Source organism: Copadichromis virginalis, linkage group LG23, assembly GCF_057382275.1.
Source record: "Copadichromis virginalis isolate Kocher_CV1m ecotype Utaka linkage group LG23, C_Virginalis_male_GT1.1, whole genome shotgun sequence".
NCBI classification, from domain to species: Eukaryota; Metazoa; Chordata; class Actinopteri; order Cichliformes; family Cichlidae; genus Copadichromis; species Copadichromis virginalis.
The window spans coordinates 2904711-3046846 of NC_140639.1; the positions used below are offsets into that span (position 1 = coordinate 2904711).

The 142136-nt window shown below is 40.7% G+C and overlaps 9 protein-coding genes across 17 annotated transcripts in view; 7 read left to right on the plus strand and 2 right to left on the minus strand.

Annotated features, from left to right (window-relative positions):
* The window catches only part of slc44a5b (solute carrier family 44 member 5b), a 49053-nt gene extending 21724 nt beyond the window's left edge, over positions 1 to 27329 (minus strand). The window contains exons 1-3 of one of the 3 annotated variants that reach the window (XM_085449628.1): positions 27062 to 27329; positions 7794 to 7842; positions 1444 to 1517 (exon numbers count right to left, since the gene is read on the minus strand). In XM_085449628.1, coding sequence (XP_085305754.1) covers positions 1444 to 1517; positions 7794 to 7842; positions 27062 to 27098 — 160 coding nt within the window. In that variant the 5' untranslated portion in view covers positions 27099 to 27329. The remainder of the gene's footprint in view (positions 1 to 1443; positions 1518 to 7793; positions 7843 to 27061) is intronic. The other 2 variants (XM_085449627.1, XM_085449629.1) reach the window with 2 other exon arrangements.
* Positions 27330 to 36278: 8949 nt separating this feature from the next.
* Positions 36279 to 48611, plus strand: st6galnac5b (ST6 (alpha-N-acetyl-neuraminyl-2,3-beta-galactosyl-1,3)-N-acetylgalactosaminide alpha-2,6-sialyltransferase 5b). Its single transcript, XM_085448854.1, has 5 exons — positions 36279 to 36458; positions 37014 to 37235; positions 43946 to 44355; positions 45914 to 46021; positions 47873 to 48611. The coding sequence occupies exons 1-5, from the start codon at positions 36438 to 36440 to the stop codon at positions 48114 to 48116; spliced, it is 1005 nt and encodes a 334-aa protein (XP_085304980.1). The 5' UTR covers positions 36279 to 36437; the 3' UTR covers positions 48117 to 48611.
* A 10630-nt stretch (positions 48612 to 59241) lies between these two features.
* ptgfr (prostaglandin F receptor (FP)) lies at positions 59242 to 63618 on the plus strand. Its single transcript, XM_085448739.1, has 2 exons — positions 59242 to 60045; positions 61887 to 63618. Exons 1-2 carry the CDS (start codon positions 59251 to 59253, stop codon positions 62193 to 62195), a joined length of 1104 nt encoding a protein of 367 aa, XP_085304865.1. The 5' UTR covers positions 59242 to 59250; the 3' UTR covers positions 62196 to 63618.
* Positions 63619 to 64914: 1296 nt separating this feature from the next.
* On the plus strand, positions 64915 to 70728 carry btf3l4 (basic transcription factor 3-like 4). The gene is made up of 6 exons (XM_085448966.1): positions 64915 to 65100; positions 65440 to 65501; positions 67935 to 68048; positions 68172 to 68373; positions 69984 to 70043; positions 70284 to 70728. Exons 2-6 carry the CDS (start codon positions 65448 to 65450, stop codon positions 70328 to 70330), a joined length of 477 nt encoding a protein of 158 aa, XP_085305092.1. The 5' UTR covers positions 64915 to 65100; positions 65440 to 65447; the 3' UTR covers positions 70331 to 70728.
* A 196-nt stretch (positions 70729 to 70924) lies between these two features.
* Positions 70925 to 79901, plus strand: zfyve9b (zinc finger, FYVE domain containing 9b). 3 transcript variants are annotated; one of them, XM_085449351.1, is made up of 16 exons: positions 70925 to 71109; positions 72445 to 73154; positions 73290 to 73389; positions 73471 to 73673; positions 73794 to 73905; positions 75225 to 75347; positions 75586 to 75741; positions 75854 to 76078; positions 76157 to 76239; positions 76380 to 76484; positions 76564 to 76714; positions 77354 to 77434; positions 77674 to 77836; positions 78085 to 78190; positions 78277 to 78456; positions 79239 to 79901. In XM_085449351.1, the coding sequence occupies exons 1-16, from the start codon at positions 71046 to 71048 to the stop codon at positions 79398 to 79400; spliced, it is 2724 nt and encodes a 907-aa protein (XP_085305477.1). In that variant the 5' UTR covers positions 70925 to 71045; the 3' UTR covers positions 79401 to 79901. The 3 variants fall into 3 exon arrangements, with proteins under 3 accessions (XP_085305477.1, XP_085305476.1, XP_085305478.1); XM_085449350.1 differs by having other exon boundaries at positions 75854 to 76239; XM_085449352.1 differs by lacking the exons at positions 78277 to 78456; positions 79239 to 79901 and having other exon boundaries at positions 75854 to 76239; positions 77595 to 77836; positions 78085 to 78148.
* Positions 79902 to 80659: 758 nt separating this feature from the next.
* elovl1b (ELOVL fatty acid elongase 1b) lies at positions 80660 to 93584 on the minus strand. 2 transcript variants are annotated; one of them, XM_085449356.1, is made up of 8 exons: positions 93459 to 93584; positions 82866 to 82966; positions 82588 to 82778; positions 82311 to 82391; positions 82149 to 82205; positions 81950 to 82055; positions 81599 to 81735; positions 80660 to 81507 (listed from the first exon to the last, which is right to left on the minus strand). In XM_085449356.1, the coding sequence occupies exons 2-8, from the start codon at positions 82933 to 82935 to the stop codon at positions 81175 to 81177; spliced, it is 975 nt and encodes a 324-aa protein (XP_085305482.1). In that variant the 5' UTR covers positions 82936 to 82966; positions 93459 to 93584; the 3' UTR covers positions 80660 to 81174. The 2 variants fall into 2 exon arrangements, with proteins under 2 accessions (XP_085305482.1, XP_085305483.1); XM_085449357.1 differs by lacking the exon at positions 93459 to 93584 and adding an exon at positions 85742 to 85940.
* A 5035-nt stretch (positions 93585 to 98619) lies between these two features.
* mob3c (MOB kinase activator 3C) lies at positions 98620 to 105445 on the plus strand. Of its 3 annotated transcripts, none has more exons than XM_085449360.1 (4): positions 98620 to 98911; positions 101014 to 101625; positions 102434 to 102636; positions 104669 to 105445. In XM_085449360.1, exons 2-4 carry the CDS (start codon positions 101208 to 101210, stop codon positions 104690 to 104692), a joined length of 645 nt encoding a protein of 214 aa, XP_085305486.1. In that variant the 5' UTR covers positions 98620 to 98911; positions 101014 to 101207; the 3' UTR covers positions 104693 to 105445. The 3 variants fall into 3 exon arrangements, with proteins under 3 accessions (XP_085305486.1, XP_085305484.1, XP_085305485.1); XM_085449358.1 differs by having other exon boundaries at positions 105004 to 105445; XM_085449359.1 differs by lacking the exon at positions 98620 to 98911 and adding an exon at positions 99277 to 99331 and having other exon boundaries at positions 105004 to 105445.
* A 192-nt stretch (positions 105446 to 105637) lies between these two features.
* mknk1 (MAPK interacting serine/threonine kinase 1) lies at positions 105638 to 112705 on the plus strand. 2 transcript variants are annotated; one of them, XM_085449354.1, is made up of 14 exons: positions 105638 to 105828; positions 106446 to 106508; positions 106944 to 107046; positions 107169 to 107267; positions 107345 to 107442; positions 107612 to 107691; positions 107800 to 107873; positions 107986 to 108090; positions 108190 to 108245; positions 108341 to 108436; positions 108554 to 108748; positions 109619 to 109783; positions 109925 to 109968; positions 110294 to 112705. In XM_085449354.1, the coding sequence occupies exons 2-14, from the start codon at positions 106455 to 106457 to the stop codon at positions 110511 to 110513; spliced, it is 1389 nt and encodes a 462-aa protein (XP_085305480.1). In that variant the 5' UTR covers positions 105638 to 105828; positions 106446 to 106454; the 3' UTR covers positions 110514 to 112705. The 2 variants fall into 2 exon arrangements, with proteins under 2 accessions (XP_085305480.1, XP_085305481.1); XM_085449355.1 differs by lacking the exon at positions 109925 to 109968 and having other exon boundaries at positions 110294 to 110503.
* A 481-nt stretch (positions 112706 to 113186) lies between these two features.
* Positions 113187 to 116165, plus strand: LOC146679967 (transmembrane protein 275-like). Its single transcript, XM_085448304.1, has 2 exons — positions 113187 to 113359; positions 113745 to 116165. The coding sequence occupies exon 2, from the start codon at positions 113786 to 113788 to the stop codon at positions 114353 to 114355; it is 570 nt and encodes a 189-aa protein (XP_085304430.1). The 5' UTR covers positions 113187 to 113359; positions 113745 to 113785; the 3' UTR covers positions 114356 to 116165.
* Positions 116166 to 142136: the final 25971 nt, after the last annotated feature.

Here is a 142136-nt window from a genome sequence, read left to right on the forward strand (position 1 = left end):
GCCTTTCACCTTGCCAGTCAATGAGGGACTGTGCTGAATGTGAGGCAGCACAATTAAGATGCTCTACAAGTCACAACAAGGAGGATGAAACTGCAAAGGATGAAGGCAGAAGGCCACATTCTTTAGGTGACTGCAGACATGTTGCGTGCGGAGTCATACACGTCGCTCTTTTTAAAATTATTTGGAAACAGGAAGTCCTTTCCATTTACTGAAACATGAATCAACTGGCAGTAAGCTGGCAAGATAAAGGCCAGTTTAGTGACAGCACTGGGACTTTCCCCAACTTTGTAACACGTGTAAGAGAGAAGAGATGCATTAACGTGCTGGTCAGTGAGTAAAGGAAGAAAGGTCAAATATATCCAACTTCTTCTACTTATCATGAGAAACTCCCATTCTTTGAAATGGGATTCTAGAAATTCTGACCAGGTCAACTAAAAAAACAACAACAAAGTGCTGACAATTGAAGTTTTTTTTGTGGTATATTACTGTCAAACAAAACCTCAGCGCGTAGACGCTGCTACCACAAGGTAAAACACTTCCAAGGTGGAAGACGGTCAAATTTTAGAAAGTCAACAGAACCTTCAGAACTATGCTAATTAAGTGCTGAAGTCATTCCTGGGATATTTTGGTCCTAAAGGTGCTCTACTGGATCGAACACAGTGGACTAATTTTCATTTTCAAGAAACCAGTTTCAGATGATTTGAGCCTTGTGGCATGGCACATAACAATGTAGTTTCATTGTTAGCAGCAGCACTCAGGTTGGTTGTGGCATTTGAAATAATGCTCCGCTGGTACTATGGGTGCCAAAAAAAGATCCTGGTTGAAGCAGTCTGGCCATTTTTCTCTGACCTCTGATATCAACAAGGGACTTTCAGCCAAAGAACTGCTGCTCTCTGGATATTTTCTCTTTTTCTCTAAACGTTAGAGATGGTTGGGTTGCGAAATCCCAGCAATTCAGCAGTTCCTGAAATACTCAGACCAGCATGTCAAACACAAAGTGACTTAAATCACCTTTATTCTCCCTTCTGATGCTCAGTTTAAACTTTAGCAAGTCGTCTTTGTCTGCATCCCTAAATGCATTCAGTTGCTGCCGTATGATTGGCTGACTAGACATTTGCATTAAGGAGCAACTAATGAAGCATCCGGTGAGTGTATATTGAACAGCTTTGGTCAAGCAGTAAAGTTGTTTGATATACTACAAGTGTAGCTGGAGTTTTGACCTCTTCAGACAAAACCTCACAGGCAGAGCACACGATTTGCATTCACCTTTCCTTTTTATACCATCAGCCATATGGTGCGCTTTAAACTACCTGCAAGGACAGGGTATCAAAGAAATTCATTTTTCTGCGCCACAGCCACACATACCTCATCATCGTGTGTACACGTTTGTGTGTCATTAAGAAAGTTTGTGTGATGTAATCACTGGCAACCTGTCAAACTCACCCACAGTACCCAGAGCGATGTATCCAAGGATGACAATGACAAAGATAACACAGCAAACCACATCAGTGCAGCTCCTGGAAACAGAAGAGGGATGTGGGAACAGTGTGTGACGCAGGAATCCAAGATTACGAGTGGAAAACAGTGGAAATCAGTAATATATGCAAATATATTTAGTAAAGTGTCCCCAGGGGGAATATGAAATTAGCTTCACCTCACAGAGAGAAAGAATGCATAGTGTGTGTTGACAATGTAATTGCTATTGTATGGTAACGGCGTTTTAGCTCAGTACTTTACTTCCAGAGACGAGTAAGTGTCATCTGTGTTTTCAGAGAACCTGCAGTGGAGCTCTACTGACTTCCTGATGAGACTCTGAATGCCTCTCAGGGTTAACTGACCCGCAGCCACAGAGACCGTTATTTGAAGTTTCCACTCTCACTTCAGCAGCCTTAGTCTGCTAGTTTAAAACTGCATCTCAGAGTCTTTCTCCCTCTGAGTCTTTATTCACCGTCTCAGTGTTTCCCAAATAACAAGCTTCCTCCCCCCCGCCCCGACTTCCTTTTAAAAAATGCTGTCCATCCAGCCTGTTTTCAGAACCTCTTAGTGCCAGCCTCAGCCATGAATGAAGCCAAGTTTAATCTACCGTGCCCAGCAGTACCATACATGCATAACCTCCCCTTTACACCATATGGTAATGAAATTGACTTGAGACCCTCATCTCCTCTGGATTTCAAAGCCAAGGTCAAAGGAGGCCTAAACTCAGAGAAGTGCAGTGTTTCCTCTGTGTGCTTCTTTGAACAAGTGAACTGTCCTTGTTTTGTATGCAGCATGGTTACACGGTTGTTTACAGGCACTACTGCTCTTCAGCCTCCAAACACTACTTCACAATTACCAAGCAGGCAGTAAGATGTACGCCACTGATGTACAGACATAATACACAACGTGGAGGAACCCATGGAGACAGGGAGAGTAGCTTAAATAGACAGTAATGTGTTTACAGTGAGTGAAGTAAACTGAATGCATTTTTAAGGAAACAAGCAAAACTATTTAGACTGTATGCTTAGCTCAGACTCTGAGATTTAGACTCTGCTGTTTAATTTAAGCTTGGATTGCAAAGGATTTAGGACTGTTTTCAAGTACAGTAAGTAGATCATTTTTATAGCCCTGCATTAATAACTGCGGTAAAGCTCGCAATCTGTCTTAGCAGCGGTGGTAGCTTGCTGAAAACAGAGGGCAGGAAATCTCTTCTGTCCCAGCAAGGCAGCCTATACTCATTGTTTGCGGTTTTAAAACGACTTTATTATCATCTCTTTGATCTGACCTGCACTAAGACTGCAGATAATTGCGAACACAAAACGTGATTTAGCCACTCAAAACCTGGACGTGCTTTTAAAGATGGCTTTACCGTATCTGGTTTCACATCCAAGATCAATACTTTGATTATGGAGTGATAGAAACTGTTACAATTTGTAACAATTTTCTGGCATTTTATAGATGAGACAATGAATTCAGAGAGTGACTTGACTGAGAGATTTATCTGATGATTTAAATAGACACTTGGCACTTGTGAAATATTTTGAGGTGTAAACCATTTTCTGGAAGCACTGCAATTATTTTTTGGAGATAAGAGAGGAACAAAGGCAACTGAAGTGGGCACAGTTCTCCCAAGTGAACACAGCGGCAGTTTTACACTGACAGTGGGTATGCGGTGTACACAGACAACCTGCTACACTACCAGCAAAACAGTTGCTGAGATTGTGCATGTTATTAACAAAGGGAGGCAAGAGAGTATCGTTTCATTTAATTCAAAAAAGAGCTGTCAGTGTTGCTATGGCAATTATTGAATCCCTCTCTATCCTCCAGCTGGTAAATAAGTTAGCTATCACTCAGTCACACATCCTGTTTGATGAACTGGGAAGATATGAGGGCTGGGAGTCTTAAGCTGAAATCGCTTCATCGTCACACTGACTGTTACTGTAGGTCTGTTGTGATTTTCATTCCCCTCATATGGAAACAACTGCAATTAAAAAAACAAAGAAGGACACAGTGCAAACACAGCGACTCGGCGCTAAAAGAAAGCGACCCTTGAAACGTGCTACGGTCAGTGTTTAAGGGAAGCTGACAAAGTGAGCAGAGTGAAAACAATTCTGCTTCGTTCTCTTATCGCAGGAAAACATAATTAAACAAAATCTATTTGGCTTCCAAACTGGGCTCAATCCCAAGCTTTAGCTCTCTTCAGATGCCTCTTACACATACGTTCACACGAACCAACACTTTTCTCTGCTTGTGGACTCTGTTTGCACGCAGTACTGCTTAGCAAGAAAAAAAGTCAGTACTGGAACCTTTGTCAGTGCTACGGGAAACTTTTGTGTCAGTATTATATTTGCAAGGCTGATACTCTGCAGGAGCCAAGGTGACACAGATGGCAGAAGTGCCACAGAATAGCGTGGGTGCCATTGTGGTGTGAATCTGCCAGACTGTCCCTCCTTTGTAACAGACATTTACAGGAAGGAGGGCAGATCTTCACACAAAAGGGATATTTCACATGGTCATGAGAGCCATTAGGGACAAATTTCCAAGTGAACAGTATTCCTGACAAACATTAGGCCCAGTTCGGGCGAAGAGAAAGAATCGGAAGCAAAGTTTAACGGCACACTTATTGAAGGGGTAATTATAGAAAGGACTACATTAGAGTGGTGGAGATGTGACAATGACTGGATCTTTGACTCTTATAGGCAAATAAAATTAGCACTACAGCAAGCCCACTCCTGTGTAGCTTGCAGAGGACTGCTCAATCAACAGATATGGTTACTTCATTTAGGCTTTGAGCTTACATGAAAACAAGGCGACCACAGAGTTGGTTCTCTTCCAGTTCTCATTAAGAAAAGCCTTTGGGCCACAGAAACATCAAAGTATCCTTGGTGCCTTCACCCACCAGTAGCGGAGAAATGGGCTGGAGAGGGTGGGATAAAGAGGCACAGGAGAACTGGAACATGCCTCCGCAGCAGCGTGCCAGTCTGACGTTGGACATAAAAGAAGTAAAAACCTACATTATCTCTGAAAATGACTAATTCAAGAAAAGCCTACAGTGACACCCTCAAGGAGTTTTGCTTCATTGCAAAATCCCACCTGTCATTGTAATAAAAAAACGTTTTCTTACAATCTAATTTATCAGGTTGAGGAAGGATAAAGATACTACTAATATCAAATCTTTTTCATCAGATTTACAGCCACGTGAAGAAGAAAGTATGGCCTTTTTACATGTTTATGTATCAGGACGTAATAAAAAGAATCTTGTTCTTGCAGGTTATATAATCAAGTAAGTACAACCTCTGATGAATAACAACAAATTACATTTTTATTTACTTAACCCGTAAAGGCCCCCCCCCCACACTTTAAAGCGTCTTGCTTTAAAATGACATGCCCAACGTGACCTGACTTTTTCTCTGCAATTACAAACTCTGTGTAAAATATCTTGGTGTCAAAATAAAGCTAGCACTTCATCACAGGTGTAAGCATCACAGCAGATGCCACTGTGTCAAACTAACTGAGGATAAAACAGAAAAATATAAAGGAGTTTTTCCTGGTCTGGTCTTTTATAGCACATGACACCCTTGAAAATGTGCTGCGGCAGATCAAAAAATAATTGTCTTATAACAATATGAATCAACATATGGACAAAGCTTGATGCTGCTGAAATGAAGCAGAGAAAGTTGCTCAGGCTTTATTAGAAACACAGCTTTGCAAAATTTGGCATAATTTGTGAAAGTCAACATTTCTTTGGTATTCAATAGCAGAAATTAGGCTTTCTTGTCAGAGTCACTTTTGGGGGAAAAACAGGTGGTAAAAATGGTAGACTGGTGCGTAATAAGCTAGCGAATAATGCAGAAAATAGAGATTTCTGATGTAAATCTGGTCTCAAAGCACACTGAGTGATAGAGCTATGCAGGAAATAAGACAGCAAAAGTAAGAGGGAATTCATGACAATGTCTTTCAAACATGAAGCATAGTTTTCGTCTTCTTTTGCTGCTGGTTCAGTGAACTCTGGAATGAAAGTGACGAAACTTGCAGTTTCTGAATCTGTCAGATGTCGGCTTTTGTCCGTGCTGTCGGGTAAACGGGGGATGTTTACCTGCTCTTTAATTGTTAGCTGTTTTAGCTGTTTGATGTTGTTGAAATGGTTTTGTGAGCTTTTAGCTGAGATTCTGATGAATAGTTAACAAAAACGCAGAAGCCCTATGTGAAAATTGAAATAGTATATTAAATATCAAATGTCAGTTCACCAGCAAGCGTGACCGCCTCTATAAAAACAGACGTTTTAGAATTTTTCAGGTCTGGATTTTGAAGTTAATATAAACACAATGTCAAGAAGGAAAGTGTCAGCAATGACCTTAAAGTGGCTACTGCTGCTGCCCATTATTTTGGAAGGACATGTCCAAACAATTTCAAGTCTATGATTCTTCCTGTACAATGGAACACATTCAAGACAGTTGCCAGTAATTTCACCTCAACATCAGACTGTGCTCAGAGAAATTGCAACCCACCCCCCCAAAAAACCCCAAGAGCTACATCTCAGACTCTACAAGCATTAGCAGAAGCTTATTAGCAGCTCTTGACAGTACAATTAGAAAAAAGACTGGATAAGTATGGCTTGTTTGGAAGAGCTGCCAGGAGAAAACCTATTCTCTCTACAAAATACATGGCAGTATAGCTTAGGTTTGCTAAGTTGCATCTAAATTACCTATTAGATTTCTGGAACAACGTCTTTTGGACATTTGGCAAAACCCAAACATAACATCTCAGCACTAAAACCAACTATCAGCATGGCGGTTTAGGCTTGTTTTGATTGAGTCAACTTCCACTGTATATCAGAGTATTCTAGAGTCAAAAGTGAAGCTGTCCATCTGTCCAGTGACTAACACTTGGCTGAAACTCGGTCACGTAGCAAGACAATCCTGAGAGGCCAAACCGACTGCAACTTAAGAAAACACCAGCAATAAGAAAAACGCTGCAAAAGCACACAAAACACAACGGAAACAGGAGAAACAGATTTCCAAAAGCACAAGGGAAGTGTTTCTGGGGAGACAATAACCTGACGGACCAGTTGCAGGAACCAAAATATGCTAAGAAATGCGCTGGGAAACACTTAAAAGAAGTGGAGGATCTATTGGTTTTGTGAGGAAAGAAAAGATGAGAGATAAGTGTGTTAGCCTATGAGATTAAAACACACTTACCTAGCATGTTTTGGTTCGTCGGGTTATTGTCTCCCCAGAAACACTTCCCCTTGTGCTTTTGGAAATCTGTTTTTCCTTTTTCTGTTTTGTTTTTTACTATTTCCTTTGTGTTTTGTGTGCTTTTGCAGCGTTTTTCTTATTGCTGGTGTTTTCTTAAGTTGCAGTCCGTTTGGCCTCTCAGGGCCACCGTACAATCATCCCAAGCACAACAGAAAATCTGCAACAGAATGACTGAAGAGCAAAGAATCAAGGTGTCACACTGGCCCGGTCAAAGTCCAGACCTCAACTTAACTGAAATGTTATGGCAGGAGCTTAAGAAAGTTGTGCATAAACAAATGCCTTCAAACTGTAAAGAAGAGCAGGTCTAAATGATCCACAATGATGTGAGAAACCGATAAAGTCTGACAAAACAAATACTCCAACTTACTGCTGCTAAAGGTGGTTGTGCAAGCTACTGAATCATAGGGCACACTTATTTTTTCCGCACACATGTAATTTGTCAGACAGTGGCTACTACAGATATAAGCAGTGTCAAGCTCAGTATTTGCTATCACTTTGCTAGCTGAAAAAAGTAAATAAGAGCCTCGGTGCATTGTTGTATAATGCTAACACTTAGTAATGTGGACATTTTGTTACAGCCTGGAGACAGAGTACTCGTTATCATGAAATCTCTTGTGTGTACATCTGTTTCGTGTGTGTCTGGCTGGCTGCTAATGTGTGTCATTGGGTTAACTCCAGCCACCAGCTTGACTTATGGCCATTGATCTGTGTGGTGGAGTGTAGAGATCTGCCAGCACTCAGGCCTCAGTCTTTATTAATGTAGCATGACAAATAATCAATCTGTCAGCCTCAAACAGCAGTGTGCGCCAAAAAAATGATACAGTGAGCAAACTCAATACACATGTAAGAAGTCAGATGTTTGGAAGGTCAGTTCATCAAAATAAAAAAATGCATATTACACTAAAAAGTTGTATCGGTGTCTTCTGTTTCCAGTCTTACACAATCCAGGTGAATAAAAATTAGCTTCTTGTTATAAACTATCGAATGAGGGTGATGTTACAATGTCTCAAAGTGTGTCTGTAAATGTATTTTACACAGTAGTCTGAGGATGCTGAGTACCTGTTCTGAACAGGCCCTCTGAAGTTCGGGTCAAACTTGCGAGGTTCACCTATAAGACAAAAAACAGTGCAGACAAATTAGTAACAATACTGTGGAGCGATCAAACGAAGCAGCTATTCATTGACAGAGTTAGCAAACAGTGCACAGAGATAATGCCACAGCAAAACAGACAAAATATTCTTTAAGTCAGATGACCATTTTTATGACGCTTCTGCTTTTGAGCAAAAACGTAGAGCAAAAAGAAACATTACAAGAGCAGGATCATTTTGCTAAAAATCTGTGAAAACACTTTATTACAGCACAGGCGATGAAAATGTTCACCTGCTGTGGCATTCAAACGGTCAGCACCAACTAACTAGGTCATTTCACAGTGCAAGTTTCCTAGCAAATCTGGCAGAGTGGGAGCAGTACAGTAAGGCAGCACTACAGTAAAGGCCAAAACAATATGAACAGGGAAGTATAATAAATCATCTTAACGAGTCTTAATCCTAGCAGCTTATTTGGGTCATACTGAGGCTTCCCCATTTGACCCAACTTGAAACTGAAGCACAGTTGCAGCACTATTTGTCACCCGTACTCTGACTTGTATGTGAAACAGATGCAACTGCATTTATCATCGGTTGCTTCTTTGGTCTATAAGTAGCCTGCACCCTGAAACTAATTATGACGTGTTGCTGAGGACCTATTAATCATCACACATGGAGTGCAATATCTGTAAGCAGCTGGGGCAGACTTAGGGGCATCACGAGTGGGCCTATTTCCCATCTGCCTTTTTCCCAGACTGATCCTGTCCAGACGTATGAGCCAGTTTTGCTTCTGAAAGTGTGAGGAATGAGTACACTGTACATAGCAAATACATATTATTCAGCCTGTTCTTAATGTACTGTACTATTTTAGAACACCCACAACCGCCCCCCCCCCCCACAAAAAAAATTCACACACAAAAAAAATCATGTTCGTATCCACTAAAAAGACCAGAAATCAATACATCTCTACAAAGAGCATTGTCAGTTTGATTTTGTTTGGTTAAAAACATTTACTGTATAGTAATGTTGCATTTTAGTAATCAAACTGCAAAGTATAGCGTGCTTTCTGCTCTCCTGAACAAGGGAACTCAACCGTTAGAGCACAGAAAGTAAGTTACTGCATTTTCTGTAGCTCTTATTTATTTGTCATTACTGTTGAAAAAAACCTGCATTCATCACTTAAATGAAAAAAGGAAAGGGAATGCATGTTTGCATTAAATGCTAGTTCTATTATCAGGCGAAAATACAAACCTTAGGCCTAAAATGTGCTCCCTGTAAGTATAACATCAAGATAATCGCTTTCGTCTGATGTGGCTTTTTACCTGAAAAACTGGAACAATCGCGGCTGAAGAACGCAGGACACAGACAGTGAAATCGAAATAAAGTCTTTAATTATTTGCAGAGAAGAAGTCAAAGAAGGTAAACAATACAGGGGCAGACAAAAAGGCAAGATGTCCAGGGTGTTGGTGCAACTCACTGGGCCGAGCATGCGACACATATGGTGTAAAGCTTTTGCGTTGGGCCAATAAAGTCTGAAGAAAAGTTCCAAAATAACAAACAAAAAAAGTCACAAGATGAGAAAATCCAAGAAAACACAAATAACAAATGAAACAATAAACAGGATAAACTAGAAAACAAGAGGATAAGCACAAGCACACAGCTAGAAAGCTTAACAAGGAGAGTAATGACGACGGGGCAAACAATCACAAACGGGTCAAAACAGGAAGTAAAATTATCAAAAGTATAAGCAGGTGAAGAGTTACAAAATAAAACAGGAAGTGACTTAACAGAAACCTAACATCAAAAAACAAAAAATTAACACAATGAGAGCGCCCAGCTGAACATTGAAGGCCAAAGTTAATTCATCTCTGCCATCGAGCATGAGTTACTGCAGAGGTTAATGTGAAATGAACAAAAGCATTGGCTCAACTTTCTTTCAGTGGACTGTGTACACTTGTGCATTTTTAGAATTACATATTCCTCTATAGTCCGTTTACTACTGTTCATGAAATGTTCAGTTTATCTTTAACCAACCTGTATCACGTCCGTCTTTCAGTAAAGCCCAGAAGCTGCTCCTCACAAACTGCCAGATTACATTACGGATCCCAAAGTGAGTGTTTTACCACTCTTGAAAAAGTGTCTGGCGTAGTGTTATTCCTATGTGGTGTGACAAGAGGGATTTCTAAAGCCAATATTGCCGTATAATGACAACACACTGAAAGACAGTAAAATGAGTCAGAGTCCTTTAAAATCACATTACTTCCTCTCTGTCAGTGCGCCCCAGGGCAGCTGTGGCTACAATGTAGCTTGCCATCGCCAGTGTGTGAATGTGTGTGTGAATGGGTGAATGACTGAATGTAGTGTGAAGCGCTTTGGGGTCCTTAGGGACTAGAAAAGCGCTATACAAATGCAGGCCATTTTTTACTAAAGTGCTGCAGTCTGAAGGACAGAAATGCCAAAACCCTCACCCAAGAGGAAAGAAATGGGCTTGCGGCAAGTGAACAAAAAAAGCTACACACGAATAATGAACCATTTGTCATTTATGTATGTAGATGAAGCATAAAAACACAAATAACAAGAAAGGTTCATCAGATAACGGGTCGAAAAAACGGTCCCTCTTTTGTTTTCCAGAGAGACTGCATACCTGCATGCAACCAAAGCCTGCTGAACATTACTGGGTCATTACTCAAGACTACAAATAGAAACCAGAAAGCTTCAAATATGAAACATTTTGTCAATTGCCAAAATATTCTACATGTTCATATGCATATATCTGTTGGGAGAGATAAATGCACCCTGAGCACATCAGGCACTAGTCTGAACCACTGGACTACGAGAGTAAAACAGAGGAAGTGGATGACTTCACTAGCTGTTGCTTAAATAGACTGTATAGTTGTGATGGCAGCAGACTTGGCATGACACAGATCTCAATAACTGAAGTAGCAACTGCTGGGCTTTGAGCTACAATTAAGGATGATACACACAAGTTTAATGCTTATAGCACCACACGCAAGTGAAGATCAAATAGTAGTACAGCAAGACATCCACAGCCAGAGATGGGCAGTAATCTGATTACTTTTTTCAAGTAACGAGTAAAGTAAGGGATTACTATTGCAAAAACGGTATTTAGATTACCGTTACTTTCCCGTAGGAACGCTGCGTTACTGCGTTACTAAAACCGTGATTTTTTTGCGAGAATGTCTCATGACAGTGACGTAAGCGAGTGCGACGTTCGTGACAACAGCTGTGTGCAGATCAACAGTGGATCACATATCGAGTGCAGAGAGAGTATGAGCGTGCAGCGTTTAAAGCGTGGAAGTACTGACCTTACTTTGAGTTTGATTCCATAAAAAGTGACAAAAACATTAGTGTCCGCTGTGCGTGGGAAGAAAACTTCTTTTTACAGCGAAAAAACCCCTAAACTTCCAACAAGCACCGAGTAGCTACGACGTAATGGGAAACTCACAGAGAAACTCGCGGATTCTTCCACTGACCGCGGCACACCTGCACCAGGGTAAACCTCCGCCTACCCCACTCCTGCTTTACAGGTGAAAATAGAGCAACAGGACCGCTGAGTCTTTGATGTTATTTATTTTCTGCTGTGTTTTACTTGCATCTATTTGAAAGAGTGAGTGTTAACACAAAAAATATTTTATTTTATGAGCTGGAATGTGCAGAAAATAGTTTTAAATGTTAAACTAATTTCTTCCAGTCAGAGAATGTTGCATATAATTAAATTTTTGCTTGATGCATAAAGTTAAAAGATTAAAACTAATAAAACAAGTTTTAAAAAGAGACTTTTCCATTTGATTACATTTTGTATGATGGATTATGCAGAAAAAGTAGAATTGGGCTGAAAGATCTATCGCTTTATCACCTCTTCAGGTTGTAAACCGTGTTTTTAAAAAGTAACTAAGTAATTAATTACTTTTGAAAATAAGTAATCAGTAAAGTAACGGGATTACTTTTTTGGGGAAGTAATCAGTAATTAGTTACTGATTACTTTTTTCAAGTAACTTGACCAACACTGTCCACAGCACGAGACAGTGAACCACACCAGCATCTGAAGTATAACGACCCCAACCAGCCTGGCTACTGTGTGAGACTGGCCTTTTTAAAATAATAAGAACCAAATGCATCAGGAAAGTGTCACACTGTCTTTCTTGACCATATTATCTGAAACATTCAGTTATATGAAGCAACAAACACATCAACTGTTCACGGATCAGTGGAAATATAACACTGATATCACCGCAGTATTGTGAGCACACAAAAACAACTCTGGTAGAGCTGTTTTAGGGGTCCCGTGTTTTTTTCCATTCTGATAAAGACCTATAGTAGAGAGGAAAGAAGAAGATCAAAGGTTTTAAAGGATGTACTTTCGAATGTGTGTAGGTGTGATGAAGACAATTTCAGCTTCTTTGTCACAGAAGCAATAAAAGCTACGAGCTGTCCCCCTCATGCTACTTCATTTGACACGAGAATTTAAATGTTTCCTTTCCGTTTGTCCTTGCTGTTAAAAACTTCCGTTTCCAGCCATCTGCTTGGCTATCAGTGAAAGTCACTCACTTGAGTGGTGTTTTAGGTCTAAAAATGGTAGATGCTCTGGATTAATTGTGTGAATTCCTCACCCAAGGACACAATGTCACAAAACCAGATGCTCTTTGCAGCTTTTGTCGCACTTCTATTGAATAAGACGACGCTGAGCTTATTGTTTTTAACTCAGAAGTCAGTAAGGTTGACAAAAGAGCACAGAAATGCTCAAATTGTGTAACAGATACACAACAGGTAAGCTGAAATAATCAACGCTAACAACAGGGCAATACTATGAGATCCTCCACAAATAATTTAGCTGCCAAGTACTTTATGTCCGACAAAGAGAGAAGCAACTATAATCCTCTTTATCTGCACCTACAGTCAGGTAGACTGCAGTGGACTGCCGTGTGCACCAGTAGTCCTTGTTTTTCTCGGTAGCCACATAAACCCGTTCACCACCTGCTGCAGGTTCTGTTGGGTGTAGCCCAAAGATACAGATACAGATAAGAATAAGGCAGTGTGCAGTCTGATTCTCTGAATACTAGGGCGACCTTGTTTGTCTGCCTGTGAAGAAACTGTAGACAGTAAGGGCCCAGTTAGCTGGTTAGCAGCCAATGAACATTGAAAAGCTTGTTCAAGTGTAAACCTAAGGCAGACGATGCTGCTCTTTCAAATGGATGTGATGAAATAAAAGAAAAATGCTAAAGTAGGTCAACAAATATATTTGGGTGGTCGTTAATATAACTGTAAAATCTTTGTTTGGGGAAACACTTCCCTATAACAGCATCATTTCATCTCATTAACATAATATTTCAACCAATTAGACTATTAGACAAGGCAACTATTAGTAAGAATACAGATTTTATTTTAATATTACAAAAGTCCGTCTCCACAGTGCTGGAACTATTGCGGTGGAAACAGGTTAGTCCATATGGTGAGTGGAGCTGAATCACACTGGGATCAAGGAGAGTCAGTGGTGAGAAGACAGATTGTGGTGCAATAAATGTCAGGGGGCACAGTTTTTTCCAGGTTTTTCACAGCAGAGGGACCAAGTGGTCTGGCACTGGTTAAAACCCAAAACTGCCAAAACAATGCTGCAACAGGAACTTAAAAACCCGATTTCTACAATAGCAGAAATATTCAGCAATTCAGTTCACTCATATCTAAAATAAATACCTAATATCTAGATACACAAAAAAAAATCTCACACCTCTTCATTCTAACACAGTAGCACTGAGGAGAAGGAATATGTGCCTGAGCTAAATTTAGCTTTAGCTGCTTTCCTGACTCACAACACGAGCCTGAGTGTTTCCACCCGGCTGTTGTACCTTTCTCCGACCCTCAAATCAGATTTCAGCGAAGGGTTAAGAGAAAGTGTTGAAAATCATCAGCGATGCTGGGCCACCAGCAGACTCTGCATTAGATAACGGCTGTTTAGCCTGCACTGCAGTCTGCCAGTGTAGGAGATGAGTCTGGTGGAGTTTGCTGGCTGTAGTCAGACTGAAGGGGGGTCTGTAGTCAAAAACGTTCGGAAAAAGCCTGGCAGGCATGCTACACTGGGACAGCTAGAGTCGCTGTTAGCTGCATAACTGCTGGTCTCCTCTATTGACATAGTGTTAGATAATGCCACCGTGTCCTTCTGTGACTGAAAGATTTATGCACAGCCCAACAATCATGGTGGTAATCGAAAGCTCTGAGAAAATAAGGCTTCATGGGCTGAAGAATTATACATCAGGATCAGACAAAGGCTTTGGCAGAAACATCTCTCCACATTTCCACTTGTATTCCTGGCTGGTCTCCCACAGCAATAGGATTTATGGATTCATTTGGAGGTGTGAGAACATGCATAAAAAATAGTTAAACACTTTCGATTATCATAAAATTAACAGGATATCTGCATACAAGCAACTTTTGCTCTCTCATAAAAGACGTTTCAGCAGTTGATGGACGCAGATCCTTTTCCCTACATGTTTAGGTTTGTAGAACAGCTAGTGTGACGAGGACTCTTACTGGCCTTTTACACGCTACTATTTTCATTGCACAACAGAAACGAGCCCGCAAGTTGAGACAAACCTTTTCTTTCACTTTACCAAGATTTCTCCTGTTGTATGTGTATCAGAAAGAAGGGGTGGTGGGTATATCATATATTCCACCTGTGATTATTGTATGATTGTTTCTTTTGTCATCAACATATATATTACAAAAAGATGCTGCATAGCCTGAATAATTCATGCAAGTCTTGTTATTTAGGCTACAATGAAATAGTGACTCCAGGAAAAAAAGAAACAAAACACTTTTTAGGAAACTGATGTTTTATTTCACTCAGTTTCTATCACGGGTGACTTTGGTTGGTGGTCAGTGCCAGTGGATGGTCAATCAACTTGCCTGATACACTTTTTTATTGACCCTAAGCCACCATAACATTGTTTATGTCCCACTCTGTTTCCCAGAGTATAATTGAACGGACTAACCAGGTCTATCTGGTGACTAATTTGAACATTTTCTTTTACATTTATTCACCTGCACACCACGACTGCGAGCAGAATTTCCTTGATGTAGTTTTGAAAACTCCGGCACATTAACCAGCTAGTCCCAGCAGGCCCCCCCTGGACGCTGTTGTGGGAGCCCTGGAAATCATTAAGCTACCTCTTACGAGATTCTCTTGTTGGAACCTTGGAACCTCCAGCTCCATGATGTTGGACCGCAGCCACCGAAGGTAGCTGTAAAAATCTGCTGCCAGTTTCTACAGCTACTCTAACCAGAAACTGCAGGAGGTGGAAAACTGGATTTCTACCTGCTAGATCAAACTCACCAAGGCGGCAGAGCAGAACAGACTACCACTGCCAACTCCGAACCCAACAACATGTTTATTGTTTAGTGAAAGCACACAAGCCAGATCTATGCTAAAAATATAATTTTAAGGGACATCTGTGGACAATTTCATGATCAATATAAACCAATAAGCAAAGGACTGGGTGTATTAACTCGTCAGCTCTTTTCCTCTCCGTTTGCCTCTTCCCTTCTCCTCTCTGTCCTCACATATACTGCATTTCAATACAGCTCCATTTCTAATAAAGCTGTTCTCATATGCACATTTTCCTGTTTCTTCTGGGAGGGAACAAGCATAGAATAATGACTTGGATGTGGCCAATTAACTACGTATTAGTTCACTGACACAAGACATCTTTTTCAAGCCGCTGCACTGCACTGCTGAAATCCTGTATTTACATTTAAAAATAACTTCTCAAACAAAATGTTAGAAGCAACAGACTTAACTCCTGATCAGCTGCTGTGCTGTCAAGTGAATAGAGCAGAGCGATATGACCAAAAATATTTATCACGATATACATTTGAAAATTTGCGATAACGATATAACTGACGATATAATTGACACTAGACAAAATACTTTACAACTCCACAACTTTATTAGTGCAAAAAACCCCATCAATGTATTTTCACTTAAACAAGCAGCTGTTTTTTATGTGCATTAAAGTTATATAAAAATTAACAGTGCAAATGCAAATTTCTTGCTGACAGTTTAACCAAAAGGCATTTCCAGTGGAAACTGGCCGACACATCCTCAGCATAACCATGTATGATATCCACAAAACTTAAAAAGAGCTTATACACACACAATACAGTAACATTATGTTGAAGCACAGTACGTATCACTCCGCGAGGCTCCGCCTACGATAGCCGTAATGCTCCGACAATCCATCAAGCGGTGCGGCTTCGTAGCTTCGCAAAGTCGAACTAAAACATTCGACAGATTTTCGAGCGCCGTGCACATAAAATCGTTTCGAGGTCAGTAAACACAACCAGAGTTCATACATAAGGCACACGGGATTATAAGGGGCTCTGTCGACTTTCAGAAAAATCAAAGGATTGATTTTAAGTGCGCCGTATTTTCCAAACAACACGGTAATAACGACGGCCCGCTAGCATGCGCTACCAAAAATAGTGCTTTGTTGTGTATCTGACGGACGAAAGCTAAACCAGTTCCACACCAGTGAAGCTGCAGCACTTTTACAAACCAGTTCTGGTTCATCCGTTTCATTTAACGATCCGCTTTCGCCCTTCTCGTTCTCCGTCGCCGCCATGCTTTTTCCGTCATGTGCATATGAAAACATGCGCGTTTTACCCATATTCTATCGCCATATTTCATTTTTTTATCGTTGCCCAACATTATACCTAGGGATGGGTATCGTTTAGGTTTTATCCGATACCAGTACCAAACCAGTTCTTTTGAAACGGTGCTGGTGCTCAAATGGTGCTCAAACCGGTGCTTAAAGAATGGAGAACACAAAATTGGTCCAAAAACCTCTCATGTTCAGCTGTTTTTTGTAAAAAGATAACAATGTTAGCTTTTTCTGCAGCTGTGGGGCATATATGGTATCTAGGGTTGCCAACTCCCTGAAAAATAAATAAGGGACACCTCGTGGCCAGGGCCGGGCGACCCAGTTGTCTTCACCCTTCCCAGTGTGGTGAATTTTCTAGCTCTTTTTTTGTGTGTGAAATTATTTTTTTAACTATTTGACTTGAATTTGATTTAAGTAGATGTGTATTCTATTCTTTGTGATATGAACACATGTGAAACAAATGATCATTTAGCCATTTATTTTTAGCTCAAAATGACAACATTAACACAGTAAAACAGGTCTCCTTCTTAAACAGAAGCCTGTCATGCTTAACTTTTGAGAATATAAGTAAATCTTTCTTTAAAAGAACTCTGTCCTGCTTAACTTAAAATAATAGAAAACAATAGAAAGAAAAACATTCTTGTAACAGTGCACATTTAGTGCATTTAGTACAATTGGCTTCAGTTGAGGTATTATTTCAGCTTTTCTAATGCTAATCAGCTGCTCCTGTTTGTAAACCCGCTTGTTCCCATGATTACGCATCATAACTCATCATCATTATTCACCTATGTATTACTTTTATGTATTAGTCATCTATTTGTTGTAATCATCTATCCTTGCAGTTGTTTATTACACAAAATAAATTATATTATCACACTTCTGGCCACATAGCGCTGATATTCACTGCACATGCCCATATTAACTTTTTCCAGCCAGGTGTTTTCCTTTTCCCATTCTTCCCTTTCTCTGAGGGGAACAAACATTGCTGCTCTAATGCTGGGCTCACACTGTGCGGTTTTAGGCCCATTTTGAGCCGATTTTTGAGTGATCGGACCGATTTTGGCCTTCATCGTGCGTCGTGTAGTATACGTGGGGTAACGAGAAGTGATTAACACCTCACGACCAGCTCCCGATCAATCAATCGCTCGTGAGGGTCTCACCACAGCCGCTCACACTGCTCGCGCGCAAACACGTAAACGTTGGTGTAAAAGATGGAGCAGCACAGCAGTGCAGCGTGTGATCTGGACACAAGCGATGGAGGCACAACTTGTAGAACTTTGGAAAGCTCATCCGAGCCTTTTCGATGTGGCATCACAAAATTATCACGACCACAACAACCGTGAAAATAGTTGGATTTACATGCTGCTCAATCACAGCTGCCTGATAAATGTTTTTCATTATCAGTTTAGCAAAGTTGATGGTGGTGGTGTGTGTGTCTGTGTGAGTGTAAGACGGAGAGAGAGAGCGCGACAGATTTTCTGTTATAACCTTCATTTTATGGAGGCACAGTGTGAGCACTCAGGTCGCATCAGAGCATCGGGCCGTATAGTGTGAGACCTGCATCGTGACCTACCAACTTCTAACCCCTGCGAGTCAATCGTGCAGTTTGAGCAGGAGCTGAATAACGTGACTGAAAAAAATCGCACAGTGTCTGCCCAGCTTTAGGTGTACTGTCGTCCGAGACTTGCACCGCAGTGTCGGCGTTTGTTTCCCTGTTGGCCATGCTTCTTGTTGTGGTCATCTGTTGTCTTCCGGTATTTTCTCCGCAAGCGACCTTTCCTCGACCAATGAGATGAGCGGTAATCTGAATTGTCATACTCGAATTGTCATAAGTGTGCTGTCAGCTCATTGGTCACAAAGCAGGAGAGGGGCTGGGAATTATGTTTTCAAACAAAGCGTTAATTCCATTAAAAGTTATAGACTACTTTTGATTCTCACGGTATTACGGGACAAAGTGCGTCCCTTATTAGCTCAATACGGGACGTGTGCTTTTGTTTCGAAATACGGGACGATTCCGTATTTTAAGGGACGGTTGGCAACCCTAATGGTATCACTCTTGGCTGGAAGCTTAAACAATGGAAAAAACACAAACTTTGTCCAAAAACCTCTCATGTTTAGCTGTTTTCCACTTTTTCTTTGGTCATTTTAGCCTTTTTGGCCAGGGTGAAGGGAGTATCTGCCATCAAACAAGAAGACAGCCGCATGTAGCTATGATGATGTTTGCTAGTTCACCTTACATGCATTAATGTAATAACGTGGTTAGCCTACTCAACGTAAATTACACACGAACAACATTAAGCTACTCACGCAGAGAAGAACGGCTGCTGCTGCATCATCATCCTCATCATTTCTGCTACACTGGCAGGGCTAGGGGCCAGGACTCTCCTCTTTGTGTTTTGGGGGGATGTTGCATAACAGGCAACCCACCCGCAGTAGATGTGCTCGGTGTGAGGTCTCGCAGCAAGCTATCAAATACGGCGCATTTCTGGGCTTTTAAAAAAAACGCTATGCGTCGCCAGGTGTTTCATCGGATTTGAGGTGTTACCTCCTTTGACAGCATCACAGTATCAGCTTAAAGCACTTGTTGCTGCTGAGTTTGCATCTTTTGCTGTGAAGTACAGCCAGACTTTTGACCGCTTCGCCTTGGACATTTTTAATCTGTAGCTCTGCTCTAAAAGAACGTACGTACCTGGACCCGCCTACTATCCTCGGAAACGTAAAATGATTGGCTAGAAGTGTGTCACAGCTCAGGAAAAAAAAGCACCGAAATAAAGCACCGAAATGTGCGCTGCTTTTCGGTCTGGTTACTACCGTTTACGTCAGAACCGGTACCCATCCCTAATTATACCGGTATTACCGTGAACGGTGTGATATGGCCCAGCCCTACAAGTGAATGCTGCTCTCATTGGTTCTCTGTACTCGCATATACGTCTTCCTGAAAGGGTGTAGGCAGCAGCAGCCCTGCTGGATTTCGGGCGATCGTGGCTCAAGAGTTGGCAGTTCGTCTTGTAATTGAAAGGTTGCCGGGTCGAGCCCCGGCTTGGACAGTCTCGGTCGTTGTGTCCTTGGGCAAGACACTTCACCTACCGCCTACTGGTGTTGGCCAGAGGGGCCGATGGCGCGATATGGCAGCCTCGCCTCTGTCAGTCTGGCCCAGGGCAGCTGTGGTTACAACTGTAGCTGCCTCCACCAGTGTGTGAATGAATAGTGGAATTGCAAAGTGCTTTGAGGGTCTCGAAAAGTGCTATATAAATGCAATCCATTATTATTATTTAAAGCTACAGATACTGCAACAGCCCACTGGAACAGCGAACCAAAAAAAAGCATATAGAGAGATGGAAGAAAGAATGATCTGTGCTTGAAAGACACATTTTGGAGATATGTGAGACTTGCGTTAATGTGTTAAAAGGGGTATGATATGGGACCTTCAAGGCCCATATTTACTGTCAGATTCTGAAGTGCAGGATGTGCTAACACTGACTACAGAAAATCAACTTCAAAGTGACAGTGCTGGAAGCAAACCAGATCTAACAACTGCCCTGGAGTGATAGGACTTCAGAGAAAAGTCAGAGAAGCAGTTCATTTCAGTGCATTTCAAAATTTAGGAGAATAACCTGCAGACTTACCTCCTTTGAGTCACTTGCTCAGAGATTACACGCACATTTATTGCGCTACATCATATATCGATTACCACACATAAAATGGGTGGAAATATTAACTGCGGAGTACAGCATAACACACCCTCCAGACTACAACTTGTTCACTTCCCTTAACCCGTTTCCACCCTTCCCCTTCCCAGGGTTACTCAGCTTGTAGCCATAAACACATCCAACATCAGCACAGGCAGACACAGGCACCAGTGTCCCCTGGGTCCACTGTCCAACACAGGCCTCTTTCATACAGTGGTCAGGCAAACAGCTCGAACACTGCAGGTGCTCTGCATGGGTTGGGTCAAAGGAGCCATTTGGAAAGGACTATTTTTTTGTTGTTTTCACTCTCTGTATTCATCCACATTTCCAGGAGCCGGAGAGAGTGAAGTGCTGAGAGATTTCACTTCTGTCAGAGCTACGTTGGGTTAGAGTGTTAGATCCAGCAGTAGTTAAAAAGAAAAAGAGAAAACAGAAATTTTAAAAATTCAGCATAATGATGTTGCTCGGCAGGGGAGGCATAGTCTGTAAGTCTGAATGCTGTGTACAGTATATTCATTCATATTTGATCAAAGCACTGGCTTTTGCCAATCCATAGAGGAAAGCAACATCAGTAATATGGCTTTGGGATTTTGTGTTTTCCTGTAGTCTTTATTTAAAAAGCTACACATATTCAGGTTTCTTCTGCATGACACAGTAGCAACAGACCTACTTGGGTGGATTAACTATAAAAGGAGATACCAGGATTTTCTGTAAAGCACAGGTTTATTGTCAAGGTTTCATAGTTGAATCAGGAAATGCACACGTAGGATCACACAGGGTCACGAAGCCAAACGTTAACTTGCAAGTCTCCTACAGTTTCATGCCAAAAACACAATAATCTGTTCTGAAAGAATCAAACAGTTACATCAGAAGACTTAGTGTTGTTTGTTTTTTAAAAAAGGAAAGAAAAATGGACAAATCTCTACGTAGCATCATCTCACCCTTTTTCTCTGCCTTTCTTCTGCACAGAATCATATTTCTTCCTTTCTTGTACTTTCTCTCTTTGGAGTACAGTACAGCCTTTAAAGTGCTTTTCTCCTCATTGTAACAAGACAACAACATCTCAAGCTCTGGTTTAGGTTTATGTACTGGAGTCCCTTGGGATCCTCTTAAATCTTAGCAGATGGTCAAGAACTGCACTTGGAGTATCTGACTTGCTAGTCCTCTGGGTTAATTCCTACTAGTAAATGAAGAGCATTTACTGGGCACATAGTGGTAACTGACATCCTTTCAAGCAGTGAGAATAGTGGGACACGGGATGGGATTCAGCCCCCGAGAGGGGTGTCAGCATCTGAGTGTCAGATGCTGACAGCTTGGCCTGCTGCTCCAAGCAGAAAAGTAGCAGTATTGTATCTTTGTGACCTTGGTTACTTCTGCTGGAGGCTCCAGGCATGTCAGTGGCAGCCCTGGGTTTCTGTGACATGAGACTCGCAACTGCTACTGTAGATTAGTGACATGCTCAACTGGCTTAGGTCAGGATTTATAAAGACTTAAGAGTTAAGAGGATAGATCTCAATATCCAAATATGCAAGGTGAGAAAACACATATTTAGGGTGTCATACTCTACATACATAAAAAAAGGCCAAACTCCTGCAATTACCCACTCTTTCTTTCACAGTGCCTCTGTAGTGATGTATGAAAACAGCCTTAGCCTTTAAAGACAACGAAAACAGAACTGATCAGCTCTGATAATTAGTATATGTGGAAAAAGTTACCATATATAATCCTAATAATCATATAATCCTACCCTTTAGGCAGGCTTGTTTGCATGACTTAGGAAAATTAGATTTTAAGATTTCTGTAATCATTGAATGACTAATTGAGATGAGTTTTTTTTTTTTCCTGTTTATGTGCCTCATCTCATTTTACACATTAAAGTTTTATGTGAAGCATGATGCAATTGCGCTTTTAGGAGTAGCAGCACAGTAGGAAGGATGTAACACTGCTATTAAAAAATGTCATCATATGCACTCTTTTCTACTGCTATATTTTTTTAAATAAAAGGCTGGCAAACTGCTGAAGCTCGAAGGGACGAAATGCTTCGCAGAAATAAAATCCAGGTCTGTCAATTTAGTCTGTTGTTAAATGTCAAGCACCTGGCTTGTAGAACTGTAATAATTAGTCCATTAATATATTAGGTGATTAAAGCAAATTAATTGATATTAGTTTAATAACTTCAGTCACTTGTATGCAAACATTTAAAAACATTTGCTGACTTCACTGTCTCAAATGCATAACTTTCTGCTCATCTTCTCTGTTTTTAGGCATACTAATTGCAAAAGCTCTTCTCCAAGGGAGGCTGGGGACATTGAGAGAGAGTGGTCCATGGTCCACATGTCCATTGTCGACACTGCTGTAAGGAGCAGCAGCCACTAGGTGGTTGGCCCCTTAACCAAATGGTGGGCAGCAGAGGTGAAGGGAGCCATCAAGCTGAAGATGGAGTCCAAGTGAGCTGTGGTGGCTTGTGGCAGCTGACGGTTACCGACAAGCTAAGTGGAATTTGCATATAGAAGTAGCTGAAGAGAAAACTGGGATGTGGGAGTAGTTTGGTGAGGCCTTGGAGCAAGATTTTCGGTCATCCTAGAAGGAATTCTGGGAAACAATCAGGTAACTCAGGAAGGGCAAGAGGTCTAAGGAGCTTGGAAAGAAAAGCGTCTGGACTTCTTTAAGTTGCTTGAAGACGTTTCACCTCTCATCCAAGAAGCTTCTTCAGTTCTAGGTTCAAATGGTGAAGAGTCCGAGATTTAAGCCTTGTGGGAGTGCCCCCCCCCCCCCCCCCCAAGATGGACAATGGACCCCCTAATGATCCTCTACCTAATCACACGAGCCAAGGTACGAAAACAGGTGTAGGTCACAATCAGTTCTTAACTTTTATGTATAGAATTTCTAGGTGGAGCCTATTGGCAAAAGGTTTCTGCATTGGCGGCCTCAGGATCACATTTCTTCTCTTTGCAGATGATGTCATTCTTCTGCCTTATCAGGCAGTGACTGCCAGAATAAATTAAGGTGGTTTGCAGCTGAGACTAAAGCAACTGCGATGAGAATCAGCATCTCCCACTTTAATACACTGATGCTCATTCAGAAAAGTGTGAAGTACTAACTCTAGTTACCGTCAGATGTATTCGTGCCACAGCTGCACTCCTGCAGGAACCATATGAGGTGGTTCGGTAAACTGACTAGGATGCCTTGTGGACACCTCCTAGGTAAGACATTTTAACCACGTGCAACTAGGCCCACACTGCAGAGATTATCCCTCTCAGCTGACCTTGGAAAGCCTCGATGAGCCAGAGGAGATGGCCCGGGATAGGGAGGTCTGAGCGACTGCTGCCCTGTGATCCAAATCTGGATCAATGGCAGAAAATGCATGGATTGTTTGAGTACAGGTAGCCATGCTGTCGGGCACACAAGTCTTCTCTAGTTCCACTGATCACCCAAGACTTAAAACAACTCAAGACTATGTGCCTGGCATGGGTCTTTGGGTTGTGTTTCATAAGTCACTTTCAGTGTCACTTATCCTTTTAGTCCTAAATAAACACTGACTATATTTGTTCTGCTAAGTGGAGATTTCAATTCTGCTCGTTTTGCCCACGAAAACCTCTCTGCTAAATGTCTTTTTCACAGACTCAAATGAACGGCCATCCAGTATTATGCAAAAGTGAATCTCAGAAAATATTTACTGACACACCCTATCATAAGTGTGAATAATATAGTTCAAATTTCAGGCACTGGCATGGCTATTGCTTAAGAAAATGCACACAAAAGCACATGCTCTTGTTAAAAATAATGAGAAGAAATGCCACAAATACTAACAAAATCCTCTGCAGGGTGAGCATTAGTCTTCATTTGAAACAGGTATTTGGAGTGAATAGTGTCACTTAAAAAGCCTTTAATAGCACTTAGTCTAGGGTGCAAAATGGGCCATTCAGCCGCAACCTTCTCCAACTGCAATTTCACACGAAGATACTGTGAATGTTTCGATTATAAACCATTGCCCTCAGCTTCCTGTCAAGAGTCTGCATTGACTCAGTATAAAAATGCAGCGTTTAGGGAAGCTGCCCATGCGAGAAATTTGTTAATTAACAGTGTGCCCGACTCAACACTTTCTGTGGTGAATGGAACTCATATCTATACTGTTACTTACAAAGCTGTCACAGAATGATTATGAGCTACTCTCCTATTTTTCTGACTGACTGAACATTTCAGCAGTACAGTGAACACTTGCTACATAGTTAGAAATGTTATATAATAAACTGGCCTCAAGAGAACACTTGAATCTGACTATTAAGCAAATATAGGACAGTTGAATGTGAAGGATATTATGGCTCTATGCATTATGTTGCTCTTTTTCTTACAAATACAATCATTAATCAGCTTAACTTTATATTAGGGTAGGTAACAGTGTGACATTAGTAAAATAAACTGAAGTGCTCATCATTGAGTCATCATGAAGGTCTTCAGCCTTATCAGTCTTTTTGAACTTTTAGGGTTACTCACTATGTGCTGTGATCCACAAAACAGATGTTTTAGTGTGTGAAACTTTACTTTCCAGTGTAATTCAACAATATCATGATGTACAGTATTCTGGTATTAAATTTAAACAACCCAAAAACCTTTACATTGCTCCTTTGCCAAGCTAGCCGTTTGAATAAAAGCACCGGGGAGTCAACAACATAAAGTAGCTGACCTGAACACTGGGAGGCACAATAACTCCATGCTATTAAGGCTAAATTATATCCCCTAATTAATTGCTGCCTTCTAATTCATCAATGCAATAGAATATAAGTGCAGGTACACTAAACGCCAACCGTATTCTGTACATTAATAATGTATACATTACAAGTTATACACGTGTTTGCTTCAGTTAGCCTGTTACTCGTGGCATTTTACACATGTCAGGTTTATGATGCGCTGCAAAGTACCAGCTTAAAATTGTGAACAGGACCTGACTGGAGTCTGACATTCCCAGTGGTGAGCTGTATGTCTGTGGAGAGCACTGAGAATCAACTACTGCTGACAGGCTGTAGTCTTGACTGGCAGAGTGCTGGAGTCATGAGGTCTGGGGGACAAACAGGGGCAGAATATAGGGAGGAAAAAATAGAAAAAAGAAAACACAGCAGCTATCCCCAGTAGAAGCTGTCAGGAGCAGACCTGACAATGCCTGTGCTACTTTGAGTTATTTTGTGGGCATTGTGACTGTGTACAATTTGATCAACGATTCATGATAAAATGCACGTGTACTTGATAATAATGCAGAAGGCTGTGTGAAAACCGATAAGAATGACATATCATCTATCAAATTAAGTTCTGCATCATCCCAGCGGTTGAACCGAATAACTGAAACATATCTTTTGGTATACCTTTGATTCTTTCTCACATTTCTCACATAAAAGGGCCAAAGATTTGGCCTATCACTGTGGCAGATAGCTTTGTCTGGATTTCAGTGACACCGTAGCTTTGCTTTTCAGTAGCCCAATAGTACCAGCTGAAAAAAGGAGTAAATCTGTGAGAGGGGAAAAAAGGTCAATCATTCAATAGAGAGAAAAAATAGTATTAGCTAGGGAACTCTTTGTTTCATAAAAAATACTCTACTGTCTGTGTAGCATCTGGTGTTGATAAAGGATTATATTGTTTTGATGAACAACATGATTACTCAAGCGGGTTAATGGACAGTGGATCTGCACATGGATTATATATTCCATTATATGCCTGCAGGGGCAAAAACATGCAAGTGGGAGAGAAGAAATATCCTTTGTTACGGAAGAAGGACAACTTGCTGTTAACCTTTACTGTAAGACACATTATCTGGAATGCTAAATTAGGAAACAATGAAAAAACACTACACCTCAATTATTCCTGCACATTTTATTTTAAACCCCAAATGTTGTTGGACGTCAAATAGGCTAAACAGTTCTCAGGAGTGGACACTGGTGACCTACCTTGCTTAAGTCCCTGTAAATCACAGCAGGGAATATTAATCGAGATTAAAAGGATTACACAGAGTGAGCAGGGGACTAGTTAACTTCAAATGACGAATGCATTAGGTGACTGTCACACGAATGCACTGTCAGCTTTATAAAAAGCTTTAGAAGGAATTATCATCTGACTGTTCCAACTAAAATATCATTAAGTATTATGATAAAATGATTTTATAACGACCCTGTCTCTAATTAGCTACTTAGTTGGTCTTTTATCATAAAACATGATCATCTTTTGGCTTTGGATTGGTGTAGGACAAAACAAAGCAATTTGATGACATCATCTGGAGCATCAGAAAAAAAACGACGGGCATTTTTTTCCCCCTCTAACTAAAAATTGATCAATTAATCGACAGAATTGTGTGCAGATTAATCGATAATGGTGGCTAACTGCAGCTCCCACTAAAACCCTAAAGCTGTCCCGTTGTCATGATGGTATACAGCAGTTATAGGGCATAAATACATCGGCGTTGACAACAAAGGCGACATAATAAGTGGAGCAGAAAGTGGAGATGGGACTATTCTCCTACCGTGGGCACTTTTACACCTGGTAAACAAAGCAAGGCAAAAGATCACAGCACTGCAGTTAATCAAAGCCAGACGCACGGATTCTTTTCGAAGCATATCCTGCAACGAAACTCGAAAACACGTCCTTCTACTTATTTGAGCCAACATCCGTTTGAAATGTTGTCACACCGTTACTGCGTATTTCACGCCAACCTTTAAATAGCCCTACAATAGTTAGCAGCTGATAGTGCAAGCTAGCTACCGTCCCTGAACGCACAGCAAAGGGTTAATAATAAAGACTCGGGCCAAAGAAGATATTGTTATATCCTGCTGTCATAACGTTACACGGTACAAAGGCAGAAGAAAATCTCCTACAACAAAGACAACCCGACTCACCATAGTAAGAGGTGGGGATGTCCGTTTTTCTAGCCATGGCACTTAGCAGGACAGATGCAGCACCGTCGTCTTGGTTTTGGAGACTGCATATGAGAGACGAGGTGAACCCCAGCTGTTTCAATGCCTCCCAGTAGTCCCGTCGTGAAATAAACACAGAGGTCTTGGGCTCTTGGTCGGAGGATGCTTCGGCCACGCAGCTGAGCGTCAGTCGTGTTTACAGCGCGACGTCATTAATTATTCCAAAACGGCCTTAAAGGGGACGCTGCGCACCCCGGGCCCCTGTCCCGCTTCCCTTTGTTACATTCAAAGCTCTCTCACACACGCAGGATATTGTGCAGTTTGGGCATCAGGCAGCAGCCGATTTAAGCAGCTGGTGAACTGCTAGGCTAGAGTTAGCACGCTAACTCCTGCAAAAGGAGTAGCCGCTACTTGTGTTAATTAATAATACAGTCATTTTTGCAGCTAGTATTTTTAGGCAGTGGCCACTCTGTCCGCACTGAGCCGTCCAGTGGAGAAACACTGACCTCAGCTGGGTTTTTCGTCACATTGCACATCTTCCTGAAGTCACCAAAAGTGACAGAAAACCTGCCAAAAAATCTGAGAGGTTCAGGTTTGCAAGGCATCGGTTTTTAAATCAGGTCTGACACTTGTTAAAAATCACCTAGTGTTCGACATTGGAATCACAGTCAGCCTTGAAAATAAATGATGCTGAGGAGGCCAGCTGCACAGAACAAGTACAATACCTTTGTGAGCGCACGGGCAGAGATAATAAACTGCAAAACGTGTTTGCATATTTTGAGAAATGTGGTGAAAGAAGGCCACTTCTCAGTCTTGCACTCATGGAAAAACATTGATTGTGGGTATTGTATGTCCACTCAGGATGTGGAGACTAACCAGGAAATCAATGAGCAGAAGAGTTGATTGGTCACCATACCTATTAAAGCTGCAACCTCAGAGATCAGCCCTGGATGTTACCTCCATTATAATGGAATATAATCACCTTTTAATGACAGTATATCTGAAATGTTAATACCTAATGAGAAACTGGACTGGGCATTTGTATTAAACTGACATCTAAAAAGTGATGTCTCTCTTAGAGCGCTGTGAATGAAAGTAATGAGAGCTCAGGCTGCCAAAGGCTGGTCATTAAGAAGGGATTGACTTCCCGGGGACAGATTGCATGTTGATGTGGCAGATTCACTGCCAGTAGCACACCAGGAGAATCAGAATCACATTATAGCCAAGTGCAATAAAGTAAATGTAGGACAATTTGTCTTTGTGACATTGGTGTAGGACAATAGTTTCTCAGCTTTTTATGGATGAGAACAGTTTAAATGAAACAACACAGAGATCCAACTGAGACCCTCAGGCGTGACTAATACAATTGATGTATATATATATATATATATATATATATATATATATATATATATATATATATATATATATATATATATATATATATATAAGAACAATAACATGATTCGTACAGTAGGTAGACTGTGGCTCCCTGCTAACTGTATTATCCAGACTTTCCATTTGCATCCATCTCCTCCACTGTCATTCAGTGAAAGAGATGGATGCCACCAGCTTGCTTATTGCATAATCATGAGGGTACAGAACAGATGCAGTCACATTTTACGCTGTTTGCTATCTGTTTTTTCACACCTTATGAAAAACAGGTAATTTCTTTATCCACATCAGCTCTCCTCTTGCAGCTCGGAGAGTGAGTTTTTTTTTAACTTTTATAATCAGAGGCAGAAGGCGATGCTTTTAACACAATCACCCTTTGTCTTTTTCTTTCAGTGGTTACAATTGCTGCAGTTTCAATCAACTCCGCAGACACTTACAAATTGAAACCCTCCATGAGTTCATTCATAAAGGGTAATTTAGTGCCAATGTACAGACCGAGCATCGCCGTACTGATGAGCAAAACAAGTATAGAGTGCCGCAGGTCATTGGTATAGTATTTTTTTTCAATCAGTTGGATAAACACAACAAATCTGAGAGACATACATTGCACAATGGGTAACAGGAAATTGCATCTGTGATTGGTGAGGATGCCGGCCGAGGAGTCAATGATCTTTGTGTAAGGGGAGACAATTTACAAAGAGAATGGACACTTTGTGTTTTCTGGGTTTCACAATGCCAGCGCTTGTATCCAGCTTTTGATACTCTCTCTTTTGTGTGATAAGTATAGGCTCCAGTGTTTGCCTGGGAGAGAGAGAGTGCAATAACATTTTAATTGCCACACCAACACCTGCACCATTCTTATCTTCAGGTGCATTACAGACTTATTTTGGTAATACAGCTAAACCGGTGCATTGGTTTTTCAAATCATTTATAAGGATACTACTGGGTATTTCACTTTCTTCACTATTATTCATCACTTTGCAATAATAAGGCAATAATTATAATGTTATATAAAGTATCTTTTTGTCTAGGCAGCTCTGCTGGAGAGAAAATAAAATGTCATTAAACCAGTGAATATACATGAAGATGCTCAGCTCTGATTCATTTACACTGTTGTCAAACTTTTCAGCGTTTTACTCTTTAACATAAACAACTTTGTTAACTGGGGAGGTAAGAGCACTGTCTCGACTTTCAGCTTTTTAGATGTCACCCATGTACTCTTCAAACTGGGGACAATATAACGAGTAATTGCTATTGGCACAGCAAACAGGTGCAAAGAGAGCAGATTATTTCCTTCATATTGTGTTTGGCTCAACACAGCCAGACAGCTGCCTGGCGCCTCACCGAATAGGAGGTCGGAGTTAATTAAAAAAGGTTTTGTTCCACAGACATTTGCCTTGCTTTGCTTGCTGTGTGCTCCCTGAGGCTGTGTTTTGAGATGCGTTTGAGACCTCGGGGACTCGTCTAATCAAAACACACAGACTGCTAGCCACCTAATCCTCTGGATTCGCGATAACAAGGTGCTGTATGAGACACTGCTCCTTGGTGTTGCAGATAATTTGGCGATTACAAATAGTCTACCGGTGGTGTAGGCTTCTATCATCTAGTGCCACAGCAAAAAAAGTCAATAAGAAAACTCTTTACAAAACTAAGGTGTGGATGTTATACTGCATATCCATTGCAGGTAATCATTATTGCCTCAACCTGCAAGCTGTGGTTGTTTCTGTTATATAATTCATTTTAACTTTGGCACTGCTCTAAACTAAGCGTGGTAGGTCATACGATATCATAGGTTTTCATCGCTCACTGGCCAAGTCCACTATAATATAACTCACTTCTTTAAGCTGATCTTTTGTTAAACACAAATGTTCACACATGACAGTATCTTAACTTTGGAAATCTATGTAGGACTTAATTTAAATTATACTGACTGAAATCAACAAACATGACCTGACAGTGTTGTTCTCAGAGGCTTAGGTTAGTAAATGATTGCTTTGAACACTATATAACAAAGTAAATCAAGCCTTTTTACATGGGTTTTCAAAAACAGTTGTATCTGTCTAAGTTGTACAGTATTCGCTTATATTGAAATACCAATGTCTGTCAAAACTAAATATACTCTTATTGCTTCCATAGGAGTTAAGAGGATAAGTAGCAGCCTGGTGCTAATCAAATGCGTTTGGTTAACTGACCTCGAGCAAGTGTGAGCACATCTATAAATGTTTTGACAATATGTTGGTCTGGATCATTCAGACCACAACCTTCCTAGAAGTGGACGTTCCATCAGGTTCCCTTAGACACTACGAGCCTCTATTAGCATTTTAAGTGCTACAGTTCAACACTGTACAATTAGAGGAAGTCTGAACAAGAATTGCTCACTTGTAAGGTTTGCCAGGAGAAAACATAATCTCTTTACAACGAACACAACGGCAAAGATTTGTAAAGTTGGATGTAAATAGATCAGAGGACTTGCTTCTGAGACTGAAGTGGAGATGCTTGGCTATAATGCACAGCATTCAATTCAATTCAATTTTATTTATATAGCGCCAAATCACAACAAAAGTCGCCTCAAGGCGCTTCATAGATACAGAGAAAAACCCAACAATCATATGACCCCCTATGAGCAAGCACTTTGGCGACAGTGGGAAGGAAAAACTCCCTTTTAACAGGAAGAAACCTCCGGCAGAACCAGGCTCAGGGAGGGGCGGGGCCAACTGCTGCGACCGGTTGGGGTGAGAGAAGGAAGACAGGATAAAGACATGCTGTGGAAGAGAGACAGAGGTTAATAACAGATATGATTCAATGCAGAGAGGTCTATTAACTCATAGTGAGTGAGAAAGGTGACTGGAAAGGAAAAACTCAATGCATCATGGGAATCCCCGGCAGCCTACGTCTATTGCAGCATAACTAAGGGAGGATTCAGGGTCACCTGGTCCAGCCCTAACTATATGCTTTAGCAAAAAGGAAAGTTTGAAGCCTAATCTTAAAAGTAGAGATAGTGTCTGTCTCCTGAATCCAAACTGGAAGCTGGTTCCACAGAAGAGGGGCCTGAAAACTGAAGGCTCTGCCTCCCATTCTACTTTTAAATACTCTAGGAACAACAAGTAGGCCTGCAGTGTGAGAGCGAAGTGCTCTAATAGAGTGATATGGTACTACAAGGTCATTAAGATAAGATGGGGCCTGATTATTTAAGACCTTGTATGTGAGGAGCAGGATTTTGAATTCTGGATTTAACAGGAAGCAAAAACAGGAGAAATCTGCTCTCTTTCTAGTCCCTGTCAGGACTCTTGCTGCAGCATTTTGGATCAGCTGAAGGCTTTTCAGTGAGTTTTTAGGACATCCTGATAATAATGAATTACAGTCGTCCAGCCTGGAAGTAATAAATGCATGAACTAGTTTTTCAGCGTCACTCTGAGACAGGATATTTCTAACTTTAGAGATGTTGCACAAATGGAAGAAAGCAGTCTTACATATTTGTTTAATATGTGCATTGAAGGACATGTCCTGGTCAAAAATGACTCCAAGGTTCCTCACAGCGTTACTGGAGGCCAAGGTAATGCCATCCAGAGTAAGAATCTGCTTAGATACCATATTTCTAGGCTTTTCAGGGCCGAGTACAAATACCTCAGTTTGATCTGAATTAAGAAGCAGAAAGTTAGCGGCCATCCAGGTCTTTATGTCTTTAAGACATTCCTGCAGTTTAATCACAGCAAAACTAAAAACAGCACCTCAGCACAAAGGGCTCATATCTGCTGAATGTCAAACACAGAAGTGGAGGGGTAATGATTTGGGTTTGTTTTGCAGCCACGGGACTTGGTCTCTTTGAAATCATCGAGTCGACCGTAAAGTCCACTGTGTACCAAACTATTCTTGAGTCAAATGTGAGACCTTGGTGTCCAAGCTTTAGCTTAAACTGAATCTGCTTTTTCAAATAGCTGCATCTATTCTTTGGATGTCTTGAAGCACTGACCCTTTTCCTTTCTGGTCTATGAGACCTTAATACCTAACACAAAGCAACCATGACTCTTTCAACATGGAGCTTATGTCGTTGCATGCGTCTTCTCTCACTGTTTCATTTTGAAGGTGTCAACAGACAAAATCTCAGTGAGTGTTTCACACAAAAATAAGTCAGGAAAAGTAACCATCTTTTTGTGAATCTTCTCACATTTGGTGTAAGTCATCTTGAGACCCTTTAGATTAATCTTGTCATCTTTTGCACGTTTGAAGCAGAATCTCAGCTCGGGAATAAATGAGCAACTGAGAGGTTATAGGAAACATTTTGATGTAAAATAAAACTGGAACATAAAATTATAATGTGGTTATGCAATATCACTCTGTCTTTTTAAATATTACTTGTTCTTGTGTCCTATGCTATCAAATTATGTGGTAACACATTGAACCATATGACACATTGCACTGTGATGTAATATATTGCATTATCTTGTGTCATCTTGTATCTTTTTATATTCTATATGAATCAACGCATCTCTCTTTCATGCAGAGAATGTCTGAGCTAATTAGTTCAACAAGGCAGTTTTGTAAATCCAGGCCAAAAACATAAAAGAGGACACATGCTGTTCCCATCGCTTTTAAGGAGGCTATTCGGATTTTTTTCTCTTTTTTTAAAGATCATCTTCTAATTGTTGTACTTTGTGTTGTTTTTTCACATACATTTCTTATATTTATACTAGAGTTTATACTAGAAGAAGCCTATAAAAAGATGGCTCCTGACTTGATTCCAGCTTCTAGCACATAGGTGTCAAACTCTGGCCCGTGGGCCAAATTTGGCCCGCAGCCTAATTACATTTGGCCCGCGAAGCCATACCAAATTACTATTAGAGCTGGCCTACTGGTATTATACAGCTAATATATATATTGTTTAGTATTAAGCTTTGCTTGTTCTATATTCAGTTTTTCAGCAAAACGTGTTTGAGTCCATAAGAAAAGATTCATTCTTATATCTGGAGGAAGATTTTTTTTTCAATATTGAATTTTGGCCCACTGTGTATTTGAGTTTGACACCCCTGTTCTAGCAAATCCATCCCCTGTGAGGAGCTTTAGTAGCTCATGTTGCGATGAGAAATAAAATATATATATTCCTGTGCTTAAATGGGATATTCAAAAATCTACTTTTTGATATGTTTAGATACCTGCAAATACGAAGTTTTGTAAAAACATTGTTTCCTTCTTTCCCCTTACCTACCTCCTAAAAATCAAGTGGATACCATTTTGGAAATGGATCCTTTTGGCAAAAGGAGAATCTCCGTCATATACAAGCTGATACAGAGCTTAAGGCCTATTACTTGGGAAAAAACTAAAAATAATTGGGAAAAAGACATTGGGGTGGATTTATCTGATGATGAGTGGAGATCTTGTTTGAATCGTATACATACTTCCTCCCTTTGCATTCGCCATGGTTTAATTCAGTTTAAAATTCTTCCTCGTCTTCATTATACAAGAGAGAGGCTTTCAAAGTTTTTCCCAGAAGCCGATCCTGCCTGTCCCAGGTGTGGACATAATCCAGCAAATGAGGGTCACATGATGTGGTCTTGTCTGAACCTGGATAATTACTGGGGAAATATATATAAGTATTATCTCATATCAGTGCGCAGAACTTAATGCTTGATTTCCGCATTGGCATTTTCGGAGTTATGCCATCTCAATACAAAATTAGTAAATCTCAGGAAAATGCCATAGCATTTGCTACATTGCTTGCCCGTAGACTTATTCTATTCCACTGGAAGTCTGATAAGGCTGCTTCATACGTACAATGGTTAAAGGAGGTGCTTTTTTTTTTACCACTGGAAAAACTTAGATACAGAGTTCTCTCATCACAACAAAAATTCTCTGCGACTTGGAACCCATTTATTGACTATATAAAAACGTATTTTCCAGATGTGTGACATACATTTTTTGTTTGTTTTGTTCTGTTTCTTTTTACATGAGCCTCGGGTGGGGAGGGAGGGGTTTCTTTTTGTTGTTGTTTTGTTGTTGTTTGTTTTTTTGTGTATAATCGCAACGTTTTCATTATGTATTGTGACCATGATTTGTGAAATTTTTTTTATTTAAATAGAATTAAAAACAAAACAAAACTACTTTACTAATAAAAATTGCACCAAACAATTCATTTTTGTCTTTTATCACTGACATAAGGACATAAGCAAGAAAACATTTAGGTTTCTTCAAATAACTCAAAAACCATTTTCTGAAATCACTCCTTCTGTTCCTTCAGTTTATAATGTGCAGCACAAGATTCATTTCAAATACAAAAGGCTTTCACTCCCTCGACATATTTAATTCATGATATAAAGCCAGTACGTGACTACAGCCAAAATTACATTTCCTTTTCTGACTGTCTAAGTATATACAGATACACTTTCAGAAAAAAGCACCTTATTCAACACACTGTCAGTAGGGTGGTGCCATCTAAGGTTTTCCAACAAGGGGAACTTATTTGTAACATTGTGCATTCGGAAGAAGGCTGGTAGACCTCTGGAACTTTAAGGAAAAAAATCTAAAGAAATACCAATTCAGTTATTTATATATTAATTGATATATTTGGAAAGATTGCACAGTGCTTACTAACTAAAGCTCTATCTCACACCTGCAGAAATCATTGTCTTTACATTGTGGTAGGAAACCAGTGGACCCATCAGGTAGAGGGAGACACAAAATGAAATATATGTAAATGTATTGAATATTTTTATTTACTGTAAAAACCCAGGTAAAGTTAAACGTTTAGAATATAATCAGAATATTGCCTCATTTGTTTTTCTATTTTACCAAATGCCTCACATCTAGAACAAAACAGTGCAACACGCTTCTTTTATTTCTTGAGGAGATACCGGATGCTTTATCAGTTACATCTTGCTAGTACAGTTCCTTCGGCTTTAATTGTTCATGGATTAAACAAGGTTCTGGAAACATCCCTAAGAGGGTTTGGTCCATATTGATTGTAGTTGTAGATTTGTCATCTACACATCCATGATGTAAATCTCCCACTCCACCATATCCCAAAGATGCTCTGTTGGATTGAGATTGGTTTGAGATTGACTGCAGAGGGCATTTGAGTGCAGTGAACTCATTGTCAAACTCAAGAAACCAGTAGGAGAGTATTTGAGTTTTGAGACATTGTACAGCCATCAGAAGATGGGTACACTGTGGTCATAAAGGGATGACATGGTCAGCAACAATACTGTGGTGTTTAAACAATGCTCAGTTGGTGCCATGGAGCCCATGGTGTGTCAAAATGAGACCCCCTATGGCATTATACCAGAAACAGTGAGCCAAAACTGGATGGATTCATGTTTCCCAGTCTTAGTTGACATTAATGACACCTAGCGTGGTCTTCTGTTGCTGTTCATCTGATTTAAGGTTCAACAAGGAACAGAGGTGCTCTTCTGCATACCTTGGTGGCAACGAGTGGTTATTTGAGTGGCTGTTGTCTTGTTATCGCCTCACAGAAATCGAGCCATTCTCCTCTGGCATCAACACATTTTCACCCAGAGAACGGCAGAAATGCTCAGAGCCGCCCATCCGGCATGGAATCAATTATTGCCCAGCTGATGCTTTAATATATCTAACTAAACTAATTTCTGAGAGCTTTGGAGAAACATGGGGGACAGATGTTTTTTTTGCCTGTTTTTTCTTAATCATTTGAAGTATTTTTTTTTTAAAATAAATTCACATGTCTATAACACCAGAGATTAATACATGTGAATTTATATTGACAGAGAAACGGTGCAGGAGTATTTAGAAAAGGCTGACGGAGGAAAGTCGGGAGATGGAGTTGTTTAGGACCATGAGGAGCGCGCTGTTGAATGAGGGCTTCCAGGAGAGAAGGGGAGAAGAGTAGTGGAGTGTCGTTTTCTTTAGCTGCGCGGTGATCCCAGTAATGCCGCCGCTCAAGTGTTGCATGCTGAAGAGTCCCGACGCCTAGCATGAAGAGCCGACAAAAGGGGAAATGAAGATGAAGATAAAAGTGGTAATTATGAATGAAAGCCGTCGGAAGTATCACTGTAATATTCCGCTGTGGGGAGCTTTTATATATATATATTTCTGCCTCTCAGAAGTGGAGTTGCAGACTGAGCTCTTTCACCGAATGTGACCCAGTTGCACTTTGCCACATACGCGTAATATTCACAGAGAATAATCCTACAACAGCTCGGCCGTTTAAAGTTTTTTTTCCCTGCGTGGGTCGGGAGTGGGGATGGGGTTAAATATGACACGTCTGAACTGAGCAACCTAACAGTATTTTTGCAGCCTCGTTTTAAAACGTGTTTCCTTGTTGACAGAGCATGTTGAGCGCATTTGAGAAGAATAGCTGGCATTACGTTTTGAGCCTTGCATTTGTTATGTTGCATTTGTTTTGAAAGCTGGCAGTTAATTAGTCACAAAGAAAGAAAGAACGAAAAACAATCCTGACCAAAGGTGCAGATTTCATCCTCAAGCTTGTGGCTGTGTCGGTCCTGAACTGGCTGAATCATGCTCTGGCGTGATGTTGAGATTTGTCTTTCTGGTGTTTCATGTGTCCCTGCAGTGCCAAGGGGTTGGTGGCATCATCATCGTTACCATGGTTACCGGCTTTTTGTTGGTGTACAACAGCAGCTCTGGTGACAGATCAGCTTCCTCATCAAGTTCTTCGTCCTCATCGTCCTCTTACCGTTTGGATGCGCGAGTTCAGTCCACTAAAGTACCGGACAGATCACAGAGACTCCAAACAACATCTCTGGAGGGGTACTCAGGTGTCATGGATCATAAGGTAAATACGGACCATCTGTTCCCTGTGAACCAAGTCAAGTCCTGTTATGGGCGGTAATGATGCTGCACCTGGTTCTTTGAAACTCCAGAGCACTTGCATGCATATTACAAACAGAGATATTATGGTCCACATTTGTTTTTGTCTTTTTGTTTTTTATAAAAGCTGCTTAGGAATTGAAACTGTGCAGGATATAGATCATCTCAGATGTTTAGCAGTAATGTTATCTCACCTGAAAATCAATAATGAAACTGTTTCCATTTTCAAAGATATCAAAGATATAACATAACACACAATAGCAGTGTTTGTTTGGAGTGTTTGGGTCCTTGCCAGTGCATTAGGTGCCTGCACAGAGAGGAGGAGGAGGAGGAGGTTTAGTCCTGGAAAATATATGTTTGAAGGTGAAGTGAAGTGTCTGGTGGCTAAATGTGTTTTGATTTAGGCACATGGATGCACAGAAACCAGTGACACGACAGAAACTCATGGGTCATAACATACCGCAGAGTGACAATGTTTGGAAAAGAGCAAGAAATTCGAATTCAGCATCTTTATGACGTTTTTTGACAAATTAACAGTTCTCCAACCATCTCCATCAGACTACACAAAGGAAGGTGAATTCACCCTGTGCATTTGGACATCTTTGTAATCGGATGGTCATATTATAAACATCATCAGAAAGCACATTGATTGCGCTGATTGCTTTGTTTTTGTTGTTTTTTTAGCAGCTGTACCTAATTTGTATTCTGCTGTCATCCAGGTAAAGCAGAGAGTAGCATGCAGAGTTCAGGTGTCCACTAAAAATGTGTTTTTTAAAATCCCCCCCAGTGACTGAAAACTCATTTGTGTATTTAATTTTTGTACTACTTTATGTGCCAGACAGTTTTCCTTTTTCCTTTTTGCAGCAGCAGCAGCAGCAGCAGTGAGGTCTTTTCGTTTGAACTTTTCACAACAATAAAAAAGTTCTAAAAACCAGTTAATTAAAATTGCTTAACACTTTCCATTAAGAAAGCAGCACGAGTCTATTAAAGGTTTATTTTGCCCTCAAAGGCTTTTATAATACCATCTCATCTCTTAAGCATGACCTCAAAGTTCTCTTTATAGTTCACTCTGTTGCTTAATTCATAATTAATGTCTTCGGCATAAAATATTTAGTGACAAAAGCACTTAAAACAGGGTGCATTTCAACTATAATGTCTACTCAAGATATGACCACTGTAATCTTTTGGTCGTGTAAGCGGCACCTTCAACAGTAATATAGTACAAAGGCCCGATTCTCTGACCCACTGCATTATCACAGGCTCGTCTTTGAGATAGATGGAGCATTCACACAGCATTACGTCTCCCCTCACTGAGAACGATATACAGCAGGACACAGCAGAGTGGAAAGCATGCTGCAATGCTCAGGCAGCACTGGACAGGAATGGATTTGGAGAAAAAAAGTTTTGCTTAGTGTTCACCTTACACTGCTCAGCCATCAATGAACGAGAGTGTGAGAGTCATGCTGCTCTGAAGAGAGGATCCTGCTTAGGCCTGTTGGATTTGTCTCTGTGCTGTCTTGAGTAAGCTTGATTCTAAGATCAGCGCTCAGATTTTGCAGGTAGTCTTAGGAGAAATGAACGCAAGCTGCTTCACTTTGGACTTTGCGCGTGGGCACTTTATTATTCATGGTCTCTCCCGTTCATCCAACCCCTCCTAGCTGACAGGTGATTTGTGATGAATCCACACTGCGACAGTTTCATACTGCTTAGTGTCACTCTGTACCTCCCTCCCATTGGGGGAGATTCAAGCTCTGCTGCTGCTGCTTCATCCTCTGTCAGAGCCCAAGAATGACTAACCAGAGCAGACCTGCTGCAGGATCTGTGGAGTGGGTGGATCCTTGCGTATAGTTCCTTTTAGGGTCATCTCAGGTCTGCTGCTGCTTCTAGTGGAGGGAATCTTGGCTTTGACACAAGTGTGTGTGCAGACACAGAGACACACACCATCACACAGCACGAGTACACTCACGCAGACACGCTGTTAAAATTTTATGCCCCCATCAGAGCCAGAGATGCTTGGGAATGTGAGGAAAGCTCTATCTGGTGTGCCTGCTGGACCCTGATTATTGCCTGTATTAACTTATGTGCATATCTTGTTCACATGGGCTGTGATTTCACTAAGGTGGGTGGTGGTCTGTGGCGGCTTTGCTCATTTATGCATCACCCAAGAGGTGGCAAAACACCCAGCACACATTAATCACTAAGACTGTGCTGCCTCATGTAGCAGAGGGTTATAGGCTTAACATTTGGCTTTCCTCTGTTCTCATTTCGTTGCTTAAATGTGTGAAAAGAAAACAGCAGCTTTGAACCCCACAAATCTCCGTACTGTGAGATCACACATCAGAGTTATGGTGCATATTTGTGTGGAATAGTTTCTCATTGTGTTTCTCTCTGTATGACTTCCGCAGCGTCTACAAGTTTTCTTTTGGGGAGATTTCTGCCTCTGGTATGTGTTTCTTTTCTTTGGCGTGTTGCAGTGATTAGAGCTGCTGACTTGAACAGATTCTTTCACACACACACAGGTTAACACACTCTCGCTCCATCTTCTGCTTGGCCCCTCATCTTTGCAGCCTCACTGATGTTTTGCCGATTCGAGTTAAAGAGATGTTGACCTTTGAAGAACTGTCAGCAGAGCCAATCTACATTGGCCTTTATAGTCTCTAATCACAAAGCACGAGTGCGGACTGTGTGCCAGCGCAACTTTATGATGTACCTACTTATTATGGGCAATGCCTCTTTGTGCTCTGACAGCTTTTAATGCAGCCAGCCTGGGGGAATGGGTGCCATTATAATGCTTATTCTGTCTTTACCTGTCTGACGTTCAATTTAAAGCCGTCTCGTAGTGTACAAAGGCAGCTTATATTAACAGTCAGCGTGTGGAAAAAAGCAGGAACAAAATAAATTCAGCTCTTTGAGCTCTCTTATTGGATGACTTAGGATATACACATTTAAATTCAGCTCAAGGTAAGGGAGCACTCCTGGTAAAACAGGCGATGTTATCAGCTGTAACACTCAGAATGATAATACAACGCCTAATTTGTTGTCTAGTTTTTACTGAAAAATTAGGCGAATAGCAATAGTCAAGAGGAAATCGTAAACATCACCAGCAGGAAATGATTTTTTGTCTCTTCTCTCTCTTAGTTGACTCGAGCAGAAGAAGAAGTAGACAGGTGCTGTTATTGTCTTAACTATTTCCTCAAATTGAGAACAGATTTGGAATCGCGACCTGATTGTGTGTCATTGGCAGGAGCTTAATGAGATGTCTAGGGGAACTGTCGGGAGGATTTCATTGTAATTAATTGGTCTCTGGGAAAAGAAAGCAGCACTGATCGTGAATCCCTCGTGCCACAGAAGAGGGGCTTTTTCCATCTCCTCCTGCTCTCAGCTGAGCCACTATAGCCCAATTCTGTGCACTTTGGAAAGTATTCAGTGACAATGTTCAACATCTAAATGATTTTGATTCATTTCCAGAAAACGCATCTTGTTTTTTCCCCACTACTGCTCCTATCACAGGATAAGTCTTTCTATTGCTCACAATAATCAGAAATCCAATAAAAAAGTCTAAAACCAAATCAAGCAGTTATTGTCTGTGCATTCTTTCTGTGTATGCAGAGCTTTGTTATTATCTGAAAATGATTACAAACTAATTATTGAGGCACACTGTAGATAGCATGTTTCTACAGTTAAGCTTCCATAAGTGAACTTCAAATCTGCAGCTGAAAATAAAATAAATAAAGCCCCAATTATTGTTTCTGAAAATGTCTCTATGGAGACCACTGGGCTTGAGTCTAAGAGTCAGCTGAGATACAGTATGGAGTGTGCCCACTCCACTACCTTCTAGCAGTCTCTGTAGACTAATACCATTATAACCAGTGCTAAACAGACACCAAAGCAAGTTACCTGGATATCTAACAGTCATATGAACAAGTGGACAAAAAATCTCTGATTGAAGGTAATTCAGTTTCGTAATGTCTTTGGCTAAAACATGCTCTTTTTCCAACCTTGACCCTACATGTTGATCATAAACCTAACAGGTAGCTTTACCTAAATCCAAAAAAAACAACTTAGTCCAAATGATAAGTCAGAAACTGGTGGTGAGAGACAAGCAGGTATAAATCTTCAGGTTACTTATCTGGGGTTTAATCTGTGGTTAATTACGACAGCAAGAGACGTTTTTTTCCCAGGTTTTCTTCATCAGGTCTGTCTGACCTCTAAATATCACATCCCACGACTTCTTCCTGCAAGTCTGTGCGCTGTAACCTTTTTTAACCGAGTAGGTTTGCAGACATGAATTTGGAGACTGGAGGCACAATAGAAGAAGCTCTTGTTCAATATCAAAGGTTGACTGATGGGGTTTGCTCTGAAAGCAATTATGATCTTGGGTTCCCCTGGGAAGTGTATAATCAGGATCATACTGATTAGTCTGGAGTCAGAGAGTGGGCGGTAATTGACTGGGACTGGAACCAGAGCCGTACTCCGAACTGCATCTTCTTGTCCTGCTGTTAACAATATGGACCTCATTAATCCAGTCAGCTTCATCATGTTTCAGTGAACAGCCTCGGTTGAAATTAGTGTCTTTTTAGGTCACATTAATTCAGGAAAGCGTATTGATTTATAGGTTGTGCACTATTGATCAAGGTAGACAACCTTCTGTCTGCATAATAAAGTCTGAATATGTGTGCGTAGGAGTCAGCAGGTGTTAAAGTGATGGTTGTTTCACGAATCAAAGGACAAATCAAAGGTAATTCAAGGCTGATTATGAGTGAAAACTACTTGTAATGAATTCCATTCATTTATTTATCCAGTCACTAGTCTGTGGGTTGCACCTTCAGCTGCCTGGCCTCTGAAATATTCTGCTTGTGATTTTGAAAGCCAGTCTCGCTGTGATACAGGATTTATAAGTGCCTATTTCCCAGCAACATCAAGCTGTCAGAAGCTCTGGGAGCTGAAGCTGGAACTTCAGCATCGCTGTCAAGGACACTTTTATTATTTCACAGGCACTTTAAACTATGACACCAGCCTGGCAACCTTCAATTGACTTTCACTTGTTTAACACACCTTCCTGACTTTTAACATTATTATAATTTGGATTATGCTTTGCGGTAATTGCTTGGACAGTGCTTAGGGGAAAATGCACTTTCTGTCTCTCTGTTGTCTGCAGAGAAAGAAAGACCTAAAAGGACTGTGATTCTTCCCAGCCAAGACGGGGAGGGTGTGTTTGTGCAACCAAGTGTGTAATTTGCTCCAACCTACCTGATATTGAGAGAGCGCGCACATCCCAACAGGGATGATTTTCAGGGGGGAAATCTGCTGGAGAATGGAAATGTGATGAGTGTTCCGAACAAAGACTTTGAGTGTGTTCGTTTGAAGGAATTCCAACTAGTTTTGGATCTAGATGTTTTTCAGACTGTTGCAAATTCTTGCCAGAGAAACATGATTTCATTACATATTTTGGGGCTACACTGAACTCACCACACAGATTTACAGACATCCCCAGACATTGCACTCATACACACATTTACGAAGAGACACACATGCACACATGGCAATCATTCAGCGTGGGGTCACAGAGATAGTGGGGGTGTATTATAAATATAGCTGTGGTAGCAGTGCAGCCTCTGGCGCTGGTAAAATCACCTGTCTGCACACACACACACACACACACACACACACACACACACACACACACACACACACACACACATTCCCACCTCAGAACCTGATGGAGTGTGAAGTACCGAGCACAGTTCAGAATGCCGATGCAGCTCTCTATTAGGGTGGGGAATAATTCATGTGAAGAGTCTCTGGGTGTTTGCTGTCGGATCATTCAGTCTGAGCTCGCATTTTTCAAGTTTGAAAAACCTGGTTGGATGCCGCAACATGAATACCTGGTTCAATTCAAGCCCAAACAAGCACTCTTGACTCCAATGCTGCACAAAAAGCTTGCATGAACAGGATGTTGACCAGTGCATGTTGTCCCTGTTTTATGTTTTTTTTAATTTTAAGTGAAAACTGCTGAATGTGTGATGTTGATAGAAAATGAAAGCACTGTGTCAAATAGCCTCTGCTCTATACTGTCAACTGTTTAAATAACAGACAGAGTCGCCCAATACAAGTCTACCTGCTTGATTCAAGACCCGTCTGAATGCAGCCGAATCATAATCAATGATTGAAAGGGCTCTACACGAATTTGCTTTAAACTCCAGTGTTAGAATCCTCTTTGCTGATGCTTTATATCCTTCAAGCTTGCTTAAGCTTTTCGTGGTTGCCACATTTTAAAATCAAGCAGAGCATCTCAGAAAAAATAAGATTTGACTTGATAGTATCTCATTTCCCACATTTAAATACGTCAACAACTACTGAACGCAAATATTGTTGGTTTCTGGTTCTCAAAGGCTAAAAAACACTTTTTAACACACTTTTTATCTTCATGTGTTTAAGATACATTTTCAATCATGTAAGTAAAAATAATACAGTATCTTGCACATCAAGTTAGGACCTCGCTCTGAAGCTACATCTGGTTTTACGGAGTGCCAGAGAGATTTAAACTTATTTATCTGAAACTGTTAAGTCCATCTGCGACTTGTAGTTGGATTTTTCTCTTCCACCACTTTGTCTCATTACATAATGTGAATGAAACTGCAACGATGTCTGACTTTTTAACTTTGAACTTCACAGCCTCTGAACATGCACTGCAGGACTTGTGCCCTGGTGACCAGCTCTGGGCAACTGACAGCGAGCAAGAGGGGCGAAGAAATCGACCGCTCTGAGTGTGTTATTCGTATGAACGATGCTCCCAGCCTCGGGTATCAGCAGGATGTCGGTCGGCGCGCAAGCCTGCGTGTTATAGCCCACTCCAGCCTGCAAAGGGTGCTGCAGAGCAGGCAGGAGCTCCTCAACATGAGCCAAGACACAGTGTTCATCTTCTGGGGACCGAGCAGTTGCATGAGACGTGATGGAAAAGGCCATGTTTACAACAACCTAAAGCTTTTAAACCAGCTGCTACCCAAACTTAAAATCTACATTATTTCCAGGATCAAGATGCTGAAGTTTGATGAACTATTTAAAAAGGAAACTGGGATTGACAGGTAAATATTCACATGATGAGCAAGTTTTATATTTTTGGGACTTGAATGAGACAAGATGGAGAGGTGAAAAGAAATCAAGAGACACACAACACACAAAAGAACTGTCAGTAGTGTTTATATTAGGGGAATATATTACAAAGATAGAAAGCACTAATTTCCTACCTATTGTTTTATGTACAGAATTCAGTACACAGCAGATATATGTTTGTCATAAGCAAAGGCAGGAGTAAGGGATTCATTATTCATTATTTTTTGTTTTGACGCATAAACGTAAACACAGTTTAAAGAATGCAAAAACAACAGGATGCACCAGACACTGATATTACCTTCGAGATGTAAAATGCAATTTGTGAACAAACTCCAAACCCTGATTGTGCAAACAGGATGTGATGGATATATGAGCTGAGCGAGAGGCTGCGATTTGGATGAGGCTTTAATGAAGAGCTGCAGCAGCTCCCAGACATGCCAGAACCCTTTGATACATGTGACTCAATCTTTGTAGATGTAACTACATGAGTGGCCGACACCTTTGCCAGCATTCGTGATCGTTTTGGCAATCTCCCCTCAGGACATCTGTGAGTCCTTATCTTGAGGCTATCATCATCATTCACTCACTGATCTGAAAACTGGAGAAAAAAAGTAATGCATGGGAAGAATCCATGCTACTAAACTGGCCAATCACAACCATTGTAGGCTGTGTTCATGTGACATGTAGTTACATTTCCAGGAAGCAGCACATCATTTCATCATCAGTGTAAGGTTTCAGAGGGATCTACAGATATAACATACCTCCAGTGTACATTTTATGCAAAGGTATAATCTTCCTATGGGAAAGCCTAACAGGTTTATGCAGCTGGTAGGCATCAGGAAGTGAAATGCTTGCACTGTAGTCCCAATCCTGCATCTCGAATAAAATTATCTTTAATATTGCATTAAAAAGTAATAACATTCTAAAGAAACAGCTCACAAAAGTCTCAGCTGGAAAAAAGAAAACATTTTATCATCAAAAATCTCAAGCTGGGTTACCAAAGAGGTATACACGTTCTTTGCTTTTATAGAGATTATGAAGCGGAGGCACGTTTCCTGACTTTTAATACATGGTAATTGTCTCTTTGCATACGCGGGACAGGCAAAGTGAAAATGGCTGAATGTGACCTTGCAAAAAAAGACAAAGGCAGACAAAGACACCTCACTGTCGTGAATGCAGCTATTCATCTAAACTCATTTGCATGTGAACAATAAGCCAACAGAATGAAAACTGAATGAAAAATGTTGCATTTGAATGGCAATCCAGTGACTTCTGCTCTCATGTAGCAATAGCCAGTGTCAGAATGAATGTTTTTATGTATTTATCTTTATTTTATTTTCTATTCTATTCTATTTCTTGCCCATGTATCAACTGTCACACAGTCAGCTACAGGGTTTCCTCTTCAGCGACTGATCAGATGAAATCTAAAAACTACGGTTTTACCATCTTTAATCTTTTCTGAACAGGCAGTAAGAAGGAAGTGCGCTCAGTATATTTTTGTGAAAATGGTAAGCTTCTCTTTTCTTCCAGGAAGAGTTCCAACTCCTGGTTGAGCACCGGCTGGTTTACTATGGCTATAGCCCTGGAGCTGTGTGATAGGATCAACGTCTATGGCATGGTGCCTCCTGATTTCTGCAGGTAGATTCCTGCAGTTTCTTTTTCTTCTCCAAATATTTATTAGCTTTGCTTCATTTTTTTTTAAACTTAGCATAATATGACTTGTAGATTTTTATTGATAAACCACCATGGCCAAAACATAGTTCCATGCAATTCAAATATTTTGGTTTTCAGTAATATTGTGTCAGTTTATAATTGGGTAAAAGGCCAGCAGGGTTTTCATTTGATGTTATAAAGTAAAGACCCCACCATTCTAAAATATGATATGTTTTTTAGTACCAAGATGTGTGATGGGAATTTTAATAGACTACAATGTAATTACTGAATAATAGAGCATTGAAAACCTATGATGAAATGACATATTATTATTGGCAATGTTTAATTTTACAGACGTACAGTTATTTAGTCTTGAAAATCTTAAATACATGAATGTTTCTCATATTTGTCAGATTTTACACAATATGGTTTCTCCACTATTTAGTCGGTTTATTACTACTAGGATAAACAAAAAACAAATGAAAAGAAGTCTGACGTTACAGGACTGCATTATTTCTTTGAGGACGAGCTCTTTTGGTCAGTCTGCATTAAATGTAAAGGTGTGTTAGAGTGGAGCTCTGTACCCGTCAGCGTCAGACAGCAGAGTTTGAAATGCCAGTTAAATAAATTAATAATCAGTTGATTGATAAGCAGATACAAAGCAGTGAGTTGGTTGTTCTCCTATTGCCAACTCGTTTCCCTTCACTATTGGGCTTTTGGTATGTTTTCTTTTTCTTCTTCTCCTTTTACCTTTTAAGATGTAGCCAGGGACCACATATTTAAATGATCCCAAGGCTAACTCTTGTGTCTTTACAGCAATGTTTATTAAAAAAAATATTTAGATAAGCTCCTTAATCATCTGAGCATTTTGCATTTTGCAGCATTTTGCTCTCCACCAACTCCCAAAAGAAATATCAATGTTCCACCATATTTAACATCTACTAACTAGCTTTGTCTGATGGGTGCAGTGGGTTTGGAGCTGCACAATGCAGCAGAAAACAAGACATACCAATCCGCCGAATGTTATTAGAATTAAATAATTGTACTGAGAAAGAGCGTGTCACACGTGCACGCACTTTTAACCCTTATTCACTGGTTTGTGAATGTTATTTTCTCCTTAGCATCGAGTTTTGTCTGTTAAAATATGCATTGAGATGCTTTATCCTCACGGCAGGTTCAGTTTGTCACTTCCTGTTTGAGCCAGTGGGCCAAATAGTGCATGAAGCGAATGGAACACTTCTTCTGTTTTGTGCTGCAGCCTCACTCTGTGATTTAGTGTGTGCCGACACCACTGATGTTTCCACATAAAATCGTGTCTAGTGCATCTTTAATGATGTCTTCCAACTTGGTAATATAGCATTTACTCCCTGCAGTGGACGACAGCACCACTGAAAACATCTTCACATTTTACAGTGAAACAGCGCTGCTGAAAATATACTGTACAGGTTTCACCATGTGTTTTTAGCATTTAAGAGACACTGGAAAATTTGCTGATTTTATTTTCTAAAATTTGGCCGCAAGGACAAGAGCACAAAGAACACTTTGAAAAATTCATGGCACTCTCACGTGTCACAGAAAGCTCCTCCACTGAGCTTTGTGTTAGCGTGAGTGTCAGATGAATAGGAGAGTGTATAATGAACATTTCTGTGAGTGCAGATTCTTCTGATCTTTCTGTTTTCCTTTGTTCCTTCTTCTCTTTATTCCCCTCTCCGACTTGTTTCTTTCCCCCTCCCCAACCATGAATCTCATAATTACACACTATTTCGACATCCCCCCTGTGCGCATTGGCTTTCATGCTATTTCATGGCTTCCTCCTCTCTCTTCTCGCCTGTGTAGATCCTCCTCCCATCCTACTGTACCATATCATTACTATGAGCCCTCGGGGCCCAACGAGTGCTCCATGTATCTTTCTCACGAGAGAAATCGGCGAGGAAGCCACCACCGTTTCATCACAGAGAAGGCGGTATTTGCAAACTGGGCTCGAACTCGTGACATCCACTTTTACCAGCCAGACTGGAAGCCCTCTCCCATCGTCACCACCGTGAATGGCTCGTACACTGCAAATCCAGCCAGATCCTGAAATGCACCCCAGAGACGATCCCCAGAAATGTGAAATATGTGTGTGGATGGTTTTCAGCGTTCAGATTCCCTCTCTGGCCAGTATGAATACACAAGACAGCAGCAGGACAGAGCGAGCTGCTTGTGGCTGTTAGCCGACTGTCTAAGCAGCTTGGCAGAATGGGATCATTGCGTAACAGCAGCACAAAGCCTCAACAATGCTTTGGAAGTGTAACTCTAAAAGGATGAATTTCATACTGGAATCAAAGCCATGAGGGTTGTCTCAAGTGTGCTTTTTACACAAAATAGAGCCGCTTTAGTAACACTTGAGCTGTCAGAGAGGAAACAGGCAAAAGGAAAACAGTAAACACTGAAAAACTGGGTGCATGTCTCATCTATTCTATCAATTAAAATGGAATAAAGGATAGTAGTAGGCTAACAGACCACTTTACTGCTGGTGTTCACTGATGATTATGTCATGAAATGCCAACTGCTATTTTTTATGCACAGGTCCATTCACGCGTGGCGAAAAAAGAAGGGACTATATTCATCATTTTCATGAATAATAAACCTAGCTTTATGATTTTTGACTAAAGTGATTGGAATTCATGAGACACTTCACTCACAAGCACAAATGTCAGCTTCATGGTGGATGTAAAAGCGTATCCTCTTGGGATATAAATGTCTGTGACAAATTTCATGGGAATTTATCCGATAGGTGCAGCCTGAATGAAAGTGGAGGACCAACCAAGTGACAACGCACGGCTGGACTGAATTTTTACATTACTGGGTTGGATCATTTATGCTCTTAATGTCTGTGTTTCCACATTCTTGTAAGAAAGTCATGTATAGTTTGCCAATATTTGGCATTAAATGTGATGGAAATAAAATTCTTGTCACAAACATGGCACAGTACATCATGTGTAAATGTAATCTCCCCTCGATGGAAGTCGTATTTAGACACAGTCCAGTTTATAGAGACATGATAATTAGGTCTCATTTTGCTCTCTAGCTCTCTGTAACAGATTGCCCTCAAGAAAGCCCTGCCAGCCCATGTGTCTGATACTCGAGGCCATGATTTGTTCTGTGATTAAATCCAAATGTCAGAACAAGTCCTCAAAGGCTTTTTCCTTGACTTCCAGCCAAGTCAGCTACTCTACCACAGATAAAAATGATTATATCAAAGTGTCCTGAGCAGCCGCTTCGGTCTTGACCCACGGGCTTCTGTCTCCCTTCTGTTCAGCATACCAATAGAGGGAAACTGGATTCTAGCTGGGCCTGATATTGACCTATCCAACCATATCTCCGGGGTTAGGGGGAGCAGCATGACTACTGCAGAATTCAAGTTGTTTCATCCCGCAGAGGCGGGCTGCAAGAAAAAGGCAGAGTGCTGCCTGTTTCTGTGTTCATTCACATTTTACCAGTAGGACCAGCACTCAGGTTGAATCTTAATATTGTAAGGCTCTCAGGTGCTCTGAGAAAAGCCCACGCTGTGCTGCGGTGTCATGCTAAGTGGACTCACTGCTCCTTAGATCTGAACAGTGTGCACTGTGCACCAATTACTGGCTCTTCAGGTAGAAAGGTTGAATTTTAAAGACCTGAAAGGACAAGTTGGCTGCAAATGAGCCTGCTGTTGCTATCTTAAACACCTCCTTGAGGCCGCATAATCATTTCCATTAAATGTGGAACCGTTCAAAGAAAAAAAAAGGATAACATCAAAGCTGTGATGTAGGCAATTTGAAAAAATTATCAGATCATACATCTTGGATGCCAAATGGCATTTAAAACATCATTTAAATGTAATAATAATTTATTAGATAAATAGTTTGACTAAAATATTCTGAGTTAGATAAAAAGACCATTACCATCATTATCTCTGTAAGTGAAAATGACCCAGAGCTTATTCTAAGAAAATCACTGGAAACAGAGAGAAGCAATAAGCCAAGCTGAGTTTATCGATACGGCACATTTCATGTGACAAACATACTATAGAAAATAATAACGCATTCACTAATAATACTAGTGTGTAAAATGCCTTTGTTTTCTTTGCTGGGCTGTTTTTGTTGATCACTACTCCCTGACAAAAAATAGGCAAACTGTAAGTGTCTTTACTATTGTTGGATTACACTGAAATATAAATCATGTAACCTCTTCTGGATTAAGACCCTTCAAACAAAACTGATTATATAGGAAACTGATCATAAAATGTACGCACATATATATTTATGCCATATCAAACAATAATGTTATTCTGTACATTTCCCATTAGCAAGAACATGTAGACTTTGCTTTATGTCTCCTTTTTCAATTCATATAAGAATTATCATCATAAACAATGGTCAAAGATATAAAGCAGTACCACAGTGTTTGTTGCCCTGGTAGTAAAGGTTTAATCCAATTTAATAGCTATGTTTTCTCTGAGTCACTACCAGAAACAGTGCTAAACATCCAACAAATCCCCAAATCTATAATTTCCATTACCAGTGTTCCAATTTGAGTTTGATATTCCCTCTGTGCTTGGCTGTGAGGTCTCTGTGGGAGTAATTGAAACAGCAGCAGGATAAAGTCACAATTTCCTCTCTCCAGGAGTATTTTCCATTATGGTACATATCACATATACTCTGTGGAAGCACAGAAATTGGCTAGTGACAAATATGTCCTATTCATGACAGCTGAGTTTTATCAGCAAGTCTGCAAAATACCATCATCCTATGTGGAGCCAAGACACGTGAGAGATAAGAATTCATGGTGTTTAGTTTTCTCAGACTACACATCATCAATCTTAATGCCTAAAAAACTGTAAATTATCTTTAAAGAGAAATATTGAAACAAGTGCTTAAATTGAATATTGTAATGGTAATTTCCATTCAGGTCTGTATGTTCTGAGTCTACACTGACACCTGGTGGCTTCACAGATTATCAGCATTTTTTTTACACGGTAAATTCCTCTGATAACATCTTAGTACTATATATGAGAAATGTGTCAGGCTGTATTTATACCTGTAAACATGGTCACGATGGCCTGTTGAAGTTCAAACTGACCATCAGAATGGGGAAAAAGGGTGATTTAAAGTACTTTGAATGTAGATTTCTTTTTTCTTTTTTCTTTTTTTCAGATTAGCTCATCTGAGTATTTCAAAAATGGCTGATTTACTGGTCTTATAGTCCAAATAAGAGAGAAAAGATATCCAGTGAGCAGCAGTTCTCTGGGTAAAAATGAACTGTTAATGCCAGAGGTTTGAAGAGAAAAGCTAGACAGCTTACACTTCTGTACACGTTAGATTTAAATCAACCAAAATGTACTAAAATGGTTTGAATGTTTCATAGCTCAATAAATTTAAGTGCTTTGTCATTTGAAAGCTTTCTGCAGAAGCATCCCCACATGTAAGATACAATCTGATAAAATGTTGCTGTTTTCCATGAAAGTAAGATTAGAGAATCTGATTGATTACAACACACTAAAATCATTGTTGCCTTTTTTCTACCATGCAAATGTTTTCTTTAAAGTAAACGTTGTAATGATGAAATCTGAATTCATCCAAGAAAAGTTTGGTCATCTTACTGTTTTTTGGGGAAAGGGTAGAAAATATACTCACTACATGTTGATGTGACTTATTTTGTGCACGACTTAAATGACTCCTTGATATGCTTGATATGAATGTGCATCATTTAACTAAAAGATAGTCTAAATCAAAAATACCTTTACAATATTATTAAAAAATGAATTCTGATACCTTAAACAGTTGTTTCAGATTATCATTACTTAGTTCTGGATTTTTAAAGCTCTGTCAGATATTGTCAGAGAAAAACACATATTAATCTTTGTTTATGTTATAGATCCCTGTAAACTTAAATTAAGATGTAATTCATCTTTTCATCTTAAACCCAGCAGATGGAGACACAACAGGCTGTTTTCTTCTTGTAACTCTTGTGTCAGGAGGTGCTATGTGTGCAACACTGTGCTTAGGGACCTCATTTATTAAATGTTCTTAGATTTATATTTTAACCTAGTAAATATTGTCCTTCAATTTGTATGAGACAAATTGCATGAAAACTTGCTCAAGCAGTAAGCTCTCAATCTCAACTTTTACAGCAAGTGTAAGTTTAGTCATGAACATTTAAAAAGACAAAAGCTAGATTCAACCCAGACAGTGAAGCAAAGTTAAGTAAAATCCACAGCTTGGGAGTGTGTGGTCGCTGTGGTAAACAAATGAAACACAAATCTCTTACATTATATGAGTCACTACCAGCACTATCTTATTAGCTTATTTTCTGTTAATCAGTATACTGTGCGATGGCACATTGCCACTAAGCTTAACCTATAGGTTAAGCTTAGTGGCAATGTGCCATCGCTCACTTTAGTCAAAGGCAAACAGTGTAAAGTGCTCCTATGATCGACCATGAATGAGCATATTTATTTTTTTCTAAATAGTCATAATTCTATGAAGAGGTCACATTTAACTAAATCCTGCAAAAAAAAAAAAATCTATTTCTGTGCAAATGTAAACATAAGATAAGATAACCTTTAATAGTCCAACATGTGGGAAATTTGTTTTGTTACAGCAGAAAGCGGACAGTGCAAAGTTACATAGAAAAAAACACTGGAATAAGATAAGAATAAGATACTGTACACAACTGTACACAATAGAATAGAATAAAATAAAATACTTTATACAATAGAATAAAATAGAATACAAATGCTATATACAATTGAGTATAATACAACGATGCCAGAAAAGAGTATTGCACTTAGTGTTATTGTTATTGCACATGTGTGGATGTGTGTGTTTGATCAGTTGAAGTCATTTTTTGTGGAGTCTGACAGCTGTGGGGAGGAAAGACCTACAAAATCTCTTCGTCCCACACCGTGGGTGCTGCAGCCACTGAAGGAGCTGCTCAGTGCTGTCAGTGTCCTGCATGGGGTGGGAGATGTTGTCCAACAGGGATGACAGCTTAGCCTCCATTCTCCTGTCACTCACCACCTCCACTGGGTCCAGAGGGAATCCTAGAACAGAGCTGGCCCTGCGGATCAGCCTGTTAAGTCTCTTCCTGTACCCGGCTGAGATGCTGCCGCCGCAGCAGACCACACTGTAAAAGATGGCTGAGGCCACCACAGAGTCATAGAAGGTCTTCAGGAGTGGGCCCTCCACTCCAAACGACCTGAGTCTCCGCAGCAGGTACAGCCTGCTCTGCCCTTTCCTGTAGAGGGCGTCTGAGTAATGAGTCCAGTCCAGTTTGTTGTTCAGATGAACACCAAGTGTAGCTGTCCACAGCCTCAATGTCCATACCTTGGATGTTCAGTGGTTGCAATGGAGGATGTTTGTGCCTGCAGAAGTCTACCACCAGCTCTTTGGTTTTACTAGTGTTGATCTGGAGGTAGTTCAGCTGGCACCAGTCCACAAACCATGGGTCAGTCCTCTGTATCCTTGTCGCCCCCATCAGTGATGAGGCCGACTATTGCAGAGTCGTCAGAGAACTTCTGCAGGAAGCACTGGGTGGAGTTGTGGGAGAAGTCTGCAGTGTAGATGGTGAAGAGGGACGGAGCCGGAACCATTCCCTGTGGGGCCCCCTTACTGCAGACGACCCTGTCCGACACGCAGCCCTGAGTTCTCACATACTGTGGTCGGTCGGTGAGGTAGTCCAAAGTCCATGTAGTGAGGTGATGGTCCACTCCTGAGCTCTCCAACGTGTCCTTCAGGACTGTGGGAAGAATACTGAACCCCCTGAGCCAGAGGGTGAACCAGACATGAGCTAGGAGGAATGTACAAACTCAGAAACACTGAGACGGTGTATAAAATGTAAATAAAAACAGAATGCAAATCTCATAAACCCATATTTTATTCACAATAGAACATAAAAAAAGCATCAAATGTAGTTTCAAGTAAAGATAATAATAAGGGCAATTTGAATATGAGGACAGCAACATGACTCAAAAAAGTTGGGTCAAGTTTAGCACTCAGTAGCATTCCCTTTTCTTTTAGGAATAGTCCTGCAAACGTCTTGAGAACTGAGGATGTCATTGCTGAACTTTTGTTAGAGGAAGGTTGTCCCATTTGTGCTCACCAGTCTCAGGACTTCTTTCTCATATTTTTTCATTTCATGACGCATGAAATGTTTTCAGTTGGTGAAAAGTCCGTACTGCACGCACGCTATTATAATAGACTCAGTGTACACAAATATGCAAGGCTTTGCCTGAAAAAAACATCTGGATGGGAGCATCTGTTGCTGTAAAACCTTGCAGCACCAATAGCGCCCTTCCAGATGTGTAAACTGACAATTCCACAAGCACTGGTTTCTTCTTTGGGTGATAGAGCTTTGACCTACACTTGTCAATGGCATTTTAAACGTTTCTGGAGCTGTTCCTCAGCCCATACAGTCATTTCCATAACAGTATCATATTGCCCCTGGCCCCGGGCACACAGAGATTTTGCCAGATTCTCAGAATCTTTTGAAGACATTATGTACTGTAGATGATCAGATATTCAATTCTTCACAATTTTATATTGAGGAACATTATTCTAAACTCATCAAGAAAGAGTTTTCCATACAGGATCAGTTGGGGGTCCTTGTTAACAACAACAGCCTCCAGTGCTGCCTTGTAACGTCTGTAAAAAACAAAAGAAACAATCTCTTTCCTTTCTTGCTACTCTTCATGTTGCTAAAAGACAAGCAGCAGCAGCAGCTACTTTTCATCTGTTTCTTTATTCTCATTATTCATATTTTTACCCAGTGCTTGATTTATAAAACAGGAGGTCTTGGAACACAGACAGGGAGCCTTTCCAATGAGTCAAGGCAGAGAAAAAGTGACAGAACACATAAATAATCTGCACTGCCTGGAGAGTATTAGAGCTGGCTGCCCTAACACTGCCTGCAATCATAATACTTTCCTACACTATTCCTAATTCATAATAAAAAGAACTCCTGCCAATGAAAAAGAAGCCTCAACTTTCTCATTGATTACAGAGTTAAAGAAAGTCTGAACATGAAAAAACACAAAAGACAAAGGCGTACTTGTTTAACATGCTGGAGGAGCGCACAAAGGTCGTTAGCTTAATGAGACTCAAGAGAATGTGTTCCAGATCTGAGTAAATACCAACAGGAGCTGAACTTGTTTGTTGCTTCAAGCTGTTTGTAGGAGTCTTTCCTCTGAGCTTATTTGATACCTGCAGTTTCACAAAACTACATACAGCAGCACCCATTTGTGAGTCCTCAGAGCCAGATAGTTGTGCTTGTTTATTTGTGTGGCACAGAGTGGAAACTTTATTAGTTATTTATGAGAATCTGACATGATCATTTCAAAAATAGAAAAGTAATTAAAAGAAGAGACTGTTAGCGAAACAGCAAAAACAGAAGCAAGTGACATGAGAAGGACGTAGGTTTAGTTAATTAGTATTTTAACTTCACTGCAACGACAGCAGATGTAAAATGAGACCATAAATCCTTTATCACAATATAAGTTATGTCCCTACAGATCTCTGTCGTGTATCCAAGGTCAGGGAAGAGGGACTATGACACAAAACTACAATGTGGATCTGGAAGGTGAGCCAGGAACTGGCAGCTGTAGGCTGTTGTTATTGTCAGATAATCCGCTTCTCTCTCAAGTGTTAAGTACTTGCATGATCAAATTTGTGCTGTATCTGAAAACGAGGTTAATGTGAGATATTTGGCCTTCATCCAACCTGTGTCCAAACTGCTGAGGATTTTCAACAGTTTTGCCAGTGACTCCATTTTGAGCACATTTTGCTACTTCTCCCACTTTGCACCAACTCTGCTGAATTAACAATTTCAAACTGAAGGACATTTGCTGGGCAGGGTTGCAGAGACTGAGTGACAAATGGGGCAAAGTAATGACGGAAGAGAGAAGACGAGTGAGAACAGAAAGTACGTTACCTGTGAGTCTTTGCTCTGGAGTGGTTTTCTGAGATGATGGGAGATGTGAAGAAGAAGTAACAGTACCACTGGCAAAAAGCCTGCATTATGGGTTATTTTCCCATTTTTGCCCCATCTGCTCACAGCTCCATCTGAACCCTGCTGAGTCAGCCTGACTATTAGAACAGCCCCATTAGATACACCCAACAAAAGAACGCGATTGTGCTCCCATGCCTGTGCTTATGCTGGTTCTGCTACTTGTCAACACTACAGTAGAAGGTGTAATGTCTCCTCAGATGATTGCATCAGGAGTTACCTTTTCAGATAATTAGTAACCACCATAAGACAGCAAAGAGAAAGGTTTCATTACCACTTCAAGATGATAAGACATTCTGTTTTCGCACTGAGAACAGACAACGGTAATTACAGACTCGGGAGATAAAATCCGTGTGAATGGAAAAGAAAAGTACCTTTTCTCCTTTTCATTCATCTTTTCTTGTGGTCATTGAAAGCTGTATTATGACACGCAGCTAGGGAGGCTGCTGGATCATCTCCGACCTGCATCTTCATTGTTCAGACTGCGCTTTCACTGGCAATTTATTTTATGAAAATATCATTTCATAAAAATTACCTACTCTTATCTAATTTGATAAGAGTAGGTATGTTTCTTTTATTACTAATTGATTGTTCTGGCAAAATATATCATTATTATTCCTGAATGGTCTTTAGCACGTTTATTTATTTATTTTTTTGCTTAATGGTTTGGCTTATTTTATTCAAAGGATGGAAATCAATAGCAAAGAAAAAGAACTTGGGACTATTGTGCTCTTATTAATACTTCAAGCTACTGATACAAATCAATAAAGGCTTTGATCCAGGAGCTATAACTTCTGTGTGGCTGAGGTAACAGAGATTATCAGGTCACTTCTAAGAAAAAATACAACTTTACTGTTCCTAATATATAAAATTATGAGAAAAATCTTGTTTTTAAGTAAAAACACCATCATTGTAACGGTTTTATTGTTTTCAGTCATTTAACACCCAAACCTCTTTTTCATTTCCAAATAATCATATGATTCATAAGTAATCATAATCATGTAAGTATCAGCAGTATGTGTGCAACTAGTTTCTTCTTCTTCTACTATTCCCCTGCAATAAATATTTCCTCTTAGAAACCTTTGCTCCTTGTTGTGAGCAAGTAAGTGCGGAGCATGTGGAGTATGAACGCAATTTGTCCTCCCTCATCAGATAAATCACAAAGGATCAAAAAGATTGAACTTTGCTCCTGGAGCAGACAAAACTGCACTTCAACATATTCCATCTGCTTTGTAGGCAGTGCTAGAATCATGTGCAGCGTGTATAAACAGCACTCCTAACAGATTGTATGTATTTTGTCAGAAGTGAGAATCTCTAGAATCAGACTTAGTAGACAAAGGAAAACGTACAAATATGATAGAAGGACAGATGTGGATTGGGTAATGTGTGGAGTTGAACCACACTGAGTCAGGAGAAGAGTCAGTCTGTGAGAAAGACTGTGGGGAAGTGAGCTGTAGTTATGGAAGAGTATAAATTCTTAATTGCTGCTGACCTACCAGTCTCCAGATATGTCAGCTTTCAATAAGCCATAAAACAGCTGCAGTTTTAGCTTAAAGCATTATTTAAATGAGTAACTCTACAGATTTTACATATCAAAATAGGTTTAAGTTAGTTTTGCAAATGTAGTGGAAAAAATTATTTAAATTATTTTGTGACTTCAGGAGTACCTGAAAGAAATCTCATGCACTGGATCAAGTAATGCCTCGAACCTCTAAAACCCTTTACTTATATCCGATTGAGGCTGATGGCTCAAAACTACACGTGGTGCTCGTCACCCAACACAAACAAATCTCCGGTCCAGCAGTCGCCAGTGGAATTATGATGAGCAGTAAGAAGAAAAATGAGGCCAGTGATGATAAGATGACATTTGCTTTTTTGGCTCTGAACACTGAATCGATTTCGATCAAACCCTTCATCGTCTCCACAGACTGCAGTGATGATTTGGTTTAGTACTTCTTTAAAATAATGTTAAGCACAGCATGTCCTTCACATGACTTTTAAAACTTCTGAGAAAAAAAACAACTAAAATGGGTTGTTTCTTCTGACAGAAATGCGCACTTAGAAGGTCGCTGGCCTTTCCTGATCTTTTTATGGGACTTTTGGTTTGCTCAGTTCACCAGCCTTTAGTTTGTTCGCATTTCTTAAGGTCATGGCTTCTTTCTTTAGCAGACCTCCGTGGAAAACGAGACGCCTGATGGCAGATGAACAAAAATGACTTAATGTCCGGCTGCACTTTACCATGTGGAGAAAAAAAGGCGGGGTTGACTAATAATCTGGAGTGCAACAAATAAAAGGACACTGCCCTGAAGAGCCAAACGCCTGGGCACGTCCACCAGAGAAGACTGATGTGGTCTTAGGGCGCTTGGGTTCAACTTTATGAAGACATTTGTTATCGAATATTCAATTCAGGAGACGCGACCGACACTGCTGATAACTGCGTAAATAGTGCGGGCGACTAAATACATAGAACAATACAGAAAAGAGAGGAAAACTTTTCGATATATTTGCTCACACTTGGAGACGCTTTTCGTTCCATGGATAATTACAATCATTAATAACAATAATTAAATCATGTTAGCTTGGCAGCATTTTATCAGTCGGTGCAATCCCCAACCAGAGTGTTAACGCACATACAAGAGGACGAAAGCAGATTCTTTCTTGGTGTGCAGCCTCTTGAGTTGCGTCTGAGCTCAGAGCTCGCCTATGCGCCCTCATCGAGACTTGGCACCTGCTGTACGCAGACGGAACAAGGACTGGAACAACATTAACTGCCGTCTCTTCTGTTTTTAAAGACAGAGAACGAGGGGGCTTTTAACTTATGGAGAGCTATCCCAGCGAAGCCCAAACCTGAGGTAAGGAATTATTTATTGAAATCAACCAAACCGAGGAATCTTCAATAGTCAGAAAAAGGTCATGAATTTGAGGAAAGAAGCGTTCACTGCACTCTGATGTGGTCTGATTGTTCCTATTGGAAAGAGAAATGGATGAGTGGGAATTACTACAAAAGCAATCGCAATAGGAGTTTAAAGTGTATATAAGCTTTATTCTTGAAAATATTAATAATGTTAAACTTGTGTCTTACTTGCTTCCAAGTCAATTTTATCAGTAGATTTCATCCAAACCATTGTTTTGGTCTAATTGAATCACACAGATATTTTCCATTTACCTTCTCTTTCAGACTTATTCCAGCCATGTCAGCTAATGGGAGTTCAGAGTCCAGCTGCAGGTCAGAGGTTAGACCCACCAATAACACCTGTTTCCAGAAGGAACTGTCTATCACTGCATCAGTAATCTCTATGACTGTTGGCATCTTCTCCAACAGCCTTGCTCTGTTCATTCTGCTGAAATCCTACAGCAGCATCCGCACCAAGTCCAGGGCATCCTTCCTGCTGTTTGCCAGCAGCCTGGTGATCACAGATCTGCTGGGTCACCTCATTAATGGATCCCTGGTGCTTTTTGTGTACAGTGCTGAAAAGAAATGGGAGAATTTTGATCCTTATCAAATCATATGCACCATCTTTGGGGCATGTATGGTGTTCTTTGGCTTGAGCCCCTTGTTCCTGGGAAGTGCTATGGCTGTGGAGCGCTGCATTGGAGTCACTAAGCCTATCTTCCACTCCACAGTGTTGGCCTCACACCACATGAAAAGGCTCCTTGGGGTCACCTGGCTGCTTGCTGCACTGGTGGCTGCGCTGCCTGTAATGCTGTCGAAGCCCTACAAGGTTCAAAGGTCCAGGAGCTGGTGCTTTTTCCTTATCGAGCAAACCAAAGACTGGCTGGATGTGCTCCTGCCGCTGCTATTTTCATTGCTGGGGCTGCTGGCACTGCTGATCTCCATTGCCTGCAACACGCTAACAGGCTGTGTTCTAATACAGGCCAAACTGCGCCACAAGCATCACTGCAGAAGCATGCCTTATCACATAGAGATGATCTGCCAGCTCCTGGCTATCATGCTGGTGTCCTGCATATGCTGGGGCCCATTACTGGTAAGACCTCCTCAGCACACCTTTAACAGACAGTTAAAAATTACAGGGAAAAACGAAAAATTACAGAGCGTAGAGTGACACTGAGGAAGCTAAGCTGGATTTGTTCCCTGCTACCTAAAGCCTTTCCATATATCTTTGTTAAAGCAGTGTTATGTTGCATTTCTGATCATTAAACTACTGCTGTTGGTCAGTGTGTCCATGATGCATTTTGAAGATGAGTAAGTACATCGACATCACAGCAATAATGGGAGTTTGTTTTTTTTAAATACTAGAATTGTTAGCAAACTTAACAGCTGCTTACTGGAGGTCAGAACAAGAAACCACATCACACTCCCACAACAATAGAAGCCTAACTGAGCATAGCTAAAATATTAATGACAGCAATACTAAATGAATGAGATTAAATTAAATTGAGATTAAATATTACCAGTCATCTGATTCTTTGCAGCATTAGTATTTATTTAATTAAAAATTCCCAAATAAAACAATAAATTAAATTACATTAAAGTCAATGTAACCAAGTAAGATTAAAAGGTTCATGTCAATTAGATTAAACACACAAATTTAAGTAATGTTTGCATTTTCACAGTAGTTTAATAACAGTGTTATCATAGTCAACTAAAACTAAATGCTAAAACCAAAACCAGGTGTGAGCAAACATTTTAGTGAGTTAAATTAAAAATAAAAACCAGATCGTTGAAACTCCCATAAACTGAAAAAAGAATACAAATATTTCAGCTTCCTTGATGAGACTTTGATAGATTTGTTTACTGACACTCTGCATGTCTGCAAGACTGTGAGTCAGCGGCGTTCAAAAGGTGTTTTTATTTTAGCACCTACATTGATTTCCATAAATGTTGCTTCTGACATATGGCCTCCATACACTCATAACAATAAAAAAATAAAAGTAACACTGAAACAAATGAAAACTAAACTAAAACTGAACATTTAAACTGAAATTTAAATTAAAAAACACTGAATTAAAAACAAAAAGTCAAAAAACAAAAGTGCAATAAATGTGATAAGATGAAACCATTTGGAAGAAAATCGATTGCAGAAGCATGAGCATGAAGACAGAGAGAAGAGTCATCATAATGCAGACTCCCAGATAAAGGAGGTGGAGAGTAACATGACCCCTATAAGCGAGCGGTGATGGAGCCGAGTGTGATTGGTGACGGGGTTTTCCATCGAGAGGCCTTTAAAAATGACAATGATATGGAAATGAGAAGGAGGAAAATGAAACAGAGGTGATGAAAAAATAAGCAGAAATAATAGCTGTTATCACCAAAAGGAACAGAGACAGAATGTGAGAAAACAGATCCTACTATACCCGAGCATGTCTGTGGTGCCCTAAGAAAGCTCTGTTTGTCTGTCTTTGCATTTTAAAGGGTTTGATACAAACAGGTTTTTCTCCACTTCCATCACTGTTCTTTTCTATCCTTGTCATCATCATGTAAAAGATGTCTGATGTTTAATTGTTGTACACTGGTGGAAATCAGCAAATGTATTAATTAAGGACTTGTGATGCCAAGCAATAGATGCCAGACAAGCTGAAAAATATGGCAGCTGCTTTGAAGACTCTTCCAAATAATCGTGGTTTTGAATTATTATTCAAATTAAGCAATTCTAATATTTAAAAAAAAAAGAAAGTAAATGCTTTGAATTAGAGATTTCTTAATAACAACAAAGATGCAAAATTGCACACACTAATCTTACCTCGTTTTTCCTGTAACTTCCCAGCCAGTCTATCACAACCAGTCTAACACAACCAGTCTAAAATTGTTTTCTATTAAAGTATTTGATAAATATTTAGAATAACTGTTTTTCTACCACTCCAATAGATCCATGTCACCATTCTGAGTACCAGAGCCACAGATGAGTCTCCGTCTTTTAGTCTGCTGACTATACGCATGGCTACGTGGAACCAGATCCTGGACCCGTGGGTCTACATCCTGCTGAGGAAGGCTGTTCTCAGGAAAATCTTCGTGTTGCTTCACGGCTGTTGTGGCTCGAAATTTTACACCCTCCATCGGTGGCAGCGCAGTATGCTCCACAGCTCAGCGGAGACCAGCAGCTCCAGTGGGTCATCTGATTGCCGCTGCCTCGGTAAAACACCTGTGCATGATGTTGTCATCAAATCCATCACCTGAACCCTGTCCTGAGTCTTTTATCTGAGAACGCCAAGGTGCTGAAAAACAAAAGGAAAGAAAATCATTTGGAATACTAGAAGGACATTTCTAAAGAACGCTTATCCTAAGGTCAATTTTAAAGTGACCCAGGTCCAAAACAAAATTCCTTTGATTCTTCCTTTGCATGCGCTCTTCCTCTTTGCAAAGTTTCATCCCATTTCAGCTCCTGCAGATGAATAAGACGCACTGAGACACTAGAAGACTATCAAAAATGCACTTACACAAACCACAAATGTTTTCTTGTAACATTTGCAAAATGATCACCATGAATTGTCACTATTACTGTATATTGTGGTATTGACTTTTTGTTCTAAACTTTTAGCCCCGCCTTCTGCATCAGGGGCACTAGACAAGTTCTATCAAAAACTGTCACAGTGTTAGAGACGAACTAACAGTCACTGTTAAGTCGTAGACATTGTTTTATTCATTCCTGGCTTTGTTCCACGTGCAGCTCCAGCCTGTGTCTTTGCACTACTATTTATTGATTGTGACTGAGTCTTCTTTGACCTTACATGTTAACTTTTTATTATAAGGATTCCAGTATAATGTGTTAATCATTTGGTTTGCACAGATGTGCAAGAGACAATAAGCGTGCAAAAAAACAAATGATCATCCTCCACCACCATGCTGACATCAGTATGATGTCTTTGTGCTAATATTGTGCTGTACTTAGTTTTCATCAAACATGGCTGTGCATTGATGCCAAACATCTCTACTTTGGTGCTGTCTGTCCAAAGCACATTATTCAAGAGGTCTTGTGGTTTGTTCAAATGCGACTTTGCAAACTTAAGCCATGTTGCTTTCATGCTTTTAAAGAGAAGAGGCAACCCTGGCATTTAGCAGGACCAGAAGCAGTAAGGGTATACCGGTACTTAGGACTGTTTTACCTGAAGCAAATATTTTGTGCTGAAAGTCTAGTTGATGTTTAAAACAAGCTTCTCCCAACAATTTCACCACAACAGTAAACTTTTGCTCATTGAGTGTTTTGAATGTCATCAAGTGTTTTCTTTTTTTATAGTGTGTGAGCTGTTAACGTGATGGTGTATACTGTACCAGCCTTTAAACAATTTAAGCCTGCATTATGTTATAACATGGACCAATTGAAAACATGATTTTTGCCTGTATCAGTACGTTTGATGTTTTAAATGGTTCGGGTGAGTGTTGTGCTTTTCTTTCAAAGTGTTGTAAAGAATGATCAGAGTAAGAAGTTTCTGATTGAAGTATGTAACGCTGCATTCAAGTGTGATCATGATCAGAACGAAAGCAGATGTTTTGAGAGGATCGTCTTTCAGCAGTAAGTAGTCTGCTGGTAGGTGCGTTATTACTTTGTAAATGTGATTTTTTCGCACCGGTGCTTCTGCATCATGACACTTTTTTTTTTTACAAAACAACACAAAACTTTCCAATGTGTTTGTGCTGTACTGTGTAATAAAACGGAAAATGGAAAAACAAACCATAAACATTAAAGAGAAAATGGTGGAAATGGTTTTTTTTAATGCGTTGTAGTCAAGATAATGTGAGTTCACAGCGAGGTTTTCTCCACCTAAAACATCTTTCGAGGACAGAGTGCGTCTTGTTTTAGCCCCAAGGAGTCTGAAATATGAGACTAGAATAGGCAAGAAATCGGTGATTTCTTATTATAAATTATTATGTATTTTGAAAAAGAATGGATTTTGCTGCTTTTGTGAGTGTCATTTTAAAACGACATGTTATTATTTAGTTAGTTATTACATCCCATCTGTTGACAAAACAGAAATATGAGATACAATCTTTACTTTGAGTGTCCTGAACTGTAGTCTTATAACATTGCTTTAAGCACTGTAGACGTCTACTTACATTCCACTCCAAGCTCCACTCTGTCACTTCATGCAGAACTTTATAAATGGGCACACATTGTTTGATTAACAATCGTTTTCAAAAGCAGAACTGGAAATGGACTAACATCACACATTCACACAGCGCTTATTCTCTACATTTGGGTTTGAATTAACATTAACATGCATGTTTGCATGTTTTAGGACAGTGGATGGAAGACGGGGTACTTGGAGGAAACCCATGAGTGAGAACATGAAAACTCCAGACAGAAAGGCCCTGGTTGGGGTTTAAACCAGGAACCACAACAGCACCCACCTCAACATGTTTAAGTCTCTCACTAAGCCTGTGGTTCAAGACGAGCTCAGTTAGTCAGAACAGCAGAACAGCAGATGAAAACAGGGGATACATGAATAAATAAGCCTGCTACAGAAGGCCATAAAAACAGACGTTTGCTTCCATCCATGCTTAACGTAGCACTGTTCACTGGGAAAAATGCATTTGCAATGACAAACCTGCAACTGTGCAGTTTGTGACTGAGTGAGTTTTTAAAAGTTAGATTTATCAGGCATCAGTGAAAAGTCCCACACACATACTAGCGGCCACACGTTGTTCCCACACTCGTCATGCAATTTTTGTTTGTTCTGTAATATTGACTATAAGGGGACATGTACACGGGTAATAACCAGAGTGGCTTCAGTTTCCCACACTGTGGTCCAGTCCGCTGACAGTGTCGCTTTACAGTTATTAGTGTAGTTTTAAACAGCATCCCATAGGTGGCAGCACGACACCAAATCCCTCCCGCTGGTCGGAGACGAAGAAGGGGTGGGACTGTGGGGGGGGGGGGGGGGGGGGGGAGATCAGCCATATGATGTGTGACGTCATCTCTTCCTCATCACCTCCATCTTTCGGTGCCGCATGCCTCTGTGCTTAATGGAGCAGGCTCGTTCCCGTAGATGCTGGCTTTTGTGAGAGGGGTGCGGTTTTTGCGGCCCGTGCGGTTGTTGGTTTGCGGACGGAGCGCAACTGCCGGCGCGAGCGGAGCAGCGATACGGTGTGTGTTCACTGTGGGCCGAGTGTTGTGTTTTCATCTCAGCAGCTGTCTGAGACGCGCGCGCGCGCACACACACGCGCGTCTGCTGTCAAGTTAGTGTCAGCTCTGGAGCTACAGATACAGTTGTATCTGCTACATCTAGCTTTCCTGTCTCTTTAACATCTCTATTCTCTCGCCTTGTTTTTATGATAATGATAATAATAGTAATAATAATGATATTTTTCCGTATTTTTGTAACATTGCTCATATTGTTGCTCCAGCTAATTTTGCAGCAGCATTCAAATACTCCCGTTGTTTTAAAAATAAATGTATTTTGTCTTTATTTTTTTCCTCCTATAGTTGAGAACATGAATCAGGAAAAACTGGCAAAACTTCAAGCCCAGGTGCGGATAGGAGGAAAGGTAAGTTGCGAAAATGAAGGGATTTTGATTGCTGAGCTGGTACAGCATCACCTAGGACACATTAAGCAGGGTGGTTATTGTAGTTCTCCAGTTCGTGGTTATAATTACCAGTTACTGCTCTTTTTTAAAGTCTTTTTAAATTGTGTTGCCTGCAGAAAATAAGCACTGATTGGACAATCAAATTGGTTGATTAAAAACAAAAGAAAAAAAAGGAAAAAATGAATCAAGTATTCATTAAAGTGCCCATTAAGTGGTGTATTAAAGTTCTGATATACGATAATGTTAATAATTTATGTATTTTATTACAGTTTTTCCTAATTTTACACAATAAAATGCTTGATCATATCAACCCTTTTAAAAAAGTTGCCTCATTCTCCTCACATGCAAAGTTTTTAATAGTCTGGCCCGTCATCTTTTAAAGACGCAGGACTGCAGGCTTACTTGTGGTTCCTGGAGTTTCTGAAAGTAGAATAGGAGGCAGATCTCCTTCCAGCTCCCAGTTTGGATTCATAGACAGACTCTCTCTGCCTTTAAGGTTAGACTCAAAACTTTCCTTTTTGATACAACTTAGTTAGGGATGACTCAGGGGACAGTAAACCATCCTTTAGTAATGCTGCTATAGGTCAGACTGCTGCAGAACTGCATGTGATGCACTGAGTGCTTCATCTCTTTGTGTTTATACACCGCTGCAACATGTCATTATATTTTTATCTCCTCTCCCTCAGTCTGGTTTCTGTCTGGTCTCCCTGTGCTCTCCTTTTCTGTTCTCTTCTCTTTCCTCTCACCCTCCCTATTGCTTGTGGCAGATGGCTGGCCCTCTCTGAGGCTGGACCTGCTGGAGGTTTCTTCCTAATTAAAGGGAGGTTTTCCTTCTCACTGTCATAAGTGCTCGCTCAAAGGGAGTCACTTGATTGTTGGGGTTTTCTCCAGTTCTGCCTCTAGACACAGAATAAAGTATCTATCTATCTATCTATCTATCTATCTATCTATCTATCTATCTATCTATCTATCTATCTATCTATCTATCTATCTATCTATCTATCTATCTATCTATCTATCTATCTATCTATCTATCTATATATATGTATATATATAGATAGATAGATAGATAGATAGATAGATAGATAGATAGATATATGTATATATATATATGTATATGAACCTGAACTGATCAATAAAATTGAAATTATCGTCTGATAAAACTCTTCCATGGCATGCATTTTTCATTTGTCTTTACTATTTGGGCTGATTGGGACCCGATAAATCATAACAAGAGTTGAATCAAGATGCTTTATATTGTACAGACCTTACAGTAATAGACAGGAAACAGAGAAAACCATGATATGAGGGCACATGTTAGGGAAGTCCATCAGCCTTTCACGGCTTATGTGTGCTATCGTTGTCACCAAGTTCTCAAGTTTGTGAACTTGAGTACCAAGCAACGTAGGATATAAATTGATACCATGTGTACCTACTAAAAAACTTGGACGAGTTTGAATATCGGTGACGTTGACCTCAAGGTTAAGTTTGTATGTCGGACTTTAAAATGTATTTATTGACAGGTGTCTCTACTAGGAGGCTGAGGGGTACTGCTGGCACTACTGGTATTTTTTGTGTCTGAAAGAAAAAAATATCAGCTGATATAATCGAATATTAGATTTTTAAATGACCACTAGTATCACTCTTATATCGATTAGGCTTTACTTTTAATCCTTGAATGATTAATTCATAATAATTCAGAAAATTCTGTCAATCGCCAAATAGATGAATCCATTATTTGTTTTGTATCTAACGGCATGATTTGGATTCAGTATGTGATTTATTCTCTAACCCATTATTTCTTCTAATCTTTAACCATTTATATTACAGTGAATGGCCCCCCTATGCCCTTATTAGGGGTGTGAATTGAAAACCAGTTTCAAAGTTGTCTGCTGTTATTGGTGTTGACATGTTTTGTTTTGAGATGATAAAACATTTGAGTTGATGCTGTATATACCTTCTTAATCCCCCCTCCCCCCCCCCCCCCCACACACACACACACATGCAAACTGCGAAAAAAGATCAGCCCATGCACTTCCTCATGATTGAAGCTAAAGTCTTTTTTATAACTGATTAACTCACAATGGTATTTTTATGCAACAGGCTCTGATCTCTCTAGTTGCACAGTAGTTTACTTTTGGCTTCAGGGTGACTGGCTAGGCAGGGAAGAAAGCTGAAGACATCATTTCACTCTGTAAAAGGTTAAATGATGACTAAAACTATTAGTGAAAGTGTAAGTGGTAAGCAATCAGAACCGGACAGAGGATTTAAACACAATATTTTGTAACTAGCCAAACGTTTTCTGTCGCTGTATTTTCCTCCTTTCTTCTGTTTCTAAGTCACAGCCTATGACTTAGAAAAGTGTTGATCTGATTGTATGTTTTATGTTCTCAGGGCACTGCACGCAGGAAGAAGAAGGTGGTTCACAGAACTGCAACAGCTGATGACAAAAAGCTTCAGAGTTCACTGAAGAAGTTTGCTGTCAACAATATTGCTGGCATTGAGGAGGTAAACTGACGTAGGTGAATGTGCGGTCGTGTAGAGCAGACCACTGTTTAGTTTTTCAAAGGTATCAATAACGTGCATGGACTTGGGTGACTTGAGAGAACTTGGGTGATCTTTTCTCCTCAGGTGAACATGATCAAGGATGACGGGACTGTGATTCACTTTAACAACCCCAAAGTTCAGGCCTCTCTATCCGCCAACACCTTTGCGATCACCGGCCACGCTGAGACCAAACAGATGACAGAGATGCTGCCCGCCATCCTCAGTCAGCTTGGAGCAGACAGCCTCAGCAGCCTGCGCAAGCTCGCAGAACAGTTCCCTCGGCAAGGTGGGTCGCCCCTCAGGGCTTTGATTTTTATTTCATTGATTTTATGTTCATTTTTGGTATCAGCTTAACTTGTTTGTACCAAAAAGGATAAAAGAGGTAGGAGACACAAAGTTTACCTGTTAAGTAAACGCCTAAACTTTTTCCTTTTAGTTGGGATTCATTTTCACTCGCTTCCTTTTTGGGAGGATAATTTGTAGTTGACACCACAGGTTGATTATACTTTGATTCATGGGAAAGAAATTCTTGCAGCAGCTCATGTGCAAAATATTCGTATCCTCTTTCCAAAGCATTTACAGCTTCTGGTTTTCTTGGGTAAGGCTCTACAATCTTTGTCCACCTGGAAATGTGCAGTTTATCCAGTTCTTCCTGGTTCCTGGTCCTGATTCTAGGAACGGTTCAGGTGGTCAAGTGCTTCTTGGAACACTTAAAGCCACATTAACATCACAGAGGTCGATTGAGAGCCGTGCGACCTTGTGGTGGCTTCTTCGTCTTTTTTTTGTCTTAACATTCAGTGTATATGCAGGTTTCTGACTTTCTATGCTGCTGTATGACCCGTCAGATCAGTTTGCTCCATTTGAACCCCGGTCAAGTTCTAGCCAAAGAAGAGTTACAACACAGTTAAATATGCAAAATCCACTTTATACTTAATATTTACTTTTCAAGGTGAAGCAAATCTTTTAAAGATGAGTTTTTCCAGATGAGCCAAGATGGTATAAACATATACTGGCCACTTTATTAGGTCTTTAACAAACATATCTAAGCAGCCAATCACTTGAGAGCAAGTCAGTGCATTTAGGCACAGAACCAAGCATCAGAGTGGAGAAGAAAGGTAAAAGTGATTTTGAACATGGCATGGTTTTTGGTGCCATGCCATGAAAACGTTCGTCTGAGTATTTCAGAGGCTGCCGATCTACTGGGATTTTCCCGCACAAGAAGGTAATCTCTAAGGGTTTACAGAGAGTGGTCTGAAAAAGAGAATATATCCAGTGAGTGGTAGTTCTCGGGATGAAAATGCCCTGTTAATGCCAGAGATCAGAGGAGACTAGCCAGACTGCTTCAAGCCAATAGAAAGGCAACAGTTTTGCAAAAAAAAATCATCTCTGAACCAGCAACCTGTCAGCTAACAGCAGGAAGCTGAGACTGCGATTCAAACAAGCTAAGGCAATAAACGACTGGAAGAAATGTTGCCTGGTCTAATAAGTCTCAATTTCAAGTGATATGAGCCAATACTGGCATATCATAGAGATCAATACCAGCATATATGATAGAAAACTCAGCTCAAAAAAACCTCTCACCTCTGTTTGCCAAATACAGAGACAAGCGGTGTCTCCACATGCCACCAGTGCAGCTTCAGTGCTCCTTTCATTGATTCTTCAAGTCTCTGGGCCTCATTGTTCTGAAACTATTCCCTTATTGTGGAGAATGCTAACATGGTGATGCCAAAGGCCACTGCCGATGATCCATCGCTCATGGTTTGTGAATGGAGTACTGTCATACTGGAAGAGAACACTCGTATACAGATATGCTTCATCATAGGTTAAAAGTCATTATTTGAGGCAACTTTCTATCACTTTCCAGCTAAAATGTGTTTTTTGTGCATTTCGTCTTAGCTCTTGAAAGCAAGGCTCCAAAGCCAGAGGACATTGAGGAAGAGGATGATGATGTGCCAGGTATGCAGTGTCACATGAATAAAAAGAAGAATGATCAGAATGAAAACTTAGAGACAGCTACACTCTGTTAAATTTTCATCGTAGTATAGAAGATTGCTCTTTTTACTCAATTTAAGTCAATTTGCTCTTTTGAATATTTTTCTGCAGCCCTGAAAAGTTACTACAGTTGAACTCATGTATGTGACTTTAGATTGTTCCTCTAGTTTAACTATTTAATGCTGTGCTTTTGCTGTTCTGTAGATCTCGTGGAGAACTTTGATGAAGCATCAAAGAACGAGGCAAACTGACAGAAAAATTCACTGGACTGAAGTGGAGCCTCCGTCTGTCTTTTTGAGTGTAGTGATCCGGGCATATCAGACAGTATCTCCAAATATATCCCACAGTTCCAATGACCTACAGATGTCTGAGTCACACACTAGCACTACTAGGTTGTGTATTTAAAAAAGAGAGAGAGAGAGAGAAAAGAATAAGAACCCAACGCTCATCTGGTAAACGGTGAATCTCTTCCACACTGTCAGTCATTATCAGATTACTGTGGTCTTTAAAGCCAGTCTTAAGAGATTTTTTTTGTGTGTTTTGTTTATGAAACAAAAAAGACGTTTAACATTTTTTTTAAAATGATGCTGTGATCATTGACTGAATGTTCTGAATGTTTTTATCAATAAATCAAAGAATTGTGTGCAGATTCATGTGAAAAGAAGCCTCGTCAGTTTCCTACAGAATGACAGGTCGTGCATAAGGCTGGATTTTTATGTTTGGCACCTTAGCTCTGCTGTCTTGGCTTGTACACCGTCCTGCGGGCTGTGTGGACAGCAAACTGGGGAGGGACATTTCTGCACACCTCTTGAGTTTCTTCAAAGAGCTGCAGAGAGGCACGGGGGAGGAGGGAGATCACACAGAAGGGGGGGTAAGAGAGAGGCGAATTCATCCCATCTTTCGCTTGTGAGCAAGGCACTGCTGCTTGAATCCATTTTCCTCCGCGCTCAGATGTAACAGGATAAAATGCTGAAGTTCTTCACAGCGCGGGATGATGAGAATGAAAGCCTTTTGGGAGCAATAACTGAGGGTAAGACGTTTGATTGCTCTGGAAATACCGGGGTGGGAATGCGTTTACTCCCATTCATTGCTTGTGCGCGCGCGCTTGTGTGTGTGTGTGTGTGTGTGTGTGTGTGTGTGTGTGTGTGTGTGTGTGTGTGCCACTGAAAAAAACGCTGATATAACACTTGGCTGCGCGCATAGACCGCGTCATCTGAAAAGCGCGTGCGCGTATGTGTGCGTGTTGCGCACTTTCGCGTGAACACGGGCTGCTTACATACATACTCCACTGTAGCCTCACTCAGCGTCACCTCAATAAAGTGTCCCGGCTGATCCGGTGTACCGGGGTGCGGGGTGAATGTCGCATTGCCTCCGGCCTCTGTGCCCGCGAGCACATTAAACATTTGCACGTGTGTGGAATGCGTCACTGTCCCGGGAAGTGAGCGCTCAGTGAGCCGGATCGGTGCAGGCAGGCACGCCGCTGTTTCGGGAAGTCTTCACTTTGTTGCCTTCGGTAGAAATGACGCCGCCAGCTTTTTATTTTTTCTTCATGTTTTTTAAGGATGGCTTTCTGTTGTAAATGAGCTGCAGTGCAGTTTAACGTGTACAGTTAGTCAGTAGCGCCCAATGTTTTGACAAGACTTTCAATCGAATAATCAAATACATGACGATCTGCATTTAAACCTATAAGAGCCTTATCCCCTTAAACCGGCCTATTCAGGAAACGCTGGTAGCTCAATGAAACATCAGTTGTGCATACATTAACTCCCTTTGCGCTGGCGGCTGCTAATGTGCTGGGAAGGGCATTGAATCAGTAATTGGCTGTAATTACGGGAGGTGTTCTTAATGTAGAAACCTTGAATGGAGTGATTGCAGAATCAAGCGGCTTACTTGCATATTTTTATTCTGAAACATGCAATAAACACAGTACTGTCACTTGAAACATCTTTTATTTGTTCATTACACATATTTAACATCCGCCTCTGTGTGTGTATTTGTGTTTGTGTAACAATATGGCTCAATATAAGGAAGCAGCAACGGTTTTGACACGTTTAAACACAAAGTTACTGCTCAACTTTTTGTTCTCTAGGGAACCAGCTGCTCTATGGTATCATTAATCTCTTGTACAACTACCACTGGCTATTTTGATCATCAGATACACCTCTCAAGGGCAACCACACTAATGCTGCCATTAGTGAGGGCTGAAATCTAGAAGATGTCTATTTAACAGTGAACAGCTTTTTCGCCTTAATGAGCAGGCAGGACGTGCATCATTGTATGTGCTAGTGTGTGTATGTTTGACAGATAGAGAGATGGAGATGTTGACTTTCCCTTCTTGCTGGTGATATCATTATCATTGAAACAGATGAAGGGGACAGTACGTCTCTTCAGGACACCAAGCACCACTGGCTGAACAGACCCTGTCTGCTGGTGCTCAAAGATGGAGATGTGTCAAAACCTGCACTGGACTGTAGAGAAATCAGACCGCAATCTCCATCTAAAGCCACATCGGATGCGACGCTCAGAAGCAAATCTGGACCTTGTGAGCAGAAACCTATTGAACATCCCACTGAATCTGCTTCCCAAGTGGAGAATGGCAGCTGCACTGTGACTTCCATCTCCACATGGGGTGAAAAGGAGTCCCCAAGCCCTCTAGTGTTGGGCCCAGCAGAGGCCGCGTGGGCAGAGGAGGAGGAAGAGAAGAACCAGAAGTCGCCGGTTCTCCCATCAAAGGAAGACTCTGTGATTGAGGAGAAGGAGCGGGAGGAAAGTGGGCTGGAGCAGCAGGATGAGACCTGCAGCTTGGAGGGACCATCTCGAGGAGATCAGACAAACACCAATAAGGCTGGGGCAGGCCGCGGGGAGGAAGCGATGGGTGAGTGCGCTACTTCTCCTGTGGATCTCGATGACATGTCTGAGACGAGCCCCGTTGGCATTCTGTCCAAGGATCGAGTCACTGTCCTTGGTGAGGTGGCCCCCGTGTGGGTCCCCGATGCCGAAGCGCAGGTCTGCATGAAGTGTGGTATCAAGTTTACATTCACCAAGAGGAGGCACCACTGCCGTGCCTGTGGGAAGGTAAAAAATGATTTAAAAGTTCATTTCTGTGTAATTAAATCTGAAGTGAAATAAAATTAGCAACTTGTAAGTGGAGTGGAGTGTACGTGTGTGTCTCTGTTCATGTGTGGTGTGTGTGCATGTGTGTGTCGTCAGGTTTTTTGTGCACTTTGCTCCAGTTTGAAGTTCAAACTTACACACCTGGATGGGAAGGAGGGACGAGTGTGCATTTCCTGTCATTCAGCACTCATTAAAAGTGAGCGTAATTTTTTTTTAGGTATTGCTGTAGTTGTATTTTTGAAATCATGCAGAAATCATTCTTGTATCCTCTCTTCAGGGATGTCTCCAAAAGGAAAAAGAAGGGTGTGGTTTGCAGACGAAATCCTCACCAATAAGCATTCAGAGTCTGCCCCGACCACACCCGTCAGGGAGCCCGCGTTCTCACCGCTGATGAGTCGAGTGCTGGGTGGGCCTGTTAAAAGTCCTGTGGGTTCACCCCAGATCAGGAGAACTTTGAGGCCACATGGAACAATGATTGGTGTAGGTTCACCCAAAACGTGCCACTAAAACTCGACTACAGGGAAAATGTTGTTGTTGTTCTGTGATTTAGAGGAAAATGAATGATATATGTATTCTCACTCTGCCTCCCTTCAACTCCAGGAGGCCTGTGGTCCCTACGGCTGGGGAACCACAGCTTTAGTGAGCAGCTCTGCTAACCTCATTCCCTTGGATGGCTTGCCACCCATACTCACCTCCACAGGAGTCAAAGGAGGTAGGGCTAGCTCGAATTTAGAGTTTAAAAGTGTAAAGTAAACTTATTGTGTTTCCTCCTCAGATCCAGATACTTCTTGTTTTTCATTATATTCCTCCCCTTTTGTTAATGCTTTCATGTCTTGCATAGTGCATGGTGCAAATATTGATGGCGGGTCACAAAGAAATAGGAGTTCTATGTAAATTGGGCAGCCCATGGCAAGGGGAAAAAATGGTCTCTGATTTTGAGCAGTTAATAGTTTAGTGAAAGCAGCAATTACAGATTCACACTGAATAAATGAGTGGTTCCTCATTTTTTTCTGCTCACCCTCCTTTGCCTATAACATTCCCCATAGTTAATACAGAAAAACAACTTCGGCGTGCAAAAAAAGAAATGAGGAACAAGTGACTCTGTAAAGTGTCCATCTTGTTCCGCTACTTGCTGTCAGAAGCTACTATTTTATGACAAGAAAAACACAGTGTTCTCTCTCCATAGCCCACTATGGTGAAGCCAAGATTTGCCTCGACATTTTTTCTAGGCTTTGATGTTTGGATGGTTAGTGCAGCTGTTTTTTTCAATCTTATTTAAGCATTAACCAACAGTACCTTTCACAGACCTGTCCATGGCTTGCTTTCAGGGCAAATGTTGTAATTCACTGCCCCTCCCCTTTTATAACTCTTATCCCATCCAAGGGAACCACTGACCAGAAACTAGCACCTTTGTTTTGGTTTAAGCACTAACCAGAAGGGACAACTACAGCAAGTATTACATATATGCATGATTTCCACCCATTAATCTAAAGAGCCAGTTCATAATTTCACAATACCAAATATGCATGATGAATCTGTATATGTCTTTATGTTACCAACAACTTGAGCCACATTTGACTACTTTGCTGTAAATAACTCCAAATATTTTTTTCATGCTCACTCAGCTGCTCTAGCTTGTGCACATGCTCCGATGCCTCTTTGCTGCTCTTTGTGATTGCATTGTTTAAGAGAACCAGGCAATCCTTCCACATGTGTGGTCCTTATTTATTTATTTATTTATTTATTTATTTATTTATTTATTTATTTATTAATGTGTTGGGTGTTCTGACTTACTACACTCGAATGCTGCTACTTTCATTTATTACGTGGACACTGTGATGCCTGGTTAAATGGGGCAGTCCCAAGGCATTAATAAAACTGATCTGTTATTAATAACAGCTACCTGCTACTTGCCATCTTATTTAGAGCCACACTCTAATATTAATCTTTAATCTAATACTGGGCTGTTTTTTGTGGTGAGTAAGAGTAGATTAGAAAACACTTTAAAAGATGTTCTAATCTACCCCCCAGACTACACTGTGGAGGAGCAGCCCTCCGAGATGCTCCTTATTCAGGAGTTGGAGAGCGGCAGACCCAAGCCTCTGGTGTTTGTTCTCAATGCTAACCTGCTCGCTATGGTGAAGTTGGTCAACTGTGAGTATCTTTCCCCTCTTGCCTTTTACTGTGCATTATGAACTGCATACAGAACTTAATGTACACATTTAAAATTGAGCAGTGTCAAGAATTACATCACTATGCAGAAAATATTTTGATCATTTTTTAAAAATTTAAATATAACTTCTGAGTATATATTTCTACCTCTTACATCTTGTATTTGTTGTTTAAAATGTCCATATGTGACTGCCAGCTTATGCTTGATTTCCCTGATTAGACGTTAACAGGAAGTGCTGGTGTGTGACAACAAAGGGAATGCACGCTGTAGGGCAGGTGGAGCTGGTGGTGCTGCTGCAGTGCCTACCTGAAGAAAAAAGCTTCCCCAAAGACATTTTTAGGCACTTCATTCAGCTGTACAGAGACACTTTCACAGGTCAGAGACATTACAAGCCCATACACAGAATATTATCAGTCTCTACTTCACGACTGTAGTATTTCTTCCCTCTTATAATAACACACGTTTCGACATCTTTATGTTTCTGTAGGGAAGGTTGTGAAACACCTGTCACTCTCCCTGTTTGGCAGCAGCTTCTTTGGCAGTCAGGATCATGCAGGCTTCCTGTACGTTCGCTCCACTCTCCAGTCCCTTCAAGGTCTACCTCTGCCAAACCAGCCCTACCTCTTTGGCCTGCTGGTCCACAGAGCAGAGGTGGCCTGGGCCAAAGCCTTTCCCTTGCGCCTCATGCTGCGACTGGGGGCTGAGTACAGATGTAAGCCAGGCAACTATGTAAGCTCTCTGAGTTATAATGTTTCTTCCCCAGTTACCCACTTTCTGTCTCTTGTTCCAGTTTACCCATGCCCTCTGTACAGTGTACGCTTTAGGAAGCCCTTGTTTGGGGATATAGGTCACACAATAATGCGACTGTTAGTGGTGAGTATGGCATTTTGTAACATTTTTTTGTGTTGTTGCAAAACCGCCCTTCCTGTCAGCAGTGGAAGTTTGGTGTCACAACTTTTATTAAACATGGTGTAACAGACACCAGATCTTTTTACCATTCTGCTTTGTTCCAGGACTTTAGGAATTACCGTTACAGCCTACCAGTGGTATCGGGGCTCACTGTGGACTTAGAAGCTCATAGGACTTGCATAAAAATACCGAACACTGGGTATAATGAGGTAACACTAAGCCTCACAGAGTTAACTCTTACATATAGTTTCTTTCTCTATCATTTACCCGTGTTATCTCCCATGTTAGCTAATGAAGGCTGTGAATAAGTCCAATGAGCATGTGCTGGCAATAGGGGCATGCTTCAATGACACTGCAGACTCCCACCTCATCTGTGTCCAAGCAGACGATGGCCAGTATCAGACCCAAGCCATCAGCATCCACAATCAACCACGTAAAGGTAACAACACAGTTGTTGGGGCAGGAAGGGACACATGGAAAGTTTTGCTCAGCTAATATGAAATTACTTTATTTAAGCTGAACAAATGAGGCTAAAACAGCAGCTAAAAGTATAGTAGTACTAATACTTCTCCAGTTTTGTTAAACGACGAGGATCTAATAAATCAGCTAAAAGATATGCATAAGCTTGAAACAGCTAAGCATGATCGATAAATGATCAATGAAATCTTATCGCTTACAGTAAATCTTTAGCTGAATATACTCCAGAGAACACTGGAAGCAAAGAATAGATTTTACACATTTCAAATTTAGAAGGCATTCAAGTAAATTTGCTGCACAAACTGAATGGATTCTGCACAACAAAAACATTGTGCAAACCCACTGAATATTATTACAGTGCATCTAAACATATGTAGCTCATGGAACTGCATATAAAACAAAACAGTTTGAGTGTGAACTTAAGTGCAGCGGAGCAAAAGTAGGAGAAAATTCGAAAATGAAAGAACAACAGTGGTTCGAGATGTTAATCGCGGCCAGTTCCAGTTATGTGACTCTAGGTGGCAGTGCATGCACTTGTAGTTTTTGCCTTGTCACTGTAAAGACTGATCAAAATGACATTCCTTCCTTCCTTCCTTCCTAGTTACTGGATCATGCTTTATTATATTCAGTAGTGCGCTGAAAGCGTCAGCAGGATACCTGGCCAAATCCAGCGTTGTAGAAGGTAGGATACCCTCTGACCAGAGAAGCCAGGTTAACCATTACTTTCTCCTCACCTCTGAGGATAGCCATCATTTACATTTTAAGTAGAGCGCCCCTGCTTAAACTGGCTTATTCAGAATTTGTTGATCTTTGTATGTGTGTGTCTGTGTACATTTTAACAGACTGTTTGTCTAGGCGTGTGTCTCCCCATTGGTGTGTGTTTGTGTGTGTTTCTCCTGTATCGCTGTCCCCTCTTCGCAGATGGGCTAATGGTGCAGATCACCGTGGAAACCATGGCGGAGCTCCGTCGATCACTACGGGAGATGAAAGACCACACTGTCACCTGTGGACGGCTGGACCAATCAGAGAGCCAGGAGCTTGTTTGTGTACAGTGGGTGGAGGAGAAATGCACTGTGAATAAGGGGTGAGTGTGTCCAACTGTTTGAAGTGCAGGAAGGCTTTTGTGTTCAGTCCAGTAGAACAATATAGCACCCATTCAAAAGGTAGCTGTGAAAAACTAACGGTGGGCCATTAGTTGATTAGAATTTGGAACACCCCAACAAAGAGCTGCAAAAAAGCGTGTAAGAGTCCAGTGTAAGCAGGACACATCCTTTTCAGTCTGTTTTAAACTGTGTGTACATGTAACCGCATATCAATGTTTGTGTTCTCCAGCATCATCAGCCCCATCGATGGGAAATCAATGGAGTCTATCAGCAGTACCAAGATGTTCCAGAAGTCCGAATACAAAGAAAATGGAAAGATCATCCGCTGGACAGAAGTATATATAATGATCTGCTAAAAAAAAGTTAGCATGTCCATGTGTACAGCCACCCGTCTTTACATTTGCGTGAATATTTTGTGCAGGTGTTTTTTCTGCAGACAGGTGATAATCCCAAAGGAGCAGTGACTGACTCTGCTGAACACAACCGGCTCACGGAGAGAATCGCCCGGGCATTTTGCTTGGCACTGTGTCCACACCTTAAACTGCTGAAAGAGGACGGGATGGCCAAACTGGGACTGCGTGTCACTTTTGACTCCCAAGAGGTCTTTAAAGAATTTAGCTTCTTGTAGCCAGAGAGAGAGAGATGTATAACTAACTAACTAACTAACTAACTAACTAACTAACGTGTGATCTATTTCTGCCAATTTGTCTGGTTAAACTGGCCTTGTAAGCATCAGCCCTGAGCCATGTAAGGTCACATCAACAATAATAATCAAAAATAAAATACAAAAAATAGTCAGGGTTCTTTATGGTAAAAACGTAGCACTGCACTAGTAATTTAGATGGAGAGCAGAGTTCATTTTTAACTATTTAAAATTTGTTCACTGGTCGAGACAAATAAAAAAACATTTTTAAGTGACGGAAAAATAAGAAAAAAAGACACTAATGCAAAAATGTTTTTAGCTAATTGAATGTGTATTGGAGCAGGCCGGTGATTTATAGTAGCAAAACCTTCCATTCATAAGAAGATGAACAGCAATGACTGAGAACCAGATCGCATACAGTATGTGGTGATTAAGACGGATTTACCCAAGCTTCCATATCGTAGGCTGGACGTGCAGACTGTGGTCTATAGACAGATTATCTGAGATAATGTGCTACACCCACTTCTGCAAGTAACACGAGCTTTGTTGTGAAATAAAACAGCTTGTGTTACTTCCCAGTATGAACTTTGACTACAGCAACACGTCGTTCTCTTGTGGAAAAAAAAAATAGAAAACCTAGCCTAGAATTTTATCTCATTAGTAAAGAAAGCTTTGAACAAAGTTTAGAACACCACTGTGGCTTTTTAAAAAACTAATAAGTGGCTTATTTGTTATTTCAGGCTGGATTTGTGGCAGGGAGCAATGGGCAGCCCCTCCCAGCTCAGTACCTCAATGCGCTGAATAGCGTGCTGATTCCTGTCATCCACAGCAGGGGGCGCAAGAGGGACGGCGAGCCCATAGTCATGGAGCTCATTTTTTACATCCTTGAGAACATCACTTAGAGAACTCAGACTTTCCACTAATTCATCTTCTTAACCCTGACCACTGCTTCATCTCCAGCACTTCTCACCAGTTTCAGGGCAATAAAAGCATTCCAAAGGCAAAGCGGATCATATCCAAGGTCCGCATCCATCTCATCCAAGAGATCTGACTCTTTGTGGTTTTCTGATCTCACTCGGCCCAGCCACAATCAATCAGGCTACGCATGAAACCTACGATGGACCATTAGATAAGGGTGCAGCTCTTGCACTGTAGTAGCAATTTCATGGCTTGAAATCATCAATGTCACAATGTTTAATACATATTTTACAGTCAATACCTTTAAAGTGATAGCTCACAACCTTAAAGCTAAGAGAATGACTTGAAGTTATGTATCAAATCCAAATAGCAGCTTCATGCGCACTGAATGAATGCCTGGAGAATGTTTTAATATTTGATGAATTTTAACTGACTGCTCATGAAATGTAATGTTAGCTTGGAATTAAACTTGCAACAGTGACTGAGTTCTTGTCTATTGCCCAAGGACCCTGAGCGGTTTTACTGAAATATTGCCATTTTTCATCAAAAGGAAGGTTATGCTTTTTACCGTTTACCGCCCCCCCCAACTCATTCCTAGAGACTTGACTTTTGCTCCTGTAAGACCTAGAAACATGTACTTGTGACCTCCTTAGGTTGCTTTTGGAAATTTACAGTTTTTAATATAACCATCAAAAGGCATTATATTGTAGCTATAAACGATTTAGGTCTCCCACCATTTAAAAAAAAAAAAAAAAAAAACCCACACACCAACAACTAAAAGTTCTGAATTGTTATCCAATTTATAACAATTTTAAGTTCATTTATGGCTGCCTATGCAGAATAAGGGGAAAAAAAAAAAAATCTGCAGTGTAATTTAATGATTTTAACATCATTTTATATTCTGGATAGGCAGATAAATTATCTGCCTCACACAGGCAAAGTAAACCTTTTTGCAATCACCCCAGTCCTGACCCTGATGAACTGATTTGAGCGGGAATTGTTCTGGTGGTTCCGGTCTGCGGGATGCCATTTCTGCCTTGTGCCATGAAGAATAGAGCCCTTGTTGACCTCCTACTTGCTGCACATATTTGGGATGGCAGAGACAAGAAGCACATGCAGACAATGCAAATGCTTTTGCTGCGACAGCAAAATGTTGGAGCCCAAAGATCTGCTAAGTGAAATCAAGTTACATATCCAATAAACTGTTGTCAGAGTTTGGGGGGGGGAAAAAAAGTCAACGCTGATCATTTAAAATGGAATTTATTTGCATATTAATTAAATACAAAGTAACAAATTTTAGAAAGTCTAAAGTATAGCAATACAATTAGTTTCTTTTTTTTTTTTGTAAAAGTATTTACAAAAAGCATCTTCAAGTTTGATAGAAACTGTACAGTCATCTGTCCACAGTGTGTCAGGAGGACATGGGGGTCAGATAAGAAGTGAAGACAAGTGTGGTGAAAGGCCACCAGAGTGATACTGAACTAGGAGGTTGTTTGCAACATCAGTGAAGACAACATGGGTCAAAACATCTTCTCTTCATACATTGTGTTCCATAGATGGTTCCCCAATGCAAAGAAACTAACAAACCAAACAACCAAATTTGGGACCCCACCCGTGGAAGTCACTGACCACATCATCCTCCCACATTTTACATAGAAAACTAAAAACAGAAAAAGAAAGGAACAAATTATTTGGAATCTGTAGTAGTTTTATCAGGTTTACAGGGCCATACATCTTGGGCTTTTCCTTCCAGACTTCCTAGGCCTTCTTCATCTTACCCATGTAAGAGCTGCCATTCTCGTGGTGGACCGAGCCATTGGTAACCCCGTGTGATACACCATTGGCAGTACCATTTTTCACACTGTTGCCATTCTCACAGTATTTGCCATTTGTGTGCACAGCTGTGCTGTTCTGACACTGTTTCGGCAGTCGCTTGCCCTTAATGTAAGCCTGGAACCAGAAGTTGGAGAACAGGACAAAGAAGAAGGTACCATAAATCCAGATGAGGTGGAGGATCACAGGGAACTGGTAATCACAGCTGCTCATGAAGTAATACTGGGTAGCATGGAGAGATACCAGCACAAACTGGATCTATTGAGAAGAAAAATGAGAAATTAGCCAAATACACAATAAAAATGTGCTCTACTGGTAACACCACTGAGTCAGTATAGGCTATACGTACCAACTGAATTGCAGTCATGTATTTCTTCCACCACAAAAATTTCTGGAAGCGAGGTCCAGCAGCAGAAAGGCCATAGTAGAAATACATAACAACGTGGACGGAAGAGTTTACCATGGCATGGAAAGATCCCATTCCACCTGAAGTGATAACCACAAACATCAGACCGAATTCCCTTGGTTAATCATTTTCATATCGATAGTCAGGTCATCTGCACAAAGCTTCTTGAAAGGCTTTAAAAAGACCATCTTATCTTCAAGATTGGTATGCAGGATGAGCTAACTACATAACACTTCCGCAATGCTCCCCCTCCCTCCTCCATTAACCATTGACAACTTAAGGTTATGTACTTACCTGGAGCATACGCAATTCCCCACCACCAGGTCCAGGGCATGAAGGAATGGTGGAAGATGTGTAGGAAGGTAATCTGGCCGTGCTTTTTCCTCAACACAAAGAAGATCTAACAGAGGGGATTCTGGTCAGAACACAGTTTACTAAAACTGAACATTAAGGCACATTTTATAAACCATGGCATCAGAATATGCGAACTTACTGTGTCCATCAGCTCAATAATCTTGGAGAACCAGAACAGCCACGCCACTTGGACCATCTAACAATGAGAGACTTTTTAGTTTGTGACTCAGTGGAAGGAAAGTCAGTTTTTATATTCATCGTCTTTAATAATAGTAATTGTTATAGAGTTAGGGCGACTTACTCGTAGTGCTTGAGGACTGTTAGAGGTATCAACTGCATCACATCTCCAAGTATACGTTGTGGCCCACCCAGACATCAAAAACTGCAAATAAAAACACAAGTTTATCAGGACTTTATCTTTGCTGAGGGCATTGATCCTTACAGATGCAGGTTCAACCAAATGAATATATCCAACAATATCCATTGAGGAAAGCAGTCTTGAATAAATGATGAAATGCTAACAATGTGCATTAACTTTATTCTTTTAATATTTTAAATGCTAGATAACAGATTCTTACTTCATATACGATGAATATTGACAAGGCCACAAGCAAGAAGTTGTAAACTATCATAGGCTCCTTGAGCTGGAAAGGTTTGCGATTGGCCATTAAGCGAGGTCCGAGGTACAGTACAAAGAACAGGTAGCCCAGCAGTATTGTCGTCATGGTTATGGGACTCTGCATCAGAGGATAATCTGTGATCCGTGGATCTAGAGCGGGAAAGGGGAAATATATTTAGACAAACAAACACAAGTCTGTATTTTCTCAGTGTTTAAAAACAAAAAAACTAAACCTACCAAGTCCCGACAGAAGGAAATCATAGATATCCTTGGCATGTGAGCCCATCTCCTGAATCTCCTGAAGCATATTGGCTCTTGTATTGTTATGACCCAATTATCTGCAAACAAATACACAAAAAGCTCATTGTTAGTTTTAGCTGAAAGGAAAACACTGCAACAATCCTTCCAGAGCTCCATGAGAATATCCCAAGGGCTGAAATTTGACTCAAAGCAGAACAGCATTTGTTTTAAACGGTGACAAAAACACAAAGGTTCAAGGTCAAACCTGTCATGCCGGGATCATTTTTCCTGTTCAAACAGAACCCTGAACAGATAATTTTTAAACAGTTACATTTCTAGAGAAATTAAAACATGCAAAATTATTTTCTAAAGAAAAAAATACAACCCCCCCTCCCTCTGTCTTGCCGGTGTCCTCAGGGAGGCGCATTCTTACATTTCCTGATTCAGCAGGTCTGAAACGCAGTTACTGGAGCAGAGAGCTCATCCCTCACCAAACAAACACTCCCAACAGAAATTCCCAAGATGCTTTGCCCTGGTTCGAACCACTCATCAGACATGGCCTGATATCTGAGAGGAGGTGCTACAAGGAACTGAGGGAATCCCTCATCCCACACTGAGGCTGGCTGTTTGTGTACAAGAGCCAGGCCACGAGTTAAGGCACGATACTGCCTCCACCAATAAACCCAGCAGTTTAAGTTTCTGGTCACTGAACCCATTAAACTGACGACTGCTCCTTCTTGTGACATGGCAGTTTTATAGAGGCCACTAAAAGCAGTCGGCACACAAGAAAACTGCTCTGCTTTCAAAACTGGACATTTTCTGATGTTTAAAGCAGATTTCAAATGTAAACCACAAAACATATTTATACGCAGGGTGCGGTCAGCGCAAGCCACACTGGGCCCAGAGGATGCATTGTTTGATACGAGTCTACAATGCTCTTTCACTGCCAAAAAGTACAGCGCTCCTAAAGTCAATACAATTAAAAGCTAATAATTTAAGCCTGAGGAATGAAGGTCAGGTGACCCGAGCTCACACGGGTGCCTAGAGGGGCAAAGAAAAGTACATGTGGATTCAGGTTATGCATTTTGTGAACAATGAGCTAGATCGATTTGATAGGCAGGAAATCCATTTTTTTAAAGTTAGAAATCAGATTGGGGAATTTGTGCAAAAGTGCAAAAGTCATTTTCTCTTCTGTTTTTCCCCCCAAATGGGATTTCAGTCAGAAACCAAGTCGAAGTGAAAACAGAAGAGAAAGTGACTGTTGCACAATCCAAAAGTCAAATGCATTTCAAACAGTTTGTGATAAACTTTAATATTTCAAGCAATATTAAAGTTAAAAATAATTGAAGCATCACAGGATTAGTGTCTTGTGTCAAACTCATCCTCCTTCCTCGTCGCTTTGTACATTCAAGAAATTGTTAACCTAAGCACTGTGTCAACACCACTGTTTTTATAGTTGTTAAGCTTCCAAATTTACTGCAGCATTCCAGACCACTTCTTGTGATAGCCACATCGCTTCCTTCCAACGACATTTTGAAACCAAAGAGCTGTTTATTTGTGACATGAAAATTCGAGTATGACAATCAGTGTATTTCAGACGCCTCTTACACAAAGGTTTGTTTTTTTTGAATTGACGGATGAGGCCTTTGGTCAGGCACCTTACATTTCAACAAGAGTATCATCATGTCTGTTGTACAGAGTCTTGTTCTGAGGGAAAATGCTGATAAGTTAAATTGATCACATTATGGTTTAGCAAGTGATGCTTTTCATAAAAATAATAATACAGCATCACCACTGTTAAAAAGTGCAGGTTTAAGGAAATCCCACCACAACAAGATGAAAGTAATCCAAAAAATATCCCATTTTCAAATATGAACAGGCAACATGTGACTGCCTAGAAAGGGTACTTAGAATAAATCTGACTGTGCAAGTCAGAAGGATAGTCTTGTGATTCATGACAAAACAACCAAGAATGAATATTTTTGTGTTCTCAGGACAGGATGCCCCCCCCCCCCCCGCCCATTTCTCCATGAGAGAAACTAGAATTATTACCACCAATAATGTTTGTCTAACAGCAGTCAGTTTGCCTCACCTGGATAATAAAGTATCATTTATTGCACCCAGTTATCAATTAACCGACACATGACGCCACCCAACTGTCCACCAGTTAAACATCAGCATCACCACAGGATTTGGACTAGCAGTACACTGAAGCCCGACCAGTCGCCACTTTTCATCTCTTATCAGTAATTCCACAGGTCAACACCAACTTCCTCTTATAGTTGAGAGGGGTCCAGAAAAAAAAAAAAAGTTAGATTCCAATGATGTAATGCAAGCTGGCATGTGGCCATTGAAGGCCCTTTCTACTTTGAATAGAAATCATTAAAAGCTTTTTAGAATTCCAATTTACACTTTGAGTGAAGTCCTAAAAGACCAGTCCCACTACAACCACCTATCCATTACTAAATGACCTTGACTTAAATGGTGTGGCTGGTTCGCAGCAGAGATACAGTGAAAAAGGAGGGGAAACATTTTCTTAAGAGAGCCATGTCAATGAATCATAGGGATGGAAAAAGGGAGCTCACGAGTTAAGAGTTAATGATGAACAAACTGGAGCAGCAGAGATGATGGGGAAAAAAAAAAAAAAAAAAAAAAAAAAAAAATTCAGGAGATGGGGGAGGGGGAGCAAACCAGGAACCCATTTGTTAAGCATACAGTCAATTATCTTATAACAACAGTGACAAAAAGCAGCCTGACCGAAAGGAACCAAAACCTTTGAGTACAGAAGCTTAAAACAACCTTGAACTGCTCGAAGTGTTGACAGACTCCACACACAAGTTAGTTCACCTTTAACATAACATTGAGCAACTTACCCTTGCTGAGACAAAAAATTTCCACTTAAAAAGCCGAAGTGGACTCCTCTTGCACAGCACGATAAAGCCTAAGTGTAAAGTACAAGGGCAGACGGCAGCAGCAGAGAAGTGACAGAAAGAGATGGGATTGAGAAAGTAAACTGACAAAGTGTGACTGGTACAGCGGTCTTCCAAAACTCCACCCTCCCTGACTCATACAGTGGATGAATAACTAGTTCACACAAGGAGAGGGAGGGAAAGAGGCTGAGCCTGAACGAGAGCGAGCGAGGGAAGAGAGTGGCTGCTCTGTGTAACCCAGAGAGAGAGAGAGAGAGAGAACTACTGAGGTGAGAGATTACCTCCGTTTAAATCCCACACTACCTTGATGTATGTATTCTGTGACCGCCCCCAGGTTTCACCAAGCTGCCGTCAAAACCCACCCACCCACTCGCCTACCCCCTCCTTACTTTGCTCTCCTTGTCACACCCTTCACTCACTTGAAACACCAGAAACCCTACTCTGGAGTCACCCTGTACGGCTCCTCTCAGGGGTGGGCTGATAATATTATTCACAGGGAGCGGGCGAGAAATCAGTAGAGACTCTGTTATCATGAAGGGAGCCATTGTTACGCCTTTACTGGTCCTCGGCCTGGCCAACACCCATAAAGCAAAACTAGCCTCCATTTCTTCTCCTGCACTGCTGGACAATCCACGGCATGAGTAAAATGCCTCAATAAGGCAGACTAGCCTCCTCCTATAGTTTGTGTTTGTCCTGTATTGTCCAACTGGAAATACAGCTTCATTAGGTACACATGCAAGTCCAGTTTAAAAGGAAAAATCCAAGAAGCCTCTCCTGGTGGCCTCATGGAAAAAGTGAAAAAAGGTGTTGGATAAATTTAAACTACAAGGCAAGATAAGAGCTATAAAGATGTTTGCTCAGGGTTGGATAGCAAAGCAAAAGGAAGATGAAATTAATTGCCGCAATGGGAAGAAGTGACTCATATGGCAATGCTTAAAATTCTTTAGTGTTGTGAAAGGAGGTTTTGCTTTCCAGTAGGAAACTTCTTATCCTGATCCCACTGCCACACCCAGCCATGCTTAAGGAGAAACAAAAAATGTGTAGTACGAGTTACACCACATGCTTTTGCACATTACACCTTTGGCATCCAAGGAGTTTTTGGCCTTTCCCAAACACCAAGACTGCGATTGATTCATTTAAAAAAAAAAAAAGAAAAAAAGAAAGTTTAAGTATTATAAATGTAATTTAATCTTATTACATGGTCAAAAAAAATGAAAGGAAAACACATCTAACATCTATAAGATAAGACACACTCATTTGTCCCTTAAAGGCACATCTAGAGCTTCCAGGAAAAACCCGGTTATGGATCATTTCAGCCTTGGCAAAACAGATTTTGTACACGCTAAAGTTCAATAGGACAGAAACACTGGGATCTAATAAACATTAGTTGTAAGTAACAAAAAGTGGGTTTGAGTTTTAGTCAAAACTACAAGCAATCATTATTTAAAAAAAAAAAAAAAATGAAAGAAAAAAAAAGTTGTTTTTAAAATTCCACACATTTATTATCAGTCTACTAGACAGCTTTGTATAAAGATATCACACACACACACACACACACACACACACACACACACACACACACACACACACACACACACACACACACACACACCCCTACCTTTGTTTAAAGAGGCCGATAAGGACACAGAAACAAGAGCCCATAAAATGCCTGTAGCACTGATAAAAACAGCTCGAGCCAGCTGCAAGCATGACACAAATGAGCTTATAGTGGAAAAGGCCCCGTTTAGTGAGACAGTATCCGACCCAGCCAGCTTCGCCTGTTGTTCTGGCCCTGGGGGCAACATGGGGGAGTGAAGGTAGCACTCCAGTGCATTTCAGCCCTTCCTCCAAATACCAAAACACACCTGACAACAAAAACGAGATCAGTTGCAGTTTGAGGTGCTGACAAAGCCCTTTCAAATATGACAGTCATGCTCCTCAGTGAAACCAGTAACCCTTTTTGTTCCCATTGAACAAAATACAGAATATGACAGAAGCGGAAGTGCCACAAACGGTGGTTTCCAAGATCAGCCACTTTACTCCCGTACTGATAAACGTGACGCTGAGAACAGTTTTGATGTTTATCTCACTTCCACTCAGACCATTATCTGCATATGACTGACAGATAAATATTCAGTGTATTTTGGTTTGATCTAAGGGAAAGTTAAAGCAACATCTTGATAAAACCTGTATTTTTATTTTTTTAAATCAAAAGTTGCTTGACAGACGTCAGATGCTTCAGATGTCAAACTGCGTGAAAACCTTCCAAGTACAAGCATGTACATGCTTTCAGACACATAAGCTGGTAATATTGCACACATCACACGTTGTGTTAACCTCAGTGTCAGACACACACCAAAAGCCCATTTTACACGGTAAAATCAATTCACTTGAAAGGTGTACACCTTCAACTGTTGACACTGATGCAAACTTTATATTTACCAATAGCTCAGAATTAAACTGTAGAATCTCAGTAGATTGAGATGCAAAGAGCACAGTGAGCAAACTGTGTGCTGCAAATGCTTTAAGCAGGAAGCACAAGTCTCCCAGAATTTCCACTAGAATGTCACAAAGTGGTGTGACAAATCAGGCTCTCCCGCCAGGGTAAAAATAACTGGTCAAATTACATAAAGCAAAAACGTCCATTACTCTATAGAGTGTATGAACGTCACCTCTGAAGGCATGCTACTGGAAATTTTTAAACAATTGTTTAACACAAACTGCATTCCTGAGAGTCTGCAGTCTCGCCTCAGGTAGAAAGTCCTAAAGGCAGCAACATCAAAAACCTGACAGCACACTGACTGGCTACATAAGTCAGCTAAATTAACGTGAACCTCTCGTGGCAAAACGCCGACACACATTCCAGTCAAGCCAGCTGGATGACAGACGCCAGAGAAAACAAAAAAAGGTATTAGTAGTATGTTCATGTCCTCAGGGACAGAACTGTCACCTGGGACCACAATCTTCAGGCTGACTGCATTTTATACAATTTTATCTGAAGTTGATAACTGTAATCATGGCTGTATAAGCTGGTTTCATTCAACCAAACCCCAACTTGCTTTGCAGCTTCGTCATCCTGACACACTGAGAGCACATGTACCTCTTGGACAGGTATGTGCTCTCACATACTTGCAAAAAACGAGACGACTGTTTAGGGGCAGCGAGGCTGAGAAAGTGTGCGAATGTGAAAGTATCTGGATGAACACCTGAGTGCACGTGTCAAATTTAAAAACTTGTCGTAGTGTATATTACATTACAGTAATGCTATTGAAAGAATGCTCAGCAATTATGTAAATATTTAGGTTTTTTCCATGCATGCTTAAGTTAATCATTTTGTTTTTATTTTCCTAAGATGTGGTCTAAGAATTTTACTCTTATATAAGCCTAACGAAAAAAAAAAATTATGAATATACTCCCCACCAACAGACTCTCTGAAGATTCAATCTATAGAGCAAGGAACAAAAACCTCAGCATTTACTCTGCAGGCTTTGATTGCTGGCAAAAATACACAGACTGCTGACATAATACAAGTTGCATAATCTGGTTTTATTCTGGATTAAATATCCTTTGTCTAAAGAACCTTTGTCATGAACTTGTGTGATATTGGAACAGTGACTAGTCAAAATCCTCAGATTTGAATGCAGATTAGCATATTATCAAGCAGCCATAGCAGATTTTACATATGATAAGACTGAAAACATGCTTTAGTCTCACCAAGTGACATGTTTTATAAAATGCAAAACAACAACCAAATGCTGAAGTTGTAGAAACCACTACTCCCCGGTACAGGAATGTTGCTGAACTCGTCTCAGGACTGGCATGTTCACGCCCCCCCTCAATTGTATTTGGGTGTGTATGGTATTGGGGGGGCTGCATCTCCCCTACCTGCCGTCTGGACGTTCAACACTGCTCCTATTCTCTTAAAGCACCTCCCTCCTTCCTTCTGTCAGAGTACAGGTCTCAGATTTCTGAAACTTTCCATAGCTGTTAGTCCACTGCACCTCTGCGAACCCACCTGACTTCATGGTGAGTGAGTGCGTGAGAGAGAAATGGGGGGGGGGGGGGGGGGGGGGTGTAACCAAAACAACCCCACTGCACTTTAGCACGTACAGGAAGCATGAAGTAAATTTGCATGGTGCAATCATTTAATCTGTGGTCATGCATAAAGGAATTATTTGGAAAAAAAAAATCTTTAATAACATAAACAAGCAAAGCTGGAGGATGCATATGAGTTTTATTTTCTTAGGACTGAGACTTTAAACCAGACATTAGAGTCATTAGTAATATGAAAAGTTGGGCGTGTTTCCTCATTCAGCTATTATAACACAGGAACTTGACTCTTCAGATTAGTAATAAGCCATCTAAACAATTTAAGAGACAAAGCCAAACGTGAGCACACTGTAATGTCTGCAATAATCCCTCATTAAAAACAGAAGTGAATATGCAAGTCAGTTTACAGCACCTAAAAACTCAGACTTGATATTGAAACATACAAGAACCAACAGACTTAAAAACTCCTTTGTCCCACACGCCATCAAACTGTTTAACTCCTCTCTGGAGGGGAAACAGGAGGACAAAGGAGGGGGGAACAACTAGGTTGTAGTGCCTCTTCACTTCACTGTGCAATACTTTTTGTTAATAGTCAACGGTGCAATAGACTTCAATACTTGAAATGTGCAATTCCCTTGTATTCTTATTCCTATTTATCCCTTTTGTATATTTTATTTATATAAGTCTCATATATATATATATATATATATATATATATATATATATATATATATATATATATATATATATATATATATATATATATATATATATATATATATATATATATATATATATATATATATATATATATATATATTATTCTGCTTACGTTCTGCAAGTCTGTCGGTGCTGTGCTATTGGAAACCGAATTTCCCAGAGGAACCCACCCGAGGGATTAATAAAATTTTATCTTATATGTTGAGACTGGGCAAGACTTTAACATGAGTGAATGAGACTTTGTGTCTGTCTGGATACCTGCAGAACGTAGGAACCTAGGCTTGCACACATCCACACACACACACATACACTTAAACTCTTAAGAGCAACCCTCCCCCAACAAAACAAAGGGTTCAAGTATTACTAATCAGTCTGTCAGTTTTTAATTTACAGTATTTGTATCATTTGACCTTTGGCACACATTTCCATAAAACGATACAAGCGAATGGAAAATTGATTTCCATTTAGCCACGGTAACTAAACATGCTGGTCAAAACACAGAACCAGTCATAGCATACTGGAGGACATAAAACCAGTACTTTACTTCCTCTTCTTGGAATTGAAGAATTTAAATTACAACATAGGAATTCAAATATTAGATGCTTATACAGACTGAAGTGCACATCAAACGTTGAGCTTTAATTACTTCTAGTCCAACTAGATCAACTGTTTAGATCTGCTCACTTAAAAGGCCTCAAACTGAAACCCATACTGTCTACTGCTGCCGTTCATGCGCATTATGGCCACACCCCAAACAAAAGAGATAACAGTTAATTGACAACGTCACACTTCTTCCCCTCGACAAAGTTCCCTATCAGCATGTGAGCACTTAAGTGACATTCAGACATTTGGCTAAATGAAATGCTGAATATCAGGTACAGTAGCTTCTCCACCCGAATGGAGAAACATGAAATGAGCCTTCTAAAATACTTGTTTATAGACATCAGAGGTCAAATTTACTGCAGGTTCCTTGAACGTGCAACTTACTCCCAATTGGAGAATTTTCCAAGGAAGTTGTTTTAGAACAAGTCGGTCCATAAATAGAGACTATGAAGGCATTTGTCTAAATAAGCAGGAGTTCAGAGAGTTTCTGGAAAACATTTAAAGAGCCAATAGAAGCCTTAAGTTAACTGACGGCAGTCAGATCTGCCAAGTTCACACACAGAGTTTAAAAAAAAAAATAAATAAAAAAAAAAAATCATGTCAGGGCAGATCTTAAAAATGTCAGTGAACTAACCCAGTTGGGGAAGCAACCTTAAAATCCTGCTTCCCCATTTAAAAAACAAAAAACAGGTTTTAACATGAGGTGAAGTAAAATGACACATCCCCCCACTACACATGCTCGCTGATGAACAGGAGACGCATGTGAGGTGTGGTTGCACCACCACCACACTCGGCACTGCTGGATAGAAGCATAGTCAGAAACACACCGTTTAAAAAGACCCAGTGTCATTTCTACTGGTTGAAGATTATATTTGAAACTACCCAAGGCCATCGGAGAAGGTGTTGACATTTGAAGGTGAAGTGATAAGAGTATGATGCTGAACTGTTAACAGCCACAGCACTGCTGTAGTGTTTACATTGCTATCAGAGATATGGCTGGGCTGGTTGACCTTGAGGTTTTTTGTCTAAGTCACACAATTGTTTGTTGACATTGTAAACATTTGTCGTAACTTTCAGTTAGTAGCCCATAATCTATCTTGGCACACAATTTGGAAACCATCAAAGGCTACTTTCACAGGGACATAACTGGGGGGAGGGGGGCATTTAAACACATTCATGAACTAATCAAAACTGTACAAAGCTTAAATTGTTTAACCAAACTACTTCTTGCATCGGTGTAATCTCTCCAGCTAAACAGTGGAAAATTGTGGCAATTCAAATAATGCAGAGGCTGCAGAGACTGTGGGCAATCAAATGCATAGCAATGCCATTAAATCTCTAGCATGGCATCCCTTTCTTCTATAGTCAGACTTTCCATACATTAAATGCACTTATGGATGTTAACATTACACAATAATAAGTTACACTAATTAAAAATACATGCACACGCCTACTCTTTGTCAATCACATGTTACATAACAGATGTGATGTTTGATGTAGTTCTCTGCCTCGCCACTATAAGAGATCACACAGCATTTAGTGGAGAATCTAAATTTTGCTAGTGGTGTGAAAGTTGTTTTTAGTTGTTGTTGTTTTGCCCCTTCATATATGCAACAACTTGACTTTGTAACCATGTTTCACCTGACAGATTAGCTAAAGGCGAGTATGTTTCTGAGCTGGAGGAAGCTGAGTGTGCGCTTCTGCGTCGCTCTGGCTTAGCGTTAACCGTTAGAAACCGTTGTGACATTTGACCAGCAGGTAAACTATATTTCACTTCTCGCGGAAGCACATTTGGAGCTTGCAGTATGCACATTAATATGCTGTCTTTATTGCCTCCCTTTAGATGCATGACAGCTACAAAATGGCAAATGACATCAAAACCCTTCAAAGTGCAGAACAACAATAGGTGCACAGGCGATACAATTAGTCCAGTCAACACCGGATATCTGTCAACACCGGATATCTGGTTAGGGGGTAACGCCTAACTTTGAGGGTTTTTGTTTTTTTCTTTAAAAAAATTTGAAAAAAGAAGATTATATACACAAAAATTCTAGTTTGTTTGTTTTTTTTACTTTACTGTAGGCGTAAGAAAAAAAAAAGAGCCTTTAAAGACAAACACCAAAAGAAAGCTTTGAATTTGACATTGTTTAAATTGACATCTGGCCCCCTCCCCCCCCCCCTCCCCTGAGGGAGGAAAAAAAAAACTGCAGCACCTTAAAGTAACTCCCTGAGTCAACATTTAACTCACTGTTAAACAGTCTGACAACAATGTCCAAAAGCTACTCACTTTTACTGAAGTAAACCTGTGGAGTCTGTCGAATGAATGCTGGAGAAAAGACGCAAAGCGTGGCTTTAGTTAGCGGTGCTTCCTCTTCCTCTCGGCTTAAATCTTCCTCCTGACCCAACCCTTTGATGGAGGCGGAAAAAGGTGGAGTCATCTCTACACTGGCGTGAGCTAGTCGCTTAATATGGACGTAATCATCTCAGTGTATCAAATGTCATTTCGTCTCCATTCCGCGGTCACTCACAGATGTTTCATTGTAACAGTTTGTAATGTAAATTCTGTAGAGTTTCGAGCTCATTTTCTGCTCTTTGTAACTACTACTGGTTACAATTGTAAAAAAAAAACCACTGACACACAGAAATGACTTTGAGTTTGGTTCCTCTCATATGTGAATAAAAGTATGCAGAGTATAGGTAAGTTGCCATATCTTTAGAGAAAAACTAAAATACAATTAGTAAGTAAAATAGTAAGTAAGTAAAATTTATTTATATAGCACATTTCACAGATAAAAATCACAAAGTGCTTTACAATAAGATCAGACATACAAGTTTAAATTAATTAAATTAATTAAAATTGTATAAAAATGTCTTCAGCTGCTTTTTAAAGGAGTCAGTAGAGTCTAGACAGCGTAAAGACAACGGCAGAGAGTTCCACAGCCTCGGTGCCAGTGCCTGAAAAGCTTGATCCCCACGTGTTTTAAACCCGGTACGTGGGACCACCAGTAGCCTCTGACTTGAAGACCTAAGTGCTCAGGATGAAGCATGAGGTTTCAACAGGTCAGAGATATACTGGGGAGCTTCACCGTGCAGAGCTCTAAAAGTTACAACTAAAATTTTAAAATGAACCCTAAAATTTACAGGCAACCAATGAAGAGAAGCCAGAACTGGAGTAATGTGTGACCTCTTGTTTGTACCAGTTAAAAGTCTTGCCGCTGCATTCTGTACAGACTGAAGGCGATCCAGAGCTGATTTGTTGAGACACGTAAAAAGACCGTTACAATAATCCAAACGAGAAGAGATAAAAGCATGAATCATCATCTCAAGTTCTGCCTTTGACACCAGTAGCCTGAGTTTAGAAATGTTTCTTAGATGATAAAAACAGTTCCGGACAAGTTGTTTAGAGTGTTTCTCAAGAGACATCGAACTGTCAAATATAACACCTAAGTTTCTGGGACTCGACTGAAATGAAGGGTCTAAAAAATAATCAAAGTGCAATAATCAAAGTTTCTGTTTTATCTGCATTTAACTGAAGGAAACTGTCATTTAACCATTGTTTGATTTCTGACAGACAATTATTTAAACAAGACAATTTATACAACTCAGAAGCTTTGAAAGAACAGTACAACTGAATGTCATCAGCATAGACATGATAAGAAATATTATTGTAACGCCTGATAATGTGGCCTAGAGGGAGGATATACAGCAAAAAGAGAATAGGACCTAAAACAGATCCTTGAGGTGCCCCAGAAGACAGAACTGATGTTTCCGACAGCACGTGATTTATACAGACAGTAAAGGATCTCTCAGATAGATACGACATAAACCATTTTAAAACAACACCAGTAATCCCAAACAAGTCCTTCAGCCTATTTATCATGATGCTGTGATCAACAGTATCAAAAGCAGAGCTGAGATCCAACATAACCAGAACAGTGTACTCTCCAGAGTCTGCTGCCATCAGAATGTCACTAGACACTTTAAGCAAAGCGGTTTCAGTGGAGTTCAATTTGCGGAAACCAGACTGGAAAATGTCCAGAACATTGTTCTTTTCCAAAAAGTTGTTAAGTTGTTCTGCAACTGTTTTTTCCAAGATCTTTGACACCAATGGTAGTTTTGATATTGGCCTGTAACTGCTTGGAAGAGATGGATCCAAATTTGGTTTCTTTAATATTGGTTCAACAATAGCTTGTTTAAAATAGCTGGGAACTGAGCCAGTAAATAAGTAATAAGTAAGTAATAAGCCAATTAATAAGCTACTCAAATAATCACACCAAAAGCAGTCCGTGCGTATAGAATAATTACACATATATAGTAGGCCCGAAACACAGTTCAGCAACCCGGCTGTGCCTTTTATTGCTTCAACAGTGTTTACTTTTTTTCGAAGTGTACTGCAGGATATAACATGTGGCACAACACGCTGATGTTCTTATTCAACAAAACATGATGGAAGGAAGCGATAAAAGTCGGCTTGTCTGTCAAACAAGTAGAAGCAACATGTTTTATATAAACACACGTGTTGCATTCCTCATGCCAGACATGTGTCAGTTTATGTAACACACTACGATTTAAAAAAAAAAATTGATTTGCTTGTTTTTTCAGTTGAGCTGGTTCTATTTGCCCAAAGCTGTCACACACTCCTGGCCTTTCAAAGTAAAAACAGTAGATGCATTCAAATCTCCTGGGCAGCAGAGTCCTGGTGGTGAGATTTAACTATAATGACCATTGTGGAAGATCTGTAGGCTTCCAGCCAAGCCATGACACCACATATCAGACATGTGCTCTACTTGTGGTGTAATGAATAACCTGCAAATGTCGTAGGCTCACCACCTTGCCTAAAGCTGTAGTCACAAACTGATGACCTTTGTTCTTACTAGGGTCCATACAAGCCAACATTACATCATCATATAAAACATCATAAAGCAAATTATGTAATGAATTGAAGAAATTGAGTAAAGCGCAAGAAAACATTATAAATAAACAACAATGAAACTAATGTTATGGTCATAACCATAACTATAACATTTATGTGTGCGTGTGTTAATTTAGGATTGTTTATTTATTTTTTTAATTCATCCTTTATTTTATCGGAAAGTCGATTAAAGTCTCTTTTTTAAGGTGAATGTGGCCAAGAAGGGACACCTTTACAAAACAGTCAGCAGTTGGAAACATAGAAATACAGTATAAGAGACATAAACATAAACAGAGTTTATACAGTTCTGAAGGATTTGAAAAGGTCTTCTCGACCCTGCAGGTTAGTAATCCAAAACAGTGAAAACCCATGTTTGAGAATAATATTGTAAAATGTATAACCTCCGCTTGAATGTACAGTTTAATTTGAGACAATACTTTTCACTTTTGAGCTCCAGAACAACTGAGTACAAATACTGCTGTTGAAACTGGATTAATATTAACCACAAACTTAGAGCATGTAGGTTTATCCAGCAATAGTTCAAGATACATAACACCAACAGCTGTACTAAACTGTAACTCTATGAAATTGTGCGTTTTATACATTTAAGGCATTTATTTTTGCTTTATTTTTTTAAAGGTTAAATGTTTTTCATCATATGCATGTGAAAAAATTGTTCTTTTTTGTTTTGTTTTAAAGAAAATCTACCTGCTACATTCAAGGAGTGGAAAAATATATGGTGCTTAAGGTGGTGGGTTTTTAAGAGAATAATAGCAGAGTATTACACTAAGTGATGGTATGAGACAGGTGAGGAAATGCACGACTGGTTCAGCTTCCTCATCTGTCACATATCTGGATGATGACACTCACTCTGACATGGAAAACTAGAGCATAGGGCAAGGAATAATCATAAATGCACACCTGTGTGATTCATCCATGCTTTACTGTGTATGTCACGGAAAAAATATGAATAACATTGTAAACAATCATTACATCAGAATCTATTTCAACTTAAGGGAAGGATATAAATTTCAGAGTTTGAATTATTTCTCTTTAACGTTCTGCTTTATTATTTATTTATATTGATGAATATATTTTTTTAATAACTCAGATAAATGAGTTGTTCGAATGCTTTTGGTCATTTGAAACACAATGATCGGTTGAAAAAGTAAACTATAATAATGTAAATGTAATAAGTATACACTGATTATTCAAATGTGCCAGAAAGTTCCTGATTCTTTAATACACGGACATTTCTTTTCACAATATTGGAAACAACCATTACACAGATTCAGTTATTGGAGCAGCTTAATATTTTATAGTTAATCTTCAAACCTAGAAAATGAACCAAGACCAACTTACACAATAATTCAATAATTACTTAAGCAGTTCAGTCTATTTGTGTTTTGCACAACCATTAACCAGGCTTTGTACTTTCTTTATGAATGTTATAGTAAACTTATGTTTTATTTTAGTGACTTTATATTTTATTGTTAAATGTATGGCATCAAAAAACCACCACCAACAAAAACAATCTGACCTGTCAGTTCTTTTTAATCACTGACATGTGATCATGATTTAGTTATTTAAAAAGATAATCAGCTGCTCATCAGTAAATAGGGAATTTCCCTTGCTGATAACTGACTGATAGCTCTGACTAGCCTCTCATTATCTCCACCCACACGCCATCATTACAGTCATGCTGACCTCAGGTGGAAATGTTGGAGTACTGCAATTTAGATCTACCTTCCCCCACTCCCCACCCACCATAAAGTTTTGACTGTATTGTCAAATAGACATATCAATATGTTTTCACATATATATGGATTCATATGTATGTACAGACACACAAACATATACAATATTATCAGCTGGGAGGGAACAATTTCACAAAAAGTATGGAGAGCTTCTTCATGCATGGTGTAGACAGCCTGTGCACTTTAGTATCACCATTTTTCCGTAAGACAAACAGAGCAGCTATCACAAAAAAAGATAACCTTCTAAGGTCACAAGGAATTTGACTGTTAAAGTCACACGTGGCTTGTTTGTTCATGATTTGAACACAGAGCTTTTTTAGTCGTTTAAAGAGAAATTGTGTCTTTCAAAGAGCAGTTTTTCCATGTAGGGAACTTACTGAATTCCAAAGCAACTTCTTTAAAAGGCAAAGAATTTAAATAATATGTTATTGAGACTTCATAAAAAATAGCCAGGCATCATGGTCGTGGACTGCCAGGCATCCAGAAATGTTTGTGGGATTATTCTTTTCCCTGTGTCCTATAAGTGGCTCAAGAGAAGGGATGTTTTCTCAGGACCTTTACCAGAGGGCTGGGCTTTGGTTGGATAAGAGGGTTGGCTGCTTTGCCTGCAAATCGACAAGAAAGAAAAAAAAATGGAAAAGAGGGAGGGCAGAGTCAGTGTTCGGGGAAGGCCTTTTTCAGCCCTTCTTCTCTTTCACTTTATAGGTCCTCCAAACACCCACCCACATACTGACACACACACACACACACACACACACACACACACACACACACACACAGATAGCAGAACCTACTAGACAAAGTCAGGAAGTGACATCACCTACAGGAAGAGAAGGCAAATATCTTTTTTCTCTTTTAGTGTGTTGTCTGTTTTCCTGAGGGAAGTTGGAGCCCCTTAAGACCGTTAGCAACTAGCAGAGAGAAAATTCAGAGGACCTAGAGGGGGCAGAGTCACTGAAGCAGGCTTTCACAGGGAGTTTAGAATCAAAGGATCCAGACACTCGAATCCTCCCTGAACTTCCCACAACTCTCCACCACATTCCAAATACTCCGCTGCAGGATTTCGGCCAGGTACAGTGCACAGAGATTTTCCATTCTGTAATGTCTTGTTTTGCTTTCCCACTGACAATTTGTTTCTTGTTGTTGCTGCACCACGAAATGAAAGAGTTTCAAGAAATTGCAGTGTCTGATGGAAAACTGGTAGAAAAAGAAGAAAACAAAGCATGCATGCCACATTGCATGCTCTAACATGCTTCAGTGTGACTGCTCAGGCAAGTAGGGACAGAAATTGGTCAACAGTCACTTCCTCCTTCATACTGTCACTTTTGTATAAATCATAACTGTTTTCGTATCCCAAAGATGTCTGAGCTGAATCTTTAACTGAACCAGTGTCTCTCAGAGTTTAGGAGTGAATGAAGCTCTGTCTAACTCTCGTTTGTTATGGACATATTCAGAGCTATCGACTGACCACGTATTCAAGTTCCCCCAGTGGTGAGTTTTGAACTGAGATCAGGCAAACTATGAAAGCTAGTGGAAAGAGCCAATGGAGATGATCACATGTGTTTTTATTTTTAGCCATTGCCTTTTCCTCAGATTAAGACAGGAGGGACCCCAGTCCTCCAGAAGCTTTACAAACATGCGAGAGGCCTGTGGGTTGTGATTTTTGAGGTTATTTTGTCAATAGAAAGATAACAACACCCATATCAATATCACGTGTTGGGAGTACAGACTGGCATGAAGTGACAGAAACATCTGCTAATTCAAGTCACCAGAGCCTCAGTTACAACCGTGGGAAATTCTGAATACGGCAGTTAACCCTCTCCAGGCAGACGTTGCAGATTTGCAACAGTTAAGAACTAACAACCTGATTACCCCACATACATATTTTATGAGTTTTTTTTTACTCAGAAGTACCACTGCAGGACTTGGTTGTGCATTAGCAACAAAAAACGTAATTTGGGCCTGAGAGGGTTAACAATGGGACTCAGGACTCAATGCGGCTGCAGTATCATGTGTTGCAATCACAGCTGCTTTAATCTAGGTGTCAGATCTCTGGACATTCTTCCCACATCCTTCAAACGGTGAATAGAAATGTACAATTCAATTCGGTTTTGCCACGCTAACACGTTTACAAAACATATTTGAGACTATAAAATGTAACCGTCCATCTTCTTGTTTTAAAGTAAATCCTCCAAGTTAATATTTGTGTCCTTGGGCAAGACACTTCACCCGTTGCCTACTGGTGGTGGTCAGAGGGCCCGGTGGCGCCAGTGTCCGGCAGCCTCGCCTCTGTCAGTGCGCCCCAGGGCAGCTGTGGCTACAATGTAGCTGCCATCACCAGTGTGTGAATGTGTGTGTGAATGGGTGGATGACTGGATGTAGTGTAAAGTGCTTTAGGGTCCTTAGGGACTTGTAAAGTGCTATACAAATACAGGCCATTTACCATTTACCATATTATATCAAATAAATTGTGCAATCATTACTGCTTCATTACCATGACATTCAAAACCTGTGAGGTCATGCTCCCAATACAAGCAAATCACCAGACAGATGGACAATAGTTTTGCACAAAAAATATCCATAAACTCTTAATTTAATTTCATATCCACTTTCTCAAGGAAGAATGGGCCGTTTTCTATCCATATTTAGTGTGTGCGTGCGTGCGTGCGTGTGTGTGTGTGTGTGTGCGTGCGTGCGTGCGTGCGTGCGTGCGCGTGCGTGCGTGCGTGTGTGTGTGTGTGTGTGTGTGTGTCCCACACAAAATTAAAGTTGTGGTTCTGCCTTTAAGAGCATTAAAACTATTTGACTCAGGACATTTTCTCACACAGTCCTCTTGAGGACAGTTTAATCTTTAGTGGATCACAGCATACTATTCATTTTCCCAGTTATGCCTGACTCAATTGGCCTGACTTTTGGTACAGCAGACTGAAAGTGTTGCTATTTTTACTGGTAGCTGCAACTGAAAACTTTGCTTTGAGGTCATTTGGGTCACAAAGAGCAGCTGTGACTATAAAAAAACATTTTAGCTGGTCTTCTTTAGGAAAATGTAGGTTTTTGTTTTGTTTGTTTTACTTTATGGTAGCTATAACAATTGTTGTAATTAAATATTGCATGAATTGTTTTATCTTTTATGTTTTATTCACCCCAAAACATGCCTGTTATTGTCTTCACAGTGCCATCGTGCCAAATGAAAACAAGAGCTCCTTGCAGTCTCTACACGACAGACGCGAACCACCTGTGACCATTCCAAGAGCTGAAATCAGACTGGTTCCCCTCTCCCAGGAAGGCTACACGTTCTCATACTCCAACCTAATTATTTTTCATCATTGCGCACTCTCCCCTTATCTCAGGGGAAATAACTGAGTCAATGGCATTGTGTCTTGGTCAAGTGTTTAGCAAAGACAAAACATTTAGGCCAAAGAAGCGCTTTGAGCCCGGTACGCAGCGGTTTGAACTGTACAAGAAGGCCCAGGCTTCGCTCAAATCTGGCTTGGACCTGAGGAAAGTAGTTCAGCTCCCAGAAGGCGAGAACCTCAATGACTGGATTGCTGTTCACGTGGTGGATTTCTTCAACAGAATTAACCTAATCTATGGCACAGTGAGCGAGTACTGCAGCGAGCGCACGTGCCCTATCATGTCTGGGGGACTGAGATATGAGTACAGATGGCAGGACGGTAAAGACTACAAGAGACCCACCAAGCTGCCTGCTCTCAAGTACATGAATCTGCTGATGGACTGGATAGAGTCACTGATCAATAATGAGGAAATCTTCCCCACAAGAGTAGGTGTGTGTGAGGAGTTTACAAATGAAACCATCGGACTGCTCTTGAGTGCGTAAGCTAATACATGACTGAGTGCTGGCTGCAGAGATTTTATACTAAAGTATCAGCACAGAGTGCAGAGGTTGTCTCCTTCATTAAGCTCACGAATGCAATGATTGAGTTCAAGGAGAGGTTAATTAGACAATAAAATGTTGACATTTAGAGGGGGTTGTTGACAAGGTGATCATAGTGTTAAATTAGAGGTGAGAACTTCATGCGTCACAGAAGCGTGAGCTCAGAGCCTCTCTGTGGCGCAGTGGTTAGCACTGACATTCTGGGACTTCTCTTTTCTTATGTCAAGCCTAGACATGCTAGTCAGGTATGATGAAAACATTTCCCACGAGTGTGAATGGGTTTTGGTTGGTCCTTCAGGGTGTTTCTGTCCCTCCGTTTGCTCAGTTATCACAATCCTCCATGGACCTGAGGGAGAATAAGACAGCAATGCTGTCTTCGCTTTGCTTAGAAATTAAATACGAATAATTAGATTGTTCTTCACACGGCCTTTTCAGCTCTTCAGCACAAAACACAGATATTTTTTATTAAGTGTTTTGGGATTGAAACACAAACTATTCAATAGATTATTTAGGAAATTCAGTAGATTAATAGCCCTATTGTAGATAAGCATGATTAATGATGCTTTTTAAATCTGCATACATGGTAAATCCATTTACAATTGAGTCCTACAGTTTCCTTTATCAAATCTATTATTTTATTAGACCAGCTTCTGAATAGAAGTCCTTTTATATCTTATTGTTTTCCTTCTTCATCCTAGGAGTACCTTTCCCCAAGAACTTCCAGCAGGTGTGCAAGAAGATCCTGAGCCGTCTCTTCCGGGTGTTTGTGCACGTTTACATCCATCACTTTGACAGCATCTGCAGTATGGGTGCAGAGGCCCACATCAATACCTGCTACAAACACTATTATTATTTCATCTCAGAGTTCAACCTCATTGATCACTCTGAGCTGGAGCCTCTGGTGAGACATCAGATGTATGAGTGTGAAGTGAGGATGCATATGAAAAAGGATCAGATGGAGGTTTTGTAACGGAGGAACTGTCAGTCTAGCAGAGAATATCTACCATCTTGCCAGCTTTATCCCAGCTGCGTGAATGTTTGATGTGCTTATTGTTCATCTTTGAGTAGGTGTGTTTTCCAGTTTAGCGTACATACAGCGGCTTGCAAAAGTATTCTGCCCCCTTGAAATTTTCCACAATTTGTCACATTACAGCCACAAACATGAATCATTTTTTGTGGAATTCCACATGAAAGACCAACACAAAGCGGTGCACACGTGAGAAGTGGAACGAAAATCAGACATGATTCCAAACCTTTTTTACAAATAAATAACTGCAAAGTGGGGTGTGTGTAATTATTCAGCCCCCTGAGTCAATACTTTGTAGAACCACCTTTTGCTGCAATTCCAGCTGCCAGTCTTTTAGGGTCTGTCTCTATTAGCTTTGCACATCTAGCAACTGAAATCCTTGCCCATTCTTCTTTGCAAAACAGCTCCAGCTCAGTCAGATTAGATGGACAGCGTTTGTGAACAGCAGTTTTCAGATCTTGCCTCAGATTCTTGATTGGATTTAGACACCAGACAGGTCAGGGATAAAGTTATTGAGAAATTTAAAGCAGGCTTAGGCTACAAAAAGATTTCCCAAGCCTTGAACATCCCACGGAGCACTGTTCAAGCGATCATTCAGAAATGGAAGGAGTATGGCACAACTGTAAACCTACCAAGACAAGGCCGTCCACCTAAACTCACAGGCCGAACAAGGAGAGCGCTGATCAGAAATGCAGCCAAGAGGCCCATGGTGACTCTGGAATCTGTCCGTAGGACAACTATTAGTCGTGCACTGCACAAAGTTGGCCTTTATGGTGGCAAGAAGAAAGCCATTGTTAACAGAAAACCATAAGAAGTCCCGTTTGCAGTTTGCCACAAGCCATGTGGGGGACACAGCAAACATGTGGAAGAAGCTGCTCTGGTCAGATGAGACCAAAATGGAACTTTTTGGCTAAAATGCAAAACGCTATGTGTGGCGGAAAACTAACACAACACATCACTCTGAACACACCATCCCCACTGTCAGATATGGTGGTGGCAGCATCATGCTCTGGGGGTGCTTCTCTTCAGCAGGGACAGGGAAGCTGGTCAGAGTTGATGGGAAGATGGATGGAGCCAAATACAGGGCAATCTTGGAAGAAAACCTCTTGGAGTCTGCAAAAGACTTGCGACTGGGGCGGAGGTTCAGCTTCCAGCAGGACAACGACCCTAAACATAAAGCCAGGGCAACGATGGAATGGTTTAAAACCAAACATATCCATGTGTTAGAATGGCCCAGTCAAAGTCCAGATCTAAATCCAATCGAGAATCTGTGGCAAGATCTGAAAACTGCTGTTCACAAACGCTGTGCATCTAATCTGACTGAGCTGGAGCTGTTTTGCAAAGAAGAATGGGCAAAGATTTCAGTCTGTAGATGTGCAAAGCTGGTAGAGACAGACCCTAAAAGACTGGCAGCTGGAATTGCAGCAAAAGGTGGTTCAACAAAGTATTGACTCAGGGGGCTGAATAATTACACGCACCCCACTTTGCAGTTATTTATTTGTAAAAAAAAAAGGTTTGGAATCATGTATGATTTTCATTCCACTTCTCACGTGTGCACCGCTTTGTGTTGGTCTTTCATGTGGAATTCCAATAAAATTGATTCATGTTTGTGGCTGTAATGTGACAAAATGTGGGAAGGTTCAAGGGGGCCGAATACTTTTGCAAGCCACTGTACATAGAAGGCACCGACAATAAAATCACTCAGTCTGAAGCTCATAGCGTTCTCACTAAGATAATATATTCCATATGACACACAAATTTAATTAGTTTTCACTCAGTTTTCCAGCATGAACAAAATGTATCCAGGAAATGGCTAGGTCTGATGAGAAAAGACTCATAAGAGAATCTGCTGACTTTGGATAGTCATGTGATTAAAGATTGTACTTGTTTCTGTTTTCCAACTAAGGAGCCTCTATCGCATGTGAGCTGATGGGGAATGGTGTTCCAAGTGTCAATAAAAAGCTGCAGTTATCATCATTACCTCGCTTGGGCTGCATAATTCCCCCTGCAATGTGAAAACAGGGACAAGGCATTAATGTCAACACGCTGCATAAAGATAAATCTTTTGAATAGACCTCGTTTTATTGCCCCACCTCTTGTGCCCCAGGAAATTATGTTTGTTTTTAGTCTTCAAGGAGCAACTGCTTTCTTTCTCAGAATCATGACGGTGTAAATATTCATTTTCTCAAACAACATATTAGACTCTATCTATTAACATCTCCTCTTTTTCTTTTCCTGCAGAAAGAGATGACAGAGAAGATATGCAATTAGACAAAGCCACATGGACAAAGGAGTTTACATTATGACGTTATCTGAGCCCCTTGAGAAAACTTCCGCATCAAAACACCAGACAGAGAACTGCTTTGTGTACACTTGTACGAGTGGTTTCCAAGCATATGACATGGCCCATAAACTCAGTAGACTTCTGCAGATGGTGGCAAAGTTCCTTTACAGAACTTTTCACTTCACATTCATTATGGTGCTGTGAGTTTCCTCATTATTCTGTATTGTTTTATACACTGCATCTCCTGTACTCTGTCTTTCCTCTTGTGCATGTATATGTTTTATCTTCGTGTAAGTTTTGATGCATTGTTTGTTTTCTCGTTGACCAGAGTTTGTATTTTGTACGATGTGTTTTCACTGTTTAAAATCTGATTTAAGGGCATAAAAGTTCTTCCCATCAGCCAATCGCGTCTGCTTCCATTTTCGCAGGAAAAAGAAAATCACAACAACAACAGATATAGCATACTTATTATCACTGCTCACTTGCCAAACCTGTTACATGGATAAATAAAGGCCATCATCATGCACCAAAAATCCCCACTACGTGGACTGAGGCGTGGTGACGAACCCTGCCAAGTGACGTTGCATCAGTGCGGTCACGCTACCAATGGGAGAGGAGTTAATCCGGAAAGGGGCGGGGCAAACGTCTGCTCTCGCGTTTTCCCGCCCGGTACGTCATCAGCTGTTTGGACTGATTGATAACAGAAAGCAATGGGAACTTACATCAGCTGTCACAGGCTTTGACTGCAGGGATTTGGCTGGCGTGGAGTCCACGTTTGAAGGGTTTGTTGCATTTGTGGTTTTATTTTAACGTCGCTTAAACAGTCTCTGAATACAGTTAGCAACTGGTCATGTAAATCGGTTTAGCAAGCTATCTGAGTTCTTTCTTGCTAGCTGGGGCTAACAACAGCTATAGTAGGCAGCCACCGCTAGCTCTGGCTTTTGTAATGCCGTAATGATCTTTTATACAGAATTCCCTCCTGGTAACTAGGACAACGTTGCTAATGTTAAGTAATTATCTAAGTGGACGTTGTTGGCTGTCCGTACACATATTTATTAACTTCAGTATCGATACAAACTGCTGGTATAACTCCATTAGCTAACAGCTAATTATCAGTTTTGTGTTTTTCTAACCGAAACATATCATTTAACTAGTATGAACTAATTAATTCAATAAACTTTGCTGTAAGTGAATATTCTGCGGTCATGTAGATGAACAGTAACCGCAAACTCAGAGCGATACACAATGTAATACCAAAGAATGAAAGAAAGAGGAAACTGGAACACATAAGCTAACGCTGGGCGGTGTCTTCTCCATTGCTCTAGCCTTTTGCCTCATCACTGCATTGTATTTAGTTGTTACGTATGTTTACGTGACTAACTATATTTGTATGTGGCAGTTGGCAGATATGGTGAGGCACGGCGTGATGACGGAGTTGCAGCCCTTCCAGCCCTCCCTCCAGGTGATCTACTCTATGATTAGTGGTTATTACAAAAGCTGACTTCCTGAAACATGTTTCATCAAAGCACTGTGCCCTGTTGTTTGAATGTTTCTGGTAAAGTTCAGATAAGGCCTGTCACGGAGTTTCCAGTATTATCATATTGATCACTGTTTTGGCAGACTGCCATAGGTGGTTGTAATGATCAAAGTAGTGGTGATGCATCCCTATAACTGCAGTTAGTCATTTTACAGTTGCAAGCCTATGATATGTACAGAACATTTTATTATATTATGGATTAGTGTTTATTTTTAGTATTTATTACCAAGGCCAAATTAAAATTTTCCTTTTTTGCTTTTTTCATTTGCTTTTTCTCTACTGTACCAACATTGATCACTGGCTGATTTTGCACTATTCCCTCCCCCTGTCCCCCCCGTATGGCCTCCTTCTCTGTAACAGGGTAACTCCCTTGCTTTGGGCCAAGTAGGGCAAAACTGTGGGAGCATTCAGGAGAACCGAAATACCTCAGAGGAAAGACAGAATCTTTCCCAAGACCCAGCAGGTACAAATGCTTTACTTTTCCTAGCATTTCTATAGCTTTGTAAACTTTACAAAGCGAGAGCACTGTGCAAAAAAATTGCAATGTTTTAATTTGTGTGTATGGATTCATTTCTGCCTCTACAGAGTGTGAAAAAAGCCAGCCAGTGAACATCCCAGATACAGGTAAACGAAAGAAGAAGAAAAGAACTAGAGCGACAGACAGCTCCACTGGCACTTTTGATGGTAAGTAGGCTAAAACTGAAACACATGCAGTACGTGTGAAAGCAGGAAAATTGACCAACACTTCATATTTTCTTCAGATCTCTACAAATTGACTCATGAGGTGCTCGGCCAGGGAGCATATGCTAAAGTTCAAGGATGTATCAGCCTGCAGAATGGACATGAGTATGCCGTGAAGGTAAGTAGGGACAGTTTTGCCAAATTTAAATGTCATTTGAACAGGTTGGGTTGCTCTTTAATGGCAACATTTTCTTTAAAGCTGTACTGCATTTTTTTTTTTTTTTTTTTTTTTTTAAAGTCAATCAAAATGTCCATTGAATCACAATTTCTGCTGCTCGCCTTCATAGATCATAGAAAAGAGTGCAGGACACAGCCGCAGCAGAGTCTTTCGAGAAGTGGAGACTCTTTATCAGTGTCAAGGAAATAAGTGAGTTGATTTTTGTCTGATTAATATTTAAAAAAAAAAAATGAGAGAGAAAAGAAAACTTATCCAGAATAAAAACAATTCTGATCACCTAAACATATCGTTGTCCAGGAATATTTTGGAATTGATTGAATTCTTTGAGGACAACAACTGCTTTTATTTGGTATTTGAAAAGCTGCGTGGTGGTAAGTGTGAATAATTAACACAACAGTTATGTAATGCAAACAGAGCTGTTGCCAGATGGCTCATTATGAGCGCACAAATATACCCGTGAGTGATCCTCTTCTCTTTCTGCAGGTTCTATTCTTACACATATCCAAAACCGAAAGCACTTTGATGAACTGGAGGCTAGTAAGGTAGTGAAAGATATTGCCCAAGCTCTCGACTTTTTACACACAAAAGGTAGGTCAAAATTCAAGCAGGTGTTCTGCTGAAATCCAAAGGAAATAGAGGTTTTGTTTTTGTTTTTGAGTGTAAAGGTGACAGTGTTTTTGTTTGCAGGCATTGCCCATAGAGACCTTAAGCTAGAAAACATACTCTGTGAATACACTGATCAGGTAATTGGCATTTAATGAGTTGAGAAAGGCATTAATTATCCCTTAAGGTTTATAATTTAACAACATAATCATATATTTACTCTCTTTCTACTTAGGTGTCGCCAGTAAAGATCTGTGACTTTGATCTAGGAAGTGGAGTAAAGCTCAGCAGTGCCTGTACACCCATAACAACCCCAGAGCTCACAACACCAGTAAGTGTCTAATTCTAAATTGTCGGCCAAGTATAGACACATAATATTGTCCAATTAACTAATAAGGGATTACACTGACTTACCTCTTCTTTGCTTTTGATCTTTGCCCTCTCTCAGTGTGGCTCGGCAGAGTACATGGCTCCAGAAGTAGTCGAGGTGTTCACTGATGAGGCCTCCTTCTACGACAAACGCTGCGATCTGTGGAGCCTCGGGGTCATCCTCTACATCTTACTGAGTGGCAGCCCACCCTTCACAGGACACTGTGGCTCTGACTGTGGCTGGGATCGGGGAGAAAGATGCAGAACATGCCAGGTATGCCCCCTCCAATCAGCACTGTTGTTTAGCATCCATCCCATGGATAATTGCTCAGCTCAGCAGTGTTTGCACCAGAGATTCACTGTGTGTCCCCGCTTATCATTCTGAAATGAAGACATTATAAATAATATAAAACTACAGACTAGAGGTCTTAAAAGAACACATGCTCTGTAATGCCTCCTTTAGCTGGCATTACAGCTTGTTCATCTTAATGCTGGCCTCTTTGATTATCATGTCCATGGTAGACAGTTCAAATAAAGTAACTAAAAATTTTTCTTTTTTTGCTGTATACTGGCTTAATTAAGAAACATAATTAGTAATGTAGGTAAAGTTAGGCTTAGATGTAGGTTGAAATCTCTTTTTAAAAAAAAAAAAAAAAAATGAGAAAAGCCGATGTATAGGAGCACTACGGCTGATTTGGCTTTAGCTGTTGACCCATATGTCAAATGCTCTTATGTGAATTATTCAGAAAAGCCAAACACTTTCAGTACAGTTTGGGGTTTTGTTTTTTTTGTTTTTTTAAGTAGTAGAGTATTAGGGCTGAGAAGAAATGGGAAGAGGTTCTGTAGATTTACCAGGGAAAACCTTGTTTTAGCTTTCACTTCATCTAGATGGATGTCGTCGGTTCTTCTTCCATTATCTTGGCTTGAGCGGAGTTTTGGTTTGGTTTATTGAATTTTGTGCTGCTTGGAGAAAAAGCTCACTTTTGTAAAGAAGGTGTGAGGTCTGAATTTATAATGCACAACAGAATGACAACACCATTACAAAAATGAATGCAGCACAATAATGCAGCGTGCGTGCGCGCGCGCGTGTGTGTGTGTAAATGGCATGTACTTGTCAGCAGGTTATTTGATCTTCTCCCCTCAGAGTCACCTGTTTGAGAGCATCCAGCAGGGCAAATATGAATTTCCAGACAAGGACTGGGCCCACATCACAGTGGGTGCCAAGGACCTCATATCAAAGCTGTTAGTTCGGGACGCCACTCTGCGCCTCAGTGCTGCTCAGGTCCTCAAGCACCCTTGGGTGCAGGGGGTGGGTATAATTACATTTGAGCACTACTTGTCTAATGTTAGACAGCTGGAATTATTGTCCTCATTTTCCAGCTGTGAGTTTTTTTTTTCTTTCTTTCTTTCTTTCTTTCTTTCTTTCTTTTATTTATTTATTTTTTTCCAGAATGCTCCAGAGAGAGGTCTTCCAACTCCTCGTGTTCTGCAGAGGTCTGTCTTTATTTTAGCTCCGTTTCTGTGGTTGAAGTAGAATCAGACCTTTAGTGTTTGTGGTTTTTCATAGGAAACTAGAGTTTCTGCACATACCTTTGTTTATGAACAACTTTTTTTTTTTTAATTTTGAGAACAATTTCAGGTTCTCTCTGCTTCAAGATGGTTTTTGTTTTTGTTTTTTTGTTTTTTAAGATGGAAAATATTGGGATAGATGAAACAAGGATCTAGGATCCTTTATTCTAATCACATTATTAAAGTGAGAAGTGGCAGAAATGTGCTTAGATGTCTCTCATATCTTTTTCTGCCTTCTTTCTTGTTCTAGGAACAGCAGCACCAAAGATCTGACCCAGTTTGCAGCAGAAGCCATCGCCTTCAACCGGCAGCTATCCCAGCACGAGGAGCAGCGGGAGGACGTCGGAGCCATTGTTTGCTCCATGAGGCTTTCTCCTCCTTCTAACTCCAGGCTGGCTCGCAGACGGGCACAGTCCAGTGCTCTCCGGCACGGAGACTTTGCACCCACTTCAGATGACGCCACAGCCTGAGGGTCCTTAACCTCCTTATTGTGTTATCTGAATAATTTTAGTTACCTCCTGTGTGGATTTTTATTTTTATAGGGAGCCTTGTAGGATTGGTCACACAGTATGGAAAGTGTCTCTGTTGTTGAAAGTCCTCTCCTTGGCCAGTAGTCTTATCAGTGAGAGTTTGAACATCAAGTGCGCAGTTAAACCTCAGCTTCTGCCTACTAATAGAAAACAGTAAAACTTCCAGGATTTGGCCAGGAGTTACTTTAAGCTGATGAGTATTTTTAACAAAGGTTTGATTTTCTTTCAGAACAACTTTGGCTTTAAGAAATTTATGTATTGTCTTCACAGGTTGGGTTAGTCATCGTTACCCAAAACACCAGAAACTGCTCTCAGTGCCAGCAGTTTTTACTAAAATACATATCAACACCAAAAACAGCATTTTAAGAATCAGGACAGCTACGCAGCAGCAGCTGCTGCTTTAATGCAATATCGTCTTATAGGTAGATTTTATTTTATTTTATTACTTGTTTTTCCAGCTGTGAATTAGTTATTTTATTTGAAAGCTTTTTAGTGACTAAAGAAAAGGGATTTTTTTTGTTGCTTTTTTAAAGCATGTTTTCTTTTCTTTTCTTTTTTTTAATTTTTTATATGATTTTTATGTGTGAATGTATGTGATTTAAGTGATAAAAACAGACAACACTTAGAGGAGTCTGAGGGTTAAACAGGGCCTTTCCCCTGTTTTACCTGTTGACTCTTTTGTCGAGCTGTGTCTTCATGACTACCTGAGAGTGTGGCTGGAGGTTGCAGAAACTCATGGAGTGAGACTGGATCTTAAAGTTTTTTTTCTTCTCATGTCAATACAAGCTACCTGCAGCACTGATGTACTTTAAAATAAATATCTTATTTAGTTTGCCCAGAATGGGAGGTTCTTGTGTTTTTAAAGCTTCACCAATGATATGAATTTGACACTTAAAAATAGTATTTATCTTTTCAGCGCTTTTGCTATAACTTCTCGTTGGAGGTCATGTTTGGTGTTGTGATGCAGATTATTCCAAGAGGTTTTGCTTTATTTCTTATTGTCTTAGTGATCTTATATATATATATTTTTAAGTCTAAATTACTTGAAATGTGAAAATTGCATTTGTTTTAAGTTTTATGCAGTTCATGAGACTTAAAGCTGAACTGTGGGACTTTTATATATAATGTTAATGTGTGCACACAAAGATTATTCACCCTATGAGCAGCAGGTATGGTCTCTGTATTTTGTAGTGTTCCTGATTCCTGGGCTGGCTCGCTGGCTTAGATCAACCAGCAGTGACTGGGTTTGCCAGTCCTCAAAAGAGCTGCAGCTAAAGCAAATGGTGTGGCTTAAAAAAGTAGAACGGGACTGAGCGAGATCGTTTGCTGCTTCAGATAAGTGTCACTGGGAGGGAAAGCGGTTGACAGCGAGTAGAAACGTTTAGCGGTGGATAAGCCTTTCCTTGTTCTAGATTTGCATCACAAGCACTTGTTGATGGTATCTGTGTAATCTACCTGTTACAAGCCCTGCATGGCTGGTTTAAAGGGATGAGAGAATAGTTTATGTTACACTAGTGAGATACGTGATTCCATTCTGTGAAGTGAGTTTATAAAACTGTTAAATATTTTTTTAATCGTCCCTGTTTTGATTTTGTCTGTGCCAATGCAAACTGTTATGGATGAACTGAGAATTCTTTGATATTTTCTGATTTTTGATTTTGTTTTTAGAAGAAGCTACTTTTTCTTTATGTTGTCTTATAATTTAGACTGTCTGTGTTTGAATGGGATCTCCAAAGGCTCCTGTTTATCGTACCTTACAAAGTTTATGTGCCAGTGCCAACTCATTCCCTTATTTCACACTGTTGCCATGGACAACCCATCCCTATAGCAACTAAGGGCCTTCATAGGCTGGCATGAATTGATGGAGATTTGCTCAAAATGAATACACATGTTAGGAAACGACTGCTTGCTATGATAAAGCCCCCACACTAGTATGATTCATAAAAGAAGCTGTTTGTTTCCCTCCATCTACTTGAGATGGCCTAGAATGAGATGCAGTAATTGGTATGTGATTATAGAGTCGCTCTGAAATGTGTCAAAGCTCATATGGGGTCCTATGCATAAAGCTCTCATGTGTAGAGCGTGTTTTCACTGGCATGTTGTGTTCTCAATAAAAAGCTCTTCTTGTCTAAGCTGTGTTACATCAAGACAATATTACTGTGTTGTGCACTCAAAGGTCTCGTTCACAAGACGTGAGCAAATGGATTTTTGTTTTCACTGCAGCAGATGTGCTTTAGTTTACAAAGATTTATTTCAGTCAGGAGTGATAAATGGTAACAACTCATTGTTTTGGACTAAACAGCTGAGGAGGGGACAGGAGATGGTGAATAACCTCTACGCACACTGGTAAGAAACAGAGGCCGTGTCCTTGCTGAGACTTCTTTGAAAAGCAAAGGAGAAAGAGGAGCGAGGCCATAGTCTCGAGCCTTTTTTCTTTTTTGCACTTTAATAACCCAGGTTTCACAAACTTTTCCCATCATTAGATTTAAGGAAATAAACATCAGATAGATGTAGGAGTGCAGTGGTGTGTGTGTTTCCACTTTTCCCGAGAGCACCTTTAATGTGACACGTTAGAAGCTTAAGCACTTCAGAGGGTGATGGCTGTGATTGGGCTGTTTGTTTGAAGCAGCTCCACAGCGCAGCCAGTGGCCGATATTCAGCAGTGCATCAGCTGCAGATCACTCCGCTGCTCACCTGCAGGAGGAGCAGATCACACCCGCCGCTCCTGTGCAACATGACACACGGACAAAGCGCCCAAACGGCCAGAGTCATGTGTCCGATGTAAGGTAAGCGACACAGAATGGTGCAGAGAAATTTTGCAGCAAGTGTTGCTTTCAGGTTTGTGTGTGTGTCTGTGGACCATCGGCGAGAGAACAAGACTGTTTTTATATTTGCAGATTCTCACTTGGCATTATCAGCGTTGTTGCCTTCGATGAATTGTATTCGCGCTTTAATGTTGTTGAGGTTTAAAGTCTCATAACTAATGCGTTTAATTAGACGGGAATGCTCACAGTTTTTTAACAGCTAAGAAATTACTTTGGAAGAAAAAAAAGTTGCCAGAGTTCAAAATCAGAAGAATGAAAAGTCTTTAAAACATTTGCACTGCTTCTAAAATGTGTCATGTTACTTTTCAGCCTCTCTTTCTAAAGAGATCAAATGATCTATTTTCAGCCATTTGTCTGATCAACAGCTTCTCTGAGCTCTCCTGAGACATGGTGCTACCTGAAAAAAACTCCAGTTCATCTGCTCCCAAGAAGACCCCCGAGCAGCATGCTCCGAGGCACCAGAGCATGCCCTCTCCAGCCCTGTGCTGCGCCTGTGGGCTGTGCATCATGCTGGCTGGCATCAACATCACCCTGGTGGGAGCTTTTGCGTTTGGTACCTTTATCCCTACAAGCAATCCTCCCATCTTCATTGGGCCTCTTCTTTTACTCATAGCGCTGGCTTTCTTTACAGCCTGCTGTGTCATCAGCAGGAGACCTCAAGCCCACACTGCCCATAAGGCCAAAGGAGGTGAGAAATGGGCGTTGATGAGGATGGGGGCAGTTGCTTTTGAGATGGAGACGAGCGAGCACACGCTTCAGGACACGACAGCTGTCCAGCTCAGCCCCACCAACTCCCCTAGCTCATCTCACAAATCCAGCTCCATCCAAGGGGAAGCCACTGCCCTGCCTTCCTGTCAGGATGAAGCCACTGAGCAGCACACAGAGACCTGTGGCACTGGTGTTACTGGAGATAAACCCACTCTGAGCTCTGACTCCCGGGAGAGCACTTCCACATAGATCAGATCACTACATAGCGTGGACTTTGTTCTGTTTACACTGTCTGGCGTGACTGCAAGGATTAATTGCTACTATAAGTTATAAGCTAAGTCGTACTTTATTCATGCCAAAGTTGGTAAACTCAAATAACACATGACTTAAGTAACTAGAATGATGGCGTGGTAATATGATACAAGAGCGAAAAGGCCTGCAGACTCAGCCTGTGAGCGTAAATGTATTGTGCAAACTCCCTGATAATTATTCCGTGTGTTTCAGGAAGTTGTACTTTTACTGCCCTGTCCCAGGATGTACATTATCTTTCCAGGAAATGAAACAGGGAAGGAGATGATACCGTAATCCAAGTGCCTGTGTTATGTAGTTCTTGTTGTAGAACACATCTAGTGATTGTGTATTCATTGTGTATTCGTTTCCTATGGATTGATTTTGGTTAGTGTTTGCCACCTTTGTGAAGGAGGATCAGTGCAGTTATAAAAGCCGGGTGAATGCAGTCACAGCTTTTCTACACACTTCAACATAACTTTTCTTTCTTCTTCTTATTTCCTGCACCAGCTGCTTTGAGTGATGGTGTAACCTTGAGCTGTGCTAAAATAGATTCAGGAGTGTTTTGTGAATTTCTCTACTTGTGTTGTCGTGCATGATTACTACAGGTGCTAATACATGCTTGGGACCCCTGTATATTTTATAAATATAGATACACTATATACTTCTGTTCAAGTTAAGAGTTATCTATTCAGACAGCTCACTAAAACTATTAAGGATGCTATCTTGAGCAAATTATAATAATAATACTTCTACTGACCCCCTTTGTGAAGAATACACAGAAACAAAGCCACTGGAACTGTCAGGCTAAATGAGAAGATGCACAGGCTGTGATGATAAGTCATTTGTTATCTGAGTAACCCCAGCAGGGACTGTACAAACGGCTACGTTGCCCATCATTTGGCGTCTGACCCAACAGCTGCTGGCAAATGCGAAAGCCCTGTTTACTCATCGTTTTACATCAGCTGTCCTCAAACACAGCGTGTTCCCCTCACACAATCAAACCACGGAAAAGATAACACGGTGGCCAACGCCCACTGTTATTGCAGTGTTTTTTGAGTGGATACAGGCAGGCTGTGTGGGTGTCTGTAGTTATTCAATGACTCGTTTCTGTAAAGAAGGTGACATGTCTTGGCAACCTCAGCTCAACTAGTAATGAGGTCATGCTGCTCTGAAGAATGGCACAGCGGGATTAATTTAGCGCAGGGCTGGGTTTAACTCAGCAAAGGTTAATGTAACTGAGCAATTTTTATCTAAAAAAAATACTTCCATCCATTCATGCAGACTTGATCCTAACCCCACTATCATGGATGAGAGGTGCGCTAAACCCTGAACAAATCACCATTCCAAGGCACATCTGAACTTTTATCCATAGATATCATTTTCTTCTTTTGACTGGCCGCTTTAGGAATAGCTATAGCAGGTCATCTGCCTCCATCCCAGCCTAGCATCTCAGCCTCACCTCTCTACGTTCGTCTCCAAACCGCTGTCCCTCTGATATACTCATTTCTAATCTTGTCCATCCTGGTCACTTCAACAAAATACTTAGCATCTCTAACCCTAACCACCACCAGATAAGCCTCCTGTGTACCAGGTCTTACTCCCATTGTGTATAACCAGTTGCCCATCCCTGTTGCCAAGTGCTGGATCATAGTTGGTTGTCTGATTGTTGTTTTCTATCGAATACTGTAGTTTGTAACTTGCATAAAGCACCTTAAGGCAAGTGTTTTTGTGAATTTGTCCTATATAAATAAAATGTAATTGAATTGAACTACTCTCTTGCAGCTGCTTCTTTTTACCGTAAATGTGGAGTTTCTCTTTATATTTCCTTTTTGTTGTTATTAGAAAGGCTTGCAGGAGTGTGCATTTCCAGTTTGGTGCTCTGGTTTTATTCTCTCTGTTCAGGATCGAGGCATTTCTAAGCCCCGAGCCAGAGCGCAGTGTGCAGTAAATGGCAGACAACTTCCTGAGGCATGCTGGAACACGAAGGACGCTCTGAGGCTAAGCAATGACTGGAAATTTTCTCTGACCTGTGTTGTCACTGGGATCATAATAGTGGAAGTATTCCCACAGAAGCCTCCAGGAATAGGAATTATTTATTGTCTGTACTGGACACAGGTCAAGATCATCTCAAGGAGCACCCACTCCTGTCTAACACAAAGGGGGACGTTTGAGAGAAAATCAAGTAAAGCAGAAACAAAATGAGTTTTATTCATAAAAGCATACAATTAATTTTGTTAGAAAAAATGGAGCAATCGTGCCACAACTCTAAACTTTAAGAGTAACGCAAACTCAATAACCTATAAAGTAGCTTTAATCTATTCTAGTTGATCTGATGGTGATATATTATTTGTAAATTAACTGTCTTTGCAAAGCTATAAAAGGTTTGCAGCTACCTGTAAAACCTAATCATAAAAGTCAAGAATGACAGTTTGGGGTCTGTCAGCCACTGAAGTAAACCTTTTAATTGTTTTCACCAGAATATTACTTATGCACTGTAATGATGCATCATCATTAATAACAGTGTAATGCCCTATAAAGCAATATATCAGCCAACAGATGTATTTTAATTTTACTCGTGATACTTTCTGTTGATGATGATGTCTTTTTTCACTTTTTCACAGAAAATGATCTCATGTCTCTCCTCCTCCACACAAGCACAGAACATCTTGACATTTACTTTTTCTTCTTTAATTCAAACATTAAACACTTTAATATTTATTTTCATATATTTTCTACACATCAACACACTGCTGCAGGAACATTGCTGTAAAGTATTTCCCTACCCAAAAAACCTACCACGGCTAGCATATTAAATAATAAAATCCAAATAAAAGTGAGTAATCGTCTCATCATCTTTCACCACATTAAATTGATGTCTGACAGTTTTTATCTCTGGACACAGAGATACAAGCAGAGTCTAGACAAAGTGGATACAATGAACCTAAAGAGCAGCAAGTTTGTTTAATTTGAGCAATGGTTCAAACTGAATGTTCGTTGCTTGATTCAAACTTAAAATCAGCTTAAAAAGAGTTCGGCTCAGCCGGGAGATATATCTGATCTCATGACTCCACCCTGTGGATGAAAAGCAGTACCGTATATCACTGCTTTATAAACATGGGACAAAACTTATGAAAGTCTGAGCGATTTTTGTAACAATGCTTCTTGGTAATACATTTTTTACGGTTGAAAGAGTGTTTATTTCCACTTAAATATGCCCTCATATTTTTATATCGAACATCGAGTACCCATCAGCGCTGATAAATGCAGTAATGCAGATGCAATAATTACGTATATCCAATCTAAACCTAACATTATGGCCAGCAGCTGTACTGCGTGTAGTGATAAATTATCTGCTATTCTCTTCTTAGTAGTTACTCCAAGTCATGGGACGAACATTGCAGTACTACTGTGCCCAGACCCTGAATCTTTTGACTCATCGGTAAGTATTAAGTCTGTATAAAGCTTCTCCAAATAATTCTTTGCTATATACTAAACAAGTGATGGGACTTTCCTTTTATTGCATTTTGTATGTATAAGTCTACAGATGGCATAACAAACACCTAGATAACTAAAGGACTGTCGGACAGTTCTTTATATTATGTAAGCCAAGATGTTTTATATTTGAAACACACACAAAGTTGGTTCTGTGGGTTTCCAGCAATCTTGCAAGATGCCTTTGCAGGGTGAGTGTCACTATGCGCCGTTCACTGACCCAATATGTAAACATAGCTTTAAGTGTGCATTGAAATGTGTGTGTGTAGTGTGTAGTGTGTCACTGGTGAGTCTTGCAGTAATTAATAATTATAATGAATAATTATTACCTCGCGCTCTCCCATCCAAGTCTGTGACTGACTCAGTCTGATCATGTTGTCCTCGTTCGACTCCACCATCCGGGCCTTTCTGTGTGGTGATTGCACGTTTCCTCTTGTGCTAGCTTATTGCAGTCGAAATCAGTTGGGTAAGGGTAACTGGTAATTCTAAAATGCGCACTGGTGTGAGTGCGAACGGTTATATGTGTTAGCCTTGCGACAGTCTGATGATTTGTGCAGGTGGGTGGATTATGTATTAAATTCAGTGTTCAGATTATCACCATAAAAAACAAAGAAAAACAAAAACGCTAATATGAATATCCCCAAATCAGATAACTGAGAAAAAGTATTTATTTCCTTTCTTGGCCTGTATAGGATGCAATGCTCTTTTAGGACACTAGAGGGCAGTATCGTCGTTCTCACCGTGTTTCTGAGCGCGATAATCATCCAAGGTACACTAACCTTTCTTTCTTCTTCTTCTTCTTCTGTTTTTGGAGGGGTGGGTGGTCATTCGGATTAATGTGGTGGTGAAGGACATTTAATTAGTAATAAGTAAAATTTAACTCTAAAAAGTGTAAGAATTTGACGCTTTTCTAGTTTGTACCCCAGAAGAACATAATTAAAGTGTCCCCAACCTAGCAAAATGAATACCGCAGAATTAAGACAGTCTCGTTCTAATATTAACGTAATGGGCAAGTATGAATAAAAAAACAAATGTAAAACTGCACAGGTCCATGTTGCAGAAGTTTTAAACTGCACCTTTGCAGAAAATTTAAAATTTAAAGTCAGTATCATCCCCACAGAGTTTCTCTCCGCTTACTTTGAATCTAACAGTCTAACAGTGAAATTATTTTATAGCAGAAGTCAAATGTTTACATTTAACGCCTTCATCCGCATTTTTCATAGATTTCTTTTTGCATCTTTTTCTTGTGCCTCTTTGTGTGGAACAAAGTAATTCAGTACAAAACATGTTTGAGAGCTTGGATTTTAAAAGCATAACGGCATAATCTGCTAATCCACACGTGCTTAATGTGAAATAAAGAAAATGATCAAGCAAAAAAAAAAAAAACCTTTAAGAACCAATAAATAAAAAGCGATAGGCTTTATTTTTAATTAAATAATCTATCCAACTGCTGATTTTTTTCTTTAATCAATATAGAATATTGTTATCATGGTAGTAACATAACGGACTTTTCATTACACCAGATGGGTGGTCACTGTTATTATTATTTTTTCTCACATTCACAGTGTGTGGACCACGAATGCACCACGGCCTCTATCTGTGCTTTCCTGTTGGTGGCTGTACTGCATCGTCCTTGGGCCTCCTGTGATCCTCCTGTGGCTCTGAACCACGTCCAGGTTGTCTCAGAGCTGCTGCCTGTAAAAATGCATTTCCCACAGGTAATACACTACATTCCCAGATAACAGGAAGCTAGAACAATAGCAAGGTTACCGTGTCTTTGCATCCTTCTGTGAACATAATCATCACCAGGTGAGTGACCCAGTGTGTCTCATACACACTGAACTTGTTACAGCTCATAAATAGTTTCCTCCTCCATCTTGCATAAGCCATTTGTCTTTCCATCCCACTTCTGTTGTTGGGGGAAACGGGGTGTTTAATATATCCCACCTCTGAAGATGAAGTGCCATTAATTTTATCCTTCTTTTCAGTTTGCGCACTGTCCCTCCAAACAGCGGCTGCCTTCTTCTAATTCCTAATGACTGGTGTGAGTGCTGACTCTGCTATTGTAAAACAAATGATATCTCTGTCCTGTTGGCATAATCCTAATCTATTTGAATGGAAGGGACTGCATTAAAATGACAAAGGGGAGGGGGGATATTTCCATCTCATGATAAATGTGCAAATGTCCACCAAAGCTGAATCAGACACCACATTTTAATGGCCTGATTGCACGTTCATTTCTCGCCTCATTCTCTAGCAGCTCTGCTCTTTCCGTTTTCAATGTGGAGCTGGTCATATTTTGTCCCAGATTAGTATAGATGACGGCTGACAGTTGCCTCTGCTCAAGGTATTTAGAAGACATAATTCATTCATAGATCTAGAAGTGCTCCCATTTGTCATCCCCATTTTTTATGCTCAGTGTCTCCACCGTCGCTCATTCCTCTGGGCAGCGATGTGCGTGTGCATGTGCGTGTCGAGGGAGATGAGGGCCAGAGCAGTTTTCAGCTGCTGTATTAGCTGGCATATGCAAGCAATGAATTATAAGGAGGAAAAGGAGTCAATTATCCACTCCTAAAAGAAGGGCAGAGCCTGTGTGGCCTAGGGGCCCCGTTCCATACTTACCAAATCATTTCGTAGAAAGGAACTCCAGGAGAGCTGGAGAGGAGACTGAGCAGACAGCACAATCACACGCACACACGGACGCACACTTACACCTACGGCTTCGACCCTCTCAGCCTCAGCCTCACCCCCCTCTCATCACTGTGCTCACTGCGCCTGCTCATTGCGTCCTCCTGAGTTAACAAGGACGGGCAGCGATGTGTTGGATCCATATGGTAATAATCCATTTTATACACACCAACTCCTAAAACTGATTTCGGCTGAGCAGGAATGGCCACGCCGTGACCGTCAGCCATTTTGCCGTGTCCCAATTCACTCCCCTGACTCCCTTCGAATCAAAATGGGGCTCTGATTGACTGTGCCGCTCCGACTAATAGAGTGGATATGGTAAATGAAATACCCAGCACTTTCATTCCAAAGTCTCTTACCCCCTGTGTCCCCAGTCACTTTGCCTTGACATATTTTTAGAGATTGAGCGCTCTATCCTGTTTTTGATGAGGATGGGCCGAGTTGAGGTGCGTGCAGCGGCAGTGGCGGTGATGCCCCGAGAGCAGCCGGGACCCTCGGACACGGGAGGCCATGCTGACAGGGTCTCTGCTGAGTGACAGGGCCGACACTTAGGGAAATGAGGTCGTTAGACAGCATTACGAGTGGGCTGATAGCTCGGTAATGGGTTTTAACTTCGGAATTTAACACAGAAGCCCACCGGGGATGGGTTTGATGTGTAGGCGGACAGGTGGGTTCCCACCAAATAACGAAGGCAACTCTCACGGGCACCGGAGAAAACTGACTTCTTCGAGAAAGAGGGAATGGAATGAGGAAAAGGAAAGAGCAGGACGGGAAATGTTCTAAAAATAAATTGCACCACATGGTGAGCCTCTTTGACACAAGGAAATCAGGAAGAAGGTTTCACTAGACGAGTGGCTTTTGTTTTCGGGCTTGCCCTTCCCTTCGGGCTTACTAAGAGAGATTTACTTTCCTTTAAATTTCCTTTAAATGTCTTTACAGACCCAGTGGAAAATCATCTCCAGCATCAAGATGATTTTCCAAATCTGTTATGGCTCAATTACAGAAGGTAGTGATTTCGAAAACAATGAACATTTTCCATTTTCTTTGTTAAGTTTCTTTGTTAAGTCAGGAGGTTTATAATTTTGCACGCTGTACGCACACAGCTTCCAAGCTGCCTTGAGTCTTAAGTAAGGGCGTCTAAATTTAGTGCATAACGATAAACTCTTAAGTTATAAGACATAGGCTAATGCGTAAGGGTGTTAAAACCAGTGGGATAGTTTAGTGGAGATTAAGGGACGTATCAAAGACTTGTGTAAAGCTCCATCAAGAGCGAGGCAGTTCGGTGGGCATCTGCACACGGTAGTTTGAAAAAAAAGGGGGCAGAAGTGACTCACAGAGCTTTGGCAGCCGTGAGTGACTGATAATGTCTCAACATCACTCCCATTACTCCTTTTGGCCGTGCTGTGAAAACGAATGGTCCACTTTAGTGCTGCTGTGGAACTTGCTAGTTCTGTTCAGGAGGAAGATTTAGAAGGGCATTATGGCCGTCCAGCGGAGGGCAAGACAACTCACAGGAGAGGATGAAATGGATGAGGTGGGGTAGAAAGATGACGGCAGTTTCATTCTTTCCCGGACTTGGTCTGGGGGAGATGAATCATGCTTGGCCTCTGTGAGAGGGTTATGGAGGGAAAAAGAAGGTCAGGTTTCCATGGCAGGATTTTTCACTAGAGCAGATGAGAAAGCTTGGCAATACAAATCAAGTCAAAAGGCTTCCCAGTGTGTTTCTGCGTCGTGTCCTGCAGGCATCTCTTTCATGGCACTCCAGAGAGTACACAGTGAAGTCAACCTCATCAGAACAGTCCAGCTGGTGAAGAAGTGATTTCTGGTTTATTAGAAGTAGAGGTGTGTGCGTGTGCGTTATGTGTGTGCAAGCGGCAATCTCATTTGTGTTGATTTCCAAAGCATTACCTATCTTTCACAAAATGCCGCTGCTCCTTTAATCAGCATCTGTCAGAGGATTCATTATGCCACTTTTAGTGAGCACAAAGCCTTTCTGCAGAGCTGTGAAAAAAACCAAGAGAAAAACAACAGCTCCTTTCACTTCCAGAGGTGTGGATGATTGCTGCTGCTGGTTTAAGTGACAGGTAAATTGCAGGTTAAGTGGAGAACACAGTCTTTAAACAAGAGACTCTAGGCTCCTGCAAATCCTCCTTAGTCTTTAATCTGAATACAAAAGGCAGGGGCGGGGGTATTAAATCTGACCCCTCAGTGTTCTGTTTGTTCCATACTCCACTCAAGGGCCCGCTGTAGCCGGCAGAGTCCCAGGTTTGCATTTTCCTTTATGCCATGTGGCGGCATTTTAAAAACAACACCGTCAAACAACACTGCCTCTTTAGTGGCTAACTTTGAAAGCATAAAGGAAGGCCCGGAGTCACCGGCTTCTCCAGTCTTATCAAACTCTAGCATAAAATGTAGTTGGGATGTTTTTGTAAAAGGGACTGTTTATTAAATTGTGGATGAAGCACCATAACGCAGCACTATTATCACAGTTCTGCTGTGGAGAAAAAAAACCCAAATCCTTCTTTATTTAGTAGCAATGACGGTTAGAAAGAGGAGAAGGGGCCGGGGTGAGGCAGGCGGTTAGGGCTTGTCGAGAGAAAGGCGCTTTGGGTTGTCAACGTTTTAGAGGCTTAGAGTCAAACCTATCCGGGCTCAGGAGAGAGGAGTCTGGGTGTTAGGCAGGCAGAATGACTCCTGATAGAAGGAGTTTGCGGCTCAAGTCGAGAGGAATCGTCTTGGCTCCCGGATGAGGCGAGGACTAATTGATTCTCTGAAGTTTCCTGTCGCAGAGCCCGATTACAGGTATGACCGGATTAAAAAAGGAGAGGGAAAAAAAACAAGGGATCTGGAGGAGGGAAATGGTAAAAATCAAAGAGAAAAGAAGATGAGGGCTGCCATAGACGGATCAGCATCGCTTATACCCACTGATGTGTTTGCTTGTGTATTTTGTTTGTGCGTGTGTGTTGGTATGCACATGTAGACACACTCAGGTGCAGCTGTGTTTGATCTCGGTACTCAGTGGCAATCATCAGGTCACACTGCAAGGCCCCTTTCTCTGGTGTGTTGCACAGGAGCACATTGTGTTGTAGCAGCATGCTTCCCATAATCACTCACTTCTGGTTAACACGTCTCAAAGCCAGAGGCATGTGTCTCGCCTGCCCATAACAGTCCATGACAAGATTGAGTACTGAGGCATGTGGGAGCCATAGTGAGGCGAGCTCTGAGAGAGAAGCCTTCAGGAGAAGGAGAGTTAGGACGCATATCTAGACCTAAGCTGTCATGCGTGCAGCTGTAATGGCTTGTTTAGTGGCAAAGTCCAATCTAGGGCCCCAGAGAGCCATTATTCCGGGACTATCGATTGGGCCCTACGGCCACCACAACTCGGGCCCCTGTCCCTGATCCTGTTCAGTAATAAGCGTACTCATGTCAAGGTGGTAATTATCATTGATCTGTAGCCGCTGTGACAGGGCAGCCGCCCCTTGCTGTGATTCATACGCTACATGGGACTACTGGACTTGAGGCACCAAATCACCAGTCTCATAGCCACATGCAGCTTCTGGTGGCACTGCCATGCTGCGTCCTGGAAACAAAGGCGTTAGGAGATGGATGTCAGCTTTTTTTTGTTGCTTCCTGGGTGGCAATTTTATATAAGGCTAATTGTGAGCAAGAGTCTCGCATGGCATGAATTCTGATGCTAACTTTGTGCTGTTCTTGTTCAGACAGCAAAGTCACCTGCAGGAAGTTAAAAAAACAACAACTTCTCTTTATTGTTTCTTCTTCTTCTCCTCACCCATTGTTGTTTGCCCTCACGTTGCTCTCTTACTTGTGCAGCAGCCGTGTGCTGTCTACTCTCCCCACTTTCTAAGCAGGGAAATCAATCACTGCTCCTATGCAACTCTGTGGTAACCTGCGGCACAGTGACAGAAGCAAAACACAATATGTCAGAACACAATGTTATTGTACTATGTTGTGTAGCCACAACTGTTCAAGCCACAAGTGTTTAGCATGGCTTTAGGATGCTGCGTCTTTGGGGCAGACTGGAGTATCTCAGCAGCTTTAAGACATTTCAACTGTTTTCTCTGAAGGTTTTGTGTGGACGTTATGGAGGACCAAAGATAATGACTTTGGTAATCCCCTGACTTAATATTTAGCACCTGCAGCTGTCTAATTCAAGTAGAGCTGCAAAATTACAATTATTCCAGAAATGCCAGAAGCTGCGTTTTCTCAAATGGCCACTTGAGGCTATTGAGGTGTATGCCCATCAGTGCTGGGGTTGTTACTCAAGAAAACAATGTATTACTCTTCTTGAAAGCAATTTAGAATGTTACATAATTGTTACATAATTGCAAGCTAAGGAGAAAATAATGAATTAAACTACTCATTTCATTACTGTCTTGTTACTCTGTAACAAATGACCTGAAACGCAGTCACATGATTATCAGTTAACAATATAAACCTAGAAGCTACAGTCCACGCACCAACACAAATCCCTCTCCTAATGAGGACACACATGAGATCTTTCTTTTAGTTTTTAGGTATGAACACAATGCAGAGAACACATAGCAAAGATTCAAACCGGTGTTCAGGGTCTGCCTGCTGAGGCAAGCGCTCAGCTTTAAATTATCCCGCTGGATTCTTGGCTAGCTTAGCATTAGCATTCTGTCTGAGAAGATGCTTGCAAAAACCTTGAGTTGCTTTAGCATTATTATGCAGTTATTTCTGTCCTGGATGAAATCAGTTGATTGTAGCGTGAGTGCGCAAGAAGCAGAAAAACATGTTTATTTGACGTTTCTTTCCCGTTTTAGAAACCTGACATGCCGATAACCAAAGAACCTTTGTAATTCAAGTTATGACATCATTGTATACCACATAACTGAAAAATGTAATTTGATTTCAGTAATGCCCAACTCTGTTACACACAACACTAATGCTCATAGACATCTGTGCTAAACGCCCAACTTTAGCAGAAATACGTTTACAGTACTAATTTCTCACTTTGAGTGTGCTAGGCTTCAACATTCCTAAATATGATATATAATATGATTTGCTTTGTATTTCACTTTATTAATAGACCATCCAAGAATCTGTGATCCAGCTTTGATGAGTGAAATTTGAATATTTTATTCGTATGTTACTTATCAACAATGCTCAGGTATATGCTCCGTATCTCTATGATGTGCCCCTACAGTCTGTTGATACAACTTAATAACCAAACTTGACAGAATTTGCTGATGACCAATCTTCCCAAAATAAACTCACTTCACATTTCACAAGATGACAAAAACCATAATGCTAAAAACTGAGGTTTTAGGTTGAATTTGTAAATCAATGAATGGTATCTAGGCAGTCGTTTTCATGTCTTATTTAAACTTATTTAATTAATTACACTTTCCTAGTATTCGTTTTTATGGCATAAAGTCAACAAGTTGCTGGAAACATTCCTCAGAGATTTTGGTCCATGGTGACATGATAGCATCACGCAGTTGCTGCAGATTTGTCAGCTGTGCATCTATAACGTGAATCTGTTGTTCCATCACAAGACATGGTGTATTATGCTGGAAGAAGTCATTAGTGTGTAACAGAGGGATGTCAGCAAAAATACTCAGGTTTATCAAAGAATATAGCCACACCATCAGCAGCAGCCTGAACAATGGATACAGGAACAGGATGGGTTTATGCTTTCATGTTGTTTTTACTAAATTCTACTTGTCAGATGAGGCACTTATAAAAAATCTTCTAGTAGATCATTTTAATTGTGGCCTCAGTTTCTTGTTCTTAGCTGGTGGTCTTCTGCTCTTGTAGCCCATCTGCTTCAAGGTTTCATTCAGAGACGCTCTTCCTTGGTTGTAAAGAATGGTTACATGAGTTACTGTTCCTATCAGATTGACCCAGTCTGTCCATTTTTATTTGACCTCTGGCATCAACAAGGCATTTTCACCCAGAAAACTGCTGTTCATTTGATATTTTCTCTATGTAAACCCTGGAGATGGTTGTGCAGGTAAATCCCAGTAGATCAGCAGTTTCTGAAATACTCAGACCAGCCCATTTGACACCAACAGCTATGCCACGTTCACACGCATGTCACACCTCTCTTTCCCATTCTGATTCTAGGTTTGAGCTCCAGCAGGTCGTCTTGACCTTGTCTATGTCTCTAAATGCATTGAGTTGCTTCCATGTGACTGGCTGATTATCAGGAGTTTTGCACTGATAAGCAATTGAAGAGGTGTAAGGCAAGGCAAGGCAAGGCAAGTTTATTTGTATAGCACAATTCAACAACAAGGTGATTCAAAGTGCTTTACAGAGACATTAGAAACAAGAACAAATAAAAAGCATGATTTAAAATTGATTAAAACAAGCAAATAAACTAACTAACTAATTAACAAACAAACAAACAAACAACAGTATATAAAATCAAAACAGATAAAATCAGAACAGTAGATAAAATCAGTAGTTAAATGTAAGTTTTGAAATTTAAGCTTAAAGTGTGGATTTGGTGCTTTATTCAAATGCAGCTGAGAACAGGTGAGTCTTCAACCTGGATTTAAATAAACTGAGTGTTTCAGCTGATCTGAGGCTTTCTGGGAGTTTGTTCCAGATATAAGGAGCATAAAAGCTGAATGCAGCTTCTCCGTGTCTGGTTCTGATTCTGGGAACTGATAAAAGACCGGATCCAGATGACCTGAGGGATCTGGAAGGTTCATACTGGGTCAGGAGGTCATTGATGTATTTTGGTCCTAAACCATTCAGAGCTTTATAGGCCAGCATCAGAACTTTAAAGTCTATCCTCTGACGGACAGGCAGCCAGTGTAAGGACCTCAGAGCTGGACTGATGTGGTCCACTTTTTTGGTCTTAGTGAGGACTCGAGCAGCAGAGTTCTGAATGAGCTGTAGTTGTCTGACTGATTTTTTAGGTAGACCTGTAAAGATGCTGTTACAGTAATCAAGCCTACTAAAGATGAATGCATGGACTAGTTTTTCCAGGTCCTGTTGAGACATCAGATCTTTTATCCTTGATATATTCTTGAGGTGATAGTAAGCTGATTTTGTTATTGTCTTAATGTGTTTTTCTAAGTTTAGGTCTGCATCCATCACTACACCCAAATTTCTCGCCTGGTTTGTGGTTTTTAGATGTATAGATTGAAGTTCTCTGGTGACCTGTAATCGTTTTTCTTTGGCGCCAAAGACTATTACCTCAGTTTTGTTTTTGTTTAGCTGGAGAAAATTGTGGCACAACCAGTCATTGATTTCCTCAATGCATTTACCAAGAGCCTGTACAGGGCCTCGGTCTCCTGGTGACATTGTGATATATATTTGTGTGTCATCTGCATAGCTGTGATAGTTTATTTTGTTGTTGTTTATAATCTGTGCCAGTGGGAGCATGTAGATGTTAAACAGAAGGGGTCCCAAGATGGAACCTTGGGGAACTCCACATGTGATACTTGTCTGCTCAGATGTGAAGTTACCTATTGATACAAAGTATTTCCTGTTTTCTACGTATGTTTTGAACCAGTTTAGTACAGTTTCAGGCCTAGCCTTTAGCTTTCCCTGTGGCCTTTCACTTTTCAACAGATTTTCAGACCTTATTTCGCTGCTTTTAGATGGATGGTTGTCCGATATAGATCCAGGGTCCTTTGATAGTGGAGCAAATCTGTTCTGCAGTTTCACATTCAGTTGTTTTGGAGGTTTGTTGTTAACCTTCCTATTCACGGTTGTCCAGTCCTGCTTCCTCCCGTATACAGGGGTAGAAGAGCTTCTCTGTCTCGTAGGAAGTGAAGGCCAGTCGGTTTCAGAGATTTCAGCTCGCTGTGCCCTGCCTGTGATACGTCCTCCCCCTTCCAGGAGACATGATTTATGTCTTGGTTTTGCACCAAGACAGTCTAAGGGGGGATTATCACTTGAGGATTTATAATAATGCACAGAGTCTACTTTCTTGGTCATGTTATCTGTGCTCCTTAGCTGTGTACTAGCTTGCTCATCGCCATTGTTTTGAATCAAAGGCAAGGTTGTTTCATTTCCACACAGTCCATTTACCTCCACGTTTACTTCTAAGCGATGAATTTTTGTCTCCAGTACTGCAATCTTCTGCAGGAGGCTGTGGTAGTCATCTGTGGAGAGGGAAGGCATCTTGTTGCTAGTTAGCCTAGCGGTTAGCACCTTTCCAGGCTATTGAGGCTGCTCGGTGCCCAGACGCTGTAATCAGGCTTCAGCTGTGTCTAGGCCACAGACACACGGAGCGCTGAGGACAAGGTAACCATAAAATGTTGCTGTTTCTGTTAAGAACACTCTAGTCCTAATGATCTACAAGTGTCCAGAAGTTATCGCAGGTAAGCTCACACGGAAAAAAGGGAAAAAAGGGAAAAAATCAGCATAAAAATCAATAAAAATCAATAGTTTGCATGTTAACCTGAATATAGTAAACATGCAGCAATACCTGTACGCATGGTGTTGTTGGACTACAGCCTCTAAGCTTATTTTTCTTTCCTACTTTTGCTGCAGTGCTATTAACAGTCAACAGAACTGCACACTCTATGTCTATTATACTCTTGCTTGAGCTCATTTGTACGGTTTCATCATTCATTAAAAGTACTTATATTGCGCACACATGGTAAAGCATCTCTTGGAATGACAGGAAAACAGTAAGAGAAAGACAGAAATATACAGAAATGATGGGTGTCTCAAAGCAAGAAATCAGTTTCCTTTTTGTAAGCACTGGAGCGGGACTTGTGTCACCTGCAGACCAAACCCCATTTCCTCTGATTAAGTCCGGTGAAATATTCCATTTGTCAGTGTCACAGCCCCAACGCGTTGCTGCAGTGAGCAGCCAACCATGTCTGTTGACTGTGTCATTCTCGAATTTACATCAGGCATTGACAACATCATCATATAGCTAATGTCCCCTTGGCTTGCTCTTGCTCAACCCTTTGCTCATGCTCTTTAGTTTGTTGTTTTTCCCCTCCTGTATCATTTGCCTGTCTGTGTCCTTTGCACCTGGTTGTTTTCTGGATCCACCTGTGATTTCCTGTGCAGAGTGAAACCCAAAGAGTTTGGCTGAATCTGTGGTCTGGCTACTCACCCAATGACCAAATCTAAAGGGAGTTTTACTTTTATTTTATTTTATTTATTTATTTTTATCTGCGTCTTGAGCATCAAGAGCTAACATCACTCAGCCCTCAAACTCTCATGCGTGTGATCTAACCCCATTAGCAGCCAATGTCTTTTCAGGAGCAGAGCTGGCATGGTTCAGAGCGGATGGAAATTTCAATCTCCCCTCTATCATTTTCCCTATCATTACTCCATTCACCACCATTTCTCTCCATCCTGAGTCCCAAGAGGCTGAAAAGGAGGGCATCGTGCACTCTGTTCCCAACTTTAATATGAGTACAGCAAAAAAAAAAGAGAGAGAGAGAGCGAGAGAGGGGGTGTTTATACATTATTAGGGGTCTATTATAAGGCAGCTATCACATTCCGCCTCTTCTCTCCCTTTCCCTTTCATTCCCACACTCTCCTGACAGGTAGCGGGCGGCTGCCTTGATGACTAGACTCAATCACCTGTGACAGTTTTGATTTGATGTCACTCTCTGGGTCGCTCTATTTGTTTGAGCAGTTAAGAGGTAATTGTGTGACATTGGCGGTGGAAGACGTGCTTTGGCGGCGCACCCGCTGAACCGAGGGGACGAGTCGAGGGAGTGTGGCAATAATAAATGAGGGCTATTTCCCTCAGAATGCCAAGACTCTGTGCATGTGTGTGTCCGTGTGTGTGTCTGTGTGTAGCTGATGGGGGGAACAAGACAGGGCGATGAGCCCCTCTACCCTGGGGGAATTCAACTGTGAGATGCACATTGAGGTCGCCTGCACCCACTCTGATCATCACTTTCACTGGTCTGAACAGAATTGTTTCTGTGCATGTTTTCTTTTTCTTTCAAAGATGAGTTTGGGTGTCACTCTGAGGAACTTCCGAGCTCTCGAAACAAGTAATGCAGTATTGCTTGTGGGTCTTGGTGGTTGCTGAATTGATCTGCAAAAACACATTGCGTTTTAAGGGTCAAGAGTCAAATGAAAATGTGAGTTAAGCACATTTGCATTTTCTTTCTGCAACATCACTTTGTTGGCATTACCATGACGGTGCACGAGGAACAGAATCCACGGTGAGAATAATTCAGATATCAACCAAAACCTCAGAATGTTGCATTCACTGTAATATTTAACGGCCACATTGTCATTTCAAGGGGTCCCTGCAGGGGGCAGTGCCAAATGTTTGATTTGGCAGTTTTGGGGTTTTTTTGGATGCCCTTCCTGATGTACCCCCAAAGGGCTTTGTGTCCCCTCCCAGAACTGAACTAGGAACTCACTTTGTTAGGTGAATCCAATGATAATGATAATAAATTATGAATGAAAAAAGTAAGGCTACGTCCACACGTACACGGGTATTTTTGAAAACGGAGATTTTCCGTTTTCGTTTTAAAAAATAATCCCGTCCACACGTAAACGCAGAAATGAAGGAAAACGCTGCTATGAACATGCCAAAGCAGCAGGTGGCGCTAGATTCCTAACCGTGCAGAAATGCTGGCCAATCAGAAGTCTGGAAGCCTTGGTGGGAAAAAGTAAACAAAGCCGGGGCATAGAAGCAGAACCGAGTCGTATGTGTGGAGGGACAGTAACTGTGTGTATATGTAAGCATTTAAACACTGCAGAGAGTAGAATTAACAGTAACAGTATTGTAGAAATTCATTTCACCGAAACAATAACGTGGCGCACAGTGTGACGTCAAAAAAGGCGCACACCTTTGATGCTGCGTTTTCTGCGTTTTCTGCGTTTTCTGCGTTTTTCTCGTCCACACGTAAATGCAAAAATGGAGTTTTCGAAAATATCCACCCTGGCAGGCGTTTTTAGAAATCTCCGTTTTCAGTGACCGAAAACGCCGTTTTACGTGTGGACGAAAGGTGCAAACGCATAGAAAAATTGGCATTTTCAAAAATACCCGGGTACGTGTGGACATAGCCTAAATCACATCTTAGTTGAGACATATAAGACATAAACATTTACTGTTACATAAAGGTTTTCTTTTTTCTTCCACATTGAGGACAGGTTATCAAAGGCGACTATTCCAGATCAAACTTCAAGAGTAACTCGTAGTTGTTTTGCTGTTTAGCGCTGATGCAGGAATCTGGAGACAAAATGTGAACTCAAAAAACTGTTTTATTGCTGGAATTCACAAGAACTAAAATATAAAACTCTGGACTGGAAAGACATGAACCAGGAATTTGGAACTAGACACTATAGAGGAAAGATGCAGCACAAAGCACGAGAGGATATATGAGGAAAACTGAAGAGTGGAAACACCTGAGGTACACAGCTGAACAGAATCTACTAATGAATCAAGGGAAGCAATGTGGGGCGATCACGGCTCAAAGAGTTGGCTGTTCGTCTTGTAACCGGAAGGTTGCTGGTTCGAGCCCTGGCTCGGACAGTCTCGGTCGTTGTGTCCTTGGGCAAGATACTTCACCCGTTGCCTACTGGTGGTGGTCAGAGGGGCCGATGGCGCGATATGGCAGCCTCGCTTCTGTCAGTCTGCCCCAGGGCAGCTGTGGCCACAACTGTAGCTGCCTCCACCAGTGTGTGAGAGTGAATGAATAGTGGAATTGTACAGCTTTGAGGGCCCCGAAAAGCGCTATATAAATGCAAGCCATTATTATTATTAAAGCAGAACATCACACACACAATATGAGGGACTATCAAAATCAGACAGGAAGCATCAACACAAGACAAACAACTTTAACAAACACTGAGACATGACTGGCTTGATGTAACTAAAGAGAGCGAAAGGGAATTAACTAAATACAAATTACAAAAGAACAGAATATAATAAACACAAAAAACCTGTTAACGTGTTAATCAAAGACAAATGATCCTAAAAATGAAGAAGAATCACTTTCATTTGTTTTAAGTTTACTATCACCTTTAACCATATGTGGTCAACATAAAATGAGGGAAACAGATACAAACCATATTCACAGAGACCCACAGATCACTCTTATAACAACAAATGCAACCATATTGGCAGCAAATGGCCATCTGTATTCAAAGAGTCTTTGACTCTCCCGGGCTTTGACTGCCAGAGATAATCTAGAATCCGTCTTTTCTTATGTAGAAGAAGGAGACACAAATTGTGGCTGAAGATTGCAAATCTGGGAGCTTGAGATTTACTTCCCCATTCCCCCTCTTCCGAAGGCTATTCCCAAACATCAAGAAGGCTGCACAGAAGATAATTTTATGGACAACTTGACGTTGGCCCGGTTCAAAAATCAAAGAATGTAACAAAGTTTTTTTTCTTTCTTCTTTTTTCTTTCTGACCACTGTGCAGTACCGGGATAGTCTCTGATGCTGAAAGGTGCCAGCAAAAAGGCTTTCTTACTCTGCACATTGAGCTCATCCATTTGTTTGTTATCTCAATCCAGGATTTAGAGAGATACAAAGCTGATTAAACAACAAAAGCATAGGGGAAGATAAAGAACACTTAGGTAATGGGTTTAGCCTGCCTGTTTAGCACGCCAAATTCATCTCCTTTTTCCTCGGCTCAAAATGTGTTTGTTATTCTTCCCTCAATCTTTATCCAGATGCGAGAAAGGGAACAAGAAGAAGGAAAGAAACAAAAATAAAAAAGTGAGGAGAAGAAGAGTCTTGGAAACCACTAGCAAAGTGTCACTAACATGCTGTTTTTGTGCAAAATATCAGTTATAAATTGGTCCACACTTGATACAAAACAGCATTTAGCTTTGGAAAATAGCCGTAACGCTCAACATTTTTGCATGAGGCATTTGCAGAAGGGTAAATGTGCGGATGCCACATGAATAAAACAAAGGTAGAATTTAGGGGAGTTGGGATATAAATTTATTTTTTATTTGGGTAAATTGTTTCATAAGTGTTGAGAATAATTGCCTGATACAATAAGTAGAATGCTTTCTGTGTTTTTTGGGTTGCATGTAAACCAATGCAGAGCCATTAAAGCCAGCCTTACTTTCCCCTGGTGAACCTGACTAAAAGCAATCTCAGGGCTTAGCAGTCACTCTGATAATCACACCTCTAGAGAGGTCAGTGAGCAATGAGGAGTGATAGGGAAAAAACATATTTATGCTCCTCCTGCTGCTTCCCCCTCGTGGAAGGAAGCCGTGAGAAAGGTGCTTACTTAGACGAGATAAAGAGGAAGATGAGAGGCAGCGGACTTGGATTAGCGAAGGGAGACGATCACGGCCAGAAAAGGCAGGGAAGGGGGGGGGGGACAGGGAGGCCGGGAGCCGGTGTCTGGGCTGGTTGGATATGGGGGGAATATTAATCTGGGTTTAGTGTGAGCAGGACCCCACAAACGGCTCAAGCAAACACAGCTTAGAAGAGGCCAAGCCTCGGAGAAAGTCCTAAATCTTCACATTAGCTCCCCGCGTTTCTTCTGCTGAACCCGTAAGCTCTTTTTCTAAAGGACAGCACAAACAAACCACAACCCCCCAATAGTACCTCTTGCCAGTCCTAAACTTCCTCTCTCACAAGGAGACACACACACACACACACTCTCAAAATCAAGACAGCTTTGAGTATCGAGATTGCAGGAAATTTATAAATCCAGGGCCTGAGTGGATAGGGAGAGATTAGATGGGTCCCCCTCTTAAAGCGACAGGATACCTTCCAATTGTGTTGCTTATTCTCCGGTGTGCCCTACTTCTCTGTCACTGAAGAAAGAGAGAGCAAGGAAAACACTTTGCAGTTTTGGAGAATAGTTGTCATGATAACCTCTGCAACCCCAAGAAAACCTTAAACGAGTGTGTGTTTGAAAAATATTTTACTGGTATAATTTCTGAAGCAGGAAGTTTTCAGGATTCGAGTAATCCACATGTACATCTCTAAAATCAAGTTTTCTCTCTAGTTAATGTGGATAAAACCATTAAAAACGGAGAAAAAAGTAGTCTTCTTTTTAAAATGTCCCTTTATATTTGATATTTCCCCATAGCAAACAGAACCAAACAGATGATCTCATCAGTGGAGTATAAATTGAAGGGGTTATTGAAAATCAGCAGGATATGATGAAGAAGGTAGGATGTACAGCTGAAGAGTCATACATCTCAACAGCTCTGGCACCTAAAGAGGGTATCGGACCGCCCCGTTGGTGGAGAGGGGGGCTGCTGAGGGAGAAACGGGGTGAGCTACTGAACCTCATCCCGTCACCCACAGCTTCCTGGCAGGGAGGGAACCAGGAGAAAGTGCCTTCTCACTGAGTTTCATTAACCTGACCACATGTGCCAAAAGCCCTGGTATTAGAGTTAATCAAACTGACACTGACACACTTGCTGCAGTCTTCTGGGTCACCTGGGAAGCTCATCCCGTGCCCCGCTGCTTCTAATGCCGAAGTTATACACACAAAGTATGCACAGTTTAAAAAATAAATAAATAAAATTGACGTGTTCTTGCACACACTTACTAACAAACTGCCATGCTTGTTGCAATCCTGCTCTCCAACCCTGACTCCATGAGATATCGTTTTTGGAGTTCAATTAACTGTAGAGGACTACTTTAACTGAAGGAAGTGTGTCTGGTACTGTGAGCCTCATGACTAATAGTTACCACCACAGGAACGGGATTTAAACATCAAATGGGAACTATAGGTGTTATTTAAAGCTGTACATCAAATCATTAGGGTCAAGTGAAAAATGGACTGTGTTATAATAAAGAAAAGCAAAATTAATTCTGAACAAAACCTTTAGAATATTTTAAAAACAAATAGATTCCCCAAGTTCAATAAAATTACGTAATCTGATATCCTGGTAATGCTCTATGGGGACTAGATATATATGTGTGCAAGTGCAAGATGATTATTGTTTTTCATAATTCATCATCAATTTTAAATATTTTATAATATGTGTCAAAAATGTTTCCCTTATCATTAGGCCCAAAAGATAAAAATGGACCAACAGAAATAAACAATAACATCTGTGAATCATTTGGCCTGCCTAGGACCTCCACTATAAAGATTAAAAAAAAGAAAAACTGATTGTGTCAAAACTGGCTGCCCAGCTAAATATACATTTTTTGACAGGCATAGAGGAATGAGAATTACTGCATGATTAGCCTAATACGCTACATACAGGAAAAGTAGCAGTTTAAACTTGACAGTGAGTAAAATCCTTTTCTATGGACAAGAATTATTAATGGAAAGGAGTAAAATGGGGTTTTAGATATGTACAGTAGGAGGACTGGTTGTATTTAAGCTTCCTGCAAAGTCTCCCACTGGCAGCATTATCCGGCCTATGCACCTGTCAGACAACAGAACATGACGAAAAATGTACCTTCATGAAAAGGAGCTGAGCAAATGTTAGACGATTTTCAAAACATTAGAGACAGGACAGATGAGTCCCTTCATCTGCTAGCATTTATCAAGAAAAATACTCTCTCATTTTGACTACATTACAGAATTTCAACTATATTTATGATTTCTTTGAATGTGCAATTATGCACATAAGCATGCATAGCATGACAGGTTCCTCTGCAGGTTTCAGATGAGGCCCTTGGGGCATTGCAGAGAGTAACCAGATGTCCACTGAGACACCCACTCACCAGAACAACCTTCATCAAGACAAGGCCCACACCAGATCAATCTTCCTGTGACACTTCATTTAGACTGCATTAAAGTGGAATTAGGGCCCATTACGTCTGTTGGCAGGACCTGACAGTCCCACAGCACAGTGATTCTCCCTTCCCAGGAGAGACCACTGCTGAATGGAGCAGATAAGGCTTTTTCAGCCCTGCTATGCTGCAAAGATGAAGGAACCATTAGATTTTTTTTCCACCCTGTCTGCGTTGTTGCTAATCAACTAAAGGAATGTTTAATGCAATTTTACATTCAAAGGAATGAATCGCAGCCGTTTGAAGGGAAGATTTCATTTCTTTTACTTCTAAATGGGAGATGCCTATAAATGTGGTCTTGAATGATTATATCTGAAGTACAGATGCTCGAGTGATTCTGACACAATCCATGCATCCATCCATCAAAAAGAAAGGTTCTACTTTATCGTTTTGACATTTAGCTTATTCTTTGTTCACAAACATATTGTGTGTTTTAGCCTTTAGTCTCAGTTACAAATTGTATCTACTACATTTACAGAGCAGTTTTAAAGGTCTAACAATGACAGAGGCCTTTACATAAAGAGATACTGTATCTCCTCAATAATGCTGGCATAAATCTGTATGTAATAAAAAGTATCACATTGTAACATCAATGATATACGAATGCCATAACACAAGCCCAACCATGTCTGAGAGTGAGAGCGAGAGGTCACACCTCCAACAAAGGACAGTACTTTGCAAAATATTCAAGAAACCACTAAAAGTGGAAACAACAAACTTGCTTCAGTACTCGAAGCAAAAGGACACCGTCACGTACACTGTTGACTCAGCTGAGCAACGTGGGAGCACTCGCTAACCGCACTCCATATGACTCCATCGCTGATGTGTTTACATGTTGTTTGGTGAAGTATATGACACCCACTGGCTTTAAAGTAGAAAATATTGAATTTAATTTATTTAATAACTGTTATGCAGATCATGAGTTACAAAATTAAGTTACTTTAGTCATTGTTATTATTAAAGTGTTAAACAGTTATGTTATACTTAGAAAAGTTTAGGTAAAACCCTAAATGCGCTACCTTTGTATTTAATTTGATATATACTGTCTCACTATGCTGCTGATGCTGCTGCTTCTATCTTATGGCAATAGATTCACACTTTGAATTTGTTGGAAAAAGATGGAAAATGTCCTTTGTTTGCACTAGTAAAAGCTGCAACCTGAAAGCTGCTTTACCCCATAAAACATTTTTCTGTATTTTTCAGGATTAGTATCGGTATCATTACAGCAAATGTTCTTTAAAAATTTTGTGACATAATTTTGAGGCTATATTTCCCAACCCTACTGGAGATGCTCAGCAAACGTTTGAGATCTACTCTGAAATGACATGATTACCTAGTAAAAGCCAGACAAATCAAATCAAATCCTTTGAACTGATACCATCATTTATCAGGGGATTCTTTCAGCTATCACCAAACCTGTGAATCAGATTTGATCAGGATTTGAGCAGGATTTAGGGTCAGAGTGGTGGGAGTTATGGGGTGCGAGTCAGGTCAGCCTCCCTCGGTTTCTTTACCCCACCTCTTGCGTGTCATCCCGCCCTGCCACCCTCCACTGTCTCAGCGGAGTTCATGGCGAGGCCCCCCTCACGCATCCTTCACTGACCAGGCGGCTGAGGCACACAGATACCCCCTTAAGGAGCTTTACTCTCTAGAGGAAACTTAATCTTCTTTTTTAACGCCATCCCTAGGCTTCTCGCAGGCCCTGAATAGAGCGGGGGAGGAGCCGGTTGCAGAGTATCTCAGAGCCCACATGGCAGCCCAGCCCAAATCTGAATATCTGAGCCATGGCGGAGCTGAGGCGCTCCAACGCCAGCACAGGAATTAGCCCTCCGACAGGCCATGCTAAATCCCCCTGCCTCCTCCCCTACGTCCCACTTGCTCCTTCTTCCTGTACTCTCTTGCAGCTCCTCCCCCAATTCATCCACCGTCACACGTGTTTGACAGGCTGTGACAGTCAGACAGAAGAAAAAAAACAGAGGAACTAATACAAGGGAGTTTTAAAATCATCTATCCACAAAAAATAATAGCAGTACATTGCCAGTGTCCAGTGTATTCACCTTCTAGCTCCCTAGAGATCGCTCTTTGGTATGCAGGTACAAAATCAAAGAGTGAGAATGACAGTTTGTGATTTCATGGTGTGTTATCGGCAGAAACAAATTGTGGTTTTCATGCTTTACTTTTGCACTAATTAACAAAACGAGATGTAACATGCTGTTGGGTGGGTGTTATTGTTGTTTGGGAGAGCCAGGTTAGCTTTCACTCATGATGTTTAGCTAAAAAAATGACCATTTGAATCCAGGTTTCAATTTTAAGTAGAGAAATGTGAACTCTGTAAAGGCATATTAGATGCCAGTATTTCCTTTTATATGACATCTGGTCGATTTTAACACCATAATTCTATCTGGTCATTAGAATAAAAAAAAATGTCAGATAAACTATGTTGTTGTGAGGACTACCTGTAAAAAACTTCTACTCTCTCACTCTCTCCATCCCTCTGTCTCTCTCTCCCTCTTGACCAAAGGGCACGGGGTAAATATTAACCCTGACAGACTTCTGTGAAAATCTCTGAGCCATTTTATTTGGGAGGAGGTGTGACAGATTACCGAAGAAGGGCGGATTCCTCAGTGGCAAGAGGTAGCGGCTCTCTTTACCCAAACACTTTGGGACCCGTGCTCTGACATGCTCCTTTAGCACCCTGTCAGGAGACTATTCCCAAAGCAAACATAGCCAGATCTTTCTCTCCACAAGGCAGGCCCTCATAAACTCCCTGAAAGGACTTAGAGTGCTGAGGAGCCATAAGAAAACAAGATGTGGGGAAACCAAACAGACCTTACAAAGCCCCTGGACATGGTGTCTTTAGGCAACTTAACAGAAGTATGGTGTTCACTTAGGGGAGAAAATGAAAAGGCGAATTTGAACTCCGTTTTATCTTAGCAGGTCCAAACACACACCAGTGCTCTGCATTTCATGCCGAAAAGTGCCCGAGTGATAGCAACAGAGAATGGAGGAAAAGTCTGAGGAGCTGTTAAATCAATTTTCTGAGTGGTGTACAATATTTATTTCAACGTGTATATTCTCTCTGCATTTTATGATATTTGAGGGGAGCACTTTTTTTAGTGTCCTGTGGGAGTTGAGGCAATCAAATAATATAATATATTACTTATTGCCCGTTGATGACATGAGGGGAATGTTCATTCTGGCTAAACACGGACTCGGGCCTTGCAGTGTCATGTATGGTCATGGTGTGAGATTCTGTCACAGTCACGATAATACAGTCCACACACTGGCTTAGCAGGCAGGAAGTGTATGAGGAATTTTAAACCTGGACAGCTGCTAGAGAATATGCAGGTTTCTTTTATTTAACACGAGAAGCTTTATTTCCCCCAGATATTTAAAACTCTGCCTGTTGTTTGTGAATCAAATTAAGATTATTTTTTTAATTGATTTCCTTCTGATTGATCTAATTAACATTGTTTTTTCACATTGAAGTAGTTACATTTACAACATGAGATTAGTGAATAACACAAAGACTTTTGGTGAACCGCAGTCATCGTTGTCTGATGATGAGGCAAACTTAATTCTGTGACTACTGGTAATAGTTCTTGAATCTGTATCAACTTTAAACAGCAACGCGTCGTGAACAAAATATTGAAAGCCACCAATTCACTTTGAAGACAACGTGAAAATTATTTGGAAACGGCTCCTTCTTATTGTCACGAATCACAATGGTAAGATCCAGATCCAGTATTCAGGACTTCATTAGATTTCTTTAGGTTCTCCAAATACACAAAAATACAAATACAGATAATGGCAGTGGAGGAGCTAGGACAAGAGCAAGGGAAGATACAGACATTTATACACAAGGTCATGACACTTGGGTAAACCAGGTGGGAAATACGGCGGGGACAAATCGAGAGAAGGGTTTGATAGCAAGACAAGGGAAGTCAAACTCAATACACCATCAGAATACACAGGAAGTAGTTAACAAAGGATGTTACACAGACAGAAACTTAACGGGAAACACAGGAAAAGCGGGGATAACCTAAAAATCCAGGAATCAGTAACAAAAGCATAAGAACTAAACCTAAGCTTGAAGGTAAACTAAGGAAAGAAACCAAGAAGCACTAAAACAAGGACTCAAACTACCAACACTCGGATAATAAACAAAACAGAATAATAAATGGCCTGTATTTATATAGCGCTTTACGAGTCCCTAAGGACCCCAAAGCGCTTTACATATCCAGTCATCCACCCATTCACACACAGGTGATGGCAGCTACATTGTAGCCACAGCCACCCTGGGGCGCACTGACAGAGGCGAGGCTGCCGGACACTGGTGCCACCAGGCCCTCTGACCACCACCAGTAGGCAACAGGTGAAGTGTCTTGCCCAAGGACACAACGACCAAGCCGGGGCTCGAACCGGCAACCTTCCGATTACAAGGCGAACTCCCAACTCTTGAGCCACGATCGCCCCAGAGTCCAAACACAACCTCTGGTTCATAGTCCCAGGACCAGGACTCACCTCTTTCCCTCTCTTCCTGTTTAAACAAAACTCTGTATTTAATCATTAGTTATTATTAATCTGTGGCTCTCTTCCACAGTGTGTCTTTTATCCTATCTTCCTCCCATCACCCTCAACTGGTTTCTGCAGATCTTTGCACCTCCCTGAGCCTGGTTGTGCTGCAGGTTTCTTCCTATTAACAGGGAGTTTTTTGTCCCCACTGTCACAAAGTGCTTGCTCATAAGGGGTCATTTGATTGTTGGGCTTTCTCTCTGTTATTTTAGGCTCTTTACTTTACAATATAAAGCGCCTTAAAGTGACTGTTGTTGTGATTTGGTGTTATATACATAAAACTAAATTGAATTGAATTGACCGTTACAGTCATGGCTGGAAAAAGTGCTTAAAGAACCAGCTGAAACAGCCTAAAGCCTTTTATAAAACTGTCGATAAATGTAGTTAGAAGATATATATATTTGTTTTTAAGAAGAACAGTGATTTTTACATACACTTGTAATCTGTAGTGTATCAAGTGATGTAAAGAACACGCACTGAAATATGAAGTTGACCTAAGGACTTCATATATTGATTGCAATATGTCAGCCAAGAGTTGACTTGCATGTGTGTGTGTGTGTGCGCACGCAGCTCTGTGACTGCAAGTAATTTCCACACGGTTAGTTATCCTTAAGCTTTGGTCAGAATACACAGAGGGACAAACCTCTATTACCTCTGAAGCCAAAACTGGGTCAGATGGTTGAACCAAGAATTAATTTACAGGTGCTGGTATTGAGTAATATAAAGGTTCACCAGGTTGTATAGGCGGGTTGATGATAAAGGGCAAGGGGGCAAATAGAGGTAAATTCTTAATTTAGAATTGGAGCCTAATGAGTGGATTCCTCGGGGGTTAAGAGGGATCAGTGTTTCACAGTTTCTGCAATTGAAAGAGTTAGCCAAATGGATCATCCATTTATTCGTCATCTGGGTCTTAATTGGAATTCAATTTAGGAGTGTGTGTATGTGTGTGCGTGTGTGTGTGTAGCAGCTTGTGTGTGAGCATGTACAATCACGGGGCATGTCGGACCCTCTTTTAAATTTGCTTTGCTTGATGGGCTCCAAAATACATTTCTCTTGAGCCCCGAGCAGACTTAGATACACTTGTCACATAATCAAATGTGAAATACAAAGTACTGTATGGTGAAAGGGCCAGGACTTTATTCCAATGGAAATAATTTACTTTTTTTCCTCTCCCCTCTCCAGCCGGTTGCTTTCATGTCATTTAGATGAGTGGTTAATAAGGCAAAGCGTTAAGAGGATTATGATCTGGTTGGGCCGTGGCGGTGCTGGAGAAAGTAGGGGAGGGGGAGTCAGAGCATCTAAGGCAGCTTGATGTGGG

Coding starts and splice junctions, on each gene's coding strand:
- st6galnac5b (XM_085448854.1), top strand. CDS start 36,438: ATGAAGATGAAGATAAAAGTG. Junction 37,236..43,945: donor CAGGTGTCATGGATCATAAG/GTAAATACGGAC, acceptor TGAACTTCACAG/CCTCTGAACATGCACTGCAG. Junction 46,022..47,872: donor GTGCCTCCTGATTTCTGCAG/GTAGATTCCTGC, acceptor TCGCCTGTGTAG/ATCCTCCTCCCATCCTACTG.
- ptgfr (XM_085448739.1), top strand. CDS start 59,251: ATGTCAGCTAATGGGAGTTCAGAGTCCAGCTGCAGGTCAGAGGTTAGA. Junction 60,046..61,886: donor TATGCTGGGGCCCATTACTG/GTAAGACCTCCT, acceptor CCACTCCAATAG/ATCCATGTCACCATTCTGAG.
- btf3l4 (XM_085448966.1), top strand. CDS start 65,448: ATGAATCAGGAAAAACTGGCAAAACTTCAAGCCCAGGTGCGGATAGGA. Junction 65,502..67,934: donor AGGTGCGGATAGGAGGAAAG/GTAAGTTGCGAA, acceptor TTATGTTCTCAG/GGCACTGCACGCAGGAAGAA. Junction 68,374..69,983: donor AGAACAGTTCCCTCGGCAAG/GTGGGTCGCCCC, acceptor ATTTCGTCTTAG/CTCTTGAAAGCAAGGCTCCA.
- zfyve9b (XM_085449350.1), top strand. CDS start 71,046: ATGCTGAAGTTCTTCACAGCGCGGGATGATGAGAATGAAAGCCTTTTG. Junction 71,110..72,444: donor TTTGGGAGCAATAACTGAGG/GTAAGACGTTTG, acceptor TCATTGAAACAG/ATGAAGGGGACAGTACGTCT. Junction 73,674..73,793: donor CACATGGAACAATGATTGGT/GTAGGTTCACCC, acceptor CTTCAACTCCAG/GAGGCCTGTGGTCCCTACGG.
- elovl1b (XM_085449356.1), bottom strand. CDS start 82,935: ATGCTTCAGGAGATTCAGGAGATGGGCTCACATGCCAAGGATATCTAT. Junction 82,779..82,865: donor TTTCCTTCTGTCGGGACTTG/GTAGGTTTAGTT, acceptor TTCCCGCTCTAG/ATCCACGGATCACAGATTAT. Junction 81,736..81,949: donor GGGAATTGCGTATGCTCCAG/GTAAGTACATAA, acceptor TTATCACTTCAG/GTGGAATGGGATCTTTCCAT.
- mob3c (XM_085449358.1), top strand. CDS start 101,208: ATGGCATTGTGTCTTGGTCAAGTGTTTAGCAAAGACAAAACATTTAGG. Junction 101,626..102,433: donor AATCTTCCCCACAAGAGTAG/GTGTGTGTGAGG, acceptor TCTTCATCCTAG/GAGTACCTTTCCCCAAGAAC. Junction 102,637..105,003: donor ACTCTGAGCTGGAGCCTCTG/GTGAGACATCAG, acceptor CTTTTCCTGCAG/AAAGAGATGACAGAGAAGAT.
- mknk1 (XM_085449354.1), top strand. CDS start 106,455: ATGGTGAGGCACGGCGTGATGACGGAGTTGCAGCCCTTCCAGCCCTCC. Junction 106,509..106,943: donor CCTTCCAGCCCTCCCTCCAG/GTGATCTACTCT, acceptor TCTCTGTAACAG/GGTAACTCCCTTGCTTTGGG. Junction 107,692..107,799: donor TATCAGTGTCAAGGAAATAA/GTGAGTTGATTT, acceptor ATCGTTGTCCAG/GAATATTTTGGAATTGATTG.
- LOC146679967 (XM_085448304.1), top strand. CDS start 113,786: ATGGTGCTACCTGAAAAAAACTCCAGTTCATCTGCTCCCAAGAAGACC.